This window comes from Theobroma cacao, chromosome 5 (assembly GCF_000208745.1).
Source record: "Theobroma cacao cultivar B97-61/B2 chromosome 5, Criollo_cocoa_genome_V2, whole genome shotgun sequence".
NCBI lineage: Eukaryota > Viridiplantae > Streptophyta > Magnoliopsida > Malvales > Malvaceae > Theobroma > Theobroma cacao.
In genome coordinates, this window is record NC_030854.1 from 29,391,296 (window position 1) to 29,528,248 (window position 136,953).

General features: G+C 34.5%; 19 protein-coding genes and 1 pseudogene across 33 annotated transcripts in view; 11 read left to right on the top strand and 9 right to left on the bottom strand.

Annotated features, from left to right (window-relative positions):
- On the top strand, positions 2,612-4,084 carry LOC18599193 (F-box/kelch-repeat protein At2g44130). Its single transcript, XM_007029049.2, has one exon. The coding sequence runs from the start codon at positions 2,665-2,667 to the stop codon at positions 3,694-3,696; it is 1,032 nt and encodes a 343-aa protein (XP_007029111.2). The 5' UTR covers positions 2,612-2,664; the 3' UTR covers positions 3,697-4,084.
- Positions 4,487-7,308, bottom strand: LOC18599192 (serine/arginine-rich SC35-like splicing factor SCL33). 2 transcript variants are annotated; one of them, XM_007029045.2, is made up of 6 exons: positions 7,203-7,308; positions 6,383-6,542; positions 6,005-6,082; positions 5,270-5,434; positions 4,929-5,045; positions 4,487-4,845 (listed from the first exon to the last, which is right to left on the bottom strand). In XM_007029045.2, the coding sequence occupies exons 2-6, from the start codon at positions 6,529-6,531 to the stop codon at positions 4,722-4,724; spliced, it is 633 nt and encodes a 210-aa protein (XP_007029107.2). In that variant the 5' UTR covers positions 6,532-6,542; positions 7,203-7,308; the 3' UTR covers positions 4,487-4,721. The 2 variants fall into 2 exon arrangements, with proteins under 2 accessions (XP_007029107.2, XP_007029110.2); XM_007029048.2 differs by lacking the exon at positions 7,203-7,308 and adding an exon at positions 6,954-7,192.
- LOC18599194 (rRNA biogenesis protein RRP5) lies at positions 7,647-30,343 on the top strand. Of its 3 annotated transcripts, none has more exons than XM_018121788.1 (40): positions 7,647-7,951; positions 8,143-8,351; positions 8,909-9,049; positions 9,217-9,390; positions 11,186-11,285; positions 12,826-12,944; positions 13,042-13,164; positions 13,281-13,352; positions 14,031-14,123; positions 14,712-14,825; positions 14,911-15,033; positions 15,176-15,361; positions 15,457-15,531; positions 16,358-16,494; positions 17,845-17,979; positions 18,366-18,511; positions 18,600-18,665; positions 19,741-19,847; positions 20,001-20,081; positions 20,186-20,260; positions 20,369-20,470; positions 21,245-21,413; positions 21,501-21,649; positions 21,830-21,913; positions 22,028-22,128; positions 22,406-22,559; positions 22,662-22,736; positions 22,865-23,000; positions 24,475-25,126; positions 25,941-26,001; positions 26,548-26,693; positions 26,781-26,964; positions 27,151-27,249; positions 27,512-27,876; positions 27,980-28,156; positions 28,856-28,952; positions 29,085-29,240; positions 29,324-29,554; positions 29,649-29,732; positions 29,853-30,343. In XM_018121788.1, exons 1-40 carry the CDS (start codon positions 7,783-7,785, stop codon positions 29,958-29,960), a joined length of 5,775 nt encoding a protein of 1,924 aa, XP_017977277.1. In that variant the 5' UTR covers positions 7,647-7,782; the 3' UTR covers positions 29,961-30,343. The 3 variants fall into 3 exon arrangements, with proteins under 3 accessions (XP_017977277.1, XP_017977279.1, XP_017977278.1); XM_018121790.1 differs by having other exon boundaries at positions 21,504-21,649; XM_018121789.1 differs by having other exon boundaries at positions 11,186-11,282.
- On the bottom strand, positions 30,087-31,599 carry LOC18599195 (annotated as a pseudogene).
- LOC18599196 (pre-mRNA-splicing factor RSE1) lies at positions 33,374-47,691 on the bottom strand. 5 transcript variants are annotated; one of them, XR_001928131.1, is made up of 16 exons: positions 47,243-47,691; positions 45,683-45,847; positions 45,424-45,503; positions 45,219-45,302; positions 44,982-45,069; positions 44,714-44,874; positions 42,594-44,583; positions 40,630-40,940; positions 40,141-40,456; positions 39,894-40,049; positions 39,567-39,708; positions 38,102-38,178; positions 36,810-36,949; positions 34,948-35,056; positions 34,033-34,547; positions 33,374-33,827 (listed from the first exon to the last, which is right to left on the bottom strand). XR_001928131.1 is itself a non-coding variant. In XM_007029054.2 (15 exons), the coding sequence occupies exons 1-15, from the start codon at positions 47,429-47,431 to the stop codon at positions 34,350-34,352; spliced, it is 4,176 nt and encodes a 1,391-aa protein (XP_007029116.2). In that variant the 5' UTR covers positions 47,432-47,691; the 3' UTR covers positions 33,374-34,349. The 5 variants fall into 5 exon arrangements, 3 of the variants coding, with proteins under 3 accessions (XP_007029116.2, XP_007029117.2, XP_017977161.1); XR_001928130.1 differs by having other exon boundaries at positions 33,374-33,941; XM_007029054.2 differs by having other exon boundaries at positions 33,374-34,547; positions 45,713-45,847.
- Positions 49,597-51,867, bottom strand: LOC18599197 (mediator of RNA polymerase II transcription subunit 7a). Of its 3 annotated transcripts, none has more exons than XM_007029058.2 (6): positions 51,494-51,867; positions 51,317-51,386; positions 50,742-50,908; positions 50,572-50,645; positions 50,048-50,129; positions 49,597-49,945 (listed from the first exon to the last, which is right to left on the bottom strand). In XM_007029058.2, the coding sequence occupies exons 1-5, from the start codon at positions 51,626-51,628 to the stop codon at positions 50,054-50,056; spliced, it is 522 nt and encodes a 173-aa protein (XP_007029120.2). In that variant the 5' UTR covers positions 51,629-51,867; the 3' UTR covers positions 49,597-49,945; positions 50,048-50,053. The 3 variants fall into 3 exon arrangements, with proteins under 3 accessions (XP_007029120.2, XP_007029121.2, XP_007029122.1); XM_007029059.2 differs by having other exon boundaries at positions 50,048-50,134; XM_007029060.2 differs by lacking the exon at positions 50,048-50,129 and having other exon boundaries at positions 51,494-51,864.
- Positions 52,027-56,122, top strand: LOC18599198. Its single transcript, XM_007029061.2, has 3 exons — positions 52,027-52,213; positions 53,119-54,054; positions 55,154-56,122. Exons 1-3 carry the CDS (start codon positions 52,205-52,207, stop codon positions 55,871-55,873), a joined length of 1,665 nt encoding a protein of 554 aa, XP_007029123.1. The 5' UTR covers positions 52,027-52,204; the 3' UTR covers positions 55,874-56,122.
- LOC18599199 lies at positions 58,362-59,119 on the top strand. The gene has a single exon (XM_007029062.2). It carries the CDS (start codon positions 58,432-58,434, stop codon positions 58,858-58,860), a length of 429 nt encoding a protein of 142 aa, XP_007029124.1. The 5' UTR covers positions 58,362-58,431; the 3' UTR covers positions 58,861-59,119.
- LOC18599200 (eukaryotic translation initiation factor 3 subunit C) lies at positions 59,403-63,385 on the bottom strand. Of its 2 annotated transcripts, XM_007029063.2 has the most exons (4): positions 63,236-63,385; positions 62,812-62,870; positions 60,900-62,681; positions 59,575-60,525 (listed from the first exon to the last, which is right to left on the bottom strand). In XM_007029063.2, exons 2-4 carry the CDS (start codon positions 62,833-62,835, stop codon positions 59,575-59,577), a joined length of 2,757 nt encoding a protein of 918 aa, XP_007029125.1. In that variant the 5' UTR covers positions 62,836-62,870; positions 63,236-63,385. The 2 variants fall into 2 exon arrangements, with proteins under 2 accessions (XP_017977057.1, XP_007029125.1); XM_018121568.1 differs by lacking the exon at positions 63,236-63,385 and having other exon boundaries at positions 59,403-60,525; positions 62,812-62,835.
- On the top strand, positions 68,431-73,245 carry LOC18599201 (IQ domain-containing protein IQM6). Its single transcript, XM_018122400.1, has 9 exons — positions 68,431-68,723; positions 69,708-70,247; positions 70,429-70,543; positions 70,624-70,689; positions 70,778-70,866; positions 70,962-71,049; positions 71,309-71,548; positions 71,645-71,746; positions 72,232-73,245. The coding sequence occupies exons 2-9, from the start codon at positions 69,769-69,771 to the stop codon at positions 72,940-72,942; spliced, it is 1,890 nt and encodes a 629-aa protein (XP_017977889.1). The 5' UTR covers positions 68,431-68,723; positions 69,708-69,768; the 3' UTR covers positions 72,943-73,245.
- Positions 74,169-80,303, bottom strand: LOC18599202 (homogentisate solanesyltransferase, chloroplastic). The gene is made up of 10 exons (XM_018122398.1): positions 80,039-80,303; positions 79,272-79,393; positions 79,027-79,173; positions 78,363-78,588; positions 77,853-77,926; positions 76,985-77,077; positions 76,543-76,660; positions 76,332-76,394; positions 75,880-75,912; positions 74,169-74,425 (listed from the first exon to the last, which is right to left on the bottom strand). Exons 1-10 carry the CDS (start codon positions 80,261-80,263, stop codon positions 74,351-74,353), a joined length of 1,176 nt encoding a protein of 391 aa, XP_017977887.1. The 5' UTR covers positions 80,264-80,303; the 3' UTR covers positions 74,169-74,350.
- On the top strand, positions 81,502-82,596 carry LOC18599203 (40S ribosomal protein S28-1). The gene is made up of 2 exons (XM_007029072.2): positions 81,502-81,672; positions 82,179-82,596. Exon 2 carries the CDS (start codon positions 82,180-82,182, stop codon positions 82,375-82,377), a length of 198 nt encoding a protein of 65 aa, XP_007029134.1. The 5' UTR covers positions 81,502-81,672; position 82,179; the 3' UTR covers positions 82,378-82,596.
- Positions 89,981-92,078, top strand: LOC18599204 (40S ribosomal protein S5). The gene is made up of 5 exons (XM_007029073.2): positions 89,981-90,085; positions 90,175-90,278; positions 91,035-91,306; positions 91,436-91,639; positions 91,762-92,078. Exons 2-5 carry the CDS (start codon positions 90,177-90,179, stop codon positions 91,814-91,816), a joined length of 633 nt encoding a protein of 210 aa, XP_007029135.1. The 5' UTR covers positions 89,981-90,085; positions 90,175-90,176; the 3' UTR covers positions 91,817-92,078.
- Positions 92,271-95,130, top strand: LOC18599205 (pentatricopeptide repeat-containing protein At2g20710, mitochondrial). Of its 3 annotated transcripts, XR_001927762.1 has the most exons (3): positions 92,271-92,685; positions 93,357-94,749; positions 94,802-95,130. XR_001927762.1 is itself a non-coding variant. In XM_018120708.1 (2 exons), the coding sequence occupies exons 1-2, from the start codon at positions 92,380-92,382 to the stop codon at positions 94,662-94,664; spliced, it is 1,614 nt and encodes a 537-aa protein (XP_017976197.1). In that variant the 5' UTR covers positions 92,271-92,379; the 3' UTR covers positions 94,665-95,130. The 3 variants fall into 3 exon arrangements, 2 of the variants coding, with proteins under 2 accessions (XP_017976197.1, XP_017976198.1); XM_018120708.1 differs by having other exon boundaries at positions 93,357-95,130; XM_018120709.1 differs by lacking the exon at positions 92,271-92,685 and adding an exon at positions 92,989-93,100 and having other exon boundaries at positions 93,357-95,130.
- Positions 95,473-98,435, top strand: LOC18599206 (protein-lysine N-methyltransferase N6AMT2). The gene is made up of 4 exons (XM_007029076.2): positions 95,473-95,908; positions 96,949-97,107; positions 97,833-97,914; positions 98,096-98,435. Exons 1-4 carry the CDS (start codon positions 95,573-95,575, stop codon positions 98,245-98,247), a joined length of 729 nt encoding a protein of 242 aa, XP_007029138.2. The 5' UTR covers positions 95,473-95,572; the 3' UTR covers positions 98,248-98,435.
- On the top strand, positions 99,318-105,874 carry LOC18599207 (rhomboid-like protein 15). Its single transcript, XM_007029077.2, has 13 exons — positions 99,318-99,701; positions 100,316-100,481; positions 101,155-101,458; positions 101,828-101,860; positions 101,953-102,044; positions 102,156-102,229; positions 103,236-103,330; positions 103,410-103,479; positions 103,883-104,055; positions 104,822-104,879; positions 104,980-105,045; positions 105,420-105,494; positions 105,578-105,874. The coding sequence occupies exons 1-13, from the start codon at positions 99,678-99,680 to the stop codon at positions 105,581-105,583; spliced, it is 1,236 nt and encodes a 411-aa protein (XP_007029139.2). The 5' UTR covers positions 99,318-99,677; the 3' UTR covers positions 105,584-105,874.
- LOC18599208 lies at positions 106,225-110,355 on the bottom strand. The gene is made up of 9 exons (XM_018122472.1): positions 110,016-110,355; positions 109,604-109,729; positions 109,160-109,417; positions 108,787-108,894; positions 108,487-108,648; positions 107,698-107,832; positions 107,162-107,278; positions 106,970-107,077; positions 106,225-106,799 (listed from the first exon to the last, which is right to left on the bottom strand). The coding sequence occupies exons 1-9, from the start codon at positions 110,247-110,249 to the stop codon at positions 106,668-106,670; spliced, it is 1,380 nt and encodes a 459-aa protein (XP_017977961.1). The 5' UTR covers positions 110,250-110,355; the 3' UTR covers positions 106,225-106,667.
- Positions 118,211-120,104, bottom strand: LOC18599210 (universal stress protein YxiE). Of its 2 annotated transcripts, none has more exons than XM_018122414.1 (4): positions 119,812-120,104; positions 119,505-119,602; positions 119,163-119,281; positions 118,211-118,974 (listed from the first exon to the last, which is right to left on the bottom strand). In XM_018122414.1, the coding sequence occupies exons 1-4, from the start codon at positions 120,017-120,019 to the stop codon at positions 118,947-118,949; spliced, it is 453 nt and encodes a 150-aa protein (XP_017977903.1). In that variant the 5' UTR covers positions 120,020-120,104; the 3' UTR covers positions 118,211-118,946. The 2 variants fall into 2 exon arrangements, with proteins under 2 accessions (XP_017977903.1, XP_007029144.2); XM_007029082.2 differs by having other exon boundaries at positions 118,631-118,970.
- LOC18599211 (universal stress protein A-like protein) lies at positions 121,556-124,191 on the bottom strand. 2 transcript variants are annotated; one of them, XM_007029083.2, is made up of 4 exons: positions 123,871-124,191; positions 122,488-122,591; positions 122,068-122,186; positions 121,556-121,811 (listed from the first exon to the last, which is right to left on the bottom strand). In XM_007029083.2, the coding sequence occupies exons 1-4, from the start codon at positions 124,073-124,075 to the stop codon at positions 121,721-121,723; spliced, it is 519 nt and encodes a 172-aa protein (XP_007029145.1). In that variant the 5' UTR covers positions 124,076-124,191; the 3' UTR covers positions 121,556-121,720. The 2 variants fall into 2 exon arrangements, with proteins under 2 accessions (XP_007029145.1, XP_017977902.1); XM_018122413.1 differs by having other exon boundaries at positions 121,558-121,811; positions 122,560-122,591; positions 123,871-124,152.
- LOC18599212 (ubiquitin carboxyl-terminal hydrolase 12) overlaps positions 125,567-136,953 on the top strand; it is a 12,163-nt gene continuing 776 nt past the window's right edge. Inside the window, exons 1-31 of the mRNA XM_007029084.2 lie at positions 125,567-125,761; positions 126,031-126,094; positions 126,291-126,438; positions 126,548-126,705; positions 127,643-127,908; positions 128,007-128,225; positions 128,302-128,410; positions 128,504-128,619; positions 128,918-129,016; positions 129,693-129,802; positions 130,225-130,299; positions 130,808-130,886; positions 130,984-131,130; positions 131,241-131,321; positions 131,410-131,529; positions 132,149-132,271; positions 132,706-132,783; positions 132,879-132,967; positions 133,047-133,155; positions 133,245-133,313; positions 133,382-133,492; positions 134,051-134,106; positions 134,202-134,379; positions 134,470-134,571; positions 134,673-134,744; positions 135,170-135,235; positions 135,398-135,463; positions 136,144-136,230; positions 136,357-136,473; positions 136,670-136,744; positions 136,860-136,943. Of these exons, the coding sequence (XP_007029146.2) occupies positions 125,732-125,761; positions 126,031-126,094; positions 126,291-126,438; positions 126,548-126,705; positions 127,643-127,908; positions 128,007-128,225; positions 128,302-128,410; positions 128,504-128,619; positions 128,918-129,016; positions 129,693-129,802; positions 130,225-130,299; positions 130,808-130,886; positions 130,984-131,130; positions 131,241-131,321; positions 131,410-131,529; positions 132,149-132,271; positions 132,706-132,783; positions 132,879-132,967; positions 133,047-133,155; positions 133,245-133,313; positions 133,382-133,492; positions 134,051-134,106; positions 134,202-134,379; positions 134,470-134,571; positions 134,673-134,744; positions 135,170-135,235; positions 135,398-135,463; positions 136,144-136,230; positions 136,357-136,473; positions 136,670-136,744; positions 136,860-136,943 (3,303 nt within the window). The 5' untranslated portion in view covers positions 125,567-125,731. The remainder of the gene's footprint in view (positions 125,762-126,030; positions 126,095-126,290; positions 126,439-126,547; positions 126,706-127,642; positions 127,909-128,006; positions 128,226-128,301; positions 128,411-128,503; positions 128,620-128,917; positions 129,017-129,692; positions 129,803-130,224; positions 130,300-130,807; positions 130,887-130,983; positions 131,131-131,240; positions 131,322-131,409; positions 131,530-132,148; positions 132,272-132,705; positions 132,784-132,878; positions 132,968-133,046; positions 133,156-133,244; positions 133,314-133,381; positions 133,493-134,050; positions 134,107-134,201; positions 134,380-134,469; positions 134,572-134,672; positions 134,745-135,169; positions 135,236-135,397; positions 135,464-136,143; positions 136,231-136,356; positions 136,474-136,669; positions 136,745-136,859; positions 136,944-136,953) is intronic.

Below are 136,953 nucleotides of genomic sequence, written 5' to 3' on the forward strand. Positions count from 1 at the left end.
AAACATTGGAAAAATGGACTTCTTTTTGAACAAGTTGGAGAAAGTGAGTGTTGGTTTGGGTTACTTTTGGGGCACTTTGATAGCAACCCAGTAAAATGTACTACGTTTTCTTATTCCTAGTCTTTTCAATTTTGTTCTCCCAATGGAAGAACATAAAGGGGAAAAAAAAGAAAGAAAGAAATGAGAGAAAAAGTGTAAAATAAAACAAGTCTATGGCAAGATTAAACTCCAAATGTTCTAGAAGAAAATCGTACTATTGATAAATAATTAATAATACATATATCAATATAAGTACATATTTAATTCATGAAATGATAATTTCGGAAAAGATAGGATTAGTCATTACCAAACTGTTTGGTAATGACAAAACTTGCTGTGGCATTCACTAGTACAAACTTAAAGCATATAGTATCGTATTTTAATTTGTTTGTGGACTAGAATAACATTAAGCCTCTATAGCATTTTATATGATAGTTTTCTTAAAGAAAAATGTTTTTAAATTCTACTAATTTCACCCACAGACCGACAACACGTCGAGGGAGTAATGATAGTTGCGTACGCGGATCCCCTCCGAACAGATAATTACGAGAATGAAAGAGGAAAAAATAAAACATGTATGGAAGAGCTTATCGATCTGACTCATCAACTTGCTTTCAGCGCGTCGACACTTATCATCGAGCAAGCGCTACAGGTTCCAACCTTCTCTTCTAGAATCTGGACTTTGGGCTTCCGCCCAGGTCCCACTTTCACATGCTAAGCCAACTCCTATCCACATCCCTAACAACGCTCGGTCTTGGTCAACTCCTCTGTTGCCCTTCTCACTTCATTTATTCTAACTCATTCCCCGTTGCTATTATGGATAATATTTCCCCCTAAAAAAAACTCAAACCCCTCTTCAGTAATTATGATGCCAATAATATATTGTAACATCTAGAATTTCAAATTCAAATCATAAAAATAAAAAATAGTAAAATTTACGAATTAAAGTGAATTATTTCTTAAAATTTAAATCTCCCCTGTTACTTTTTAAAATATCCATCATTATCTATTTGTTATTTTTAAACCATATTTTAAACAATTAATGAATTTTGGAAATATTATATTAATTATAAATAAAAAAATATATAAATTAAAATTTAATATTAAACATTATTATTTATAATCAAATTCAAGTAGTAACCGGAGTAATCTTTTACTACTCAAGTTCTATATCGGGCAATAAAGAGTACTCGATTATAAATTACTATCTCTAATTAAAACGTGACACAAACAAAAAATAATAAAAAGAGTCATATCCCTACTTGATATTCTCAATACACATATACATAAAACTCAAAACAAAAAAAAAAAATCAAAATGCAAGTTCAACATGACAATTTAAAATCTAAGTTTGATAAGATTAGAATTATTTAATTGCAATTTGCACCGATTTTGTAAATCATTGATGTTGAGCACGCAATTGAAGAGCCATGATTATACGCATGTATACTAATATATTAAGCAACTGTCTCAATGGATGATATCTTAACTCCTTACTGTTCAAAGTTTAAAATACAACAATACATTAATATTTAAGTCTCCCAGCCGACATGTAGACTTCATGTTTTTATTGTTTTATTCTTATAATTAGATTTGATAATATATGTTGTCATATCATAATCATATATATAAATTACACAGCACAATATTATTAATACATTTATTAAAGTCAATTAAATTGATATGACACAATAAGATATGTCACAACAAATCCATTAATTACGATTAAACGTTTAAATGGATATCATAATTGAATTAATATATCATAACACATGAATTGACACAATTAATTAAATGGATCATATGGGAGTTAAACGAATTAACCCATTTAAAACAAGAAATTATGGTATTTTAAACGTGCTTACACGTTTAAAATATGAAATACGATAACTCTAAATTCAAATCCGCTTAACCCTATAATATTCAAAATTGTCAAAATCACTTAAAATCATAATTTTTAAGATGAAATATATATTTTTAAAATTTCAATTAAGCAGGCATATACATTGCAAAATACGTATGAATTTCTGGTGCAAATGAATTGAAAATTAAGGTTCGGAAAGTCAAACAAGATTTTAGGTTTTACCAGTTGGTCTCACGAATCCAAATTGTTGTTTATAGGAAATTTTTAATTGCAAAATAAATTATATCTTGTTACAAAAGAGAGATTATGATTAACAATTACATCAAAACTCAATATAGAGAATTGAATGACTTAACATGATCCTAACAAATAGGTCATTGAAATCAAAAAACGTTTTTTCTTGTAAAATCAGTTAAAAGATTTTCAAATAACTTCATAAACAAATAAAATAAACTTTTTTCATTTTTCAAATGATACCCACTTGAACCAAAAAGGAGCACAGTACCCCCACCTTCATACGTATCAACGTTGAACCGCAAACAACATAGAGTCTAGATACATCAAAAAAAGGGAAACCGGAAAACTAGAAAAACAAAAAGAAACCGACAAAAAAAACCATGATCCCTTACGTGGCAGACGCTGGTTTGCCGCCCCTAGTGCACATCGTATCGGAGTTACCTTTTTTTTTTTTTTCAATTATAAAAAGCCGTCCTTACGCGTGCTATTTTAAGACTGCAACTAAAAGAGAACGAAAGGAAAAAATGGGTTCTACTGAGTTGTTATCGGAGCTGATTCCAGCTTTACCTGAGGAAATCGGACTCGAGTGCTTGACTCGATTTCATTATTCAACTCATCGAATGTCAGCTCGAGTTTGCCGGCGATGGCAAGAGCTTCTCCAAAGCAGACAGTTTTACTACCACAGAAAGAAAACCGGGTATACCCAGAAAGCCGCTTGCTTGGTTCAATTACTAAAGAGTGGTTCCGATCCTGATGGGTCCAAACATGCTGGTCAGCCTAGGTATGGTATCACCGTATTTGACCCCGCGAGTGGCACCTGGGACCGAGTTGACCCGGTTCCGAAGTACCCAGGTGGGCTTCCGTTGTTTTGTCAGATAACAAGCTCAGAAGGAAAGCTTGTTCTCATGGGCGGCTGGGACCCGACGAGTTATGACCCGGTGAGAGACGTGTTTATATACGAGTTCACGACTCAGAGGTGGAGACAAGGGAAGCAGATGCCGGAAACTCGATCATTCTTTGCGGCTGGGGAGTTGAATGGACGAGTTATCGTGGCGGGTGGTCATGACGAGAACAAGAACGCTTTAAGCACAGCGTGGGAATATGATGTAATTCGGGATGAGTGGACCCAGTTGACTCCGCTGAGTCAGGAGCGAGACGAGTGTCAAGGGGTGATGATTGGATCGGACTTCTGGGTGGTGAGCGGATACAGAACGGATAATCAAGGAAGATTCGAGGGGAGCGCCGAGCTGATGGATTTGGGGACGGGTCAATGGAGGCGAGTTGAGGAGGCATGGAAGGGTAGTCAATGTCCAAGGTCTTGCGTGGGAGTTGGGAAAGAGAAGAAATTTTTCTGCTGGGCCGACTGTGATTCGGCGATACGAGTTGGAGTATGTGCGGTCCCCTTGGGTGAATCGACGTTTGTGTCTGGATCAGCTTACCAGGGTGGTCCACAAGGGTTCTTTTTGGTGGATGGACAGAATGGACAGTTCAAGAGTATAGATGTTCCGGCCGAGTTCTCTGGGTTTGTACAGTCTGGATGTTGTGTGGATATCTAAATCAGCAAATCTAAACCTACATCTTAAAGTGTAGGTCACTCTGGTTTACACGATCCCCGTTCTAATCAAATTGGGAATTTGGGACACAGACGCCTCTGTTCGGTCCCCTGATGGCAGAGACTCCCACATCCAAGTTGGGTGTGCCTAGTAAAGACGGGTGAGCCAAAGCTCACAGTCCCATGATGATGATGTAGACATATTAAGATTTGGATGGATAACATTAACATATGTTATCATCACTGCATTAATGTTGAGAGTGTATGTGTAAAATCTAGCAAGCATCAAGATGAGTATACTTGTATAAATAGATTTTGTAATATAATGTACATTACCACCCATATTTTGTCTGCAGATGTTGGTACATTATAACCCATACTTTTGTTTGCAAGTATTTGTCTCTTTTCACTCTTCTGGTTTTCGGTTTTATGAACCAGAAAATCAGTGGACCTCACGCAGTAAAATAGCTGCACTTGTGAGGATCCAATTGCTAGTTCAATGTGAAACTAAAATATTTCAATCATGGCATGAAAAAATGATGAAAGAACAGAAACAATGCAGCTGATTTTGATTATCAACAAAGAAAGAATGCCAATCCATAGACGTTATGGGAAAAGGCCTATCCTATTCTTAACTCCCTAACACAACCTTCACGTGACAATCTTTTGCAAATGCTTGAATGTGGTGACAAAATCAATAACAAAGAACAATCAAAAAGATCAACTGTATATCAACATATAGATACCAACACAAACAAGTATCTAATAACCCATGCAAGAAACAACAACACTGGTAAATGACAAAAATTAAAAAAGATCATTTAAGGATGACAATATTGTCAACATAGAAGATTCAGAATAGCATGTCTGTGTTAAACATGATTACTACGACCACAATCAGCACTAGAAACTAAATAATCAACTTTTTAACCAGTCATACATGCTGAAGCAAATGCAAACTATTTATCCAGACAACTAGCATAGAGATATATCTCCTGACACATACTAACCCCGACACCTTCCGGTCAGTCACGTAGAATAGTCCAGACTTTGGCTCCTGCTCCTATTAAAGCTCCGGCCTGGGCTCCTTGAGCCATAGGGTGACCTTGAGCAAGATCGCCCTCTGTATCTCCTATCTCTGGGTGAAATTGACCTATACAAAAACAGTAGGCAACATTAACAAGACTAATCACAAAACATAAATGATTAAGACTACAGAAATATTGAACAGCTTACCTTGAGAAATGTCTTCGCCTAGGAGAAGGAGAATAATAGTCTGGACTCCGGGAGTAACTTCGAGCATATCGTGGTGACCGAGAATAACGAAGTGGTGACCGCCTATATGCCAGACCCCTGTCATTAATATCATGAACATCACACATGTAATTAACATTACTATTGTTCAATTAACTCCATTTTTTCTCTAACTGGAAATCCTTAACAAATACAGGTGTCCTGTCTTCCTAAGTCCCTTTATGCCTAACAAAATGAGAACACCAATTAAAAACAGGAGCTAATTTTGAAAAACAAAAAAAAAAAGCGGTGTATATAAGCATTGCAAAAGAACCCATGCTTACCTTACACGATCTCTTGCCCTCATTTCTGAAGGCTTCTTCCTATTTTCCTCAGCAAAAACAACAGTAAGTTCTCGGCCAAGAAGAACATGACCATCCATATGATATTTTGCATCAGCAGCATCAGCAGAATCCAGATACTGGACAAATCCAAAACCAGGTGGTTCCCTACATCACAAACAAGGTAGCTCTCATAAACAAAGGATTAATACAATAGATAGCAGATTATACTTCATAAGCCACACATGCTCACTGATTTTCAAAATCACAAGCATGATCTTGACTCCAGAGCAACATGGAAGATCATGACAGCAAGCTGATGCTTCATACAATTCAAGTAAATATGATTATGTGGCTGCTAACCTTGTGGGAGCAAAATTTAAATTCAGTTGATAATCTTCAAGACTTGCACTTCTTCACAATGAATTCAAAACCAACTTCCTTCCAACCTTGATGTAAATTAAGGACATCTTGAACAGTACTCATTACTTGAAAGTGTCTTCAACAGAATACTCTTATACTTCATTGATGTCTTCAACACAGTACTTTATTACTTCATTGGTGTCTTCAACACTTTCAATAAAAACAACCAAATTCCCATAAACCAATGTAAATCATAAAGAAACAACCCCATCACCCAAAATCTCATGTGAGACAGGATGAAGACAGACAAGTTGGCATTATCAGACACACACAGACTGAGTTACCATTTCAGGAATCAACAAGGATTATACTCACCCAGTATAATAATCTCGAGGCAGGTAGATGTCCTTGAGACGACCAAATTGCCCAAAAGGTCCCCGCAGATCTTCTGGCCTGCACACGAAGTGCAATTTGAAATTTATTAGCTCTAAGAACACACTTTTGTGAGACTAAAATTTGACTTGTATTATGACAATCATGTTCTTTTAATGAAGACAAACAAAACTGCTTGTTATTCTTGGATGGGTAAGCAACAAAAGTGAATCATATGTGTCCCCTCAAAAACCTTTGCATATGCTTACCTCATGAATTAAATGTGAAACATAACCAGCACGAAAGCCAAAAGCAGATACAGAAAGAAAATATCTGGTTTCAAATAATCGACACCAATCGAAAGGAGGAGACAGCACAAACCTACAGTCATGGCGAAGATTACGAACAAGAAGGCTGGTGGGAAGATCTCTACCATGGCCGCCATAGCGACCCCTGGGGCTAGGGCTGCGACGCCTCCTACCATAATCCCTTGGTGGTGAAGGGCTGTAACTGTAACTTCTACCCCTCATTGGCAACAAACCTAAGCCATTCCAATAGCGGCAAAATTACTTTTAACCATGATAAAACTGGAAAAACCATGTGCACGTAACATAAACCAAACAAAACAAAAGGTACAAAACCTGCTAACTCTAAAGCTACAAGGCAATGAACAAATAAAATATTTAAAACTGTCAACAAAATGCATGGTTTCACTTCTCTATGGAACAACCAAGTTTGAGTCAACATTGAATTTGAACAATTTCATCATGTTTAATCACATAAAAGCTTTACTATTTGCTTTTGCTTTAAAGACATTTTTGAAAATAAAAAAGAAAAAAAAACAGCAGCAACATTTAAAGGGAGCCTAAAATTACCAACATAATTCAACAGCTCCACATTTCTGTTCCCCCTTAAATTAGGAAGCTAAGTAAAGTTCCTGTTTCCCACTTACCTAACTTTTCCGCCAAGAATTATGTCTTCAAAATAAAAATAGAAACTTGCAAAATTATTTCCTCTGCAAACAAAAATAATCTCGGCGGAAATTTCCCAACAAAAATCTAAAGAATTTTGAAGAAAGGAAAATCTAATTACAACACTAGAAATCTAAACGTAAAAATCTCAATGAAACAATAAGAGAATTTACGAATCAGAAATTTAAATGAAGGAAAATAAGGAGAGAGAGAGGAAACTGAGAACTTACTGTTTCGTGATCGCTTTAAGAAGAAAAAGAAAATCCCAAGCTTCCCTTCCAGCGTTGGAGGTTTGGTTGTTAATCACACGTTCTTTCAGATTTTCACCTGCCCTCTAAATTGAAAGTCGAGAAGCTTCCTGTTATACCAGCCTCGTTCATGCATCACTCCCCATCTTGACCGTCCACGTGGTTTCAGGAAGCAAATCAACGGTGGAACGTCATTTCGGTTGGTCTGATTGGATCCATCACGGACCTTAATCCGATTTGGTCCATTAAGCAAAACCCGACCAAGAAAGCGGGATCCACGGTTTAAATGACCACAAATTATGAGCCTTTTTTTTAACAGATTGGATTAATCATGGACCTTGCTCCAAATAGGCCCATAATAAAACCCGACCCGACAATGCTAGCCCTAGCCTCTTCCGTTCTCTGCTGCTCTTAAACCTCTCCAAACCCTTTTGTCTCCTCCTCCATATTTCAAAATCCCAAAAACATACAAAATTTTCAATAATTCGGTAGTTTTCTTTTCTTAATCGAAGCCCGTGCTTTTTTGTTAGGGTTTCTGATTTTCGTTTCTTTTTAACGAGAAATGGCAGCGCCTACGAAGAAATCTCAGAAGAAAAAATCCAAGGAAAGGAAACCAAAGTTCAATAAAGCGTCCAAGAAACAGTATAAAGCGAGGAAGGATTCAAACGACGCCGTTAAGTCTGAGGCAGTCGCTTTGCAGCTCGAAGATGATGTCCCTGACTTCCCTAGAGGTTCTTCTTCTTCAACTTTCTGTTCGGTTACCGAGAAAATTTGAGTTCTTAACGAAAACAGAATGAAAGAAGATGAGTAATTGTCTAAAAAAGGAGTGATAAATTATAATTGAATTACAAAAAATAATTGCAATTGAAAATTGACAGTTAATTTATTTTAGCTAAATAATTACTAAATGGAGATTTGACAGGCGGGGGAAGTTCTTTAAGCAAACGAGAACGTGATGAAATCCGAGCTGAAGTAGATGCGGAATTTGAGGGAGAGGAGCGGTCATTAAAGAAGAATAAGAGGAAGACGTTGCAGAAGAAGAGCCAGGTCATGCTGGATGACTTGGGTTCACTTTTTGGTGATGGTATTACCGGCAAGTTACCTAGATATGCCAACAAAATAACTTTGAAGGTATAGAGTCAAGAAGAAACCTTATGCCCAAACAAGTTTAACTGTTTGTATTAAGTTGTTATCATCTTACCATAAGCTACTTCCATTTTATACGAAATTGTTCTATTAGTTCTTTTTGTGAAAATGTAATTTCTGAATTTGTTATTTCATTTTATCAGCTTAAAATGATTCTTCTTGACTTGTTGTCTTTATGATGGTCATGCATATTTCTGAAGGTGGACGCATTGGCGTATTTAATGGATGGGATTTGGATAAATTGGAACATAATTAGATTTCAATGTATTTGAGTTAAACTTAAAACCTTTTTTGAATGCAAAATTTGGATTTCCTATTATTTTTTCCCCTGAATCAGCATTTTCTGTTCTTTGAGTTTTGAGTCATTTTTCTGGAAATGTGGCAGCATACTATCATTTTTATATAACCAGTTTTTTCCTTCACTTTCTTCAAATTGTTTTTTCTCAGCTTTGCTATGATTTGTTTATGTTATGGTAGGATCCTTTCTAAACTTTATAATCTACTAAATGCTTCAACTGAGTTTTTTATTTGTGTGCATATAGAATATTTCTCCTGGAATGAAGCTCTGGGGAGTTGTTGCCGAGGTAAATGAGAAGGACCTTGTAATTAGTCTTCCTGGGGGCTTACGTGGTTTAGTTCGTGCTGCTGATGCACTTGATTCTGTTCTCAGTAATGAAGTTGAGGTACACCTGCATATAAACCTGTTTCTCAAGGGATAGATATCATCACATTACTTTTTCTTTTTTCTTTTATATTATTATAGTTATCTTCCCATTTTTTTTTCTTTGTAAGGAATGCATGCAATTGTGGCTTATTGAGTTTATTTTGCAATGAACTTTTTCTTGACCAGAATAATGAAGGAAATTTCCTCACAAATATATTCTGCACCGGGCAGCTGGTTTCTTGCATAGTGCTGCAGTTGGATGATGATAAGAAGGAGACTGGCAAAAGAAAAATATGGCTTTCCTTGCGTCTCTCTTTATTGCACAAAAGCTTCACCTTGGATGCTGTTCAAGAAGGGATGGTATGTCAATTAATCATTAGAGAATTGAATATCTTGGCAATTTTTTGTATTTCTTCCTCTCATATTCTGGATGCTTAAATACATGGTGGGCCAGCAAGTAATTCTTGTAATTGTAAAGCTGCTTTACTTTAAGGAATCAGATAGAAACATTGTTTGATTCTCTTTCTCATATTGTATGCATCTTTGCAAAAATTATTCTCTCTAAGTTAACTATGATAAACCAAAGGTTTTTTCCTATAAAAAGGATTTTGTCTTCTGATATGCTGGATGCTTAAGTTCATGTAGTAAGCTATCAAATAATTCTTCTGATCAGAAAGCAACTTTTACTTCAGGGAGTCAAACAAAAATTATTTCATTCTCTTCATTCACATTGCATTTTCTTTATGAAAATTATCTTGCCTAAACTGAATATGGTTGAACAAAGAAATAAGAAATGTCAATGAGCAAGTTTGCCTTATCATTATCTATTTGGATAGTGAAAAAAGCTAATACCAATTTTTTGGCTTAGAACACCTATGAAAGTGCATAGATATAAATATTTAAGAAGTTCCTCAGAAGTTTGTGAATTAGTAAATATTTGAATGGATTTGGATGCTAATTATAATGAATTATTAAAATTTGTAGTATTAATTATAATGGGACTGACTCTTGTTGGACTATGTGTGGCTTTTGATTGTAGTATGGATTGAAGGATATAAGGTATAGTACTTCCTGGTGAGTGAAAATTGTTATGGTGAAAGTTGTTGTTGGGTGATTATTTGATTGACTGTACTTTTGGTGGCATTATTTAGGAATAGACACTCAGGGTGCCTTTCTGGTGCATGTTTGATGTCAAATAGATTATGAAGGCTTTATATTTTATTTTGGTCAAAAACATCATAGGCAGTTCGCATATGTATCAGAACAATGTCATGTAGAAATCTGTGGGTTTTTGTGCCTTATTTTAGGGTTTTTTCTACAAAAGGAAATTGCTTAGAACTGATGTATTCTGTACAATGTATGTTTGATTAAAATAAGGATGGTTCACTATCATGAGTAGGAGTGTAATGAGTCAAGCTACTCATGAGCTACTCAGACTTGACACAATGAATACTCAAATTTGACTTGCTCACTGTTGAATCAAGTCGAGCTTGAGTTACTCGAGTAATGAGTTGAGTCGAGTTTGAGCTTTGTAATACTTGGTTCAAGTAGCCCAGGAGCCTTTAATATTTTTAATATTTACATATATAAATAAAATATGTTATTTATTTATGTATTTTAAATTTTATTTGAATTTTCATTTTGAATTTGAGCTGGAGTCAAGTCGACTTTTGAGCTCTTTATATAAATTAATGATAATTGAGCCTAACTGAGTTGAGCTCAAGTAGCTCAATTTTCTTTTGAGCGGAATTCAAGCTTAGACTGCATCAAGTCAGCTCAGCACAATCGCAACCCTAATTATTACTAGAAGTTTTAAGTTGTCCTGATAACAAGCCTACACCTGTTCTGACTGAAATTGGTTTAATCTTATTTGATCAAGGTACAAGTATTTGATGAGGTCTTTTGCTTATTATTGTTTTTATGTGATGTACAATGATGTATCTGCCATCTCATGTCCCAATTTCACTCTTGTACTCTCTTTCTTCAGTTCCTCTGCAACGCATTTTGTTATCTTTTAAGTTGCTGATTTTGACATAGGTTTCAAACCAGATGTTTGTTTCAATGTGTTGTATTGTTATACTCACTTCATGATTATGTTGCTTTTGGCATATGCTGTAAATCCAGTGGCTTTTTCCCTAACCATGTACGGTCACAGGTTCTCACTGCATATGTGAAAAGCATTGAAGATCATGGTTACATTCTTCACTTTGGATTGTCTTCATTCATGGGGTTTTTACCAAAAGATGACGAAGGTGGTAAATATTCAGCAACTTCTATTCTTGTTACCTTTACTCTTTCACCAATTGGCTTTTTTGCCATATATTGTTTACCTAAGTGATTATATTTGTTGTTTTTTATGCTGCTTTTCTTTTTAAGTTCTTATCTATGTGCATGTTCTGATACTAATGAAGTTAGAAAATTGGAACTTTGATTTTAATAAATATTTTTAAATACAAATAATTATGTGAGCCAGCTATAAGCTAAAATACTTTTTAGCTACTGTATGCCTCATTTTCTTTTATTTCTTCCTATTCGTGAGGAAACAATGATAGGATTATTGTCAAAATTACATTACTTAATAACCTGTAAGTTAAAGAAATCAAGAACGAAGTTTCTTTAGTAGGATTGGATGATAGGTTTGAATATAATTTCAATGAATGTAGGAGATTTGCTCTGTGATACTTGACTGCATTCTGTGTGAAAGGATGCTTTTTACCAACCTTGATTATGAAATGCTTATGGGAATTCGTAATCCTTTATGATAGATCTTGGGACTCTTGGGGAGTGGTTGAGATATATTTTTTATTCCAGATTATAACCACTTTTCTTTGTTCATGATGTTGAGTGATATGGTTTAGATATTTTTACATAAATCGTTTCTATGTGGATTATGAAATTTTTATTTAAGCTTTTTTTTTTCACCTTTCATGGATGATTAACCTTGACTACACAATTGTTTCAATGACATTTTCTCTAATTTACACCTTAAGTTAGTTTTCTTTTAAAGTTCCTTTAGTAAATGTGATGAGTTTGGTAAAGAGACAGAGTGGAGTAGGTATGACTTCTGACTTTAGATCTTTGCCAATAATGAAAATATAAGAAAAGCTGTTGTTGGGGGGGTTGGGGGGTGGGTAGAAGTTTATGTTCAATTCAAGGTGTATCTTTAATTGCAAAATCCAAACTTTTTGATTCACAATAAGAAAATATAGCGGTTTGAAGAATCTGTATGCTAGTTCATTGGTTCCAGGGTTTCAAAAACTTAAAATCTTTGCTTGTTGTTACTTAAGGAGTTTCATACTTCAATAAAGTTTGGCAAAAGCAAGAGGCTTAGAGTTGGTTTTGGGAGTGTCCAATGTTATAAGTTGTAACCACTGATTGTTTCCATGTTTTCTGAAACTTTTTGGCATGGTTGGTAATGCTGCTATATGTTTTTTATTGAATTAATCTAATGCCAACTTATATTCTTTAGTAGATTAACTTATCTTATAACCCCTGTACTCTATGTTTCTCATAAACACATTTAAATATAATGTCCACACTTTTGGTTTGGTTAACTCTTTTTTATTGTAGTAAATTCTTTCCATATTTCTGAAACTTTCTGGCATGGTGCCATATGCTTTTACTGAATTATTTTCATGCCAACTTCTATTCTCTAGTAGATTGACTCATCTTATAACCCCTTTACCATATGCTTCTCATTAACACATATAAATATGATATCCATACATTTGTTTTGATTAACTCTTTCTTATTTTTAGTAAATTCTTCCCTTTTTTCATTTTGTCTTCGTTTCAGAAAGCAGGGACATCAAAGTGAGGACTGGGCAATTCTTACAAGGGGTTGTTAGGCGCATTGATAAAACCCGCAAAGTTGTTTATTTGAGTTCTAATCCAGATACTGTGTCTAAATGTGTAGTATGATTCTCTCCTGTCATTATTTTTATTGTCTAGCTGGCTTTTCTTCTGTTTACCCTTGTCTTAACATTCTTTTTTGGGTTCTGTTTTTATGCAGACCAAAGATCTTAAGGGCATTTCAATTGATCTTCTTATTCCAGGCATGTTGGTTAATACTTCTGTGCGGTCAATCCTTGAGAATGGGGTCATGTTATCATTCCTCACATACTTTACTGGAACAGTAAGTTTTCTGATTCTCATTAGAAAGCTATCTGTAGGAGGTTGATAAAATTGAGATTATATTTGTTTTGTACAGAGCTACAGGCTATAATTTTTTCCACTTGCTTAATCTTACAGGTTGATATGTTTCATTTACAAAATCAATTCCCAACTAAGGACTGGAAGGATGATTACAATCAAAATAAGAAGGTACTTCTGTTTAGCTTACTAATTTTTGTTGATATTAACACCTTTCTCTTTCCTGATTATCGTGGTTAATTTTCACTATATGTCCTTGACTCAATTCAAAATAGCTCTTTAAAACTAATTATATTATTTTACATTGTTATACACATAATGTATTTTAACTTTGTCATCTTAAGTGAAACAATATAACCTAATTCAGTGTTAGGGCATGAAAAGATAATAATTGTTCAATTTTCACAATTCATGGTACTTCTTTTGTTAAATTTAATTTTGTAGAAGGGTGTAGAAAGCAATGCAGGTTAAATGACAATTGAAAATTTGAGATGAACATTGCCATCTGTTAACACTAACTATTTCCCTCCAAATATAGTGCATAATATAACTTTGTTTTGAATTTGCTACTATTTGGTAATTCTTCCTCTTAGCTTGCATATTGGGTATTAGACTTCAAAATTTCTAGTTTACAGACATGACTTGTGCTATTAATGATTACATATTGGCAACATCCCTCGGTGGTTTTAGCTAAATACATTCACAGTTGCCCCAGGCCTTTCTACCTGGTTTTTTTAAAATTTTTTTAACCATTTCCTTTTTTTGTTTGACATTATGCTTATTTCATGTAAATGTTAAAAAAAATTGTCATTCTTAAACTTATGTGCACATCGTTTTTTTTTGGTTCAGATTAATGCTCGGATACTATTTATTGATCCCTCAACTAGAGCAGTGGGCTTGACCCTGAATCCTCATCTTGTTCACAACAAAGCTCCTCCTTCGGTATGTTAACTAAGGATATATAATTCTTTATGCTTATCCTAGTATTGTGCCTTGAAATGGGAAGTTTGCTGTCCTACTCATTGGTTGTCTTATAATATCTACACAAAATTGGCTGTTACACCTCTGATGAAAATCTGTTTTCTGAACCAAATGCAATTTTCATTTATTTGGTATAAAGAAATCATGGTTCTCCAGCTTGATTTGCTGCCCATTAATTGTTTGGTTTTGAAGCACCCAAAATTCATTTTTCATTCAAATGTAGTGTTGCTGACTTTGAAACTTGGCTAGAAGTATCTTTCATCATTCATCATTCATCATCCTACATCAAATGCATGCTATTGATAACTTACATACATTTGTTATTTTTGTTGTGTAATTATGGTCATTGAATTTGTCCAGTTCCCTAAATGATCTACTTTAGAAATTCATTGTCTTATCTCTATCTCTTGTGCCTTTTTCTCCCCAGCTTTTCTTAAGTAACTTTCCATTGAGAATAAATCTCATTTCTTTTTCGTTATGTGCCACTTTAATTATAATAATAACCCGTCATGCCTGTTCTGGACTAATGTGTTTCATGTTTATATGCAGCACGTTAACATTGGAGAGATTTATGACCAGTCAAAAGTGATCAGGGTTGATAGAGGCTTAGGTCTTCTGCTTGACATCCCATCTAAACCAGTGTCAACTCCAGCCTATGTTTATGTATGTTCACTTTCTGCTTCAGCTGTGTGTTTCATTTGAATTATTCATATATACATCCCCGTTGGTAATTCAGTGTTGATTTTAGATATCTGATGTGGCTGAAGAGGAAGTCCGGAAGCTAGAAAAGAAGTTCAAGGAAGGCAGCCAAGTTCGTGTTCGAATTCATGGATTCAGGCACTTGGAAGGGCTTGCCACTGGTATTTTAAAGGTTGCTTTTTTGCTGATAATAACTTTTGAGCATCAATTTGTTGGTAATAGAAAAATTTCTGCTCTAGTTGAGATGCTGTCTCTTGTTGATTGTCAATAGATATTGCAGCATATTTATTTTTTTGCCTTGCTGTTTCAAGCAGGCCAGTGCATTTGAAGGGCAAGTGTTCACTCACTCAGATGTGAAGCCTGGGATGGTGATAAGAGCTAAAGTCATTGCACTTGACAGCTTCAGTGCCATTGTACAATTTCCCGGTGGTGTAAAGGCACTGTGTCCCATTCGTCATATGTCTGAATTTGAAATTGCAAAACCTGGAAAAAAGTTTAAGGTAATTTCTGATATTGTCTATTTCATTTTGATTCTTTTGAGTTATTACTGCTAAATCTGAAATGTTGCTTTTCATTCGCATGTGTGGCTTTGCAGGTTGGAGCTGAATTGGTCTTCCGGGTGCTAGGTTGCAAGTCGAAGAGAATAACTGTTACGCACAAGAAAACTCTAGTATGTTTTTTATTTTATTTATATTGAGGCCACTTAGACTTCTCATTATTCTGCTCCTATGGCTACTTTAGATAAGATAGCTATATGGTTAATTTTGAGCTACTTTGATGTCTACAAATTAGAGGCAATTACTAGGACAAAATATTCTTGTTGCATTGCTCTCTCATGCCATTCCTCTGGATGGAGAATTGTATACTCATAATTGACTTTTGTATCTTATTAATGCTGCTTTTAGGTGGAATTTCCATTAGAACCATATATTTCTTTTCTGCTGCTTCTGCTACTGCCAGGTTTTTGGCAGATCCATTTTAAATATTTGTAATTAAGAATAAAAACAGGTGCTACTATGTTGTCCACAAAGAAGACTCTATTTGGCAAAAAGACTGCCCACATTTGGAATGTGTGTGGATGCTAATCTTTAAGAAACTGTCTGTTTCGTTGACTGATTTCAAGTGTTTCCTGGTAGTCAGGCCATGTTAGATGGTCCTCGAAGGATATGTCTTCCTCCCTTAAATTCTTAGCATTTTGCTTGTTCTTACATTCTCATTGTTAGTAACTAATTCTCATCTGTGCCGTGAATTTAATAGGATTTTATCAATCCAACTTGGTCTTCAAAAAATATCTATTTTTTAAGTAGGACAATATTATTATTAACTCTTTTATTTTGGCCAATATTGATATTAGCTCTTAAAGGTTTTTTTTTTTGTAAAAAACTAATTTGTATGTTCATGAGTCATATTTCATGAACTTGCTAGTCAATAGAAATCCATGTTCTTGAATATTTTATTAGTTCTGAATAATACTCTGCTAATGGATTCTTTTGCAGGTGAAATCAAAACTTGGTATTATTAGTTCTTATGCTGATGCAACTGAGGGATTTATAACACATGGATGGATAACTAAGATTGAAAAGCATGGATGCTTCGTCCGGTTTTACAATGGAGTCCAAGGATTTGCACCCAGGCTAGTCTCCAACCATAAACATTATAGTTCCTATAATATGCTCATTTTGTTTCGCTGAGTATTTCTATTCTATTATTCTTTTCATCTTCACTATCTTTCCAGCATGATTACAATGCAGTTTATTAACATTAAATGTTTGCTTTTGCATCCTTGATGATGATTTTGCATGGTCTATGTGATTTGCTAATTATTTGTCTTTTGTTGAATAATGTTTGGAAATTAAGCAACATGTTGAGGTAATGATTCTTAAAATAAGTATTAGAATCGATGTATGTAAGTAGAGGTGGCAATAAGGCAGGTCAGGTCACTTCAGGTCGAAAGAGAATTGGGTCATTTTCGGGTTCAGGTCATCTCGGGTTCAGTTCATTTCAAATTCTGGTCATTGAGGTTTGACACTCAGGTCATTTGGGTTCAGGTCATTTCTGATTCAAATTGTTGATTTTTTTAAGTCGCATCAAATTGGATTGGAACAGATAATTCAAATTCGGGTATTTCAGGTTAGTTTTTGGTTTCTTTGAGTTTAGGTTGGGTAGGTTTTGTTGACTTTTTCTAGTCAAATCAGGATGGATTTTTTCCGGGTTCAGGTCAGCTGTGTGAGCTCTATATGTAAGGCAATTGTTGAAGTAATGACTCCAGATGTTGAAGAAAGTGATGGTATTTATAAGTAGCACCAGCTTATTAAATTCAATGTGGAAAAATTGAGGTCTTCGAGGGAAGGTTCAATTTTTGTGGCTTCTAATCATGGCACTTGTTTATCAACCATATTCAAGTATACATTGTATGTTGGAGTAATGATAATATATCCATTTGCTAAATACATCTGTTTCTCATTTGTTGCAACTGTGCTGACAGTTAATCAAGATTTCCTTTTGTATCTACTTGATGTTTCAATTTACCTGTGGAAGGGATTTTAGCTACCTAGTTGAGGACAGATAAAGGTTTCCAGATTGTTCACAATATGGAATAAGTGCAAGATGCAGACTGTTAGGCATAATAGAAATTTACATCTTGATCTCACTGTATTTTCCTTTACCTTCTCTGCTTTTTATTTATTATGCTGAAAATTAAATTTGCAATAAATCTAATATGACAGAATGCAAATTACTCAAAACTGGGTGCTCAATTGCTGGTTAGTACAGTGCCTTAAATTTTTTCAAAGGGGAAAAGTGCTGTGGAGTGCCTTTTCTGAAATTCTGAAATCACACTTACTTCCTTGCTTCTCCCCAGCATTTCCTCGCTTTTTATCCTTGATTTACTTTATATGTTGGACAATTATTGCTCGTCATGCATTCTTATCCTTTTTCTTGGTAATCTGTTATTAATGACTGATTCTCATTGTTATATAAGCAGATCTGAACTTGGCTTAGGACCAGGATATGATCCAAGTTCAATGTATCATGTGGGACAAGTTATTAAATGCAGAGTTACCAGTTCTAACCCAGCTTCACGGCGTATCAATCTTAGTTTCCAGATGAAGCCTGTGAGGTTTGTTTCAATGAGTGCAGATATATTGTGTTGATATGAATATATATCTTTTCAGTTGGCAAACTTACTGCTGAACACATATACTCCTTCCTGTCTCTCTTTTTTGTTTCTCACTGTCTTTTGTAGACTGGGTTAATGGTTGAGACCATCCTAAAGACTGGAGTAACCTTTTTGGCAATTTGGCACTAACCCTAATTATAAGATGGCTCTGGAATAGATCTATGATACATATTGTAGTTATGATTTCTGCATATCCAATGAGGTTCAGCCCAAAAAATTTTTTTCTGACATATAACCAAAGGGGTTTTCTTTTTCTCTTGCAAGGTTTAGTGATTATACTACAAGTGTTTTTCTTATTTTGTTTTGCTTCAAAATTTAAATGGCAGGGTTTCTGAAGATGATTTGGTCAAGTTGGGTAGTATTGTTTCAGGACTAATTGACAGGCTTACCCCTTCTGCAGTAGTTATACAAGTTAACTCGAAAGCTCACTTGAAGGGTACAATTTCTAATGAACATTTGGCAGATAATCATGGTAAGCTTTTCTTTGCCTTCATAGTTTTTTTTTTTTGTTTTGTGCTCTCTTGTATTGGCATTTTCTGATGTTCAATCTGGTTTTGCAGAGTCTGCTGCCTTGTTGAAGTCAGTCTTGAAGCCAGGATATAAGTTTGATCAACTGCTGGTTCTAGGTATTCTTGTTTGTAGCTGCTCTTTGTTGATATTTGATTTGATTCCCCCCTCTCTTCCTTCCAATTTTTCATCATCTTACGTTTTCTACCTGAAATGACAAAGAATTTTCTATTTAAGCTAGTTTTTGCTATCTGTTGACTAATAAATAAGTGTACTTTAATAGTAGGGAAGCCTATAGAAAATGGATGAAACATCCTTCAGAGACGTGATATTCAAAATAATATATACTAAACATAGGAAAAACATGTATTGCATGAAGGAATAAGGTGGATTTTTAGGAGAGTGACTGTAATTGTCTGTGGTTCCTTGGGTTGGATATTATTCTGCTGAGATGCTACTATAACTTGAGCCTCCTGGAAAACATTTCAATCATATAAAATGAAAATGTTGAATTTATCGACTCACAACTGTATCTGGAGTTATCCTTGTTGGTCATTCCTGTGAAAAACTCTTATATTTTGTGCAGATACGTTATGTTGTTCTACTAATTAGATGTAGAAGATTTATTTGAATAAAGCTTTATCCAAGTAATTCACAAGAAGACAAAAATTTTGTCCTTTTAGAATGCTTCCTGCTTAATCGCCTTATCGTCAGTGATAATCTCTTAAAGATGCACTTGACAAGGGACTTCTTATTTTTGTTTAGTTTCATGTTTATTATTTATAAAGAGAATCAACTTAATTAAAGGTATTTGAACCCTTAATTTTCTCACTCTGCCAGATCAGGCACTAGTCCTGTCATTAAACCTTCTTTGCAAAGGAAAAGCCATTAATTTCTTGAACTTGCCATGGTCTTGTCATTCTAACATACTTCTAAGTTTGTGTCTGACTGGCATTTATGTGTGTGTGCGTGTGGTTTTTTTTTTTTCTTTGGTGTTTGATGCCTCATGGTGCTTGTTAGCTTTTCTGCTTTCTTTTCACTTCAACCCCCATCTTCAAGAAAGGAAGATTATAAGTTCTTTAAACTTACTCCTTTCTTCTTGCACTGCTGTTTGTCCATTAATGGTGCTTTTCTTTTCCTTCTGTTTTTCCTTTCCAAATTTTTGGTTTCTTAAACTTTTTCATGTTATTGTAGATATTGAGGGCAACAACATCTTACTCTCTGCTAAATACTCTCTCACAAGTTTGGCTGAACAACTGCCATCTGATATCAGTCAGATCCACCCTAACTCAGTGGTCCATGTAAGTAACTGCACTGCCCATATTTTTAATCAGGAACCGTGTTTTTGTTTTCAGACATATTATTTTTGAACTTTTTAATGCTATCATCAGTTAAACTAAACCACACTTTGGTTTTACTGCTTTGGCATATGTTTATTCATTTTTGTGAACCAGGGTTATGTTTGTAATTTGATTGAAACTGGCTGCTTTGTCCGCTTTCTTGGCCGTTTGACTGGTTTCTCACCCCGAAGCAAGGTAAATCTGATATCGTTTAGTTTTTGTTCTATCTGTTTCAGTAAGTAGACACACATGTACACATCCCCTGACCCCCTTTTATTCCATTTTTTTATATTTTGAAGTCAACGGATGACTATAAAGCTGATCTATCAGGAGCCTTTTATGTCGGTCAATCTGTTCGCAGTAATATACTCGATGTTAGTGAACTATCTGAAACTGAATTCTTTAATTTACTTTAAATATTTGAAGTAGTGACCATTAACCAATTTTTATTGTTCCACACTCCTAACCCCATTTTCTTTCAGGTAAATAGTGAAACAGCAAGAATAACACTTTCTTTGAAGCAGTCATCATGTTCTTCAACCGATGCTAGCTTTATTCAAGAATTCTTTCTTTTGGAAGAGAAGGTATATTCATGGGCAGAATAAGAACTTTATTTTTGTGTTCATATTTAAGAATATTTACTTGTATGTATTAATACCTAATAATCATAAAGCACGCTTTATGAAATACCTTTTTGTTGTTCTTCTGCAATTCAGAAGTTTGCCTTTATTGTGCCTGGTTTAAGCACATTAGACAGTTTTCTTTTGATAATCAAATTGAAAGCTCGGGAAAGTGTACTGAAATTTACTTATCACGGTGTTTATTTCTAGTCGTAATTTTGCTGTTGATATGGAATTATCTATAATACTTTAGTAAAAAATACCAAGCTTCCTGTGCACATATATGTATATGGACATTTTACTGCTACATAATGAACAAATTCCTGATTGTTTACTCTTGCAAGTAGTTTTTACAAATTTAGAGTGATGATATACCTATCTTGGTGGATGATGCTCATCTAAAGACAGAAGGGAGCATTGTTTCTTTGAGAAAATATGAAATGTTCTTAGGTGTCTAAATTACTTTACGGTGGACTTTAACCAAATTATGTTGTCAACATCTGAACTAAATGAACTTGCTGCCTTTTCACCACACTTTTACAATATCGCTATTGTTTGTTCAAGGTGCTTTTAGTTGCCTCTTTATTAATTGACTTATTGACTGAAAAGTGAGCAGTACTTTTTTAACTTTCTGGTATTAGCATAGATTTTTCATTTTAAGTTACTAAGAGGTAGATATTTTCCACTGGATTCTGCTATATTTTGATAAGAAACTTTGCATGTCTTTGTTGAATTTAGATTGCTAAGCTGCAATCATCGGACTCTGATGGATCTGAGTTGAAGTGGGTTGAAGGATTTAATGTTGGCAGTGTCATTGAGGGAAAAATTGGAGAGGCAAAGGATATTGGAGTGGTTGTTAGCTTTGACAAATACAATGATGTTTTAGGCTTTGTCACACATCATCAATGTATGTATTTTCTCGTGAAATTTGTTATCTTTATGATTTGTTATGACCTTGCAGGCAATGACATCCATTGCATTGTAATGTTTTCAGTAGGTGGACTTACTTTGGAAACAGGATCCATTGTTCAAGCTGCAGTTCTTGATGTTGCCAAGGCAGAACGCCTTGTTGATTTATCCTTAAAACCCGAGTTTGTTGATAAATCTCAAGAGGAAAGTTCTAAAGGCCAAATTCAAAAGAAGGTCAAGCCCTATTTCCTACTCTCTAATTCTATGCGGCCTTGATGAATACCTATCAGAGGGAAAAGAAATTGGAATGGGTGTTTCTCAGTCTTATATTTTTGACACATTAACCTTAACCTTTTACATATGTTTGTCTGTTAGATTTTTCTTTTGAGCTAACTTGAACATTATTGATCCCAGAAGCGCAAAAGAGAAGCTTCCAAGGACTTGGAGGTGCACCAGACAGTAAATGCAGTCGTGGAGATTGTGAAAGAGCATTACTTGGTGAGTGGTGAATGCTGTTCAATCTGTTGTTAGCTTACTGCAATTATCTCTTATACATCTGAAGTTAATGCAATTGTCTCATATATATCTGAAACTTATTTCATGTTATATCAGGTTCTTGCAATTCCAGAGTATAACTATGCCATAGGGTATGCATCAAAAGCAGATTACAATACACAGAAGTTTCCTCAGAAACAATTTGTGAATGGGCAGAGGTGAGATTGATATGAGTGATTGATCTTTTTCCATTTTTTGCTTTATTTTTCCCTATTGGTATGTAAATTGGTTGAAGTGATCTTTTTCTTTAGTTAACGTCCTCCATATCTTAATTGCATCCTATTGCATTTTTAGCAGCTTGTATTTTGTCTCACAAATAGATGTCATTTGTATTTTTGTTCAGTTGCTTTTCAAGTCCAGTAGTTTTCTTGAATGCTAATTATGGATGCCTTACAAGTCTAGCTACCTTAAACAAACTCAAAATGGTTGGTGCAGGGTTATTGCCACTGTTATGGCTCTTCCAAGGCCCACAACTTCAGGAAGGTTGCTTTTACTTCTTAATTCTATTAGTGAGGTTACTGAGACATCCAGCTCGAAAAGGGCCAAAAAGAAGTCTAGCTATAGTGTGGGATCCTTGGTTTCAGCAGAGGTTTTAGAACACTTTTCTCTAGTTTGTTATGGCTGTTTGTTCAAAAGAATAATATGGATTTTTTGTCCTGACAAGGAATATATTTGTATAAATGCTTCACAGGTTACTGAAATTATGCCACTTGAATTGAGATTGAAATTTGGCATTGGTTTCCGTGGACGAGTTCATATAACAGAGGTGAAATATAAATTCTAATATTATTAGTCACTATTTATTTAACTACTTATTTATGTAATGACCGTTTATGCATGTTTTTATACTGTTTGTCATGTTATTATAATAATTTTAACTTTTCTCTTCGACAGGTGAATGATGATAATGTTCTTGAAAATCCTTTTGCGAACTTCAAAATTGGGCAGACAATCACTGCAAGGGTTGTGGGAAAGGCTAATCAGAAAGGATATCTTTGGGATTTGTCTATCAAACCTACAATGCTTGCTGGTAAGACAATAATTTCTTAGAAACTTCAGTTGGTCTAGTGTGTTCTCGTACCATCTACCATCTTGGTAACCTCTTTAATTTGTTACTTCAGAAGCTGTATGACATTTTTCCAAGCTTTGTTGTGAGTGGTTGGGTCAGCTGCAGAATCCCTTCTTGTCCTTTGTTATTTTGCCCTGTCAGCATTCCTATGTCTGGCAAACCATTTTTTTTTACCAATTCTTATATTTTCTGAGCTTAGGAATCTTTTCACTTTGTTCTTTTTAAATATTTCTTTTTGGTTTCATAACACTCCAAATATTTTGTTTTTGCTGCTGCAGTCTTTTTGAATTGGTTTGCATGAAAATATATCTTGATTCATCTCCTTTTCAATGGCATCGTCCTGAGTTTTTCACAAAATTCCGTAGTTCTAGTTGTGTCTCTTTCTTCTCTTCTCTGCCTTTAGTTGCTGTTATGTTTGAGAACAGCAGAGAAGAATTAAGCCTGGCATCATTTTTGTCCATTAGAAGCTAGTACACAGCTTTTTTGTGCTTCCATCACCTCCTCTATTTGTTCGAATCACAGTCTACTTAAGGTCATGTTTAGAAGGTTTAGTTGTTGCCATCAGTTACATGTTGGATGCTTCCAAATTTTTGTGGTCACTACTGATTTTCCTTCATCAGTTGTTTCCCTTGGCTGGTTTTCTGCCCACACAACTATGAAATGCTTAAACTAGACAATTTCGGCAGCCTCTGAGAAAGGATAGAATATTTTAGTCAAGGTTGCAGTCAAGCTGAGCCAAGCTGAACTTTAGCAAGCTCAAGCTTATGTCAACATATAACTCTAAACTTATCTTTGTCGCTTCTCAATTTATTTTACTGTATCAACCTATTTGAGCATGAGGTTGAACTCATTCAAGCCACATTTAGTAAAGTAATAACAATATTTATACTATTATAAAATTTTGGTATATTCAAAATAATAAGTACAAGCACTAATTAATAGTTATTATTTATTGCTATTAATTATGCAATGTTGTAAATATTAATAATTAATTGTTTATTGAGCTTGATTTGGCAACTTTCAGAAGAATGGTACAAGGCTCAAGCTTGGTTCATTTAAATAAGCATGCTCAACATCAAAAGTAAGATTAGTTCATTTGTCTATTCTTTCGTTCCGCCATATCTTTAACAATTAAGCCAATTCAGCCCAAACTGTTATTAAGCATCTCAGTCATTATTTCCCTAGAATAACAGTATCTATTTTATTTGAGCGGACAAATCTCCCAAAATATTAATTGCTTGCGTCACTTGTTTGTCAATATTTCTGTATCATATTTTCCTTGAGACTGTCAAGATTGCTATGCACTGCTTTGTTCATTTCTAGTTACGTCTGCTCTTATGAAATACCTATATGAGGAGTTTTACCCATAAAATTCGTATGCTTGATTGTGGTTGTTGGGTCTTACTGCAGCAATCTAAATTGTGATTTTATCCAGGTACTGGTGAAACAGGTGTCAATTCTACAAATGATGAATGCAATTTTTCAGCTGGGCAACTTGTCACTGGTTATGTCTACAAAATGGACACTGAATGGGCCTGGTTAACCATATCTCGTCATGTGAAAGCTCAGCTATATATTCTTGATAGTGCACGTGAACCTAATGAACTTCAGCAGTTCCAGGAACGCTTCAAAGTTGGGAAGGCTGTTTCTGGTCATGTTTTAAATGTTAACAAGGACAAAAAGCTGTTACGATTGGTCCGACATCCTCTAGGTGCTCTTTCTATTCGAAATGTTCATGGTGAAGATAAAAGGACAGGTGAATCAGATAATAACATTTCCGGTGAGAGTGTTACAACTCATATTCATGAAGGAGATATCTTAGGTGGTAGAATTTCGAAAATACTTCCTGGTGTAGGTGGATTGCTTGTACAAATAGGTCCTCACATATTTGGTAGGGTTCATTTTACTGAACTGAAGGACACATGGGAATCTGACCCATTATCTGGATATTATGAGGGGCAATTTGTTAAGTGCAAAGTCCTAGAAATCAGCCACTCAGTCAAGGGAACTATTCACATTGATTTATCATTACGTATATCTTTGGATGGCATGCTTCCCAACAATCCTTCAGAACTCGGCAGTGATGAGTAAGTTATTTTCTTTTGGGCATGATACATGGTGACATGTTAGAAATATAGATTTGCTTTGTGTGTGTTTGTTGTTGTTCTTTTTTTTTTTTTAATGTTTTTCTTTCAATTTTTTTGAAAATATATTCTGTGATGAAATGTATTATTTTGCATATTCGCATTTGTATGACACAATCACAATTGCTAATCATTCATATGAACAGATATTTCATTAATGTTATACGTGGATATATCGTTCCTTGACAAGTGAGAATTCCTGAGGAGCTTAATGATCCCTGCAATTTACTGCTTTTCTTAAAAGAAAATTCAAGGAAATTATTGTTGAAGTGCGTAGTTCTATCATAACTTTCTTTTTTTTTCTCTATCTGATATTATATGGTATCAAATGGCCAATTGATTCTTTTTGTTGTTTCTTCCTGCGGCAAGTTCATCTTTTACTGTGCCTTTTTTATAGGCAGTGTTTAATAGTTCTTTCAGCTAATAAGTGATTTTCTGGTTGAATTAGTTCAGTTTCATTCTAGGACAACCCTGGTAATAGTACAATGTACAGAAATTGATTCTTTTTCTCCCAATTATTTTGGTAGAGCTTGTTTGCTTCTAGGCATCAATACAACTAATCATACACTTACTCTCACTCTTAACTGATAGCATAAAGTTCAGAATCTCTGCAAACAATTTAACCTTGTTGTTAAGGACTGAATAGCCATATATTATTAACGGCCATACAAATCTATGTTCAAAATTTCCACTGTAATTGGTAATGGCTGACATCACATTTAGTTTTTGTTACATACGAATTAATGTTTCTTTACAGGGACTCTACGAGCAAGCGTGTGGAAAAAATTGAGGATCTTTATCCCAATATGGCCATACAGGTATGACTTGGTACACTTGCCCAACAAAAATCCAAGTGGTTTTCTATTTCCAATTTTTTTCTTTTTTAGGAATGTCTCATGCCTAACTCATATAAGAAAAACAATCATGTAATTCTTGTTTTTGCATTGACTCTAGAGCATTGATTTCAATGAGGTCTGAAATCAAAAGTGTGTGATATTTCTCAATTTTCTTTCTTCTATGGAGGATCATATTCTTTTTAATTGATGGGAATCTGTAATAGAGATGGTTGCATTTTAAAATCTTGCAATTTCTATTACTCCATGTGCTTGAAGACTGATTCCCTGGTTGAAAAATCTGTATCATCCTTCCAAAGGAATAGAATTTGCTTCTGTTATATTAGCGTAGGCATTACAGCAGCCATTTCTGGCACTAGCAATTTAAATGTTCTAAAGTTGTTTACTTCTTGTTTTAGTGAATAAGCTGTGTAGCTTTTTACTTTGTTGTTTTAAATCTTTAGTTGAATAATTTGACACCGAGTTTGAATTTATATCCCTAAGCTCATATTGAATTCTTGGATCTGACAGGGTTATGTTAAAAATACGATCCCAAAAGGATGCTTTATTCTGCTTTCAAGGAAACTAGATGCAAAAATTCTTCTATCAAATTTGTCTGATGGCTATATTGATGACCCAAAAAAGGAATTCCCCATTGGAAAGCTTGTAGCTGGAAGGTACTTTTTTTTTATTTCACCTTAGGTCATCCTTACTCACCAAAAGATGATTTTTCATGTTGCTTATAAATCATGGCAATGCTGCAGGGTGTTAGCAGTCGAACCTTTGTCAAAACGAGTTGAAGTTACCTTAAAAAAATCAAATACTAATGGCACCTCAAAATCTGAAATTAATGATTTTAGTAGCCTGCATGTTGGAGATATAGTTTCAGGCAGGATCAGGCGTGTGGAGTCGTATGGTTTGTTTGTAACACTTGACCACACAAACATGGTAAGGAATGAGTTGTGCAGTGTTGTTCCTAAAGTTGCCAAATTTGTAAAATCAATAGGATTTCTTTATGACCACTTTTTGGACAAACAACGTATATTTGGCAGGCTATGTGCTTGTCAAGTCAACTTCCTAATAGCAGTTTTTGCCTTGTTTAATTGTTTATGTTTATACTTGCTTTTTGGCCAGGTTGGACTGTGCCATGTCTCAGAGCTTTCAGATGATCACGTTGATAACATCCAAACTAAATACAGAGCTGGGGAAAAGGTTACAGCAAAGATATTAAAGGTAACATAAATTCTCAGAAACTTTAGAAAGAGTATTTTGTTTGTCATTACAGTGATGTTGCATTTATTAATATGTTAGGTTGTGATGTGGTGGTTTTGATTGTTAGTTTTAGGTTGAATGGTATGATTTGTAAAATTATGGAATTAAATAATGCAGGAAAAGTTTAAATATTTAGCATGTAATTTGATCATCTGATAGCATCATTTAAAGTCAATGGAAACTTTGTTAATTATTTTCCTTTTTTTTTTTTACTTTTTATCAGTTGGATGAAGAAAGACACCGGATTTCCCTTGGTATGAAAAATTCATATCTTACTGATGATATTGATATCCAAATACCCTCAAATGAAGAGTCTGATGAAGACGTTGAAGAGACAGATGACACAAGATCAAGAATGTTGACAGACAGCACTCTTGGGATGGCTATTGAGTATGAAAATGGAGCAAGCTCTATTCTTGCTCAAGCAGAATCAAGAGCTTCGATTCCTCCACTTGAGGTCACTCTTGATGACATTGAGCACTCTGATATGGATATTTTAGTTAGTCAAAATCAAGCAAATAGTAATGAGGCAGTCACCGGTGATGAGAAGAACAAGAGACGAGCAAAAAAGAAAGCAAAGGAAGATAGGTCATTTATTTCTTTGCACTTGTTCATTTTTAGTTACACCAGTCTGGGGCTACTTGTCTAGACTTTAACTTTTTGCTTTACTCTTGAAAAATATTCTGTGCAGGGAGCGGGAAATTAGAGCTGCTGAGGAAAGACAATTGGAGATGGATGTACCAAGAACTGCTGATGAATTTGAGAAACTTGTTAGAAACTCTCCTAATAGCAGTTTTGTCTGGATAAAATACATGGCTTTCATGCTCAATTCAGCTGATATTGAGAAAGCCCGTGCTATTGCTGAAAGGTATAGTTTTAACTAAAGCATTGGTTGTTTTTTTATTTATAGGAAAGTAAGATTCTGACTTGCTGACATATGTAAACTTATTTGATATGAAATTTTTTCATTTTTTGCTGAGCTTCTTTTTTCTTTAGTACATCTCATCTAGAATTTCTAGATTATTTAGACAGTCAACCAAACAAGGTCATAAAAGCTCCTTGGTACAAATCAGAGTATCCACTGTAACATGTTCAATTGAGAAAAATATTTATATGATTGCTTGCCTGGATGTCGTAGCACGTCTCTTTATCAAAATTTTCAGTTTAGCATATCGATCGCGGTTCATTATAGTCTGACTGAAAGTCATATTTCTGATGAACATCTTTTGTATCCTGAAGCCTCGTTGTCCTACGGGTAAATATGTCTTAAGTTCAGGTTTTAGATTGTTATGTACTTATTTTTCTTTGCATGCAACTTCATTTATTTGATCATTCTCAGACTCATTTTAGAGGTTTTAACGCTTACAAGTTCTTTAACTTATGTTAGGCATTTTCTTTTTTTGGTTTGCCTCAATGCTGTTTAGTAAACTGGTTGAACAACTTAAAGATAAATGTTATTAAAGTGGCAGTCCCTAATTAGAGATGCATATTGCACTGTAGGGCACTGTTGTTTTGTTATTGCTTATTATGCAGACTTGATCTGCAATAATATTCTTTTTCTTTGAAGGGCTTTGAGGACAATAAACATTCGAGAAGAAAATGAGAAGCTAAATATCTGGATGGCTTACTTTAATCTGGAGAATCAATATGGGAATCCTCCAGAGGTAACATAGAATCTGCAATGCATCTTTGCTTCTTAAAGAGGGGGAGGGGGTAGTAGAAGGTTGGCTTCGGTATGGGTGTCAGTTCCAAAATTTGTACATGTCAACGTAACTTAAATTGAAATGTTATTTCAGGAAGCTGTGCAAAAAATATTTCAACGGGCATTGCAGTATTGTGATCCCAAAAAGGTACATTTAGCACTTTTGGGCATGTATGAGAGGACAGAGCAACATAAGTTGGCCGATGAGCTACTTGACAAAATGACCAGGAAGTTTAAGCACTCGTGCAAGGTTTTTCATGATTTCCTGTATTGCGTTTTTTCTTCTCAGAACTTTGATAAAATCTTGTTATTTACATATTACAAAAATTTCAGGTTTGGTTGAGGCGGGTGCAGATGTTGTTGATGCAACAGCAGGATGGGGTTCAGTCTGTTGTAAACCGTGCTTTATTATGTCTTCCACGCCATAAGCACATCAAGTTCATTTCACAGACAGCTATACTTGAGTTCAAATCTGGGGTTCCTGATAGAGGGAGATCTATGTTTGAGGGAATTTTACGGGAGTACCCAAAGAGGACAGATTTGTGGAGCATTTACCTTGATCAAGTGAGCTCCTTTTAGCAGTTGATAGTTGGTTTTGTATATATATATATATATATATAGGTGTGTATATGTTACATTTTTTTATCAAACTTGACAGGAGATTCGACTTGGAGATGAAGATGTGATCCGTGCTCTGTTTGAGAGGGCAATTAGCTTGAGCTTACCACCCAAAAAGATGAAAGTGCGTATACTTTTGCTTTTGGCCCTTAAATGTTGCGATTAGTGTGTGCTTATAATATTCCAGGACAAGCCGTTGGTTTTTCCGTTCCTGTTAAGCCTTGTGTATCTGTTGAATTTGCAGTTCTTGTTCAAGAAGTATCTTGATTATGAGAAATCTCTGGGTGACGAGGAAAGAATTAAATCCGTTAAACAGAAGGCAATGGATTATGTCGAAAGTACACTAACTTGATTGTTATTGGGACTCCAATGTTGAGCAACGACAGAAGTAGTTATCTTACCCTCGACAGTGCAAAGGAGTTAATCTGGAAGAGAGGTGTCAACAATTATTCAGAACTTGATGGGAGCGACGATGAGTGATGTTGGCCCAGCTGCATTGCCTTGGGGGCACCGGGGATTTGAAGGACAATTGCATTGAGGTGTGTTGTGAGATGAAAAATGCCTTTCAGAGTGGCCTCTGAAGCCATTCTGCTTCATTTTGTGTTTTCATATATATATATATTAAGTGCTTTTACAGGAAATGGGAGGAATTTTTCCTGAAATGTGGAGGTCCACTTCAACTCTCCTCCCTATTTATTCAACCTAACTTTATTCAGTGAACACTATTTAAATTCCCTTCTTGGGTCTGGAATTTTACCCTGTACCTGTTAAGCAAGGCCGTAGGTTGATTTAAATAATTAATATCAGGCGTAAAACATGCCATCTTAATAACATAGAGAAATGTTGAAATCTCAGGGAAACAAGCCTGTCTTGTTTCCTGCCTGCTATTCCTTGAGATGAAGAGCCTCTTTTAAAACCTTGAAAAGTAAATGGTACGCAGTTAGATGAGGGAAATGGCCATGTGTATCTAGTTATCATTACCTCGGCATCACCACCAAGCTTGCTTTTCATGTAACATGCTTCCGACTCTGGAACCACGTTATCCTCTCTAGACTGGATTATTGTGCAGGGCACGAGGACTTGAGGCAGCCTGGTTCTCAGGTCACTTGAGAACACAGTTGTAGCAACATCAAGTGCATCTCTGGTTTCATCCTCCCCAGGCTATTCTTGAATATGGCTACTGCTTCTGTATTGTTCACTCCCACAGCTGTCGGTGCAAAAGTCTTCAACCCAACCCAAGAAATTTTCATCTATATTTAGGTAGATAGCATCGATTTGTGATCTCTCAAACCCACCTTGGTATCCTTCATCGTTGTTGTACCTATCCCAAATCATTATGCAACAAGAAATGAATGAGGAATCATCAAATAATAGGCACAAGTAAACCTCAAAACATATACAAGAGTGAAATATTAATTTTGCAAGCTCCTGTTATATGCATGGATAAGACTTGACTGACTAGCACCTCGGGCAGCCACTGAGTAGGATGAGATGTGGAAAGAGTTGAGGCCTGTTTATTGCAGCCATGCATCCAACCATGGCAGCCATCGAGTGACCTAAATAAATGGTCCGGTTCACATGGAGCTGATCAAGAAGGCACACCAAGTCATCTGCATAGCCACTGAAAGTTGAATCATGCCTATTTGGATCAAATAGCTTTGGATCAACGTTTGGGGAGAAGACCATGTCGAAGACCACTACCTTGAAGTAGTATGCAAGCAATGGGACCAGAAACCGCCAAGTAGTCTGGTCTTCACCAAAACCATGAGAGAGGAGTAGGGTTTCAGTGCCATTTCCAAATGTCTTTACGTTGAAAGCTTTCACAATACCCCCTCCATTCTCACACAGCATGTCCATGGTTTTCTAGCTAGTTTTTATATGTGACACAGAGAGAGAGAGAGAGAGAGATTATTATCTCAAGGTGTTTTGCTCGGGTTCCTTGGGTTGCATATATAGGGGTTTTTAGTTTCCTTTTTAAGTGTGAAAGTCATTGCATAATAAGCACAATAATATAAAGTATAGTTCTTCTTACTTTATAATTTTAAATTTTTAAATTAAATCCAATTAAATTATTCACAGTTGAAACTTGGAAAGTATTGTATACGAATGCTTAATCAAATTTAAGTATATTGTGTATGAATGCCTAATCAGATTTAAGTATGTTGAGAGGGAAACATAATCACACCAATTAATTTCAAGTCAAGGTCAAAGATGAAGATACAAAGGAAATTTATGTAAAACTTAGAAAGTATTTAATAATTGTCATTAATTAATTAGAATAAATAAGAAAATGATTCAATATTTGTATATATGTTGTGTTCAGGTATAGTAAATTATATATGACAAGGACCTAGCTATTATAATCCTTGTTAACAAAGGGATAAAGTCCCTATTTTCTATTTTGACTTTTTTCCTGTGTACGAAATAATAATAATTAGTGATAACTCCATTTAAACACCATTTATTTCTATAAATTAGTATCCATTAAATTTAACAAAGTGCTATATTTTTCTTTTTCAAAGAAGAGAAAATTGTGCAAACAATTGTTCAATTGAATATCTTGCATGAATATGATGCATGCCTCAACTCGTACATGCATGACAGCGAGATCATTACAGTTATGTTTTGAAATCATTCTCTTACGTGTACAATTGCATGCATAGATTTCTCCACATCCATATATATATATATATATATATAATAGATGATTTTATATTAAATTGTCAAATTTTAAATTTTACAATCACATATTTATTTAAGTATTATATGATTTTATTATTTTTTAAAATACAATTTAATATACATCAACAGTTTGATAAAAAATTGAAAAATAATTATATGCATAGAGATGCATGTCATGATGTATAAATATTTATTTTGATGATATCCATATATATATATATATATACACACGTACATATATAAACATTGAAGAGCAATTAATAATCGTTGGCCAACAAACCTACCGTCCCAAGTTGAATTGGATGAAAATTTTTTAATTGAATGAAAAGGCCTCATCATTTATTGTCTTGTGCTAACCCAAAGCCTACCTTCTACCATTCATTCATTTATTTTGTACTATATAATATATATTTGCTACAATAATAAAATCTTTAATATGAGTTTTTGTCCACAACCCATATATATAAAATCCATGTCCTTTTCCTCACAAAGTGAGGCCAATAATGAAGTAAGCCAAAAAAAAAAAAAGAAATAGAAATTAAAGTTTGCTGATCAAAATGGATAAACACTCAGGAATAATTTTAATTGGTCAATGTCTCTTTCCATAATTTGATCTTATCTTCAATCAACTGTCTTCCCAATTTGCCTTAAATTCTCACAACTATTTGCTCATTTTCCATTTCTGTAGATTTCGTCCGATGCCTCTCATTAACATTTCGTCCACTAGATGGTTTCCCAAACGGAGGTATCAGCTTCAGTCAGTCCAACTTAGTATTAAAACTAGAGCTGACATTTCTGAACCAAAACACTGTTGAATCCGCAATGAGGGAAAAAGTTGCAAGAACTTGCAACTTGACTACTTGTGAAAATGACAAGCTCACCAAGCATGGGGGGCCCAATTCATCACAACAAAGTTGATCTCCTTATTCTTCATTTCTAAGTCACAATCTTCTGCTGCTAATAAATTAGGGGTTTTCTCCAAAAAGATGCATACATACGTACATACAGAAATGAAAGAAATTGATTTTCTCAAACTTTTCAGACCAGAGGTAGACAGTCATACCAAATAAATGGCTCAAGGAAACTATGAAGACTGCAATTGGAAAACCAAAAGAATCAAATAATTCTTTGAAGGACACCCTTCCAACTATCAAATAGTTGTCATATCATTGTCAAAATTTCAACGTACACAAGGTGTGAAACTGATACAGCATTTACATTGACAATTTGCAGGCTAATGTCTTCAACAGCCAAGGAAAACAGAAATCAAAAAGCTCTGACCTCATGCCAAGAAATCCAACTGCACAGGGCAGCACAAGTTTCTGCTGACCTGAAGAGAGTATCCCAATGCTTAATTATTACAAAAAATTGATGACTTGAGCGTCAGAAGATTTCTTGAATATTTGTGTTGATCAGATAGCAGGCCCCATCATGATACAAGATATTCCTGCCTCCGCTCTTCAACACTGACTTGCAACCAGCTACAGCCATAGAGACCAAAGTCTGCTAAAGGCTAAGCTTTTTACTGCTTCAGAACCTGAGGAGATTGCCAATGAAACAAATATTGCACTTGATAGAGCCTTCGAACACGTGAACAGGAACATGAATTGTTTGCTGCTCGGTATGCATGAATATTACAAAGAACAAAGGCCTAAAGAGGGGTGGAAGAAAAGCCCATTCAATTGCTTTCCAGGCCTTTCAATTTCATCTACAAAACATCTACTATACAAAATATTACTTACAATGAAAGGATAGCAGCAACTTTACCCATGCTTCAAATATCTACTCCCTGTGCAGCTGTTGTCTACCCTGCAGACTCTGTAACATATATATATAATTTTGGGAATATATGCATTATTGCAGCTGTGAGGTTTTGGCAGTCTATCATCTTGTGCCCAGCCCTAATACTAGCTCCTTTTGACGGACCTTGGTTGGCACTTCAATGTTAAGTGAAAATAGAACCACAAGCCATTTGTTTTCTTGTTCTCCTCAGTAGAATGCCTCAAGTTGTCTTCTTGACTTGTGATAAAATATCAGACAGGAAAAAAGAAAGCTCTGATTAATTCAAGGCATAATGGACCCGCTCAAGAAGTTGCACTACCTTCTTGACAGGGATACGTGAAGGTGGTTGTTTTGAACTCAACTTATGTGTATCTGGAGAAACAATGGAAAATGATAACACAGCCTCTTGTTGCATGCTTGTAAGCTCCAAGAATTGAGCTAGCATGTCACCGTCGAGTATCTTTGGTACTCCAGCCTTTATCCAGACAAACAAATGCAGAAGAACAGTAAGAAAAGAGGCAAGCTTTTCTGAATACCTGAATCCACATTAAAAAGGAGAAGAAGCATGGAAAGACTATATTATAAAGCCCCCTCCCCATGGCCCCACCCACAAACTAACTTCCGCAATTCTACAAAATGTTGAAGAAGCATAACATCTAAAACGATGAGGATGATTGGGAAAAGAAAAGGAGAGACAGAAAGAAGAAATGCTGCACAGCAAAGAGCTAATATTGAGACTTAATTGCTCCTAGATTCAATAATTTTTTTGCTGACTAAAACTACAAGCATCAAAAGTTTCATCACCATCCACAGGGTTAATAATAAAAGTAACTAGTGCCTACTGCTCAAATCAAGTCTCGAAAATTTTTTCTTACCGGGTTTTCACAGCTTCGGTACTCATTATGATCATTGCCTAGTACAGGAGCAGTCAAGGGATGAACAATGAGTCTAGCTTGGACAGCTTCCAACAGTTCGTGCTCCTCCCTACAAAAGAATTTAATTTATCAAACACAATACCCCAAATTCAGACATAAATTAGACCAAACGGCAGCCTAGCCTACGCAGCACTGAAGACCATCCACATTTTCTTACATTTACCTTGGCTCATAATTGAAACAGGGATAACCAGTTTGGCAAGCTTCCCAGTTTTATGCATGATTAAATGATCCAACACTCTGGTGGTCTAGACCTTTGGCTACTACTCTTTACAGTAACCAAGAAGCTTAAATAAGTATGGTCTTGTAAAGGGTTTTGAGGTGCCATCTAAACAACACTGGTCAATATCATCCGTCAAACTTTTAATTATTCTAGTTTTACTCTTTTACAATCTCATGAGTTTTTTATTGTAAAAATCATACCAAGGTGAAGATTTTATCAGTGTGAAGGCCCTCTAAAAATTATATTAACAAGGAAATGAATTACTACTTCAACAGATATCTAATAACAAATCTTTTCTTTGCTTATGAGACTATCAAATCAGTTTTGTGAGTTAAGCATATTCACCCCCACCCCGAGGAGGGTGAAATTCCAGCTGTATTTGTTATACTTTATTGCTTCCAGTATCTTTCAATTTACTAAATTTTATTAAAGAATAGATGTGATGTATCATGAAAGAAGGAAAAGAAAGAAGAACAAGCAATTACCTTTCCCTTCACTCCCACATTTCAAATCTCTCAAAAAGTGGAGAGATATGGAGAGAAATGACAATAACGAATACGATTCCTTATACTTTTACAAGTCTGTACTCTATGGATAAAACATGGATAGAAGGTTCTAATACTTCCCCTTGTATTAAAAAAAAAAAAGTGCTATTACTGTAAATTCATTTCACTTCCCTCCAATCTCAACAAAGAGAGATGAAATTTTACTTGAAATCGCTTCACTCGTGTCTTTGATATTACTTTTCATTTCTCTTCTCCCATCAATCCAATCACCTTTTTTTTACGTAGTAACCAGCATAATGAAGTACTAACTAAAGTGCCCATCCAACAAATTTCATAAAAAATTAAAAAAATAAATCTGACGGTGATAACATGACAGTCATCAGGAATAATCCACATCAATAACCACTGCAGCAGCCATCAATTTATATGGAAAGTTTGGCTATATAGATAAAAATCTTTGAACAACTCTTTGAAGCAAAGGCCATAACAACTGCAACAATTCTAAATGTTACTAATAATTCTTGTTTTCTTCATTAGTGTACAATGATTTCCATCAAAGGTTTAGCTGCTTCCTCTCTCTCTCAAAACATTGGTATGGTTTAACCTTCAAGGTGAACATTTTCATCTTGTACCTTATTAATTTTAAGTCCTTGATTAAAATTTAAAAAATAATCCTTAATACATTAGATTATAAGGTTTTCAAGTTTCTTATTTTATGAAAAATTAATTCAATAAAATATTAAAGATACCAAGAGCCAAAAATGAAAAAGTTTGACTGTAAAAGTCAAAAACTAAACCAACATTTAGAGGACAAGCAGTGTGAGTATATAATTCAATCATAACATAACATTTGTCTGACATGTAGATCCAAATCTTTGATCCTTGCTGTGATCTCCTAAGGCAATCATTTTTGAAAAAATAAATAATCCTAAACCAACACTCCATATCCATTATATACAGTTGTACAGAACAATTAGGTAGTACTTTCAACAGAAAATGTAAAAGGTGAGAAGAATATTTTCTAAGAAAAAAGAAAGAAAACAATTCCTTTGCCCCCAAACATTAATCCATACCTTGATATAGGAATGAAGATCATTATGCTTCCTAGGAGCGTGCTGGCCATTATAGTACCATGTGAAGGGTCAACACTCGCATTAAGACCCTCACAGCTGTTCAACAAATCATCCGCTGGGAGTTTGTAAATAAATGAACCCTACAAGGAAGAACATAGAACATCATCACAGAACTAGGTAAAATGGAAAAATCATATGCTTCAAAAATAATGAAGTATATTATCATGAGCAAAAAGAAGCAAAAGACAACATAACCACTGTACACTGTTCAGAATTTAAGCACAAAATGGGATCTCTAGAATGCAGGAAAAATAAAAATGCTGCATATTATTCTGACCTATCAAAAACGGGGATGCCACAAAAGAAAGAACTTATTATTCAGTTTGATCAACCTATTTGAGAAGAAAATGTAGCAGACAAGAAATTCTTCTTCTACATGCATTATTTTTGTTTACTAGATAAAATCTGCTAGATCAAAAAGCTACTCCAAAAATTTTTTTCCCCCCTGATGAATACTCCAAAATTGCAAAACATTCAAAAATAATACATTAAACTGATAAACCATAATGGCAACTTCTCATAAAGATGATGTCCACCTTTTTCTCAATCAATTAAAAACAAACATCTTCCACAACATCAGAGCATGATTATTTCAAAGTCGACACACATAAGAAGTGAAATTCTATACCATGAAAAAATTTTGAGAAAATATAGTTGTTAGTCAAAGCTACATACTTCTAGCATATTTTGACCTCACAACAACTCAAAAAATTCAAGTTAAATGATTGCACTAATGCTGCATACTAGTCAAGATGACCCTCTGATAGATTCCCAAAGAACTCCATACTCAAACAAATTGAATCAAGCTCTCAATACCTAAAAAGGAGGTCCCATGAATTATATATAACAAACCGCTGCATGGGGTCATATGTAGCCACAAAACACCAATACCTCTACCATCAATTGAAGTGCTATACTACATTTTCATTATAGTTTACTCTTGATCACCCCATTTTCACTGTCCTCATTATTGCTTTCCTACATGCAAGACTTCTCTTATTACACCATTAGAATAACCAATTTATTTCACATTTTTACTCTGAAAGCAACAGACTTGAAGTAGAGCCTGGAATTTTCATCTTCCATCAGGATTTCACAGAACAATAGAAAGATAATACTGTTGTTCAGCCACCAAGGTCAGTGATCTTTAGTTGGCCTTCAAATTTGCTAACAGGACCTCACATTACCAAATGTCTCTGCAGAAAAAGTAATCATGAAGCACGTTAACTTGCCTTCCTGATGCTCATGGCAATCTCACCCATATAGTATGCACTAGTCAGTGTCAAGTTGCGTTCAGGACTTGCATTATCTGGGACATAAAAAAAGAATAAATTGAGTAAGTTTTTCCATGCAGAAACATAAGCATGCCAGCAGGTAAAATACACATTAACAAAGAGATTATCACACTTTCATTATTTATTTCCTCTCTGTTCAATTGTTTGGGTTGAGGGGTTAATCTCCATTATTTCCTAGACACAGACCATGTTATCTGATATAACTAAAAGAAGATCTTGATACTGCTCCTAAAACAATATTTCCTCTTCACATTTGTATTGCCCTAGGAGCAGTACTCTCTTTTAAAACTTGACTGCTTAATTCTTTTTACTTTCTCTTTTTACAAGGTTTAGGCCGTTTTTACATAGTTTTGGGCTTTTGTAGTCTTAAAGTAATTGCCAGTTGGGATATTTTTTCCTTTATTTCCAGAATTCCATTCTCTCCCTTCCCTTACACATACACTTGAACTTCGAATGTTATTTCTGTTTATATTATTTAAAAAAAAAAAAAACATATCTTGCCCTTGGTACATATCTCCATGAGAAAATTAAAATATGTAAGGTCAAAAATTTTGTGTATAATGAAAGGGGAGAAAAAGAGATGGAGAAAACCATGAGGATAAAACAAAGGCCATTTAAGGAAGGTTTGATTAAAAAAGAAATAGGGGTTTATCATTCTTTCAATATGATTTATCACTTCTTCTTTTTTTTTTTTTTTGAAAAGCACTGATTTATCACTACTATGTGTCTAAGGTCAAAGTATTTATCATTTTTCAATGATACGTTTTAATCTTGTATATCTAAGATTCAAAAATCCAAGAACTTTCATTAGAATAGAATTTTGCCCACAAATATTTGTTTCTGGCTATAACTAAAAAAAACTTTAGTAAATAGTATTCTTTTATGATTAATCATAATTTAATAAACTTGTATTCTAAATGTAGTTGTATCAATCATTTAAATATAAAATTATTCTTCTTTAAGAAAACTTTAAAAGACATGCTTCACTATGTCCAACAACATGACACATCACTAACATATAATCACATCATCTGATTAATAATATTTTTTAGCTCACTAATCTTATATATTGTTAAACTATTCTAAAAATGTTGTACATCAAAATTTATTATACAATTAACATGCAATTTATTTTCAATATACCATTTTATTTAGGGCCTGCTACAACACAGGTTATATGGCAATATATAATTTCTCTACACAAAACAGTTTTCTTCCTTTGCACAACATGAGTCTATTTTCACAACATTGAAGCCATAGCCTTTAGCCAACCATAGCAAAACTAATAAGAGAACTTGAAAGAGAAAGGTAGGCTTCACAGAACTTAAAAGAATAAATTTATATATGCCCATACATTATGAAAAGATTAATGGTTTCACATAAAAGTTCACAGAGAACTTACCTTCCAGACGATCTGAACAAGACAAGACAGCAACGCTGCCCTTACGATCTGAAACAACAGCAGTATCAACATCTGTAAGAACACAATCAGCAACTAACCTCTGGGATGGGTCACAGTATGTTTGATCCAGCTTTTTGGTCTCCTAGCATATGTGAAAGCATAGTAAATTCAGAACAAATATCAGAGACAAAATCCAATTAACACCTACAACTATCCAATTGGCAAGGGTGTTGTAGGTAGGTATGGAACAACTGCTTACACTATAAGCTTTAAAAGAAATGACATTGAAAACAAATTTACTTTTACAAATCTGCAATTTTTTCTCACCTCATGATATGAATAGAAAAGAATGCCATCACGACAATCGCCTACTGCAATTCTAGTAGAATGTGCAGTCAATGACATTATCATAAACCGCGTCCTCGCTAATGCAAATCTTCTCACCCTTTGAGGATTACCACTTAGAAAAGCACATACATAAAACTGAAAGAAGAGGATCAACATCTTCAAAAGCTTATTAACAGAATGACTCTAGCATCTTAAAGGAATAAATTATGATTTTTTTTCAACTTACAGTATTACCAGCAGAAGCCAAGAAGTAATGATCTAGATATGGACATATTGCAAGTACCATTGCAGGCCAAGTGGTCGCATAAGCTAGCCGCAACTGCCATGCTTCAGTTTCTTCCAGTTTTATTCCATCACAGCTAGTATCATCTGGGCTACTGCATATACTACTGCTTGATAGTTGTTCATTGGCATGGCCAACAATTTCACAGAATGGTGAGTTTCGTTGGGAAGATGACCCAGCCATAGAAGAGAACGTCATTGAACCGCTATCTGAATTTTGCACATGTTCAATGCAGAGGACAATTAGACGGCCCTTGGTGCTGTAGCAAAAATGGAAAAAGAGAAAAACTTATTGTCAATCAGAGGGATTCCCAAGCCCCTTTCTGGGAAAATAATTATCCAGTATCAGCCACCATGCCTTCTAGCAAAGATACAAATTTCAGCAATTCAATACTAAAAAATATGAAAAATATGGATAATAAAGTAAATGAACCTTTCAGCTTCACCACTGGGCATTATTGCTGGACCAGGAGACAGACTAGTTCCAACAACCAGAACCTGCTCATTTCCAGCCCTAACTAGCTCCATGCATTTTCCTGTTTCTCCAAGTTCCAGTTTGAAAGATGCCACCACAGAGACAGTAAGGGGGTCGACACAACAAATATCAGAAGAACATGTATCGTTACTTAGATCGGTCCTCATCACAATTAAAAGCTTGCTTTCACTATGATACAGGACCTTCCGAGGAGTGCCTCCAAGATGAAACTTCTGCACGTTAAGCCGATTACCGTGCACCATCTCCACCTAAAACATCATGCAATTGATCATATATATGAACCAAACAAGGAAAATAAAAGAAGCATTCAAAAGCAACACTTACATATTATAATATCATGAAAGGAGAACAATTAGTAACATTGAGCCAATCATTCACCAGTCTAAAGATTGAGCCAATCATTCACCAGTCTGAAGTTTGGCTGTTCTTACCATAAATAAGAAACCACAATCTTTTAAGAACTATCTATTACTATTAATCATGTTTTTTTTTCTACGAAGAAAAAGGTTGTAATAATATCATTGAAGTCATTGAAGGCCACCTTTACTAAATTCCCCCTAATGTCCACCACACAACTTTTGTCACCCAACCCACTCACAGATCCCTCATGACCTTCTTCATTTCTACAGATCTCATGACAACATACACCAGCAGCTGAGATCAATTAAAGTGTTGCAGAAATTGCACTAATACAAAGTTAATAGTTTCAATTGATCAGATACTAAATTCCAACAACAGTTTTCTATTTACTATATTTTTTATTCAACTGCCTTCATTAAGCTATCAAACCATGTGCTTGGGTTTCCTTTACATGAGAAATGGGCTCACCATATGCCAAAAAGCAAAAAATCCTATATTCAGATAAATAACAAAACACATAGACACAGGAAAATACCAAGGTGTGTTGAGTATTTGGCAATTAATTTATGCATCAGGGATAGAATGGATGCAACGATAAACATCCAGTAAGATTCAGGATGAGTAAGCATCGGTAATACGAATGAGAATATTGCATCCCTACTTTTGTAAAAGGGAACCTTACATCAGAACTTAGAAAACAGCAAGTCGATTATCATTTTGAATAGTTAACCAGCTTCGCTTGAGTCCATTTAAATATAGTGTTGGTACTGAAGTGCTGAAATCAAGCTCACCCATGCTTTGAACTTTTTTTTTTTTGACACAAAAGGGAGCACAATGGCTCAAACCTAGGATCTCTATCCAAATCCCACCCCACTCTTACCACTTAAGCTAAGCCCAAGTGGCTGCTTTGCACTATACAAGTGTGAAAATGAATCCCCCAACTTGGACAGGAAAGGAAAGATGCCATCAATATTCAATAGGACATTAATGCTAGCTCTACACAGTGGAAGTTCCACAAATAACAAGTAGACCATCAAATTTTCCAACATAATTTGTGATAATACAATATCTGAAGGAAAATGTAATTCACAAGAAAGCATTTACATCTAATAATCTAATGCAAGCATTACCAAATTCAATAAATCCATACATTACCAAATTCAATAAATCCATACAATCTTATATTTGTTACTAAGCACACAGACAAACCTCAAAGTATTTATGGAAAGAGAACTCTGACAAAAATGAAGCCAGAAAAATATAGCAAATGTATACAATGCCAAAAAAATTATGGGCAAATAGTTCATATCCAGCATTTACTTCAGAGAATTTATTCCCAACAGTCAAAAAAGTAAAAAGCTACCATTTATAGAACATCATGGTCAAATAGTTCAATCCAGCATTTACTTCAGAGCATTTATTCCAAACAGTCAATAAGTCAAAAACTACAGTTCCAGGGTAGAAACACAAACAAGTATCCTTAACAGAATGATAGTTAAACAACCACAGTAATTCAATTGTCAACAGATAATGATTCTTACCAAATGTAAACTGTTTTCTGTGACAAACAAAATTCCTTTAGGGCATTCAGCAGAACATACAGGGGTTGCATGTGTGGAAGGTTGAAATGATATAGAAGTATAAGAAAGGCTGTGCCTAGCCGTATGCAATAACCAAGGCCTGTCACTGAGAGCTATAATATCAGCATCAAGTGAATCACTCAGGGGAACCAGGAAAACGGGGGTAATGCCAATTCTACGGGTCGCAATCAATTGAAGATTAATAGGAAGGTCATCTTTCTCACTCACATTAACAGCACATATCTCTGAACCGAATAAATTTGCAGTTTTTGTATTCAATAAAACTCTATCAACATTTTCCGGAAGAGGACTAGTAGAACTACAACATTCTGATGAAGAAGTAGCAACAGCAGATGGCCACTCAAATCGAAGCAGCATTCCATTCCTCAACCCTGACAGAACATAAAACTGATCAACTAGTACTAGCCTTACGTCTTGAGGAATGCAACCACTAACAGCAGTTTCCATAGCACTTGCTAGTGAAATTGTTCCAGTAGCAAGAACTCTAAGACCTTGAGGTGTAAATGACAGAATTTCGACTGAAGGCCTATGTGTACCAATAACAAAGGTGATACCCATGCCAACTCCAACAGGAAGAACAGCCGTGTGGATATTATCCACCGGATTTAAGGAAGAGCTTGAATGCCTTGGCTCAAAATGCTTCTTTGGTATTGATATGCATGATAATTCATACCGCAATTTCACATGCTGTAATTCATAAATTTCATGATGATATGCAGATAGTGATCTGACCCCAAGAATAAATAGAAAATATGGATTAGAAGTAGAGACAACTATCAAATTTTGCCCAACTGCCCCCAAACTAATACTTATGTTATCTGGGGACCAAGATGTGCAAACTGGAGAAGACAAAGGGATACCTTCAGAATGGGCAGCCTTCGTAGGCAAACAAAGCCTAATTGCATTTTGGTGAATCTGGACAAGCTGACCATCACCCACAAGGCCACATGCCAAAGTACATACGTCAGGTTGGAAACCAACTGAATCAGTAACGTCAGTAAAGCTTAATCCAACTGAAAGTACCCTAGTTTCTTCAACAAATGATAACACAAGAAAAGAATGATAAGAATCTTCTACTTTCATCTGAACTGTCCAAGTTCCAGTTATGCCTTGGTAAATAGCAGCAGTCTTTAAAAGCTTTTCAACACTAATACCACTTTGTATAATTCTTAATGATCCCTCTGGTGCAACACCACAGCATGCAAACATTTCATCACGTTTCTCACCATGGTAATCCACTATTGACATGTCCAAGATTGGTGCTATATTTTGAATAGGACTTGTGTATATTAGCCTCTCATTTTCTACCTTAAGGACCAGACCATCCCCCATTTCTACAATTGCTACCAGGAACCCACCATCCACCCACAAAAGGGACTTGCAAGGTTGACCCCTGTAGAGACAATCAGATATATTCACTTTCGGATTATCAGAATCAAAAGAAATCTCAATCATGAAAAATTCTCCAGTATCAAGACAAAAAATCATCCTTGGACTTCTATCACTTTTTGGTTCCCAACTAAATGAGCATACATGTTTGCAGGTAAATTTTCCATTGCCACTGTCCCCATCTATACACATCGGATCATAATCACTCAGCTGAAGTAAAGCGCATGCAGCAACATTAAATAAGCCTTCATCATCAACATCATGTGCTCTAAATGAGTCTTCAATAAAATTTTGTTCTTCTAGTGTATGGCCTGAAAAGTTTAAGGTTGTTCTGTACACACAATGGGGATTGTGTGCATCACTAAGATCCATCAGGAGAGCATCACCAACCCTCAATAGGAATGCAAATCCACAAGAATCAGGTACTTCGACAATGCTATGTGCTAGTGGTCCAGCTTCAAGATATTGCGAAACAACATAAACTGCACGTTCTTTAATATTCCATCCCAACAAAACCAGTTCATTCAGGGCATTTCCTTTCCTGCAGCAACAAAAAGTAGCCCTTTCTTGATTAGCCTAAGCATAAAATTTGATAAAAGCATCCCATGGGAATACAAGAAAACTGTAAATATGACTATTTCCTAGATGGTAATTATACATTCAGTTCATACCTATTCAGAACAATGGCTAGAACAGGATTGTGCTCCTTGTTTGGTTGGAAAGAATCTTTTGAAACAAAGCACATGCTCCATATTGTACCACGTATACTAGTTCTTTGGGCACTTCTGGTAGAACTCACACTGCCTTCATTTTCAGGAGGATAAAATATTCTCTGAAATACTCACAAATAAGATCTCATAACTCCATACGCACAGTAAAAACAAACAAAAGCCATCCATAAATTGCTGCCGCAACACAAAAGTTTGAAAATTGCAATACCTCATCAATAATATCATCCCCAGCAGACATTGAAAGGGAAAAAAGAGCCAATCGATCTTCATAAGCACTAGTAGCAATGAAACAGCCACTGTAAAAGGAAAATAATAGAAGTTAGGGCCATCCATGGCATTGCTAATTGCAATACTTTTCAGTACTTCTAATGAATCTGGTTTCAACATGCACACAGAGACAAGAAAATAACATACAAAGCTTAATATTTGGTACAATTCAACATACGTGGAATCAACAGCTAGCATTCTTCCAAGTTGATGCCTTGAGTTTCCAGGATCAGAAAGCTGAACATGGGCCACGGGAAAAAACCTATTTCAAAAAATATGTATTGTCACAGTAGAAATGAGCATACCAAGACGTCAACAGTAGAAGCACTTAAGCACCTTCTCTATCAACATGGAAAATTGAACTACAGGACAGAAAATACAACCTGTGCATCTCAATGCAAAATGTGAGAAATGATAGCTTTCCAGAATCAGAAATAACAATCAACAGGTCTTTCCCACGCATCTAAATGAAAAAAAAAAACGAAAGAAAATCAATTTAACATAAAATGCTATTACAATATATCACAGAAAACTGCTTGTAATCATATTTGCTTTACTTTACTCTAGCAAATTAATTCTTAAAAAAATAAAGCAAGAAATCACTTCACTGTGATGAATGAAAATCAAGAGGAGATGTCCTACAATGCTTCCATTATAGGTTTCTGTGCAGACCTGTGGATTTCGTGCACAGACCTTCTCATTCCAAGGTAGAATGGCAAGATCCTTAATGGTACCAAATACAGTCTGCTCACAGATAGATGTCACAATACCATCTTCACCCATTATTACCAGCTCTATGGACGTCTCCTGAATAATACACCACCGTACAATCAGTCAGATTAGATATCTTTTTTACAGGAGCATGATAAATTCACTACAATTTCAGAAGCAAGAAAATCAACTCATACAACAAAGAGTCATTCTCAAAGCAGAGCAAACTTAGACAGCTTTCTGGGGGAATAAGATCAACAATCCATAACCCTTTATTCCTTTTAATCTAAACCTGTGTCATTTTTGGTTGGAAAAAGTCTTCTATATTTATTTGTTTATTATATTACATTTAAAAAAAAAATCAATTGCAACCCCTTTTCCATATTGGCTCATGATGCCACTATTCCAAATGAGGACCTCTGTTTTTTTTTTATTATTACTATTTAGATGGCTTTTGCAAGACAATTCTAAAACTACACTTTTTTATTCACAAAATTAAGTTTCTAGCATAAATTGAAATGAATGATAACACCTAATTGGTTACTAAAACATTTAGTCTTCATGAGCATGCCTATTTCAACATTTAAGTCACTGTCTAAGTCAAGTTGTGAAACCGACATGATTTTTGGACCTAGTGATCTCCAAGAATCAAATATCTCTAATAGCCTTATATAAACTGTTTTATTGAAGCAAGAAGACATTAAGGAGCACATGTAATTTAAATTTCTTTCTCTTTACAGCATTATCCATTATCAACAGTTCTCCCCATTTTATAAGGTAATCATTTACAGTCAATAACTTAAAAGTGTCTGCACACACGTAGTGTGTGCGTCAAATTCTAATGTGCCCCTGGTTGAATGTCTGCAGGCGTGTGTTGGTGTGATATGATAATGTGGCATTCAAGGAATTTTTTATCTGAAGTCATAAGATTAAAGTATCATAGTCCATTACAAAGAATGAGAGGGACATTAAATAGGATGATAAAAATAGATATAAATAAAAACCAGCCATAGAGTAAAATGGAGGTATAGCAAATTGAATATCCAAGCTATAAGATAAACTAAAATTATTAGAAAGGACCATGTTTCGAGCATTGGGATTTAAACAAGAGATAAAGCTATGTCATTAGAGAAATGCTATTGGCAGAGTTAATGGTCGTGCTGCAATGAACCATGCAAATATCAGTTAGAATGTAAGTAATTTCTGGTTCATACGCATATTTTGTCAAAAAGCATTACATTCAAAACAGTGAAATTAACAATAATTAAATATAGGATAAGGAATATTCGACTCTTTTCCTAATAGAATTCACCTCTCACAAATTAAGATTAAACCACACAGAGTGTATTTAAAGCCTGAATAAACAAAAACTCTTAAATTGAAAAAAAAAATGAAAGTACGGTCTAAATGCAAGTTGATTATTGTTTCTAGTAGTCAGTAAATTGATCAAATTCGTATGAATAAAAACCGAAATGAATACAAAGGAAGCACCTTGCCGAAAACGACGTCGAAGGAAGACGGAGAGCGGAGATGACCATAAGCGACCTGTAGAACAACGCTTCCCCTGAGGACACACTTTGCAAGGTAGTTAACGCCTTGGGAAGAAGCAGTCGCCGACGAAGATGAAGGCGAAGAGGAAGATGCTTTTGCGGTCGAGCACTCTTCCTCCGAGAGCGCCATTTTCTTTTTGTTGTCCTTTCGGGAGTGGAAGAGCTAGGGTTTTTCCTTTTTGCCTGATCGGATTTTTGGAATTTCGTTTCTTATTGTTAATCGAGAAGAGAAGGGTTTACTTTAGGTTAGATGGAGATGGTGGTTTCTCCTGCGGAGAGTGGTTCCATGCGGTGCGAAATGAACATCAGAGGTGTTCTTTCTGGAGCCTGTAAACTCTTTTTTTAATTTAATTTGTTGGCATCACTGTCTGTGAGAGAGGGACAGACCAGAGAAAAGAGATGGGATTACTTAAATCTGGATTTTTTTTTTAATGTGATTATTTGGATTTATCACACAAATCCAAAATGAAAAAAAAAAAAAAGCAGATTAGTGAATGCTTTCTTCTCATAAAAATCTCTTATTTTCTTTTATATATGAGAATATAAAATATGAAAATAAATGAGTGGTGTTTGGACACATTTACAAATAACTTTTTCATTATAAAAACAAAAATAAATGCTTAGTTTTTATAATTTATAAATTTTAGCTTACATGTGTAATCATACGAGTGAAAGTGTTATAGTTAGTGCATCGATGTAAGACATGGGATGGGATTAATGTGATGTTTATAATATAGTGTTTTTTTTATTTAATGAGTACAAAATATATTTTTAAAATTAAAAATGCGAATTCTTAACAAATGGTAGTAAAATAGAATTAATTTTTCATTAATATGAGTTACATTCGAATTAAGATAAATCTCTCTTTTTTATATATAAAAAAGTCAATAAAGAACGTGAGTGGCTAAGTTCATAACAAATAATATCAAAATCTATTAAAAATGATTTTTTTTCTCAATTAAATAATCATATTTTTTATATTAAAAATATGAACTCATCACAAATGGTGTCCAAACCTACCTAACTATTTACTAACATTAGACCTCTCATGAGAGATATGGTACACTTGGGTTAAAGTGGGATGGAACAAAATGTCACGGATCCCACCAAAATTAGATATGAGATGAAATTTAGGTTCATAAATAAAACTCCTTCTCTATCTAATATGCATAGTTTTTGAGTTGGAAACATGAATCATTAGCATCATGCAATCCTCCAAATCCTAAGTTCAAGTTACTTTTAAACAAAATTATGAATTAAATTTTTAAAAAAACTATTAATGTATAATAACAAATATTTAACAAAAGTTTTGTTATAAAGTTAAAAAAAATCTCTAAATTATTTAAAAAATTTCAAATAAGTCATTATTCTTCTATTATGTTCCATCAAATTTTATACTTTTATTTTAAGTGAAATGTCATTTGTCATTCTAAGTCACGTAATGCAAACATAGTATAATAACATGGTTATATGACTTTTTTATTTTCCACATCAACGTTATGTAACTCTATGTGAGTATAAAATAACAAATGACATTTTGACTAATAACAATTAATCAACTCTTAATTATAGAGACTTATTTGACTTAAAATATAATTTTAAAAACTTGATTGAACACAATAAAAAAATAAATATCTATCTAAATTTTTCATGAATAGTTCAAAAATTTTTTTAAATATTATGTCAAAAGTTTTTTAAAGTTTTTTATAGTTTTACTTTACTCTTGAATAATTTTCAAAAATTATAGTAAGAATTACACATCATTTCACATTTATCTTTTTTAATTTGGTACAATACCTTATTGATTTCATTTGTTTTTTTATTTTTCCAATAAAAATTTTCTTTGTTTTATTTTTTTTCCATCCACTTAATACTTATAATTTAGTTTAATAAAAGTTGAGTTTTTGTTTTTTATTTTATTAAAAATAAAAAAATAATATTAAATAATTTTATACATTTTAAAGCACCTCTGTTGCCGCGGTGGTTTCTCCAACCCAGCAGACCAAAACAACTTCACCAAATAAACTAACTTCTTATAAAGGCCAGTAGGAATTTTAAAATTAAAAACTCTGCCTCCTATTTTGTAGAATTATGATTTTTTTCTCCTCTTTTGTTACTCCATTTGCAATCCAAAACAATTCAAGAGATATTGAACTTTATTTCCTTTCATTTTATTATTTTTCTTTATTTTCTCTTAAATCTTAGTCATATTTACTACTATTAGACTGAATCTTATGGTGTGGCAAGAATAGACTATTTTTGGCATCACATGCACTCTGTCGAAGAGAAATTAGGTACTTTCAGCTGGTTTCACTTTGACAGCCCTAGAGAGATTTGATATCAAGATTAACGTGTAAAATGAAAACAAAAAGGGTATGCTAATCCCTGATAATTTTACAGCGTAAACTAATATACATTCCTCTTTAATAAAAATGAAACTGCCACAAGATGAGAGAGCAAGTCAAGCTTTTAACTACACTCGTTCTATTCCTGACTCCAAGTATTCCTGGGAAACATAAGCTTTGTTACAGGGATCGACATCATGAAAGGAGCGATTCGCAACACAAGCTCAAACTCGCTGTGCTACTGTCCATCTAGGGTCCCAAGTGACTCCTTGAGCAGTCTTTGTGCTTCCTCTCTCCTACTGGACAAGCAAAGAAACCAGATGTCAGAACTAAGCAAATAAAAGTTGTGTCAGTTGCTAATGGTACAAGTTGATGTAAGAAACAAGTATGCAATCACTTGCCAGCTATTAGCACAGCCAAACCACAACCAATTCTGGCCCCATAACCACATGGCTTCCTTTCCAAGAAACTCCCGCCACATACCTAAACTACTTATTTTGATATTAGAGAAGGGCATTTAGTAAGCCAGTGATAGCATTTATGAGATGTCATGTCCTTAGAATTCAGCGGGGAATGTCTATGTCCCCAGCAAAGGGGAAATGCAATTAAGGTAATAACAGCACGAGGATAGTAACGCTTCAATAGTCTCTTAGGAAAACTGCCCGAAGTGGATTTAGTGAAAAGGGAAAGAAGACAAAAACGAGAAAATTCAATTACTTCCTTGGCCGCTAACCATTTTCTACAGTACGTGTAATGAGGCATTACCACAACCTTCATAATGACAGCAAAATTCAAATCGCTAAATGATCTTATTCCATAAATCTTCTAAGCCACTATTAATTAAAAGCATTCTCAAAGAACGGACCAAACTCTTTAGACAGAAAATTTAGTTTGGAGCAGTTTCCAAGCATGTTTATATCCATACCTCTTAATATCCTCCAGAGCCTGTTTACGGCGTTGTATCTGAAGTTCTAGAATGTGAATCAGTGTTGCTCTAGCCTGCATAAGCAAAATCAAAATATAGAATGAGTACCACATAAATTCACAATCATTTACCAAGCAAAAACATGTCCAGATAACCCAACAACGTTTCACCTGATGAGGACGCAACGAGTTGAGCAAGTGGTGCAAGTTCTTGAATATAAGAGATATCTCCTCCACTCGTCTTGCATACTGTGATGGTCTCTCAACAAGAACATCAGCTAGCTCCAAAATATGCAGTTGCAATTCTCTGTTGAGCGACCTCAATTCCTTCTTGAAATCTGAAAATGGTCAAAAATAAATCTGGATTCAGCAAAGAGAAAAATGGTGAGAGAATCGTGTTTTCTAACTGTCCAATAGCCACAAAATCCCACAGAAAAAACATGTATTACAAACAAATTGCACTAAAAATTCACTCAAAAAATGTCTCATGATTTTCCACCTCATGAAATTTGATTACACTCAATAAACTTATTATCATTATTTATTTATAGAATGTTACTATTGGCTCCTTCCTTATCAACTATTTGCTAAACCGAGCCGAATTAAGGGCTAATGTTCAACTATAAGCAGAAAAATAATACTACTAGCAACCAGGGTCCAGGAATAAAGCATGCTAAAATTAACTCCAATAAATGATTTCACAAAGTCATAGAAACAAAAATGAAAAAGCAAGAAAAAGAAATTACCAACGTTAGGTCCTTTGGGATAGAGTTGCCGTACCCCTTGCTCTTCCAAGCTTGGAAGCAAATCATCAGTCTACCAGCCAAAAGAAACACCATAAAATCAAATTTCAATAAGTATAAATAATTCAAACCCAATCAAAATAATAATAAGTAATTTACTGAAACAAGAGATAATCTCACAGTGTAACTGCCACCAAAGCAAACGTAGGTGCCTTCGATTGGAGGCGGAGGCTCCGGGGCCGATTTAGGGTTTTGTAAGTAATCTTTGTAGAGCCTATAAAACGGCGGCGGTGGCGGGTAGGTAGCTGTTGCCATCGTTGATCAGCCTAACACTTCCAAAATGTTCAGAGACCTATATAAATTTCGATTAACAAAAGGGAGCTCTGTTTGGTTGCAGAGAAAACTCTAGAAAAGTGACCAGGAAGAAGATTGAAAAGCCAAGATTCGAAATCGAATAAATGGGGCCCAAAAGGGCTGGTTATATTTTGGGCCCGACCTGATTGAAAGCTCACCCGCCCAAAATTGAACCGGAGGGAATGGGCTAATTCTGAAAACCAAACAGGGGCAGAAGATGTCTGGTTACAAAATGGTGGCAGATATTTCAGTCAATGTAAAAGAACAGTTAAAACAGTTAAATATAAAAACGAAAAGAAGGGGCCTACCCTAATTTTAGCTTTAGCTTTTTCAGATTTTCTTTTTTTTTCTCTCTTTTTGGGAGAACGAGAGCGGTAAAAAAATAAAAAATGTAAAGCCAATGTTGATGGTTAAATCCTCAGAGTTTTTTACCTTCATTAAACAATTTTTTCTAAATTAAATTTTCTTTTTCATTTTTATGTTCTGGTAGCGAGGGATTTTCTTTGATCGGATCGCTGGACTTTCCGGCATTTGAAAATGATGGAGGTATTTCTCTCAATTTTTTTCTTACTACATTTGATCTAAGGAATAATTAGAATATAATTAATATTCGGTTCTTAATTTATGATCTTTCTAAATGTAGGAATTTTATGCTTTTCTAGGTTTTCTTTTTTTATAATTTCGTTGCCCGGGAATTTGGAGTGACTATATCTAAATTGGCGGTGATTGGATCTTTAGAAAATCAGTTGTGATTTGGTCAACATTGAATTAACCACAAAGAATGAGCTAAGAGATTATAAAAGGAAAATGAAAATCTGCGATTAGTTAGGCTGTAAAATTGTTCATTTTAAAATTTTTCATATTTTGTTAGGATAGGACCAGCAAATCGGTGAATTTATAACGTAATATATTGCCCTGTGATACAGAAATGTAAAGCATTTGTTGCAATCCTTCGTGTTGCCAGACGCGAAACTCAGGGCTGGTCGGAATAATTTTTGAAGAAATTTTTTATTTTTGTTATTCCGATGAGTTAAATTTGAAAGAGAAAAGCATAATCATTTGGCTGGAGTTTCTTTCTCTTTTGGTGGATTGGAGTTTGGGGGGTGGCAGTGATAATTTTACATAGATTTCTCATAGTTAATTGGCCACTAGAAATATTTCTTAATTTTGTTCAGCCCCTTTAATAATCAAATAGCTAGCAAAGTATATTTTACACATAAGCAGATCAAGGTTTATAATTTGATGATAGACATTCTTTTCTGAGAAATCTGGTTACCCAAATAAGATGTCAACCTTTCTGTGTTTGTATTAGAAGCCAATCAATATGTTTCCTTGTTGATGATAGGCTATTGGATTTGAAGGTTGTTCAGTCTAGTTCTCCTTTTGGTTGCCAAGTAGTTTTTTTTATAAAAGCCAGGCAGTAATATGTTGTATCTGATATCATTTTATAGGAATCTGCAACCACGGATCCTCCTGCAAGTGATGTAGAACTTGTGCCAGAGAAGATCAAAGATGCGAAAGAGGGAGGTCCAGCATTTCACTGTGACCTTTGTGATATAGAACTAGTTTACAAGATAGCTCAAGCATTCTTCCCAGGTTTAGCTACAGCTTGTGTCGACAATACAACAGGTGATGTGTTCAGGTCCCCTGGTTCAGTGGCTGCAGAAATTAGAAAAGAAATGGTGGACTATCTGACGCAAAGAAGTGAAACTTTTGTGGCAGAATCTGTTGTCTTGGAAGCTGGTCCAGAGGCAGAAGCATCTGACCATCCTTACGATATCATTGCTTGTTTTATTGATGACTTTGCGAGTTCAAAGAGGAATTTGTTTAGTCGAGTTTCGGGATGGCTACTAAGTGACAAGAGAGAAGATAAGATAGATGATTTTGCACAAGAAATGGAAATTAATGGGTTTTGGTCAATAGACAAGAGAGAAGCAATTGTACAAACTTTACTGAAAAATGTTGACTTCAAGAATGCATTTCACTGTGACATGAAATTTCAGTCAGCGGATGAACTTGCTTTGCATGTCTCAGCTTGTGGCTATAGATTAATGAACTGCGAAAATGAGGGGTGTAATGCTAGATTTTCAGCTAATCAAGCAGAGAAGCATGATGCAGTTTGCCCTTTCAAGATAATTCCATGTGAACAAAAGTGCTCAGATAGCATCATGAGGCGTGAGATGGACAGACACTGCATAACTGTCTGTCCAATGAAGCTTGTGAATTGCCCTTTCTATGCATCAGGTTGCCAATCAGCCATACCTCATTATAAGATTGAAGAACATCGCTCCACAAACCTCCATTCTCACTTGCTATATATTCTTCAAGGCATTCACAAGGAAGCATCTGTGGAGGTTCTTAAAGAACGGGTTGAGCAACTGGAAAAGGTGAGTCAAGATGTTATTCAGAATGTCCTGCTCTGATACATATTTATTTTTCTTTTTTGCTACTAAATGCAATCTGTTTCTAACTATCAAATGAGAGATAATTGACTATTTAAGCACTCTATATCTTTCTTTGCCGTTTGTGAATCCATTCCAGGAAACATCATGGCGAAGGGCTTTATAGAATTATCTAACATCATAACTTTTGCGACTAACTTCTATTTCTCGCTGAAAACAGACATATTAGGAGAGAGCTTTACCAACCTGGCGTTTTGAACCAAATCTGTTAGTCTGTACTTATATTACTGAACTACTTTTGGAACAGAGGACAAATGTGAATGGAAGCCATATAAATGATACCTACAAGATTCAGGAATACCAAGGTCAATATCTTATTAGGATGAGTTGGTAATGGACATGCATTTAGCAGCCTTTCTTTCTCTAACGGTTGATTGCTTTTCAAGATATGCTTTATACGCAGTTGATGCATAATGTTTAAATGACCTGAGGAACCTTATTCAAATGAAAGCTGAAAGATTACATCTATTATTACCATGTTGATTCTTGTTTTTCTTTTTAATATTCAAGCAATGCTCTCACAGGAATAGGGATTGGGGATTTGCCACATTTTTGTGATACCACATGCAATTTGACAATTTTCTTACCTTTTTCCTTTTGTGCTTAATTTTATTTTCACCAAACGTGTGATATGATTTTAACACTCGAGGAAAGAAAGAGAACAATGACCAGTCATGCAGAGTTAACTAAAATACAAATGATCAATTACTGTGCCTACCTCTGAATTGATTTGTGTGGATGTGTACATGCTAAATACTAGGGAAGGATTAGAGGAAAAGAGTTTCTGCTATCTGATAGACCTTTCAAATTTGGTTATAATAATGATAATGAGACAGGAATGCATGAAAATATATGGTTTCAGCTCAACTTCAGGTTTGCAGCATAAACCATATATGGTGGAGCAGGAATGAAATGAAAGTCATTTCTGACATAAACTGCATGTTGTTCTATCCTCTTTTGTTCACATTTGGATGATAGATTTCATGTCTCTTTTAATGAAAGCTATATTTTTCTTTCACAACAGTCATCTTCTGGTAAGCTAGCAGACATCCGAGATGTGAGATCTCTAACATTCAGAGTCAAGGATCTTGATGCACAGCTTGGACCCTTGGTAGTTACTGCAACAAACAAAATTAATGAAGAAGCCACAGAGGCAGCAGCAAAGCTTGAATCTGTAGAAGCCAGTGACACAAACAAGGATGTTGAAAAAGCTGTGCAAATGGAAGTCAAAGTTTCGGAAGCAAAGCCTCCATCATTAGAAGTTGCTCCAACAAACAAAGATAGCGAAGAAGCCACAAAAACTGAAATCAAGGATTCTGAAGCAAAGCTGCAGTCATTAGAAGTTGCACCAACAAACAAAGATAGTGAAGAAGCCACAAAAACTGAAATAAAGGATTCTGAAGCAAGGCTGCAGTCATTAGAAGTTGCACCAACAAACAAAGATAGTGAAGAAGCTTTAAAAATTGAAGTCAAGGATGCTGAAGCAAAGCCTCAGTCATCAGAAGATGATACAACAAACGAAGACAGGGAAGAAGCTGCAGAAAGAATAGTTAATTATTCTGAAGCAAGGCCTCCATCATTAGAAGTTACTCCAACTAACAAGGTTAATGAAGCAGCAATTGAGAATTCAGTCAAAGAAGTTGAAGAAACACTTCGGCCTTCAGAAGTTCACACAACAAACAGAACTAGTGAAGATGAAGGTATGGAGACTTCAGAACATATACCTAACAAAGTTGAAAGGTGAGGTGCGAATTGTTGGCTAATAGTTCTTTAACCAGCCATATACATTTCAGATATACAAGTGCATGTGGTTTTTTCCCTATATCCTTTCTTTTTGTTGAATTTTGCGGTTATGTTCTATACACTTCTTACCTTTTTGTTAGCTTACATGCAATTTTTTGCCATACTTTTCATTACAATTTTGAGAGATTAAACAGGAAACTAGCTTCTTCTCTGCTTTATAAAGGAAATTCAGAGGGGAGATCCAGCTTGATGATCCATCTAATACAAGTACCTACTCAATTATTTTTCTTTTCTTTTCTTTTTAAGTTTGTTTTCCTTTAAGAAAGAGAGGAAAAAGCAGAAGGCAAGGAACAGATGAACAAAATTTGGATGTTTTTGTTCAAAATTGTCTTTTTTTTTTACATATACAGTTTTAACTTTAGGAAAGAGAAAAAGAAAAGAGAATGGAGGGTCTTTCCACATGTTGAAAATTTCTCCTTTAACAAAGAAAAAAAACAAATGGAAAAGGGGAAGGGAAGAAAAAAAGTTATAATACTATAAAAAGTCTTTAAATTATTTTAAAAATTTTAAATAAATTTTTATTTTTTGTTGAATTTAATTATGTATTTTTATTTCAGACTAAGAGCAAAAGTTATTTTAAACTCGAAACTCTTAAAAAAATAATTTTTTTAAAGAATAAAATTTTTTAAAAAAATTTAAAAAATGCTCAAGATAATAGCTTTCTCTTTTTCTTCTTTTAAAAACATATCAATTTTTCAAAAAATACCCCTCTCAATCAATCTCCCTATTTTCTCTCTTCCTTCACATATCACTTTTCTCCAATGCAACTTCACAATCTTCCTCTCTTTTATCTCTCTCTACAAAGGCTACTAGAAAAAATTTAGAAAACTTAGCAACAAATAGTAAAATTTAATATTTATTTATTCTTACAAAAATTAAGAAAAAAAATCTAAGATTTAAAATTACATTTAGGTATTATTTAAAGGTTTTTTCTCTTTTTCACAAAAAAAAAATCTAATACTATTAGAGTTGTTCCGTTTTGGATTTTTTTATAAATTTCTTTGATTTTTAACATCTGAAATCTTGTATAAACTCGAAACAGATTTGTTTCATTTTGATTCATTAGGAAATTGAAAATGACATGAATAGCAATTATGGTAATTTTAACTAAAATAACTTATATAATTTATTTTGTCAAACAGTTTACCTAATCCTTTTAACTTAATTTTAAAAGTTTCATAATAGTTTTAGGTCAAACAGGCTCTAAATAAACTCTTATAATAACGCAAAATTAATTATTATTAATTAAAATAATATATGTCACATAATATATTAACTTATCATAATAAAAAACAAGATTATGTTACTATATCACATGAACATCATGTGTTATAAAAATGACAGATATTATTTTGATAAACGGTAATTAATCAATCATTAACCATAAAATTTTATTTCGTAATGATAAAAATAAAGATTTATTTAATTTTTTTAAAATGATTTAAAATTTTTTTAAACATTATGTCAAAAATATATATAATAAAAAATAAAAAATTCTAATGTTGAAAATCTTAAAATGTTAAAGTACATAAGAGCAATTAGGAAATATGAGAAAGGCAGCCTCAATTGTTGGGTAGTGCCCAACAAGATGTGCTCATTTTGATATTTTGGTGACAATTGTTTGTTTCCGGCTGATTGATTGAGCCATGTTACAACATCAAATAAAATGCGGCCAAAAATGGCTGCATCAATCATGGGGTAGGTTTGATTTTCCCTACGGTCCGATAAAGCATGGACCAATTTATGGTATGAATCATCATTAGTTCCGCGGCATACATCCAACGTGCTGCTGTCACCATCATTCTTCGACATTAATTTCTATCTCAAAAAAACACATTATAAATATTGTCAAATAAATACTAGTACTATTCTTTTTCATTGGAGATTATTAGATTGCAATTCAACTTGATTAATAAATTATTATTTCATTAATAAATAGTACATAATAATATCTAAATTTAATATAACTATTTTATAATTTTAAATTGCGCCATTTATACATTAGTTAGAGAAATTCCAAAAGATATTATTATAACCATGAAAATGAATGAAACCAACCATTAGACCCAAAGCTTGGCTCTAAAATATAATGATATATAAATTAGATTGGATTGAGTCAACTAAGTCGAGCCTGATTTATCGATAACTCTAAATACAAACTTTGAAATCAAAATTCAATAAAAAAAAATCCACACATGTCATGGATTTTATAATAATAAGGGAAATTATGAGTGGATGTTGAACTTATAAATAATAATTTTATTTTATTTAATAAACATATTTTTAAATTAAAAATATCAAAGTCAAAATAATTTAAGACCAAATTAAATCCCTCGTATGCCCTTGACTCAAACACGAACCGACTGAAAAATCCAAGGACAAGATTAAGTAATTTTAGCCTCAGCCCTTATCCCCACTGTCCACCCAGCGACTGCTACATATACCCATTACAGTTCACCCTTCGACACCCAAAAAACAGGAAAGTTTGAAATTTCAGACATGGGAGTGGTGATCATCGACGGATCAACGGTGAGAGCCTTCGTCACAGACGAGGAACAGTTCAAGAAGAGCATGGACGAGAGTTTCGCAGCACTTGACCTCAACAATGACGGGGTTCTATCCAGGTCCGAGCTACGGAAGGCCTTCGAGTCCCTGCGCCTCATCGAGACCCACTTTGGGGTCGACGTGGCCACGTCCCCGGAGCAGCTCACCCAGCTTTATGACTCCATATTTGACAAGTTCGATTGCGATGGCAGCGGTAGCGTCGACCTGCCGGAGTTCAGATCCGAGATGAAGAAGATCTTGCTTGCTATTGCCGATGGACTGGGGTCTTGCCCTATCCAGATGGCTCTCGAGGATGATGACCAAAGTTTTCTCAAGAAGGCTGCTGACCTTGAGGCTGCCAAGCTTGAGGCTCAAGCTTCCTGATCGATGCTGTAAGGTTTGTGAACTTAATAATAATGTGCAGTGCAAATGCTATGACTAGGAGTGCTGTGCTTGTTTGTTGTAATTCTGGCTAGTTTGAAAGAGCAGGTTTGTTCCTGCTAAAGACTGTTAGTACTTATGTACCATGGATTTCGTGTCTTCCAATGTATAGTTTACTTAGAATTCTTAGGGGCAATAAGATTAGATGAGGTAATTCTCCTTAAAACCCCAAGTATAAATCCAAGTTCTAAGTTCCAACCCATGATTCCCCCCATAAGTTGTGAAGAAATATTGTTAGTTATGATTCACCCACAAACTGCTATATCACAACCATTGGTGGTTATTTGGCTTTTCAACTTTCAATCCAACCAAAAAGCTCAGGGCTGTTAGCCACCACCTACATACAGGCACCATATGGCATGCCAGGCTCCACAGGCAGCAGCTTATCGGCCATTCTTTTATCCTTTCAGATTATGCCCAGTTTCAAAATTGAAACATTGTTTTAAATAGCAGTAAACAAACATTCAAAAAATCTAAAGATATCAAGACCAGCACAGACAAATGCCATATTAAGTCCCATAGCTCTCACATCCATAGATGAAAAGTACAAAATCCAATAATCAAAGTTCAAAAGCCTTCTAAAGATTCTCGAGGCAAATAACTTATAAGATTAAAAAAAAAGGAAAACAAAATTAGCTTCAAGATTACTGCCAAGTATCAACCTCGAACACCCCGGTGGAGATTGACCATGCGAGCTGAAGCATCCATCTGGGAACCTCTCATTCCCAAACCTGTTCTCCCAGAATATCCACCTAGTCCTCTTGATTGACCTGACCGATCCCTTGAATAACCACCTCCAGCAGTCTGTCCTAATGCCAATGGTCTACCACCAGCACTGTATCCCGAACGCCCAGAACTACCTTGCCTTCCCTGTGTGAAGGGCAAGTCTTGCCACCTACCAACGGCAGCTGTCCCAGCAGCAAATTCCTGGTTATCTCGCCGCCTTAATGGCAGATCCAATCCACCACCACCAATTCTTGCCTCTACTGCCCTTTCGTTACTTTCAGCAAGTACTGAAAGCTTCTCTGTCAGCTGGAATGCCAAAGCCTGCAACCTTGAGTGCTCAACATCATAGAAGACAATGCACCGCGTTGGCTGGTCCCAACTTGCATGGAGCTCTTCATTTATCATCATCTTGCTAACTATGCTATGAGTCTGGGAATCTGAAAGGTCAAACATTTTTGTGAGCTGGTCCAAGCTTAGCGAATCATAGGATGAGCAGTAAGTAAACAGGTAAGTCCTCAAAGCCTCTTCCTTGATCTTGGCTTTCAGCATGTCGAGCACATTCTCCCGATTTCTAAGAAGCTTCCAAACATCAAGGGAATTAATGACATCAAAGGCCTTCTGGAAATCTCCCCTGCAAAGGGCTCTGGTGGCAGCCATTACATGGTCCCGCACATTTTCCGGGGGTCCTGTAAATGTCTGCCTCTCACTCATCTCAAGCAACCGCCTAAATGTCTTACTTATCACCTTCCGTTTGGCATCAAGAGTGTTGGCTGCCATGTTAGGCACCTCAAGCAGCATTGCACATATCAAATGCACAGCCTCCAGAAGCTCAAGGTTGATGTGCATATGGTAGGGCATCTGGCGCCTCCTTTCCAACCTTTCCTGTAAGAATACACAGATTCACATGTATACGTCCTTAAACAACTATATAATAATATGGAATCCCCATTAGAGTTCATAATATTACAATGTTTACAAATGGAGGTAAAATTCACAACTTCTTTATGCTACTACATTTGTTTCTATAACTTAAACATTAAAATGCCTCATAGAAACATCATCTGTTCAACCACATTGGAAAGAACACCATTTAACCAACTAATCAAAATATTTATTAAAAATTCATACTAATCAGAAATAAACACACGAAAGCATCAAATGCAAAAAGTGAAAAAAACAATGCTATGCAGACATTAAGATTATCAGTTCAACCAATTGGGATTATAATCTGCCAAGGATCATATGATAATCAGTACCTGTTCTGGAGTCTTCTCATGATATCGACTTTGTGAGACACCTTGTGCAAGCAATTCCTTCACTCTCCCACCAGAATACAGTTCGGAAAGGCAGCCATGTCCTTCAGCAATTAGTCCAACTCGGACGGCACAAAGTCCAACCTGTGCCATTGCCCGGTTAAAAAGTATCTGTGTTGAAACATCCATATGCTGAATTTTATCCTGCAAATGACTCATCAGCAGCAAATCACGAGCTACTGAAAACTCATCAAAAAGAGCATGGTGATAAATATCACAAAGCATAGCACGGGCTTTGGTCCGGTCATCTCCACTTTTGTATATGAGAGACACTAGGATATCCATCAATGCTCTACTATTCTCAGGGAAGGAAGGCTTCCGAGACACAAGCTCTGGAGTGACAACAAATGCAGATGGACCCCGACTTTCCTCCACTTTAGGCTCATCACCATCTTTTTCTCCATCAGCATCTTCTGATAGCTCAGCCAGTTTCCTCATAGCATCATAAACCTCTTGAGGCTTATAATAGACGAGTTCAACACGCCTTAGAGCAACTTTAGCAGCAGATTTCAAATCACCACTACGCTCAAAATACTCCTGGACATTCTGAGCAAGGACCAAAAACATAGGTTCATCTCTCAGTCTTTCAACATATTCACGCGTGTGTGGATCAATGCACTGCAAGCTCTTGAAGAACTCATTATCTATTCTCTCAAGGAAGGCCACCAAATTTCCCCAAACACGGATTGTGCCATTATAGTCTGCTCCCTTCTGTGTTTCATTCTCATCAGGCTCAACCATATCATCAACCACGATGTTAGGGTACTGAACAAGAATGTCCAATATGACAAGCATATTCTGCACACACTTCTTCCACACATTTATAGGCATGTGTCCACTAAGACCCGGATTGACATCAAACTGGGCAGAGATAACACTGAAAAGGATCTCGAGCTTCTGTGCAGGAGTCTTGGCAACCTTTGTCAAGAAGGTGAGCTGCTCAACCTGTTCAAACTTTCCAGTTCCCTTCCTCCCCCTAGCAGCCACAACCTCTTTAAACTTCTTGTTCACCGTATCCCAGGTAATCTCACTAGGGTCCTTCTTAAACTCCCTATCCATCAACTTATCTTTCCTGCTCAGCTTCTTCTCCCAAGCCCCGTCAGCAGCATCATCCTCTGGTTCTTCCCCCTCGTCCTCCTCATCGGTCGACTCAGCAATCTGCAATGGGTCCTCAAACTCAGAACCCGATTCATCAGATTCCTCATCTTCATCTTTCTCCTCCTCACTCTCAGGATTCTCCCTATGCTTATTAATCAATTCCTCATACTGCTTATTGTTCTTCTTCAGCTTCTGTTTCATTGAATTCAAAGCCTTGGCATTACTACTACTCATTTTCTTTTTTGCTTCCTTATTAGCCAAAGCTTGCGCTAAGAAATCCTCCAACATAACAAGACACTTGATATAAAGATTCGGAACTCTGTCCGACTCGGTAACACGCATAACTTTCTCCAGCTGTTTATTAATCTTATCAAAACTCTCTTGCAAGCTAACCCAGTCATTTATTTTCATTGCATTCTTCATCTGATCAACCGTAACTGTCATCTCCTCAAACCTCTTATCTTTAGCAGATCTAACCACCCGCTTTTGCCCATCAGAATCATCACTATCACTAGCATTACCTTGTAGATATCTGCTTCCAGACTCAGTGACCACGATGTCCCCAGCTCCACCATTCTCAATTTCGTCCTCGAAATCACTCTCCTCTTCCTCGGTGTCACTACCACCCTATTGTAAATAGACAAAAAGTAGAAAATTACTAAAATTCAGCAAAAGTTTCTAACTTCCCACTAGAATATTAGGTTAAAATGCAACATATTTTAAATTCCAACGTCCAAAAATAAATAAATAAACAAACCTGAGTCCAGAATCTCGACGCCATTGTCTTCGCCTTTTTTAGGGTAAAGTATTAGAAAGCTGCAAAAAGAAGAAAGAAATCAGAATTTCTTAAAACCAAATGAAAGTAATATTCGGGACCCGATCACAGGAATAATGAGCTTAAGTTAGTAATAATTAAATTTTAAATCTATTGATTCTATAGTAGAATTCAGTAAAACTAATCAAATTTTTTAAAATTTACATTAAAATTGAGACCCTTTCATCTATTTTCAGTTAATAATCAACACAAAACAAAAAATTATTGCTCTAAAAATTTCCTACGCCTACGAAACACGGAAACGCATCGACAACATAAGTTCAAACAAAAAGAAAAGGAAAAGAGGGATAATAACGCCGCCGTCGACGGCTGGGGCACCAATTTCAACCGGAGAAATAAGAATTACCTGGATGTCGCCGGTGCGATGCCGTTTAACTGGCGAGTCTGTTGATCTGAGCTTCGTACCGGAAGCGCTGGAGAGTAGCGGCGTGCTCTGAAAGATAAGGAACGTGAGTGAGTCGGCTAGGTTTTAGATTCTTAACGACAAAAAGAAAATATAAATAAAAAAAAAAAAACTTAATATATAGGGCAAATAAATTGGGCTGGGTCTTATAAATTTTTAATCTTGTTGGGCCCCTTAAACATCATTCGCTTTTAATTGATTTAAAGCCCAAATTTGAAGCGCTAATCTTGAAATATAAATGCAGCTTCTGGGCCAAGGCCCAATTTAAACCTCAAGGCTTAAGGTCCTCTAATTGGATATATAACAAGAGAAAAAAGAGACTGCCATTTTATTTTATAAAATTAAGTAGTTCTAAATTGAAATGTTGGAAGAGTGAAGGAAAATTAAATTTCACATTTTCTTCAAGAAATTCTTTTAAATAAATTATCTTCTATATCAGCGGTGAAAATTTTTAAACACTGTAAAAAAATTTTACAGGATTACGATGGTATAGGATGGTAATCCTTTTTATCTCTTCACCGAATATAAAATGATAAAAATTATACCTATTTTTTTTTATACTGTTTCTTCTAGAACCCATTCATGATGGAAAAAAAATTAGTTTAAATCCCACGAAACAAATTTATTCAATATTCTCAAAGTGTAGATATTTTTCTAAAAATTTATCCAAAAAAAAGTTTATTTTCTAACGTACCAAACAAGTCCGGATAATGTTTTAGAAAATGAAACAAGGATGTTTCCTTACCAAACGAATTTGGCAATTGGGAGAGACATTCATTTAGGAGTCAATATCTAAACTGCTACATTTATTGCTTAACTAATCCTGTTGGTTCCGATTCCAACTTTCCACCATTAAAATGGAATTCATCCATTTTCCTCTGAAAGTGATATCTGCACTATATTTCTCTTTTCTTTTTCTAAACCCCCCTCAATCATTAAAGAAATGGAAAGAGCACAGCTTCAACCAATTAATCATATTCAAAATTCAACATTCTAACCTTGGGTTTTACGTCCGGATATATTGTAAACGTAGTTGAAACGTGAGCCTTCGAGGGAAAGCAAAAAGAAGAGAGGAAGCTGCGGAAAATCAGATTTTCCAACTGTAATTACAAGGGAAAGTGACTTAAAGACGACTAGTTATTTAGTTGAAAGTGCTAAGTAGAAGACTTTGATTCTTAATGGGGGTGGGAAGAGAGCTTCTAGAGAATTGAATGGTTTCTCCTTGTTGACCAAGGAGTTGGATTGGAATGGGAAAATGTTGGCTTATTAATCTTCAAGGGAATAGAAAAGGAAATGGAGAAAAAGAAAGAGTTTGAACGGGCTTTGAACAAATCCTTCATGTCCATTTCTCATCGTTTTCAATTTGATTTGAAGAGTAAACGTTGGGTTAAAAAGTCTCGTTTCTCCTTCTTTAGTCATCCCAAAGTCCTTTTTATAACGGAATTCGAGCTTTATTCCTAGTATAACAAATATTTCCCCTTTTTTATAATATTTTAAATTTTTTAAATAAATTTTTTATTATTTTCAATCAAATCTTGTATTTTCATTTTTAAACCAAATATATATTTATGACTAATTATTTATTATCTGATATCAGTCAAATTGATGTTTGTTATTTTTATAAATACATGATGTTGATGTGAAAGGTAAAATTATCATGTGACAATGTCAGCATATCATATCAATATAATATGTCACCATTCATTATGATATATCAACATTATGTATCCTAAAAATGATAAATGTTATTTTGATTAATTACAAATAGTTAATCACTAATTATAAATGAATATTTGAGTTGAAGTAATAATATAAAAGCCTAAATGAATGTAATAACAAAACTTATTTAAATTTTTTAAAAATAATTTAGTTGTTTTTTTTAAGTATCTCGAAAACCGCATTAACAATATGAACACTTCTAAATTAAAAGTTTCAAATTTTAATATTCGAATTTTGCTTGAAGGTTTATCAAATGGATCTTCAATTATACAAAAAAAAAAAGAATTTAGTCATTTGTGTAAGAATATTCTTAAAGGTTCAAAAAAAATTCAATATGATATTAATATCTATGGTCAGGAAAAAAAATGCCAAAAATAGGAATAGTATTGAATCATAAGTAGATTAATAAAGGGTGGGCAAAACAAATATGGTCAAGTGATAAGAATATAGGAAATCAAGAACCGAGCTTAGGCGAAGTAGTGATGAAGTAGAAAGAAACAGCGAGCATGCATGGAGATTGGAGGCAGTGGGCAGGGGGACAGCAACGTGTCGGTGGCGTTCTCACTCTCACTCTCAGAGACGAGCGCGTTGGGCCATAAGGATATCTAGTTTTCGTCAGATACCGTAGATTCTGTTGGACTAAACTAAGTTAACCTGCACTACTTACAGCTGTTTCTAATCTAAATCTCAGCCATACAAGTATTGTACATGTTTTCTATTATGACTCTCGGCAGCGCCCTTTTTGGGCTTTGCCTGCATCCTCTGCTTTCCAGCTACGCTTTGTAGTCACCTTGAAACCGGCAACTTTTGATAGCAACTGATTGACTCTTTCAACAGTTTTCATATTATATAATATATACACTCATGCCTTGACAGTCACTCTTTGTGCTTAACAAGCCCTCAAAGACTAACTTTGACCTATCACCATAGGTTCTTCATCACTACTCCTTGTGCTTGTGTTGCCTTTGGATTCCCTGGAAATCAATCAACACTTTTTATTTTCTTTCTTGAATAAAATTTACATTTTACTTCTTGTTTGGAAAAATATTTCATCTGGCTAATTAAAAAATAATGGAAAAACATTTATATGTATTGTTTATTATAAGGCAAAATTATGTCTATATAAGTGAATGGGTATTTTAGTCGGTGTAAAAGAATTATATAAAGTGATAAACTGGAGATTTTCACCCCCACAGCAACACAAAAAGATGTTCACCGGAGCCTTGGGTGGCCGATTTGCAGTGTAAAAGGCGGGATGACGTGGACCTTTTAAATGGTCGAGTGTTGAAGCTCTCTCCACTGATTCTGATTGGAATCCGGAATCCACCTTGACACCTCCATTTCTAGTCTTTTGGAAGCTTCATTTCCCCTTTGGAAATTTAGTTGTTCCTCAATAATTTAAGCCTCCGGTGAATATTATATATCCTTATATGCATTTCAATATATATTAAATTTAAAATATTCTATATGCAAATCTAATTTATTGTCAATTAATTAACATTAAATGCTCATGAACTTAATTAAAAGAAACTATCATATTTGGTATATGACATGTATGAATCTAGCTAGGTAGAAACAAAATTGTTTCTGTATTTCAACTTTTCTTGTTTAGCTTCGATTTACGTTTTTAGTCTTTGCTTGAACTTAATTCGTTAAAATGCATTCACACCTTTCACAAACTACTTTTATTTTTAGATCAATTAATTCCTAACTGTCATTTTACTTGATCAAATATGCTATTGTAAGATACAATATTATTATTTTATTTTTATTCATGAAATTTTCATGTTAATGAAAATATTATTTGCTCGAACCCAAAATCACATTTTTTTAATTAGAATAATAATTACATTGTTAGTATATTATAATGAATAATGTTTAATTTTAAATTATTTTTGTATCAGTAACAAAAAATTTTAAAAAATACAAAATAGTGACATATTTAACAAAAAAAAAACAAAAATGATGAAAAGACAAAAGGGAAATCCAGGAAAACTTGGCAAAGACGCGTGGTAAAGAAAGAAGAGACACTGGGGGGGGGCTGGCTTAGAAAGGTTTCCGTACGGTTCCAAAGTACTACAGGGAGGCTCAAGCGTGCATGGGAATTCGATAAGGACAGTTGGCATCATCTCGCCAGCTGACGGTGGTTCCATTTGACTCAATGGCGAAGCCAATCTCAATCCATCTCATTGCGCGTGAACATTACCTTCCAATAGTTGTTGATAAACTCGTGTCTCCCCATCAGCCGTGATCATAAACGCGTGGAATGAATATTTTGCTCATTCAGAGAAAAAAAAAAAAAAAAACAATTTTTTGAAGCGGATTGTGCTTTAGGGTACAAGAAGTAGAGAGCAGGAGACGGCGCTTTGGCGGAGGATTGACTACTCGATTCGACCAAAGTATAATACTCGTATAATTCTTTAGTACTGACTTTCTTTCGGAACCTTCTAACCAAGCATCTCATTCATGGTTACCTATGAAATTATAGTCTTAATATGAGATACTAAGTCTCTATATTTACATTTGAGTTTTATTATTCATGTATTATCAATATATAGTACTTATACATAGAGTATCACATCAAAAATATATAAATGTAATTCATCAAATACAAAGCCTTTAAATTTTGTATAATTTATATTTAATATTATTAATTTTGTGTCTTCCCTTTGGACAAAACCAGGTGGCAAAGCTTTACAGGATGAGAGGAGAGTTTTAATTAAGTTTTTAGGGAGACTTTTAAAGTCTGCCATTACTACTAAAATACAAATGAAGAGAGGTTGAACAAGTCATTGTGGTAAGTTAATACATATAGTCATTAGTCTTATCCATCCCAACATGCTCCTTCAATAGTTCACCTAAACCCACCAATTAGTTTAATGCAACCAAATCTATTTGTAAAAATTATTAGCTGTTTAATAAATTTTAGTTAATATTTATCATTTTGTGCATCCCACCGTTCACGAACTATATGTTATAGTTCAGTTATTTAAATAAAAATACATATATATATATATATTATACTTACTATTAAATTACATATGTAAATGCTTTGAATCTCTATAACAAAATCATGGAATAAGAAATTTTATTAAATTTATTTATTTAATTATTTTTCATAAATAGTAGAAGTATATGTTAAGAACCCTCCCTCCTTGATTGTGAAACGAGAAAAGTTAAATTAGTAATAAAAATGGGATTAAAAGCAAGATTAATTAACAAATATTATGATTTAAAGTAAATGAATACTTCAGATTGCAGATTGCAGATAGCAGTTCCCATCAGGGAAAATGAAGGAGAAATTTCCTTTGTGTGGTAGTCAAGGAAGCAATTAATATGTGGTCGGTTGGACATTGCCTCACTATGATTAGTTTACACACACTCTCCTTTGGCTCCAACCTTTCCCTCTCCGGTTACTCCTATAAATAGCACTTGCAAGCAAGAATAGCATACAGACACCAACTTTAGTTTTTCTTTTTTGGAGATTTTAAGAAAACAAAGAATCTCTCTCAAACACAAAGGCAAAGGCCACCCTGTTTCTGAATCACCACCATCCCCACATTCTTCGCTTTCTCTCACGTTTGGTACCTAACCCAAAGTCCCCATTTTTTTGCCACTCTTTTTGGTTTCCTTTCTTTGCTTCTTCTTCTTCTTCTCCTACTCTTTCCTTCAACTCATTTCTTGTCTCTGCTTCTCTTTCTCGGACTTTGAGGTAATGTTTCCTCTGCCTTTGTTAAGCTATGCATTCTTGATTAACATGTAAATAGAGGCATGAAAGGAGTTTTTATCCTTTTCCTTTTTCCATCTGGGTATTTTTGGTGTTTTGTTGTTTTGTTGTTGCATTGATTTGTCAATGTTACAACCCACATTTTTGGGTTGGTTTTTCTCTTTGGATTAAAACTCAAGCGAAGAGATGTTTTGTCTTCTGGTGTTTTGTTATTTTGTTGTATCCTTTGAGTTACCAATGTTACAACCAACATTTTTTGTGTTGGTATTTCGCTTTACATTAAAGCTAATGAGAGGAGAAATTTTGTCATCTGGGTTTTTGTTACTTATTTTGTTGTTTCATTGCTTTAGCAATGTTACAACCCACATTTTTTGTTGTTTCATTCAATGTTTCGATTCTTGGTTTTTGGTTTTTATCCCATTTCATTGAAATCTAAGTGAATTGATTGGTGCAAACATAAACTTTTTCACAATGAAAATGGTTTCCTCTAACTCTTTTGTTACGTTTCTATTTCTTTGTGTTTATTCCATATCATTCTAAAGAGCAATGAAACATTCAAGTATAGGCAGAGAGTAGGGATGAAACATTCAAAGTTATTCGGCTACATCTGATACATGGTTTCCTACAGCATGGCATTTGCTCCTTTTAAGAAAGATCTGTTATGATTCAAATACGTTGATGAGTTAAACCCATTTGCAAGTTGCAACATCCAACAAGGCATTCTCTGCATAAATCTTAATGACCTGGTTCTCTTTGAAGAACTTTAACTGGATAAATGAAAGGAAATTTTAAGAGTGATGAATGGATGTGTAATGCTAAAAAATATTAAGAGTTTCAAGATTCCATGGAATCAACAGAATCCTTCACTAGTAGCTCTTTTGTGATCACCGTTAAAGCAAAAAATAATGTTATATATAGTTTTTCTCGAATATTTCTGACAATTTATCTTCTTTTTGTTTATATTATCAGGTATTAAGTCCCCATATATCTTGTTGGTTGAGATCTTCATATGTGAAGATATTTTGGTAACATGGGGGTAACCTTTTCATGTCCTCTTAGTGATCTTGATGATCTGGATAGCCGCTTTGAAGCTGTTATTGTAAAATCAATCAGTTTTAAGGATGAGGATGTGAAGAAAGCATTGCGATCAGTCAGTTTCAATGGCCGTGTTTCAGAGCCAAAAGTAATGCAATCATATGGTTCTAGGAAGATGATACTTGAAGGATCTTTAAGCTTAAACAAGAGGGAAACAGAGACCATGCTCTCATACAATGCTCCTAGCTCAGAAAAGAAAAATAACTTGTCTGTTAGACTGGAGAGCTGTAAGAATGCCAATAACCATAACATATTGCAGAGATCAAAGAGCTTGACTGAGAAAAAGCCTCATTCACAAGTTTCAGAGGTGGGAGGGCGAAGATGTCAGGCTGCTTTAAAGTTGCAAAAGGTGTACAAGAGTTTCCGGACCAGGAGGCAGCTAGCAGATTGTGCAGTTGTTGTTGAGCAGAGATGGTTTGTATCATTTTCTGCGTATTCTATCAAGGAGATACTGGATACCGGATGGACATGAAATCAATCCATCTTTTTCAACCATGAAAATGAAACAAATGAAATGGTTTCATGTCTCTTGGTGTCCAAGCATCTCTTTTGTAATATTTTAACCATATTTAAACCTTTTTAATCCATTTTGTAGGTGGAAGCTGTTAGATTTTGCTGAACTCAAGCGAAGCTCTATATCATTCTTTGAGATAGAAAAACCAGAGACTGCCATTTCACGATGGTCTAGAGCAAGAACAAGAGCCGCCAAGGTGAGCTGTGAAGAAGGTGGTGCACGCTCTTAAATGCATTTGGCTACAATGCTGGTTGTGAGTGTTGTCTTCTTTTGCAGGTGGGAAAAGGTTTATCTAAGGATGAAAAGGCTCGGAAGCTTGCTTTGCAGCACTGGCTTGAAGCGGTAATTACCATTCTAAGAATGAAACATTTGTACCAACTGCTAATTTTTATTTATGGCTCTTCTTGATCATGTTTCTTGTTGTGAATAGATTGATCCCAGGCATCGTTATGGCCATAATCTGCAATTTTATTATGCCAAATGGCTTCACTGTGACAGCAAACAGCCCTTCTTCTATTGGTAACATTTTATTGGACCAACAATCGAAAAAAAAGAAAAGGATTTTTGCTTCCCAACAACCTGCGAAACCAATCTATCAACTTTTGAACATGCAGGCTTGATATAGGAGAAGGGAAAGAAGTCAATCTTGAAAAATGCCCTCGGTTGAAGCTTCAGCAGCAGTGCATCAAGTATCTTGGTCCTGTGAGTCAATCTTCCTTTGCAATTTTTGTTTAACTATATTGGCTTGCAGAGCATGTAAGTATGGGTTTTGCCCTTTGGATCCAAAATTATAAAAACCTCAAATCAGGAACAAAATTATGGTAGGATAGGGGCATAAGTTATTAAGGTTTATTCAATTTCATGATGTCCTTTATGACTTGGATTAAAAATTAAGTGAGTAATAAAAAAATCGTCTAATTTAGTTGAAATCTGTTTGCCAATAAATTTTGTCTATTTGCAGACAGAAAGGGAGGCTTATGAAGTAGTAATAAAGAATGGCAAGTTTGTCTACAAGCAGACTGGGAAACTTCTTGATACCACAGGAGGACCAAAAGATACTAAGTGGATTTTTGTTCTTAGTGCTTTTAAGATTTTGTATGTTGGACAGAAGAGCAAGGGCACTTTTCAGCACTCAAGTTTTCTGGCCGGTGGAGCAACATTATCTGCCGGAAGATTGGTTGTGGAAGACGGTGTTCTAAAGGTAGGCAAGAAATGTTTTTATCTTTTAAGATAGCTGAATCATCTATTAATTTGTGTAGGACTTCTGATGTATTAAAATGATCTTTCAACTTGATAGGCTGTTTGGCCCCACAGTGGACACTACCTCCCAACAGAAGAGAATTTTTTGGAGTTCATGTCATTTCTTCAGGAACACAATGTTGACCTCACAAATGTAAAGGTAAAGAACACTGATCCTTCCAACTCTTATTTTAGCTTAAATCTTCAGGAATACTAGAGAACAAAGTCCTATTGTAGGGTAAAATGATTAGCACAAAAGGTAATTTTCACTCTCCCTAGCTATTCACATCACTAGGAAGAAGATGCATCTTTGTTCCTAGCCAAAACTTCTGGCAGCATGATGTGCAGTGCAGAGTTGAGCACATGGTTGTTTGGGGATTGTTGGAGGGGGTGCTTTGCAAAATGAATGTCCATGTGTTTAAGGGATTAAAACGGAAAATCACTAAGGCACCCAAGGTGTAGTTAACCTTCACTGTGATTCTCAACTTGGTCCATAAAGTCATGAAATTCTTGTTGCGCCCCTGTTTCTGTGGGAACTCTGTTTTCCAGGGTTGTAGTAGATATTTGTTTGGCCAAAACCTCCACTCACCTATAATTAGTGTGCGGGCTGGGCACTGATGCAGTTCTTTCTTATGGTTTTTACAGAAAAGCCCTTCTGAAGAGGAAGAAACCATCACCAGAAAGAACAGTAGCCTCCGAAGCAATGAATCAGAAGCAGAAAGCTCGCAGCAGACTCAGGCAACAAACAGTGAAAACTCAGCTCATGAGAGTACTGATTCAAGAAAGCAAGATTGTGATGCTGCAGAAAATGCGAATAAATCCATGACAAGATTGTCTCGAGGATCATTATCAAAAATAAGTAAACTTCAAATACCAGCAAGACATGATGTGTTTGACATCTTTAAGACACAAGCATTGCCACCAAGCTGCCGCTGTGAACGTCCAGAATCCCCTACGGACGACGGCTATGAAACAGCGGAAGAATTTTTGTCTGAGGAAGATTTCATGTTCACTAAGATCAATTTGTATGGTGAAGATGATGATGAGGAAGATGAGAAGCCCATTCCAAAGGAAAAAATCATGAAAAGGATAGACTCGCATAAGGGAATGAAGTCATATCAACTAGCTCAACAATTATCCTCCAAGTGGTCTACTGGGGCTGGGCCACGGATTAGCTGCATGAGGGACTATCCTTCTGAGCTTCAGGTCCGGGTCTTAGAGCAAGCAAACTTGTCTCCAAGAGCGACAAGTGCTAGTACATCTCCTCGGACAACATCACGTTTTAGCCCAAAGGTCATGACGCCAACTTCATTACATAAAGAAACAAGTTCATCTAGAAGTCCCCTTGTATCCTGAGCAAGTTGTAGTGTCACAAAAGCAAAAGCATAGGCAATTTTTAGATGAAAGTGTGATTCTGGCATGTTGTGGTTAGTGAAGAAGATATAGGATTCTTTTCTGGTTTTTTGAGCTTTTCTTTTACTTTTTTCCAGTAGATCTTATGGTGAAAATGAGAAGATGAATTGGATGCGCTATTAGGTTTGTCTGCCCTTGAGTTATCAGCAGATTTATAAATCCTACATTGACCTTAAAAGGAGATTCGTATATCACCCAAGAGAAACAACTCCTGGAAATTTCAGAAGGAATGAGGATTTTAATTTGGAATGTGCTCGGACTTGTTAGCTTCTGAAGGTTGATCTTAATGATATCGTATGCATTTACGCTCCTCTTTCAAGTTAAAAATCTAGGATGTCCAAAAATAGTGATAGAAAAGATTAAAGTGTAAGTTGTTGAAGTAGTCTTCCTATGGTTTTTGAAACAGTCAGGATCCTGATACCTATGGTGATAGTTCACATAGTTTTCCATCTCACATCTTGAGCATGCTTTACAGTTGATCTTTATGCAATCTCTTAACCTTATAGAACACAAATGGGCTGAACATAGTTTAACAGAAGACTACAACAGTCAAAAGTAAAAGATGCTCTGTCGCTTGCGCCAACATTTCCCAATGTATGAGTGTCTTCCCATACAGCATGCAATGTATAATGTTATGATCCAACCACTTCAATGAAACAAAAACTGTACAGCCGTGGAGTGAAAGGGCTTCCAGAATTTGAAAGAAAATTGCCAGTCAATTTCACCCTTAGTCGGATGCCTTTCTCGACATCACCTGGTGGCACAAGGACCGTTTAAAAGGCATGTAGGTTTGGGTTCGAACCCAAGCAACACCCTGCCCCATCCCACAAGGGAAAATGACTGTTGACAAGGACCTAAACCTGCATATTAGACGACCGAACATAGTTGCATAGCCCCAGTTTCCACAATATCTAGTTACCTGAGTCAAGTCAAGTACTGCTTAATAAGCAACATCTAGAAATTTAAATTTTTTTTTTGGGCTAAATAGCAAAGTAATAAATTGATCCTACTTATTTTGAACACTTATACATAGTCATGCAGCTGCAACCATCATGCCTACACCATTAGTGCTGAATAGATGCCTTATTCATGTTGAGCCACATAGAACACTCTAGGCTGGGATAACTAAGAGGTTCTTTCAATTGGAGTACAACATTTTTATGTTAAAATAAGATCAAATTTTGTTTTCTTATATCTTTGCATGATTTTGTGAAAGAACTGATACAAGATAGTGTTGCCACAAAATGCATAAATGAAATGGGAAAGTCATTTAGATATTTACATAACTAGTCTCCCTCCGTGGAAAACAAAAAATCGAGAAACAAAATTATGAAGAGTAAAGATTGGTCTTCTAGATGAAGGGGAAAATGGCATACTCAGCATAGAACAGATTCCATATGAAGCGATAGAACCCTGAGATTGCTTCCTGCAAATTGCAATCAAACATAAAATCAGGTTTTGACCAAATTCTCATGCTCCCTGTTGGCATCCAGAAAAATCCTCACATAAGAAGGACTTGTTGCAGTTTGAAGTTTAATTAAATTGATATAAAAAAATGTTTGCCATGCCAACAAATTTGTAGAACCTTAAAACCATTAGCCTATGTTACATGGACTCTTCACTTTACCTTAACATACCCATGTCCAACATTTTTTTGGACACTTCATTATTCTTATGGATATGATGCTTGGATCCTCAAAATTTATGTAAAAACGAATAAAAAAACATGGTGTACCCATGATGGGCACCAATACCCTATCTCGAGACCATGTAACATAGGTGTGAGCCAGTTGGCTTTAGAGATGTTCAAACATCAGGCAGTTGTTAACAGTGAAAATATCAGAGGGCTGAAAGGCTGACATAGATTTATAGACTGTTTATTGCTACAGGTTGCCAAATATCTAATTCTGTCATGCAGACATGACCATTCATTTAGTAGTTAAAAAAAAGTCCCTACATGCAGTTAAACTAGTCATCACACATGCAGGAATACTGAAGGATGCTTCAGGCAGCTCAATCTTTAAAGATTTATGATTAGCAAAAGGACAGACCCTATAGGCTTGCTTCATAATGTCTCAATGGTATACGCTATATAGTTATACACATAGTAACCATCTCTAGGATATGAAGCACAACCTTTATTGCTGATATGAAAATTTCCAACCACTCTGATCCTGCCTAAACTTTTTTACAGAACTAAACTAGAGTGCATCCCATATGTGAAAGGTTTCCCAGTGAATGTATCTAGTGCACTTGAGCAAAACAATTATGGTCTGACTATGAGTATCAGCCAGTTGTAGGACTTCCATAATAAGTACTGGCAGATATGTAGCCATTAGAGTGTAGTAAGAGAAGATGACAGTACCAATGGAAAATCAATATATATTTCTGTTTTTTTATAATTGGGGGGAAGGGGGATTTGAACCCTGCTCTTTGGGCAGGGGGATCATGTACCAACCTATGAGCCAAATGCTCGGGTGCTAATGGAAAATCAGTATAAGTAGTAGTATTTTCAATATATAATTGAAACAAAATAGATGCATATACATATTTGTTTAGTCCATAATTTGGTTCAAGTATAATCATTATAAATGTTTCAAAATCCAAACCAAACTAAATTAAATGCATGCCCCTTTTGACAGTCAACAAAAATGGTATGCCAGTTTCAATTTCTAAAAGGTCAGTTTGTACTGAATGTTTAGTCAATTAGGTTGCCAAAAAAGAGCATGAACACCATAACTCCACTTGGATTGTAGTATTTATAACCATTTGCTATGTGTTCTTCTGTTAATTGTTGAAATTGAAAACTTTATGAAACTAGAGTATATAGCAGGTCAAATGGTGCTACCGTGGCATGATCTATTAAGAGTTAGGCATTACCTTGGTGTAATTTGCTTGTTCCAACACCCACGCCTGAACCAATATTAAAATAAAATTTACATAAAAGATCATAATTGAGAAATAAACAACAATCAGTGGCATTCTGAATCAGTACTATGAAGTTACAATAATCACTCCAAGGGTTAGGTTTCTCATAAAGGAGCAATTGTTATTTTAACACAAATTCTTTCTAGAATGTCCATTTCTGGAATTTAATTTAATATTTAGAATAGGTTAAGAACAAAAACACCATTGATAAATGTTAATGATTGCTCTGAATCAAAAGTAGCATCTATAAAACTCCAGAAAGAGACATCTGACATTTTGGAGCATTAGAAAAGCGGGAGGGGAGGGTGATTCAAATCAAAAGTATGGATGAAAAATCATGAAGAACAAATCATATGGTTCCTGTCATTATTTTATTAGAAAAGTCGTAAATCCAGGAAACACACCTGGAAAATTAAGCACAATGCCAAGAAGATATGAGCAGGTATCATCAAACTGCGCCTGAAAACCTGTAACACATAATCTCCCTTGAAGATAAATATAAAAATACCCAAACAAATGCTCAACTGCTTCCATGAGCTACACAAATTAAGCACTAATTTTGGGCATAAATTATAGAGAATGAGAAGACAGGCTTAAGTAGTACAACTTGTTAACCTGAGGCATGTATATTGCTGCCAACACAGCAGCAACATAATTCACCAGTAAAAGTCCAGAACCAAGAAATGCAATATTTCTAACTCCAAGCTTTGTTGCTAATGTTGATATTTGAAATCTGTAAATGTACAAACAGACATCAAGCAAATATTGATATAGAAAAATGTAGTGTTAGGTACATCGCAACAACACTAGGATAGGTTTCAAACTGAATAAAGAGGAGAAACTTCCAAAAAGGGAAAGCAAGATGGAAATTGAGGCTCATTAAGGGAAGATAAAGACAAGAAGCTATGGTTTGAACAACCATAGAAAAATGCAACTAATATTTTACAACCGAAGAAGGAAACTCAACTGGGGGCATATGGAAATGTGATATCAACAATGTCAAATGGACAAGAACAAAAATAAACAACAATATAACTAAATTTGTTCTATAACTTACTTGCGATCTCCTTCTACATCTGGAAGATCTTTTGTTATGGCGATAACAAGCGCAAACAATGTTACAAAGGTTGTGATAAATGCCACAGGTGCACTGCAGAAGAATATAGATTAAGGACGTGTATAGCTCTCTCAACATTTTTTAAACATGTATCGATACAGCTAAACCTCAAATTTACTAGGTAAATGAATTTTCTAGACAAAATGTAGATTCTTAATCAATGATGCCTTCATGTACAAAATTAGAATGCAAATCTTTGGAGTTTTAACCAGATGGATGAATTCATGGGTACAGTACAGGAAAGGTTCCACTGCATTCCATGATGGAAAAGAACTCAGAGGCACCTCATGGATAATCAAGGCCAAGGTAAGGAACTAATGGCCCATACTTTTGTAAAGACACACAAGTAAGTTAGAAAAACAATAGAAGCACATGATTGCTTTTCCTTTTTCATTTGTTTGTGGTCAAGGATCTATGTACCAAGTCAGTCTGTTGAGCCAAAATCATGATAACTGAATAGCTGATTTATTTCTTTTTGCTTCGTCTTTTTTTTTTCCCAATTATAAAATTTTGTCAATTATGATCATTGAACTGTCTCCAAACTAGAAACAGAGGGAATAAAGTTCTTCAATAACACTACAAGTACACTGCATCATGCTGTTTGACTTCAGCTGCTTCCCTGAAAACCTTGGGGCTGAAATCTGACTCAAAGTTTTATAACTAGCGGAGGGCTGTTTTGCCTTGAGCTAATCACCAACCAAGTCAGAAGGTAAAGATTGATAGTAAGGCAGGTAATCTGTTTGAATATTGCATAAAGGTATGTAAGAATTACATATTAACAATTCAAATGCAATAAATTTTTACCTACCTCCACTGAAATGGAAGTCCAAGGGCAGCTCTTGTGGCATAATACACCCCAAAATTGAGAAGGAAGCCCCGTACCTGCAAATGTGAATTTCTTAATTTTTGTCTAATAAAGGAACTTTTAGAAGCGAACATGAAAAATATTTTGAGTACTAAAATATGGTGTCAATCAATGCAAAACGGTGTCATTTCCATATAGCTTATGGTAATTTTTTACAAAACCAAAAACTATTAAGATCTGAGAGAAGTAAGCTAGTCCAGTGACTGATCATACTTATTTGACACAAGGATATCTGAGAAACATGATATTTGGTTCATCTAAAATTCTCTCGGGTGACTTCTGCAGTGAGCTGCTTCATGTTCACTATCCAGAAGAATCCTTTAGTCCATACTTAACATGTGGTCTCTTTAGATTTAGAGAACAAACAGATAACCGCTATTGTCCTCTTGACAATTCAGTCCTGATTAAATGGGCAAAATGTGCTTCAGTAAAGAAAAAGATAATAATAAATACCATGGCAATTGTGAGAAATGCTGCAACAGGAAATCTCTTCATTCTAAACGGAGGAACAGAATAGATGGTGCCCAGGAAAAGACCAAGAGAGTAAAGAGAAGTGATGAAAGGGCCAAAGTTGGATCCAACAATCAGAAGGCCAGTCATTGCAAAACTTATCACCAAGAACCATGCAGATTGAACTGAAAGATCCCCTGCAGCTATGGGTAAGTAGGGTTTGTTTACCCTGCAAATTGAATAAAAAAAGGTTAACTGAAATATTTAACATCTCATCTCTTATAAGCTGCTAGAAAATACACAATAAGCAGAATTTGAAATCTCAAATTTTCTGTAAGAAGGTATGCACTTTTACAGTTTACCTGCATGATCTAGACTCCAAGATCAAAACCTAAAACACAGCTCTACAATCAAAAACATTTAAAATAGTTCAAAAATTCGAAAATAAATATTACATGGTGACTAATAAAAAGAATCAGGTGTTTTCTAAGTAATGTTCCATTCTAGATAACAGTCTCTTTTTCTGCTGAGTCTTAAACCACATAAATGTGGTACATCTACTGGTGTTACTTGGCAGCTCAGATTTAAATTTCAAGGATGTTAAATAAGTTGGTATCTACATTTTTACTTGAGCACTAAAATGTTTGTACAGAGATGTGACACATACTTGTCAATGCCAATATCATAGATCTGATTGATGCCAACTATGTAACCATTTCCACATATTAGAGCTACAATTCCCAAGAACGCCTTCAGCAGCAGAGACCACTTTATCAAATTTGAGTTCTCAATTAATGCTCTTGCCACCAAAGCACTGTCAATAGAATTGACAACAAACTTCACTTAAGGTATGACAGAATGCAATTAATTGACTCACCATATTTAACCTGTGTTTCACTCGTAAGTTCTTACACTGATCCTAGAGCTGTTCCACGTATTGTATGGGGCCTCAAAAACCTCCAGCATGCATCCTTAAAAGTTGAAATTTTGTTCAGCATTGGATCAGACCCAGCAGCACCAACTTGTCCGCAAGCCTGACATAACCCACATTCACATTACATTAATGCCACAGATAGACTCATTCATTCTCATAGATAAGAGTGAACAAGAGAAAATATGCAATAATTGTTCCATTGAAGTACAGCACGGCGAGGGGTGAACTGGAAAACAGTCCTAACTCTATTAATTGAATTGACCAGCAGCTTTGTTGACCTTGCAAGCTCAAAAGTTTTACTATTGCACCGCTACTCAAGCAAAAGGGGTTCTATATTTTGTAAATGAACGTCAATAACAGCATCAATGGACTTGAATAAAAACTTTTCAGCTTGTTGAGAGTAAAACTTCCAGTTAAAATTAGGTAGTGGTGTGTTGTTGCTTTACTAGCTTTTTGCTTCCAAAAGCAAAACATTTTCTACCGTTTGCTTTTGATTTGTATTGACTTATTACGAAACAAAAGACAAATAGCAAAAAGCAAGTAGTTAAAAACAATATACCGTAGGATTATTGGAAGTATTAAAACATGATCATTTTTCTAATTCCAAAAGGTTCAAGTCATTAAACAGAGCCTAATTCTCAAAAAACATTCAATTTTTGACTGTCCTCTAACACCAGCCATAACCAACAAGAACAAAAAAGAAGAACAACAACTTGAGCAAAGAATTTGGAATTACAAGACATACCCAGATGGGATTACGCTTGAATTGCCTAGTCGGAACATGTTTTGAGCAACTTGTATGACTGTAAAGCCCAACTGACACCACATTTCTGGAGCATCTCAAAGACAAGTAGGAAATCTTGCCATTGAGCTTAGCTGGTATTGTCTTCGCCTGACAAGATGAGGCCTTGCAATGAGGATTTACAGCTGAAATTCCAATAGAAGACGAAAGGGAGAGTGAGAACTCCATACAGAGAAAAACTATAGAGACAGTGAAAACAGAGCGAAAAAGTCCGGACTTTGGACAACCAAGTGGTCTTTATAGGTTCATGATTTTGCAGTGGTACCCTTTTTTTTTCCACTTATTTCTTTTCTACCCTGATTTGTTTCCCTATCGTGAATTATAATAAGTTTGGAGCGGTCGTGACTATGCTGTTCAAAATGTAGAGATTTTTAAGCAAAAACATTTTTAATGTGAGACTAATGTAAAATCATATAAGGAATAATATTTATCATGGTATATATTTATGTAGGGAAAAGATCAATTTTCTATAAATATAAAGATTACTAAAAAAATATAAATTTAATCATGTGTAAATCTTTGAAATAATTTTTTATCCCATTTTATATAACTCAATATTTTTTCAATTTTCTCACACATCTTTACAACTTTATGAAACTCTTATGAAAAATCTATTTTTTGTAAAAAAATTAATCTCGTACATTATTCTAAAACTATAACCTATTCCATATTTATAGAAATTATATTTAAAGTGGTTCGATTTTCATTATATACATCCACCTACGAGAGATAAATATTTAATATAAATATAGAGATTACAAAAAATACAAAAAACTAAAGACATAAAATCTAAATCTGATCCTGAAAAAAGCTTTATTCTATATTCATTAATGTTTAGACTTAGTTCTATATTCATTGAGAAATCTTCCTTATTAAATATATTTATATTTTAAATAAACTTAATCATCAACTAATTTTCAACTAGTAGAATTCCACTAAAATCAAAACTGATTTTTAATTAAAATTTGGATGGAACATTTAAAGCAAGATTATAATGGATTTTATTTATGTAAAAATATCATTTTTAAATATTATTTTGATTTTACATATTTATTTTAACTATTTGTCACAAAATTTTGTTAGATAATTTAAGAATAGAATTTATCAAATTATATAAATAATCAGTTCATAAATATATAATGTTTAAAGTTGAATCAATGAATTTTTGCAACTTAATAACAAGAACAAAAATATAAGATCAGGAAGGATATTTTAGAAAGGAAAAAAAATGTAAAATGTCGTCATACCAAATTATAAATAAAAAAAACATAATTTCGAATTCAAAAGTATGATAATCCGACGGTCCCAACATGCCCAAATCAAGGACCAACCAGCCAGCAATGATGCACCTCAACTACGCCACGCATAAATTCCCAAAGCCCTAAAGCAAATCCTGAAGTGACCATAATACCCAGGTTAAGAAACCAAATCCATGAACATAACAGTCTTTTCCAAAGACTTGTCAATATAAACCCAAGTCTAGGGCTTTTCTCTCAAACCAGAAATTCGCTACAGAAGCAGCCGCTACCCTGCGCTCTGCTCCGACCCTCGTGTTCTCTTAGCCAAGGCCTGATCAGGTGATTACGCTTACTGTTACAGCTTTTCGTTGTTTCCTTTGGTTATGTTCAACGTTAGATCTGCTGCGTTCTTTCTCTCTATAAATTTGTTCCGATTTCATCTATCTTTTCTTTAGAGTTCCTTTATTCAGGAAGAAAGTTTTTAAGCTGTTTTCAAGAATAGATAGATTACTTGATTATCTGCTATACTATGCTGTTAAGTAGCTAAAATTAAGGTATTCGGATGTTAATGAACCATTCTGAGAGTGTTTTTGCTGGGATTACTGTCATTTAATTTGAAATTGGTTTTCAGATTTATGATCATATAATCTTGTTTAAGGTACCTTTTTGGGTTATTAGCTAGGTTAGCTTAGGATAAAGGATCTTAGATTTGAGCCGAAGTGCTATCGTTAATCTAGGTTAGCTCATGATCATATAATCCTGTTTAAGGTACCCCATTTTATTTACAAAACAGGTGTAGTTTTTGGACTATGGGGAATAAAAGGATGGGTATTGATTGTTTGCAGAATGGATTCCCAAATTAAGCATGCCGTGGTGGTGAAAGTTATGGGAAGGACAGGATCAAGAGGTCAGGTGACTCAAGTGAGAGTCAAGTTTTTGGATGATCAGAACCGTTACATTATGAGGAACGTGAAGGGACCGGTCAGGGAGGGAGATATTCTCACCCTGCTCGAGTCTGAAAGAGAAGCAAGGAGACTTCGTTGATTATCCTTTTATCTTGCGTGACATTGTTATCGATGTTTTGTGGTATTAGCTAGTTTTTTATTTTCTGCTGAGTTTTGTTTTTACTTTTGAAAGTGGCCAATCTCATACCTAGACTTGGATTTTGGTGAGAATGGTTTTACATGGATGATTTGTCCTAAATCTTTAATTATGTTGTTGAATGAACTAAGTTGGTTTTGAGATTATGATTTTTGCCTCCTATTACTATTTCTGGAGACAATATGATTGGTGCCCAATATAACATTGTTTAGCATCACAAGACAAAGGTTGTTGTATCTCGATGCTTGGGATGTGCTTGATTCTATTTTCTAACTGAGAATCAAACCCTTTGCCCTTGAATAAGGCTCTGTCTGATTCTATCAAGTAAGGGTGTGGCTTTAGCTGGTGCCTGAATGCCTTTTGGTGATTGAAAAAACTGAAGGAAGTATCCGAGTTACTCTTTAGAGAAATCAGTGGAAAAAGTATTAACTATGAGAAAGTGATTAATTTTATAACAATGTCGTCGTGGAAGAAGAGAATTTTTGCAGCCATTATTTTGATTTAAAAACTAGTACGAGTATGAGAGATGCAAGGGCAAAAAGGACTGAACCTCTCCTAAAAGTGTTCATAAGCTTCGTCACTTGATGTTTTGGTTGAGTGGTAGTGTTTTACCTCGTAATTTCTACGTGAATGGGTTCAAAACAAAGATAGGGTATCAAGGTGTTAGATGTAGATGCGAGCCCGATTACGGATGAAGGAGAGAGAGAGAGAGAGAGAGATGGAGTACGTTAGACGGCGGTGGGAGCGTGTAAGTGGTAGACCGAGGGAGGGAGGGAGGTTGAAGTGAGAAAATGTCATATGCAACATTTCTTAGGTCAATAACTACTCTTTTTCTATATTTTATGTTTTTATTAAGTATTTCATCTTTTCCAAATATTTAAAATTGCTGGAAATATTTTTTGAAAAACAAGACGAAAAGTTTTTAGATTCAAATGTGTTTCTCTCCAAAACGTATATGTTAGATATTAACGACAAAATCCGGATTAATATATTATTGGGTAAGTTATCTTTACATTTGAAGGTTTAATCAAAATTATATAAAAGTTTATTAATTTTTAAAGTGAATATTTTATGCTCGATTTACATGTGGTAAAACTAAAAAAATAATTTTATCTTTAATTAATTTTTATAATAATTATTATATAATTTATTATTTTTATTAATTAAAAAAAAAAACTCCCATCTAAGGAGTATCGAGCTTCCCTAGGAAGCCCAATACTCCCTTAAAAGAGCCCTGAGCCCAAGGGAAGCATCGGTGCTCCCTTTTCTTGGTGAGCTAGGGAGCATCAATTGATGTTTTCATTTTTTTTAATATAATAATAATTTTTAAAATTAATAAATAAAAAAATATTTTAATTTTTTCATATTACCTGTTAACGGTATTTTAACTTTTAGAGTGAAGTGTTTATTTTGAAAATTAATGAATTTTCGTATAATTTTGATTAAAATTTATGAAGGTAAGGGTATTTTATATTATATTATATTATATTATATTATATTTTGAACAAGTATGAAAAGATATCATACATTTTTTAAGAGTTCATGTTAAATGGTTTTAAAATTTTAATTAATAAGTTAACATAAAAAATATTTTATTTTAAAATATATTCTATAAAGAGCATGTTAAGAGTTTAAATTAAAAATGATTATTTTTCTGATATATATCATATAACCATCAATCTTATTAATAAATATAACATTTTAAAGCAATTTAATAATCAATATATATCATATAATCATGGATTATTAATAAAGATAAATTAATTTTATAATGTTTACCATGGATTATTTAACCTGCTTCCAAAAAAAAGGATAAATTATTTAACTTATTCCATTGAATAGGTACTAAAGAAATTAGTTTAACATGATTATACCCGTCTAAAAATAAATTAATCCCACTAAATTAGCTGTTCTTTAACAATTATCATGTTACTTTTCCTCTTTATAATATTACTTCCTATTGTTCAATTCATTTTTTAATTAATAAAAAATGACCTTACGCAAACAAAAATAGTAATTGGTTTTGTAGGGGTAAACTGGGTTGATAGCTTGTCATTGGTAATAAATAGGTCAATTACTAGTTAGTGAAAGATTAATTTGGTTAATTTTTCATGTCAATTTCAAGTTCATTTTAGTTCAAGAAGATTGATTTTGTGCTAAATTCAAACTTGTTAATTTTGTTAAAATTTAGTTAACTTATAGGAATTTGGAAACATATAATTAATTAAGCATTGAGATATTCCCAAAGACTATCTAATCCTTATCTATATATCCTATTTCTTACCATATTTTTCACTAGTCATATTTGGTACAAATATCTTTTACTTGCATAAACAAATAATATAAATAAAAATGTAAATCTATTTCTCTTATATGCATTGATAATCAATCCATATTATAAATAAATAATTTGTTGTTAGTATCCATGAATAAAAAGCAAAAAAAAAAAAAAACTTCCTCCAAATGAAATAACTAAATTGATGAGCGCTTATGTGGATGGAAATGGTGCTTGGCGCCTTCGAACAGTGTTTGATTTCATTGCATGAGAGATGACGAATTGTATGTTAAGACTCAAAAGCCTCCAGATCCAATGCGCGAGAAGACATAGTATTTTGCGCAGTATCACAAATTGGAAAATTTACCGATAAATCAGTATATAGCTATATTGCAAGTCCTAGTCATTTGATGTATAATCGAATTTGGAGATTCCTTTGAAAGTGGTCATGTTTTTTTCCCACATATGCAAGTGTTAATAGATCTCATGTGAAGTTGTTGATCGGATGGTCCCCAAGATTGGGTGCCACTCAATACTAATAGAGTTCATCAAACTTCATGTCATCAATCCACTGCAAGAAGTGTCTTGCGTGATTACTTTGGGAATTGGAAATGTAGTTTATTTTATAAAACTTGAAAATTGTTTTGCATATCGGGCAAAATTGTGAGAGTTAATTGACATTTGTCATTGACATGGGATGAAGGATGTCGCAAAGTGATTTTGATTATGTACAATAAAATGATTACGCATGTGATTTAAATGAAAATAAATGAATCAAATGCTAATTCATACTTGATTTTGGCTATTGAAGATCACTTGAAAAAGAAATGTCAAATGGTTATTGGGAATCTAATTGTTGGGTGGATTTCTTGTGAATATGACCATTTAATATCCTGTTGGCATGATTCTTTTCAAGAATTCTTTTATAGATTATGCATCAATTTTATTAAGCATGTTATGGGAATTTTATTCCCACATGTTATTTTAACCTAAGTATATTATTTTCATTTCTTTATAATAAAAAAAAATCCTATAAAATAAAAAAAAATGCTTGTGGTCTATTTGTTAAAAGCAATGTGTCAAAAACTATTTGTTCGAGGATAAAATGTGAAAATTAATATTAGTTTGACATTAAGAGAAAATTAATGTGAAATTTGTTACAACGTAACGTGATCGTATTGATAAGTCAATACAATCTCATATTGCAATTTACTCTGCAATATTATCAAACTTGATTCGATATTAAGAGAGATATCATATATAAATTTATACTAAAAAAAACACACAGGGATATTAATTTTGCATTTTAATGCATAGGTGTAATTTTAAAAATTAATATTACATTCTCAATAAAAAACTTTTGAACCAAAGGGTATAATGTTATCTTCCCAATATTTTAATATGTATTTTCTTTAATATAAAAAACGTTACAATGTTACCTTACTAACAATCAAATTCCTTGTAATTACATTCCTTACAATGTGATTATATTGTAAGGTAACAAATAGAACTTATAACTACTTCTTTGTATTGGGTTTTTTTCTTTGTTTTTATGTTCATATGTATAAACTTTAGGCTTGTGGGACTTTGTTTGATATGCTCTTACCTTATATTTAATCTGTTTGATTTTAAAAAAAAAAAACTAAGACTAAAGTTTTAATGAGAAATAGATTTAGACATAAATATGTCAAGAAACAAAAGTAGAACAATTTTCTTTTCGAGCAACAACTTTCTTTTTTATTTTTTAAATTAATATACGTTGAATAAAAAATATTTTTATTATTATTTAATAAAATTAAATTATAATATTTTTAATTTTTAATTATTTGAAGGATAATTATGATTTTTTATATTTGTAAATAATGAACAGTTGAAGGATCATGTATTTTAAAATATGCTAAATACACTAATAAGCTCTTGAACTATAAAAAAAAAAAAAATCAATTTAGCTGGTGAAGATTTATTTTAGGTTAAATAAATCTCTCTTACTAATTGTTAACAAATTGTCATTGTGTAAGAGTATAATTGGCACTTTAATGCTATGTCATATGCCACATGCATGTTAACATGACATTTTGACGACGTCACTATTACGTGGCAAACGAATTGGTATTAAAACTTGTTGATTAGGAATTAGGAATTGGGTTTCTCTTTTTGTCTAGTCACATGTCTAAAAATTATTAGTTTAGGAATTTTGAACAAAAAAGTTATAAAAAAATCCAAAAGTATCTTAATTATTATTTCTTAACATTGACTTTGTAACAATCCAAGTTTAAGTTGTAACGTAATGTGTGACTTTGATGAAGACGTTTAGGATTTGAGTAAATGAGATTGTGATACATCATCTCACATCAGATACGAATGTAATTGTTAAGATTTATATAAAGATTTAAGTCAATCGTACTAACAACTTGGGTTTTAACTTAAGAAGGATTACTAAGATAGGCCCTCTTATCACCTCTCGTGCTTCAGTATTTAAAGCATCAACACCATGACAAATTGTGTCTGAACCATGTTTGAACCATCTTGCAAACCATTAAGGCTTTCAATTTAGTATTAAAAATACACTAGGGTTGTATTTCATTTTGCAAACCATTTTTAATAAGATAAAAAATGTGTCTGAACCATTTTGCAAACCATCAAGGCTTTCATTTTAGTAATAAAAATACATTAGGGTTGCATTTGAATGTGATTTCTAATAAGATAACATTGCAATGTTTGATATATTAAGGAAAATGTGATTAAAATGTTGAGAAAATAATGTTGCAATGTTTTGTTTGCAAGCACTTTATGAAAAATGTAATGTTAATTTTTAGAATTATCCCTATGTATTAAAATGTAAGTTTAATATATTGTATATTTTTATTGTAAATTTTTATATGATATTATCTCTTAAATAAATTTTATAATAAATAACCAAGCATCGAGTAAATTCATATTAACATTAATTAGAAAATAAATTTTTATTTGTTAGCAATTTTGAACATTTTAAAATATATTGTTATTATTATTATTATTTTGAAATATTCCTAAAACATTAAAAATAGAAATAATTATTTTTAGAAAAAATAATAAAAATAATAAACAAACAAGAGATTTTTTGAAAAAAAATGAAAGTAAAAAAGAAATATTTTTTATTTTTAAAAAGTTATTAAAATTACAGAGAGGAAATAATTTTTATAATTTAAAAAAAATATGAGCATAAAAAAGAATATCTTCTATTTTGTCAAAATTCTAAATATATTTTTTATTTTATGGATTTTCAAATCTTTATAATTTCTTAAAAATAAAAATTATTTCTACTTTTTATCGTTCTAGAAATTTTTTTAAGAATTAAAAATTATTTTTGGTTTTTTTAATCTTTTAGAATTTCTAAAAATTAAAAAATTATTTTTATGCTTTTCAAAATTTGTAGATTTTTTTAAAATTTAAAAATATTTTTAAGTTTTAAATTTTTTTTAAAGAGATAAAAATTAAGTTTTAGAATTTATTAATTAAAGAAGGGTAAAAATGCCAAATCAAGTTTTATAACATTATATAGTACGTTGTAATTTGAGCTTGCATCAGTTTTTCAGTACAATCACATTCCATCCATTAGCTTCAATATAGTTGCATTGTAATTTTACATTACGTTAGCTTGTTTCAAAATAAATGCTACAATGTAATTTAATTAGGCACATTGTAAGGAATGTGGATGCAAATCCCTGATACCAAATGTCGCTTAGATTCAACCAAGTCATGATTTTTATAAAAAAAAACACTAGATTCTATTGAAAAATAGTCAATAAAATAAACACAAATTTATAAATGTCCATAACAAATTCACTTGAATATTGAGCCTTGAAAGAGTATGCTAATACAATGCTATAGGCATGTTTCCCCTCTATTCCCCAATATCACCTAATATCAAAAATTAATTAATCCAAACTTTCATGGTATTTGCTATTTCATGATTAGAGACTAGCCTCTAAACTTGATAAGATTAAAATGCTCTTATAAAATTATAACTTTACCTATAATAAAAAGTTCTTTTTTTCTCTCTTTTCTTCCATTCCCACCCATGGGCTTGTGGCAGCGGTGAAGGTAGTTTTAAGGTTAGATCTGGAGTTCTTCGTCTAGATTTGATCTAGAAAACGTAAAAAAAATAAAATAAAAGGTTAAGTTTTTAATTATATATTATAAAAATAATATTTTAAATTTAAAAATTAATTAAAATTATTAATATTTTAATCATAATAATATTTAAATTACAAGTAAAATAATATTAATGATTAAATTATAAAAATATTAATATTTAAAAATAAAATAAAATAAGTAATTATATATTATAATAAAATATATTTTTATTTTTTATCACTTATTTCTTTATTATTTCAAAACTATTTTTATCAATTAAATTGTAATATTTAGTTATAATAACAATTCATATCTTATTTCATTCTGTCAATTAATTATATAATAATATTTTTATTTTATTTATTGAACCAAATGTGTCATGTAAAAAAAAAAAAGTGCCATATAAAAAACACAATTGGTCTGGTAAAGTAGTAAAATATACAATTGTTATCATTATCGTAGGGGAAATGGGTCTTCAACGCAACAATATTGGCATCCTTGATAAGTGCCTCTAATAGAGACCGCTCAATCTTTCTTCCAGTCTTTGTCAGCAGCTTGAGCCATTCCGTGGTGATAATGCCTCCCTCCCTTGACGAAGAAGTTGAAGAAAAAGAAACTGTGGATGATGGGGGAAAGAGAATTTATTTTTTTAATAAATAAAATTTAACATCTTCGTATTTCTATTACAAATTTTAAGATGATTTAATAAATTTAGTTAAAAATCCGAAATTGTATGATTTAGTTTGTTTATACACAAATTCATTGTTCTATTAGCTTACGAAAGAACCAAATAGAGTAATTAAGTTATTTTTTTATATTTTTTAAATCATTAATTCAATCATTTTATGACACGTGATGATGTAAAATGTAAACACACAATTTTTAAATAGTAATTATCTGTCACATACCAATAATTAAAATGAGATATCAACTTATCACATGATAGATGACATAATATAAAAATTCTAATTATACCATTGATTAAGAAGTTAGTCATTTGTTAATGAAAAAAGTTTATTTGAATAAAATTAAATTTAAGGATTTAATTGAACATAATAAAAAGATATGGGCTTAATTAGCTTTTTTAGGATAGTCCAGGGGTTATTTGGATATTTGACCAAGATGTATTGAAGGATCTCAATTCTTAAACCTAGTGAAGCAGCTATAAAAGCCAAGACAGCTAGGGTTTTTTCACTTCTTCATCCTGGTACGCATTTTTCCTCGCCGCTCGCCACCGTCTCTCTTTCTCTCTACTGACAGGTTTTTTTCTCTCTTTCTCTGTTATTTCCTTCCCTCTTCCTTTTTTTGTTCAAGTCTATTCTTGTTTTTTACTCCATGTTTTTGGATAGGTATGGCGACAGCCGTGGCAGCCACCGGGACAGCACAGCCAGAAGGAACTCAACCTCACTTCGAGGTCAAGCTCTTCAACCGGTGGAGCTTCGAGGAAGTTCAGGTATTTTTTCCCTTATGCCTCTCTGTTTATTCTATGCGTAGATCTGTCTTTTGTTTCTTCTTGCTTGTTTGTCTCTAGTTTTTAGCTGATATGTCTCATTTTAGTCTTTTTGATTTTTTTTGTTTCCTAGTAAGGATTATCTAATTGGAACTGCAGATATTATTTGGCCTTTAGAAGTTATCTAGTTGGGCTGGAGAATTGTGACAAAGGAAATCGATTTTGTAGGAATGTGTAGTTGTTACTAAAATCTTGTTTTTATTGGATTTTTATGCATGGAATAGTTATTCATGTGAAGGGATGTTGACTATGTGTTTTGGACAACATTTTTTGCTAGAGCTTCTGGTTATGATAATATCATCTGGTCGACTTCATGTGGAACTAGTCAATCCATTTCTAGCATGATACAGATTGATGAAATATTAATGCCTTATTTGTTTTGATTTTGTTTGTCTCTGATTTGAGCTACTTGTCTGTTGTCTTTGCTGTTAATGATAGTTCAAAGTACAGTTTGTAATATGGTAACAGTATTGGTTCTCCTAATAATTCGTCTTTGTTTCTTTATGCTTATTGTTAATTTAGCAAGCAATTTTTTTTTGTAGGTTTGATTAATAAGACTGATAAAACGCTTAGTGGTAAATTGTAGTTTGAAAAGTTTTAAGACAGCTGCATTGAAAAATTTTACTGATATGACTTCTTGTTGCCTTTGACTATTTTAATTTTTGTATGCAATGACACGATTTGGTTTATCTCCTTCAGGTCACTGATATCTCTTTGAGTGACTACATTGGTGTCCAAGCTGCTAAGCATGCGACCTATGTGCCACACACTGCTGGGAGGTACTCAGTTAAGCGTTTCAGGAAGGCTCAGTGCCCAATTGTTGAGAGGCTTACAAACTCACTGATGATGCATGGCCGTAACAATGGAAAGAAACTCATGGCAGTCAGGATTGTGAAGCATGCCATGGAAATTATTCATCTCCTGACTGATCAGAACCCAATTCAAGTCATTGTTGATGCTATCATCAACAGGTATCATGTTAAGACCTTTTTGTTTCTCAAATGTCTAAAGTAGCAGTTGATGTTTAAATCCATCTGCTAGTGTTGTATTTTTTTAGATTGAATTATAATATGAGTTGTTGTTTTTGATCGATGCAACAGTGGACCCCGTGAAGATGCTACTCGTATTGGTTCTGCTGGTGTTGTCAGGCGTCAGGCTGTTGATATTTCTCCTCTTCGTCGTGTGAATCAGGCCATCTATCTCCTGACCACTGGTGCCCGTGAATCTGCATTCAGAAACATTAAAACTATTGCTGAATGTTTGGCTGATGAGCTTATTAATGCTGCAAAGGGATCATCAAATAGGTAATTTGGGGACTTTATATATTGTTTTGTTTTGTAACTGGGAACTGCTTTCTTATGCTATTCCTTTTGGATCAATGCCTTTGTCGGTTCTATCGATGCTAATGGTATCCTTGTTTGTGCAGCTATGCCATCAAGAAGAAGGATGAAATCGAGAGAGTTGCCAAGGCCAACCGTTGAGGAATTAGAAGAGATTGCACACCAATGGAGTGGAGAATTTTGTTATTTTTAATCAGCACTTGATAAGTTGGTCTTTTTTGTCTCTTGGACATGCTAAGAATGTTTTGTTTGTTTTTCAAGTTGACAAGTTAGTTTCTGGTTAAAAAGGAGTTTGTTTTAGTAGATAATATTAAAGAATGCATGTTGGTTATTGATTTAATATGAGATGCTTTTTCCTAAAACATGGTTGAATCCTAAATTTCAGTAGTTGCTGGTGATTTCACATTCATTCGCCTTTTTGAGATTACAATGTAAGTCCTCTTGTTTTACCCTTTGTCTAAAGGAAATCCACTAAATTATGAAGTTTCTGGCTCTTTTAAACTAAGATATAAGTAAAAATAGTAATAATATTTTTTCAAACATATATATATTGTGTGACTAATGTTTAAGTGTAGAAGTATTCTCTTAATCACAATGAAAGAAAGAAAGCCAAAAACTGCAAAGCCCAAACTGTAACCTGTAAAAGTGTAAAACCTAGCTTAAACCCCTTCCAAACGGCCGAACCTCCTTTCCTCCCTCAGAAAATGAAGCTGGGTGATTGGAGTAGGGTCTTTAACAACCTTAAAACCCATTTCGATTTCAAAAATGTTTTGGGTGTTTTCCCCTACTCCACATCAACAACAACGACAACTGGTAGAAGCAAAATGGCGATGATGGGAGGTTCAAGGAAGGGTTTGTTTCGTAAGATTTCCCCGATTGGAGATCTTTCGGTCTGCATCGTTCCGGTTTTAGACCAATGGGTCGAAGAAGGAAACTCCGTAGAGAAACACCTCCTTCAATTCTACATCAATCGACTCAGATCCTATAGACGCTACGCCCACGCTTTAGAGGTATTTGGAAAGTAATTATCTTGCAAAATCAAATTATTTAGTAGCATTTTCTTGATATGAAATTGTTTGCAGATTGATATTTTATTTTTATTTTTAAAATAATTTTGTATAGATGAGATTGAGAGTTTACATTAAGACTTGAAGTGCCGTTTGGCTGTTGTTTTTGTTACTTATTTTTTGCTTCTGGATATGAAAGCAATATTTTTGGTTAATTAAAATGCATGATTTTACTTTTATTATCAAATAATTATGTTAATTGGTGTTGCATGTTACTCATTTGTTCATTTGTAATCAAATATGATTTTGCTTTACTTTTTCTGTTAAGCGCTTTCTAGGAATTAAAAGGAAAACAGCAAAAAACAAGTGGCAAAAGCAACAAAAGAAAAGGAGTTTAAGCTTCTTTTTGTTGGATATGGTAAAATATCTTTCACAGTTTTTTTTTTTTTCCTTTTTATAAGGCATGTGATGTTTTCGGATTCTAGCATTGTATCTTTTCTGCACTGCTTTTATCTTCTTCATAAGTAACGTCTAGAACTGTGAAATTCAAACTTTCTAGTGATGTATTTCTGCACAACTGTGAAATTGATTTCCTTTCAGCCTATGCCTTTCTTCTCAATCATCATTCGTGCATTTAAGCCTTGTGATTATTGTTTCTTATTATTTGTTCTCAGATGTCTCTGTGGATGACCGATAAAAGGTACTTTCCGATGAGCTATCGCGATGTTGCTATTCGGTTGGATTTGATTGCAAAAGTTCATGGGATAGAACATGCAGAGAATTACTTCAACAGTGTTCCAAAACAATTAAAAGGCCTTGCGGTTTACTCTACTCTTCTTTACTGCTATGCACGTGAAAAATCTGTTGAAAAGGCAGAGGCTCTAATGCAGAGAATGAGGGATTTGGGATTAGATAGATCGGCGTTCGTGTTCAATGTTTTGCTTTCTCTTTATTATAAAGCAGACAATTATGAGAAACTGGACTCTTTGATGCAGGAAATGGAAGAAAAAGGTATTGCTCGTGACATATATACGTATTGCATCTGTCTAAAGGTTAATGCAGCTCAATCCAATGTTGATGGAATTGAAGATATTCTTCGGACAGTGGAATCTGATTCGAATCTTGCTTCAGATTGGTTTTTTTATACTACTGCAGGAGATGCTTACATCAAAGTTGGGCATCTGGACAAGGCCTTCGCAATGCTGAAGAAATCTGAGGAACTGATTGAAGGAAGAGGTATCGTGTATAATAACCTACTGACAAGATACACAACACTAGGGAAGAAAGAAGAAGTTTTAAGGATTTGGGAACTTTACAAGACATATGTGAAGGTTTACAATAAGGGCTACATAGCTATAATATGCTCTCTATTGAAGTTTGATGATATTGAGAGTGTCGAGAAGATTTTTGATGAATGGGAATCCCAGACTCCTCAGACTTTAAGTTATGATATTTGCATTCCAAATTTATTGCTTTGTGCTTATTCCAGGAAAGGTCTTCTTGAGAAGTTTGAAACCGTCGTAAATAGGATTTTGTTAAAAGGGGGGAAGCCTAATGCAAAGACATGGTATTATTTTGCAACAGCATTGCTTTGGCATAATGAAATGGAAAAGGCAGTTGAAGCAATGAAGGAAGCCATATTGATTATTGAACCTTGCTGGAAGCCAAGGTTAAAGCCTAGAGAGGAAAGTGTGGCTGCCTGTCTAAAGTACTTGAAAGGGAAGGGAGATATGGATGAAGCAAAGATATTCATAAAATTTCTAGGAGATAGGGATATAATCTCCCCAGAGGTTCAAGTTAAGTTGTTGAGTTATATAAAAGATGGAAATGCAGATTCAAAGTTGGATGGACTCATTATGCTGGATGGTGGTGCTTTGCATGGAAGTGGAGAAATACATCAATTTTCAGAGGAGGACAACGATGACATTGATTGCAAACCAAGTAAAGGAAGCACGTTTGACGTCAAGTTGGAAAGCATTTGACATTACCATTAGTAAATGTGATCTTAATGAAAGCTGGAATTAGTAAGTTCATTTTGTGAATCCTTCCTCCCGTTTATGGTGATTAGAGGACTCTTGTTTGGACAATGAAAACAAAACCAATCACTTCTATTACCAGTCAAGATGGGCAAAGGGGATGGCTTAGTTAACCAGCCATGTCAGAGGTGCATTCTTGTGGTATAATTTAAGGGAAGAACAAATTCCTTTTTGCTTAGAAGGAACAATTGAAAGATCTATGCTTACTGATGCTCGGAATATAGGAGACTACAGACTACTAGCTGACAGCTTAGCTTGCTTAGAAGTATGAAAATGTGAAGTGGGATGATAGAATCTATGAATGCTTTCAAGAATTTAGGTCCCATGACGTAATGGTAGTAAAATTCTTCTCTCAATCATAGCGAGGGGTTAATTTATCTCATTTTATTTGCTTGCCTGATCTCATCTAGTATCATTTTCCATCTCTATTATTATTATTATTTCATGACTGTTGTAAGGATTTGAGCTCAGGAGGTGAGCGCCCCACGCCGAAGGGGCAGAACTGAATTAGCCATTTCATTTCAACCTAAGTCCCCGCTCCTCCTTGTTTGACTCAGAAAAAAATCAGACTGTTAGTACGTAAATATTGAAAAAATAAAAGTACTCGCATTTATTTGTAGACAAGACAACTTAATTAATCATTAATTTAAACAAAAAACCGTAACCATAACACACATTAGATAACAAACAATGAACGGGTATATCCTATTCCCAGATAATAATTACTACCCTAACAAGCTTTTTAAACAAATCCTGGTTATAAAAGAACCAACTACAAAGGGCACACACGAGCCGGTTTCGCTCCTGCTAGCTTCGTTTTCCTTCACTGTCACTACCAAAGCCGCAGCTGAAAAATGGAAGAAGAGCTCAGAACTCCTAAAACCGAGGTCTTTGACGACGCTGCCGACGATGACCCACCAGCCCTGAGCTCTCATGCTCTAGCAGCTCTCCAAGAGTTCCTCAAAGAACAAAGCCAATCTCTTGCTGACCATGAAACTGTAGAAACCGAAGGAGGAGGAACTGGGTCGGAGAGTGAAGTGGCGTTAGTAACTGAAGATTGGAGGCTGAGCCAGTTCTGGTATGACCCAGAAACAGCCCGGACCGTGGCCCAAGAAGTTCTTTCTCTTTGCAGTGACTCCAATTATAAAGTAGCTTGTATCGCTTGCCCGACCCTCTATGCCTATCTTAAGGTAATTTTGATCAAATGCATTTGTGAATTTTTTTTTTTTAAAAGTTTTTTCTTTCCTTCTAGTTGTGTTAAGAATGATTAGTATAGAGTAAATAATTATCGAAATTGAGTAAAGGGTAATGAAGTTGTGATGATTGACTGTATACTATTTTAATTTCAGTTATCGGTTTAGTGGAGTTTGGGTGTGAAGGCCAGATTGATTTACAGTAGAATTAGTTATGAATAGAAATGTAAGCGTTTGAGTTAAAAATGTGAATAACTGCAAGAAAAAGGGACAGTGAGAGAGGCTGAAGTTTGATTTTGGCCCGACTCTTGAACTATCATGGTGGTAAATTTTGAGATAATAAGAGAGACTTTATAGTACAAAACTCATGGAGAGAAGCTAACCATATATTTTCACCCGAATGAGTAAGGGTTGATGTTGTCGTTTGAGGAGTCAAAGAAAGGATAAGGAATCATGGAGACTGCGGTTTGGAATAGTTTAATTAGAGAAACAACTTGTTTTCTTGAAACCGGATATAGTGCCTGGTTGAGGATGAATGAGAAAAACTGGGAGGTGAGGGTTTAAGCTTCCATCATTTGTGTTGATGCTGTATTTCACTGTGGAGATCCTAGGGCTTAGCTCCACTTTGGACTCACAAGATTATAGTCAGTTAGGGTGGTTGGACTTGGCTCCTGAAACGTTATGTGTGCAGAGAGAGTGTAAGAAATAACCCAGAACATGAAACTGAAGGCAATGCACCTTACTGAGGGTTGAGTGGATTACAGAAATACTCTTAGACACAAAGGAGTCTCTGTGTTCTAACTCTTGCTGGACATGTGGTTAAATCCAAATGACTCATTATATTTTACATATAGCAATTTGGATAAAAAGATGCTTGGCCAGTTAAGATTATCATGTGATTTTCTATAAAGTATTGACTAAGGCAAACAGACTTAGATTGGCATAACGAAGAAATTTAATCGATGAATCTTTATTCCTTTGCATGATGCTACTGATGCTTTGTGGTTCATTACTTCTTTCTTTTGCATCATTTTCAGAACATGGACCCTAATATCTCTGTGCAACTTTTGGAGTATGATAAGCGTTTTGAGCAATACGGCAGTGATTTTACATTTTATGATTACAACCAACCTGAAGACTTGCCATTGGAACTCAAACATACTTACCAAGTTGTAGTTGCTGATCCTCCGTACCTGGTAAGACATTGTATAGAGGGTTCATTCCTTTTTCCTGTGTAAGTTGAGAAGACAAGCTCTTTTATGCTGTGTCGTTTTCATTCTTACCATTAGCTGTGCAAGTCTTGTCCCATAATCAAAACCTTCATGATCGCAACCAATCTTGTGGGAACTGCTAAGGAGATTGAACCTATTCCACTTCTTTAATGACACAAAATTGTTATGTTCTTTTACTATTATTTACACACCAAATATGTTGAATATGTTATTTCCTGTATTTGATTTTAGATTGTTGAATACGAGGATGTGCTTGCTTCATTGCTTGTTTATCTTGTGATTTTTAATATTCTGATGGAGACCAAATCAAAGCCTTTAAATCAGTTTTATACTAGTGTATTTTCTACCTTGATGTAAAATCCCTCCTCTGATGCTTCTAAATGAGGGAATTTAAGCTTCCTGTTCTGCTTTATAGAGTTCTGCCAGTCTGGTATTGTAGATTGTAAAGGTTTAGACACATTTCTTTCACAAGATGGTAAACCACTATATGGTTAAGTCTTATATGAAACAGTTAGGGTTAGATCAATGGATTGTACTTTTATCATTACCACTACTTAGCAGATATTTATATGGGGGCATTTGTTTCTTTTAACAGTTCCATGAGTATACTGCTTTACACTGAAGCTAGAAATTTGATGTGTTTGAAGAAAATTTTGATAGTATAATATGAATCATGTATATGGTTGCAGAGCAAGGAGTGTTTGGAGAAAGTTACTCAAACAATATCTTTTCTTGTACAACCACAAAAATCTTACTTACTTTTGCTTACAGGTAACTTCTTTTGCTTCCTCTCCATCTTAACATAGCTTGTGATAAATTCTTTCAGTTCGTCTCATCTTTTCTGCATTACATCTATAACTCTAATGTAGCACAGAATACATGGTGGATGTCAATTATTGTTTCAGTGGCTTTTTATAGTAAATCTCAGAGTAAGTATTGTGATGGCTTGCAGGAGAGGTGCAGAGGGACAGAGCTGCTGAGCTCTTGGGTTTGTACCCCTGCAATTTCCGGCCTCAACACTCTAGCAAACTTGGAAATGAGTTTCGGCTTTTCACAAACTATGACCCTGGGGATCGATTAGGAGGCTGGGGGCAAGAAAACTAGGTGCCTTTTTCTGGCCACCATTTATATGAACGTCACTTTGGATTTTTCTCCTGAAAAAAGCTAGTGTTAAATCCAACATTTATGAAGTTCTTACAATTGATTATAATTATCAAGGCATTTGCAATGCTTGACAGCACTATTTACTCTTCAAAGTAACCCATAAAAAATGACCTTGCTGTTTCAGTTCATTTTCCCACTTAGAAAACATGCAGATGAGCAACTTTCCTGCTCAAAACCCTGCACTGCCTTTCCTCCTGCCGTAATACTTTCCAAACTCTGGGCATCTACAAGTATTCTATAAGCTTCTTTCCATTTGCTCATATGATTAGAGATTTCCAGATCTCAAGGAATAGCTGCGGCCCATCATCTAAATATGGTGTGCTTTTTCTGCACGGATTCATATGTTGAGCTCGTTGCTGCAAAGAAAGAGGGTGCTTGCCGTGCTTGTCTTTCATACAAGGAGCACGTTTCCCAGCTTTCCAATTTGGACCTTTTAGGTGTCCCTTTCTATCTATTTCTCTCTTCTTCCCCACCTATGCTAAATTAATTCAGTTTCGTGGTCTGGACTTGTAAATTATTCTCGATCCAAAATTTTCAAAGGAAATTCATGAGTTCCAACTTCCAATTTAGACCTCGTACTTGACTTGTTGTATGGTATGGCCATCTCTCTCGCCTGGTAATGAGTATGAATTTGGTAACAAAAATTGATCCAGAAAGGGGCCAATCTAAAATTGTATCTTATTAGTAAATTAGGGTTCTTATCCGTTGGTGTATACCATACTACACTCTGTAGTAGCAGTAGTAGTTGTTACTCTTATTTTATAAAAAATTATAGTACTATCCATTTATTATGTAAATAATTCCACGACGATTTGTCATCTTACATTATAATTAAATATATAAAATTTGTCCAATACGAAATCAGATGTAATTACTAAAGATGCATAGGTTTAATCTCAAATTTAGTGTTGTAATCATGTTTTCTACATTTTTAATTACTAGTTATTTGTCCCTTTAATGCAACGACCAACAAACCTCCAAACGCGCCCTAACAGCAGTTGGGAGGTGGGAAACACTTATCCGGATCCGTATCAACCCAAGATCCGAACCCGAATTTTAAAATTCGAAGACTCGATCTGGAAAATCCAGACTCCAAAGCTTCGTATTTGCCACCAATTGGTTGTTTCAAGAAGCTAATATTATTTGGATTTTTCAAACAAAGTCATCAGTCCACCGGATCCGTATCAACCCAAGATCCGAACCCGAATTTTAAAATTCGAAGACTCGATCTGGAAAATCCAGACTCCAAAGCTTCGTATTTGCCACCAATTGGTTGTTTCAAGAAGCTAATATTATTTGGACTTTTCAAACAAAGTCATCAGTCCAAAGACGAAGGAACTTCAACTCGTTTTTTACGCCAAAAAGAAAAAATGAGACCTAACATTGTTTCAGAGGTAGGCTCAGATCCACATTTCTTCGATTTTCTGTCTTTGTTTCTTAGGGTTTATTTTTTCTCTCATTATTTTGATAAACCTGTCTTTGCTTTTATGCTTTTTTCCTCTGTTTGGTTGCTAAGAAAATGCCAGAAACACAAAAGAATTCGGCAAAGTTTAATGAATCTGGAGAACTCTTGAAGCTCCGTTGAATTCTGCTGACTGCCGTTAATTATACTTAGTTCGGTTGAACTTGCTGCTGTTTGTTTGTTTTTTATTATTATTACCATTATTGGCTATCTGTTTCGTTGGAGCAAAAAAAAGAATTTACTTGTTTATGATATATTTAATGCAAATGAGATAGTTTTAAAAAGTTGTATAGTTCATTTAAGCTGATATTTTTCTTCTTCTTCTAGTTCTAGTTCTTCTTTCTTTTTAAAAGTATTAATGACCAAACAACGATCTCTTTTGATATAATTAAGTTTAAAATTAGGTGGTTGCTTTTTTTTAAAGTGCTGGTTTTCGTGGACCTTTTTTTTTATTAGTTTCTGTTATTAGTAAGAGAGAGTGTATCAGTTCGATGTATGAGTTTTATGTAATTGAATTTCATTTTGGTTATGATTTTTGGTGTACAGGCAGGACTGCAAACTAGAGTAGGGCAATGGTGGGATAATATTCCATTCCTTACTTCAGCCGTGGTGATTGTTTGTGGGGTTATTTACTTGGTTTGTCTTTTGGTTGGATATGACTCTTTTTATGAGATATGCTTCTTGCCAGAGGCTCTTGTATCACATTTTCAAGGTTTGTTCTTGTAACGTGATTCATTTTTGTGGTAAATAAATTATAAGATGTGGATCACATTTATGAGCTTCCCAGTTTTTTGCGCCAAGAATATCTTTTGGTGTAGTATTTACTTCCATTTTCCTGCCGCTTCATTTGCAACATCTTTGAGATGTAGCATTATACTAATTTAGAGTTCAAAAATCAAGAGTAGCCTTTCAAAATAATAATAATAATAATAATAATAATAATAAAGAGTAAATGCCTTGTAGTAATGTGTTAGTTGGTCTGGATGAATTATCTGAGTCCACTAGAAAGCTGGCAGACTCCATGAACCTGCTCGATGCCCCATTTCATTCCAGGCCATGATTTACAAGAAGCTTGTCCTTGTCTTGCTGAGATTGGTGTGTGGCACCTACATGATGGGCCTGAGAGAAGTGTTAATAACCAATTTTTTTAGCAGTCTTCTCTAGGCCTGATTCCAGAATACATGGATGGTCACTGTGGTCTTTTAAAATTGTATTTATATTTAATTTTAGATTTCCAATCAGAGATAACTCATGGCAGAAATTCTTTGACCAATTAAAAAAGAATATTTTATTTCATTTGGTTTTTCATTTGATGCGACTATATTTGATGTTTGTCCTCACTTTTCTGAAAGTTATTGTCTTTAATTTATTCTTTCTTCTTGCAGTTTACAGGATTTACACTTCCATTATTTTCCATGGTTCGCTGTTACATGTTTTGTTCAACATGTTGGCTTTGGTTCCTTTGGGCTCTGAACTGGAGAGAATCATGGGATCTATTCGATTGTTATACATGATAATTTTGTTAGCAACAAGCAATGCTATATTTCATCTCATTATTGCATTGGTGGTAGCCCATAATCCTTTCCTCACAGATAAGTATCTCATGAACGAGTGTGCCATAGGCTTCTCTGGAATCTTATTTTCTATGATTGTCATAGAGACAAGTCTGAGTGGAGTTCAATCTAGGAGGTTAGTTTCTCCACAACCACTGTGAACAGTATTTCCTGAAAAGTTTTGTTTTTCTTTGCTTCTGCAATTTTTCATTTTTAAAATATCTTATTGCCAACTTATGTCGGCTTTTTCTGCCTACTCTTGAGACACGGTAGTGCACACGCAAGCACGACCGACACTGTACTTGATTCACATGCATGCAAAGTGGTTTGTCTCTACATACTGAGAATCTTGCTGCATGTACATGCAATGCCCAACCACGTATGTGCTTGATGCACGTAAATGTGAAATTCTCTTGCATCTTGAGAATCTTGGTGCATAAGGTTTCTTCTGTTTTGGGTCAATATAACGGTTCTTTGACTGATTCACGACTTTCTTTCTTTGCAGTGTGTTTGGCCTTTTTAATGTACCCGCAAAATGGTAAATGCAGTCACTTGCTTTTGTAATGTTTTATGTCACCCATTTTTCCTTTTAAGTTCTGTGCTATCTATATTACAAGATATTTGTTTCAGGTATGCCTTTATCTTATTGGTAGTATTCCAGCTGCTCATGTCAAATGTCTCGTTACTTGGACACCTCTGTGGTATTTTGTCCGGCTTTGCATGTATGTCTCCTTTGTTCTTGAAATTTATCTTTCCATCGTTGTGCTTTCTGCAAATCATGCAATGAACTTGGTTGAAACTTGAAATTTATTTATGGTTGTCAACTTTTTCAGATACCTATGGCTTATTCAACTTCCTTATACCTGGACCATCCTTTTATTCTGCCATTGAGTCCTCATCTTGGCTTGTAAGTACTTTGATGGAACTGGCTGGTGATAGCAATTGATTTTCCTTTCCCATGCTTTTTAACTTGTTTCTGCATTTGGCTTTTTAATTGGATCAATATCTCATTAGTCATATCTGTCAAATGATGTGCTTTTCAACTCAGTGTTGGAACTGATATTAGCTTGCTAATGGTCAATGACTATATCCTTTACTAGGTTGCCGATTGCTTTGTATTATTAACCTTAACAGGTGTATGTGTTGTCTTAGTGAACCTTGCATGTTTCCCCCACTTGGGATTATTGATGTTTCATCAAGATCTTACGACTTTACATTTTTAGCAACTTACTTTGTGGCACATACATGCACTAAAATGATTGTTACAAACTTGCTAGTTTAGTTCTGTATATTTAGTCATCTTTATATAAGAAGAAATCATTTTATTTTAATAAATCAGTAGTAGATATGGCTAAATTTATAATATCAGCAAGAGTTATGTAATGGAGCTACTGTACTATGTGAGCATGCATTTATGCCTGTATGCATGTGCAATCTCTGTCAAAGAAGCCTTGTATTGCAATTTATTGGAGTTTGTTACTCAAATCCTTTTCACCATCTGATTGGTAGTCAAATGTCACAGCCCTCTATATTTTTCTATCATTATCTTTCCTGGTCCCTATAAAATTATTCAAAGCCATCTTGATAATAAAAATTACTTTCTAGTATGTTCCTTTTTTTTTTGGCATATTCTAGTGTGTTCCTTTACCAAGATAATATGGGCTTTTTCGTCAATTCTTGTTTTTTTAGATAATTTTTCTTTCTTTTCCTTTTTATTCTTAAATTCAGAAATAGTGAAAATTTAAGATGGGTCACCAGTAGGGAATTATGAAATGTTAATTATTTTTCCTTGTTAGATGATCATGTGCAACACCACTTAGATAGTTACAAAAATATGATGACTGGAATATGTACATCTTTCTTTCACAAATGATTTTATGATTGATATAATCTAAGGCTGTACAATCTTCCAGGCCAGCTGTGTGAGGCGACCTAAATTTATTTTGTGCAGTGGTGGCAATACTTCAGCCTACATCCCCACTTTCTCGGGTCAAACTTCACCCTTCAGGTATATTTTTCTTACCTTGATTAAATCTGCTTTTCCTTACCTCTAGTGGGATCTTTATCTGATGATTTTTGTTAAACAGGGGATTATTTTCTGGAAACATTTGGAGAAACTTGTCTTCATGGATGCCACAGAGAGAGACAGCTGCTCAGGTTTTGAGCCAATAACCATTGGATGATTTTTTATATTTTTCTTTTTCGAGGCCAAGAACTTTGTGCTCTATAAAATATTTTCGTGCTATAGTTGCCTTAAGTTTTAACCCAAGCAGTGCCTGTCTTTTGCCATGTGCCTGGCAGTTTTGGCTATTTTAGATGAAAATAATCTTTTATTTCTCTTTTGTGGGGCTAAAAACCATGCTTTCGTTGGAATGAATACCTTTAAGCATGTATGGTGAAATCATTTCACATTAGAAGACAACGTTGAAAAAAATAAAACAACAATCTTGTGTTCCTGATTTATTTTTGTGCTTAATCTTGACTGTGGCTTCCTTGAACCCTATGGCCTCAAAAGCCTGGTCAAAGATAAATTGATGTGATCCATCTCAATAACATGCAGTCTACACAAGATGATGTCAGATTTCCTGGGAGAGGGAGAACACTTGGTTCTGGTCAAAATACTGCTGTAAATTCTGATTCAAACCTACAAGCTAGACTTTTGGATAATAGTAGCCCCAACAATCCATCAGATATTGCAGCAGCTGGGGCAGGGCAGAGGCTTTCAAATGAAAGGTATCAGGAAGTGTTTTTCATTTTGCTTTTCAGTTTGGCTTTAGTGATAGTGTCTTATCTTTTTTTTCTTTTATTCTCTTTGGTTTGAAAGTTTGCCAATATGAATCTGGCTTCTGTCATGCACTTCTGGTGTAGAAATCTTACCCACCATCCCAGCAACTTGATATGGTGGTAGTAATATCTTTTAGTTATAAGATCTTATTGGGTCTTTTAAACATCCCCAAACCCCATCTCTCCACTAGTGGCCTTGCCTAAGAAGCAGCTGTTCGAACATAATTTGCTGTTTATTGTGGCAATGGGCCTTGTTCTGTTTGTTTTAACATGTTTTTTTAATATTTTATAGAAGCTTAATGTAACTCCACTGAGTTTATAAATGATTGTTACGTCTAGAAGTTTTTCTGTTAATAAGCCTTGTTTTGATAAGCATTACAATCTTTTACTTTAGATCTGTGATTGTGCTGTTCTATGTTACCTGCAGTTTTTCTGAATTTGACTTTTAGGCATGCTTTCTAAACATTATGGCTGTTTTGTGGTTTAAAAATATTTAGATTGAAATTTTCCAATTCTGAAGTTTGTTGCATGTGAATCTTTTACAACTTCCATTGGTTTAAATTTGATAGATATTAAATTGCAATGAACAAAAATATAGTGCTAAATCTGTGTTGATTTCATATTTTAGGCTGCTCTTGTTGGATGTAATCAAGTTTGTCTTTGTACTTTTCTATATGATTGAAATGGCATTTCATGTTTCCTGTTGATCTTTCAGGCGGTCACCGGTGAATAACGTAGTTGCAGCCACTGCTGGAGGTCCTCCACTTGCTCAGGTTTCTTTCTGTTATTTGAGAATTATTTTTTTTTCTGCTTAGAATTTGTTTTACAATTAATAAGTTCCTTAATCAATTCTTTGGTTTTCATGTGCACCAGATGCAACAGGGTTCAATTTCTTATGAGGAACAGATCCAGAAACTTGTATCGATGGGTTTTGAAAGGGTAAAAGTTAGATCCCGTTTATTTTGAACGTTTTATAATTGTGTTTGAAGATGTATCCCGCCTATATTTTGTATGTTCATAATTGTATCTTGATGTTTGATTTACTTGACTTTCATGGCTGCCTATAGAATTTGTGCAGCATATCCATAGATTACTTTCTCGAGGATCATAATGCAGTAGTTATTTAGTAATCATGTGATGGCTGACATATACTACAATACTTGCTTATCAAATTAAGCTGGTGCCTGCAAGCATAAGTTAATGCACATGGACACACTCAAATCAGCACCATCATACCAATGCATACACTCTTGCATGCAAACACTTACATTTTAGGGAGGGGAGTAATGGAAAACGCCTTTGGACTGTTTCAGACACAAGTAGAAGTTGCAATCGCAGCTGCTGATGGAGATCTTAACGTGGCTGTGGAAATTCTTATGAGCCAGCAGGTAAGTGCTTGAGAGCTTTCAGTCTTTTCAAGTGTTTGATCTTTCATGTTCTGATCCTGGGGATTATGGTGATTTTGCTACAGGGCTGACCTGCAAAGATGTTATCTCTTATCAACTTTTAAACAAGCATCCCTCAAGCTTAATTCAAGCAGCCTACTTCCTGCGCCTTCATGTCCATATCGTTTTCGGTCTTGTGGGTACTGTATAGCATTTCTGACAGAAGCCAACAAAGCGAAGAAAGAAATATCTCGAACAGGAGCAATTGTACTAACTTCTGTCTGAAGCTTTCTTAACCTGATTGAGCAATACATATAACTCTTTACTGAAATCACAGCCTTTGTGTTCATAAATTTTTCCAGATTTATACATTTTCTTCATTACCCTAAATTTGTGTTCATAAACCTACTCTTTACATCTTTTTTATTCTATCCAGTCCATCCCAAAGTGAAAGGAAAACACTCATTCAACCTAAATTAATGATTTTATACATAATTTCATGTCTAATTTCTCTCTATTTTATATTAGTTTATGCCTAACCTTTTTTTTCCTCTATTTTTCATTTTTCGTACCAAACACAAAGAAGAAATTTTTATATATAATTTTTATGCCTAGCCTCTGTTTTGCCCTCTAATTTTTCATTTTTCATACCAAATATAATTTTTTTCCTTCCTACCGGACTTAGTGTTAAACGTTTGCCATGGTCAAGGAAAATCTATTAGCAATGAACAAATATCAGAATTCAATTTCTATTGCACTCAGCCTTAACTGCTGCACTGGCAAATTCGGTATTACAAGGTTCTGATGAACAAACAAGAGCTGCCTTATGGTTTCATAATCATGCCAATGCACAAACTCATTTGAAAAAAAAAAAAATAAAAAACAATGAAAAATGGACTGATTGTTACAGGTTAGAGAGTCTAAATGTGTTATATGCTGGAAATTTCACATTCTGGTTGGAATGTATTCCTTCTACCAATCTTGACTAGCTTCAGTCTTTCAAGAGTAATTGAACCTCAGCACCAAAATTTGAGATGGTACTCTTTTAAACTTGGAGTTCCATGAGGCAAGGATAGATGACTACAGAAAAAGGCTGCACGTTGCAGGAGACATCTTAAGATTCTGCCTTGATTCTTCATAGAGCAGGTCAGTGACAGCTTAATCCTAACTCCACCTTTATTGATCAACATTGATTATTAGTCTTTCTTGTATTTCGTCCTTGGCATCATTCTGTGGCTCACAAAGACTAGGAGGTGCTGAACTAGATCCCAGTGATCTTCTCATTTCGGTCTGAACTCTCCTAGCGCGCTGCAAATGATACGTTGAGAACAGTTCCTTTTCATCATTTAACGTGCAGAAATGAACTGTTTCTTTGTTTGCATGAGTATTTTGAAGCATCTATGAACATGCAAACAAGGCGCGTGCGCTCGCACACACAAACACACAGAGAAATCAACTTCAGGTTCTTTAAAACAAACCTTCCTAGAAAGAGTGCAAGTTCGTGCAAAATGACCTTCCTCTCTGCACCTGTGGCATAAAGCAGGGGCGTTTGAGCCTCTAGCAACTTTGGGAAACTTTGTGCATTCCTAGCAGAATAACCACCATAAGATACAATAAACATGGACACATACATAAATTAAACCATAAACGAGTAGACAAATATGACTTACCGATCCCAAATGGCCAGTCTGGCCACAATTGTAGCAGGAAACTTCAGCTGGACTCGTATCTAGAACGTTGACACAGCTGAGATGACCAAAACCATTGCACACGTAACACTGAATTCTCTGCTCGCAACAGAATAATTATCATTATCGATCAGGCTGCAAGAATCACTTGCAATTTGGATTTCCAGTTCTCATTTATATATCAGGTGTGGGGCTGATGAGGCATATCTCAATGGCAAAGAAGAAGCCCTGGAATGGACAGGTCCCACGTTCAAGTCTTACATGTGTTGATTTCGTCCAACATTATATTGTTTTTTCCAGTTATATGCCAGTTTGTTGGTTTGTTAATTGGTTCCGATTGTGAGAGACAATAGTAATGTCATCTTATAAAACAAAATCAGGCATGAGAAAATAAAGCATTTGGCTCAATGGTATGTGCCCCTGCTCAAAGAGGCCCTTTCCCAAATGAAAAAGAAAATAAGAGGTTAGCCAAAACAGAGAGAAAGGGGTTACTGAAAGCATTAACAAATAAGGAAGACCTTGAGATCATCAGGAGAATAGTCGCCTCCACATGAGAACATATCATGTCCTGAATCCCCACATCTTAAACAAATAATATAAGTCAAATTGTTTTCATCCTGTTTCTCTTGACAATTGGCTTGGTGACCTCTTCCCTGCAGACAAAGCAAAATAAGCCCTGTTGAAATATCAAGCTTCCATCCTTTACAAATAAAGTAAGTCAAAGAAAACCTCATAAAATTGGACATCATGTACCAAGATTCAATAGGGAAAGCTCTGTGAGAGAAAAAAAAAAAAGTTAAAAGAGAAAAATAGTATGCTAATATACTAATGTAAAAATATGAACACTATTGCTTCTGCCACCAAAGATCCTCTCTGGAAGCAACAATTAGATTTCAAGCTTATTGTGTCAACCCAGAGATCTCATTAGATAACACTTGTTAAAGCAACTAAGCATATAACTTTATCATGGGTAGTACTCAGGCTTAGATGCCAATTTGGAAACTGAGAATTTGAAAAGTAAAACTGCTCCCAGTTTATCTAAATTATCTCTTGTTGATCATATCTATAAAATTTACCATTATAGAGTTGTAACATCTACAAATCATCAATTCTTATATTGGTTCTTGATGTTATCAGACTAGACTGAAAGGTGGGACATTGGAAGTACTAACAAATTCTTCTAACACCAAATTATTCTTGTTGATAGACTATAGTGTTCATTTTATTAAAGTGATTGGGATTTTTAAGAATCCTATCAAAAGCTGTATGCAATGCTTCATTTTAATAATGAGATGGGGATGTAAAACCTGTACGCAATGCTTCCCATTGTGCTGAAGACTCCCGCAGAGGAAGCATGGTTTCAATCGCTTTTGTACTGTACAGTTTGCTGCTGCTGCAGGATGATCTTCTCCACAACTGAAACTCCTGGCCCAGAAGCCGTTTGGAGAATCAAAGTATCTTGGTTTCCGCTAGAAAAGTAATGCACAATCAAATAAGAACTTATCAATTTATCACGACAGAAAAACGTCTTCCAAAGCTGCATTTTAGTACACTTTCATGACACCAAACATTTTAAAGCAGTATTTGAATACAGATCCTCAACTCACAAGAAGCCTCCGTAGAACAGTGTTCTGAGCTGGTTCTGTTTCAGGTGATTTTACAGTTTCTACACATTTAGCATTCTCTGCATGTATTTCTCTCTTTCCCACATCCACCTAAATGCACAGCAATCCCACGTATCATCTTGATAAATAGAAAGCTCCACCTTTTTCATCATTTCTATTCCTAAGAAGAGACTGATGCAAAAGAGCTTGCAAATAGCAAAAAAAAAATGTAACAGACATCTGAAAATAATAATTTTTAATATGAAATCCATGATGATCACTCCGTTAAACCCAAATACAAAAGATGCAGCTATTAGAACAGCGAATCTTGTAAATATAAGACTCACCAATACTGTTTAAAAGCTAATATACTTACAGTTTCTTCTGCTACAACGGTCTTTAGCTCATTTCTCCACACTGTCTTACTGTCCTTATTTATTGTAGCCTCCACTGACAGCATTTTTCCAGTGCTTTTTTTGGAGCTAATATTTGAGATCAAGTTACCGTCCTCTGGAGATGAGGAAAAAAGACCAAAGACATCCTTAGAGCCAGCTTCATCACCATTGCCTCCAGTTCTACTTTTCACTGCTTGTACAGTTGCTATCATCTTGCTTTCCTTAACAGCAGTATCAACCTGAAGCCCAATTTACAAAAGTTTTAATTATAACCGAGATTGGTCCACTAAGGATAATATAATGTTGGTTCAATCCATTCTTAAATTCTACACGTCCAATCTGAAATAAACAAGATAATATCAAGAATCCATCAAATGGATACAAAAAAGATTAACTAAAAAAGAAGAAGACGAGCTGAAACTGACAGCAGGCTTCTGTGGTACATCAGTGGCTGGTATTTCAATCAAATCCATTTTTGATACTTCCACTGTTCTCACAGCTTCATCTCTGCCAGCCTGCTCTGTATCAATTGCAGGCTTTCCTGCATCCACCTGAATTCCATCAAATAAGTATTAATGAAAGCTGAACAATCCTTAACAAGACTCAACGAAAAGGAGGAAAGAAGGATAAGAGACTTGATTCAGATAGAGTAAATGCAAACTCCATTAGAAACAAGACAAGCTAAAATCTTCTTCAGTTCCCATAATTTTCCTTTCTTTTTTACTCATTCTTTACCAAAAAGCAATTGAAAAGAAAAATAGGATTCAAGAACAACTTATGCACATATCTTTCAGCCCAGGGAGAGAGAAAGAGAGAGAAACAGAGAGGCACACATACAAGAAGTGGGTGCTGAGCATGTTTGTTCTTCTTTCTTTTTCTCTTTCTCTTTCTTCTTCTCTTCCTTCTTTGGACAGTAGCTTCTCCTTCAATCACAGCTCTAAAATTATCAAAGCCACTCAGATCAGAAATCATTCCATACTCTTCAACTTTGGATCTCCAATGACCACTTTCTCTTCTCTTTACTACTGCTGCTGCTTCAGCTTCATTTCTTGTTGGTATGGGTCTTTCCATGTTGGGTTAGTTCTCCAATGTTCACTTGCTCTGGTTTCCCTTCTTATTGTCTCTCCTCAAAACATATGCAGAAACTATAGTCTATAGGTGCTCCGCCTTAGCTCTGCGTTTCCATTTTTGTTCGATGGTAATTTATGTTTCTCTTTCCGTTTTTAACCACCCCTTTTGTCTCTAGCAAGTATGTCTGCTTTGATTTTTTTTTTTGTCAATTTTAATTTTTGAGTCAAATTATTTTAAATTTTTTATCTAATAAATATATATTTTAAAATTGCTTTACTAAAAAAAATTAATGGATTTTTTTTAAAATTAAAAAATGATCATTTTAAATATAAAATAAAAGTAAGATATGTTATTTATGAAAAAAAAAGAAATTTAGACTCAATATATAATTTTAAAAATTGAATGAGAATAATTTATTAATGAAAAAAATAATTATTAAAACAATATTTTAATAATTGCGAGTATCAAGTATGATTACTATATGAATTCCGACATAATGAATAATAGTTGTTTCTGTACAATAACCTTATACCTTGGAAATGTCAACTTGAATGGGTCCTTATTATGAGATTAGAACCTTTTCCATCAAAATGCTGCAAATCTTCCCATTTTCATTGGCATATAACATGCTCCTCGTTGAATTTTCATTGCACTGTCCTTAAAAAAAAACATATAAATAATTATAATTTAAAATTTTATTTTAAATATATAACATACATTATAAGTAACAGTAACAGATGATTTTTTGTCACGATACATTAAGATTTAATCTTTTATCATTTTTGATTCGAGTAAATATTTAAATATATTGACAGAGCACAGAGTAAAGGAAGCATGGCGCAGAGAATTTGGAAGGGAAGCTTAATCGATATTCCCTTTTTACTCATCTAACAGGAATATGTACAATATTCTGGTGTTTATGTACTAGTACCAGAAGTTAAACATATTTACATAAATGCCACTAATATAACTAATCACTATTATTAACAGTAAACATAATACTAATCTCTATCAATCTCTATTACCCCTCCTCAAGTGGAGCATGGATATCATCTATGCTCAGCTTGCTCTTCAAGAACTGAAACTGAGAAGGTTGCAATGCCTTGGTAAAAAGATCTGCAACTTGATCTTTGGTGCCAACATGTTGTGGATTAATAGTCCCATTCAGCACTTTGTCTCGTATGAAGTGGCAGTCAATCTCAATGTGCTTGGTTCTTTCATGAATAGTAGGATTTTTGCATATATAGATGGCTGATAAATTGTCATAGTACATAATCACAGAATCCTTGTGTTCAATGCCAAAATCATGCAATAAATATATGAGCCACAATACCTCACAGCATGCTGAAGCCATTGCCCGGTATTCTGCTTCTGTGGAACTTCGAGCAACAACAGACTGTTTCTTTGATTTCCAGCTGATAATAGAGCTTCCAAGGAACACTCCAAAACCAGATATAGACCTCCTGGAATCCTTGCATCCTGCCCAATCACTGTTTGTATAAACTTGTAGTTGCAAACTAGATTTTGCTGATAATAGGATTCCCTGCCTTGGAGCTGATTTTAAATATCTCAAAACTTTATATGCAGCTTGTAAATGTGTGACTTTAGGCTTGTCCATAAATTGAGAGAGACATTGCACTGCGAAAGAGATGTCAGGTATTGTGAAGGTTAGATAAAGAAGTCTACCAACAAGTTTCCTGTAAGTTGTGGCATCTTTCAATAATTTTGCATCATCATCCTTTGTCAACTTACTATTATAATCTATGGGAGTAGTAGTAGGCTTGGCACCTAGAAATCCACATTCATTAATCAAATCTAATGTGTACTTGCGTTGGCATATGAAAATTCCTTTTTCTGATTTGGAAATTTCCAAACCTAGGAAATATCTTGGTGTCCCAAGATCCTTTAGCTTGAATTTGGATTTGAGAAATTCTTTTACCTCTGCTGAAGCAGCTAATGATGTACTCCCAATTACTATATCATCCACATACACTAATAAAGCAATGAAATCCCCTTTGTTAGTAGTTTTGGTAAACAATGAATAATCGCTCTTGGATTGTTGAAAGCCAAAACTAATCAAAGAATCTGTGAATTTTGAATTCCATTGCCTGGAGGCTTGTTTAAGACCATATAATGACTTCTTCAACTTGCACACAAGCTTACAATTATCTGGACATTTATCCTTTGCTTCATATCCTTGCGACAGATCCATGTACACAGTCTCATCTAGTTTCCCATTTAGGAAGGCATTATTGATGTCTAATTGACACAGATGCCAAGCTTTAACTGCTGCTAATGCAAAGAATGTCCGCACTGTTGTTTGCTTGGCTACTGGACTAAAGGTTTCAGTATAATCAAAACCTTTCACTTGATTATATCCCTTAGCCACCAGTCGTGCCTTATATCTCTCAATAGTTCCATCTGCATTTAATTTCACCTTATACACCCACTTGCAACCAACAGTATGTGCATTATCAGGCAAAGGCACTACAGACCAAGTTTCATTCTCTTCCAAGGCCTCAATTTCAGATTTCATGGCATTTCTCCATTAATCATACAGAACAGCTTGTCGATAGCTATATGGTTCAGGAATATGGCTAAGTGAGGTTGTAAAGGCCTTGAAGGAAGGAGAGAGTCTTTGTGAAGAAATATGATTAACAATAGGGTAATGAGAAACATTATTAGTATGGTTAGGAAAATCACAATGATAAACATCTAAGTATTTCGGTTTTTGTCTTATTCTTGTACTTTTCCTAGGTTGAGATGAACAATTGGGATTAGTTTCAAGAATGGATGAATTTGGTGAAAAGGATAGACTGTCATCAACATTACCTTGTTGTGAATTGCTGTTTATGGCAGTAGAATCAGTGGAGGAAATGGGAGGTAAAAATGAATTTGGATAAGTGGTCGTTGAAGAGGAAGGTATATTTTGGTATGAGCATGATGGGGCTGTGTTGGTATTAGAAAAAAAAGAGAAGTTATTATTATTGTCCAGAAATAAGTCTTTTAGATCAGCATGAGGATTTTTAGTTTGAAAGGGAAAAATATGCTCATAGAAAACAACATCCCTGGAATTAAAAAACTGACGTGTACCCAGATCATATAGCTTATATCCTTTAATTCCAATAGGGTACCCAATAAACACACACTTTCTAGCTCTCGGGTCAAACTTTCTTCTATGTTGTGCTAGAGTGGATGCAAAACATAATGAACCAAATACCCTTAAATGACTATATGAAGGTAATTTATTAAATAAAAGTTCATATGGGGTCTTGTTTTTGAGAATTGGAGATGGTATTCTATTTATGAGATGAGATGCAACTAATATTGAATCACCCCAAAACTGTATAGGCATGGAAGCTTGAAACATTAATGCTCTAGCAACATTTAGCAAATGCTGATGTTTCCTTTCAACAACCCCATTTTGTTGGGGTGTATCCACACATGATAGTTGGTGTATTATGCCCTTTGAAGAGAAAAATTCCAAGAGATTAAACTCAGGTGCATTGTCTGATCGGACTTGTTTTATTTTGTGATTAAATTGTGTGTCAATCATGTTGTAAAAACTTGGCAATATAGTGACAACTTCTGACTTATTTTTCAGAAGAAAAGTCCATGTGAATCTACTATAATCATCAACTATGGTAAGGAAAAATCTGTAACCTTTAAAATCAGTAATATAGTATGGACCTCAAATGTCCATATGAATTAATTCAAAACAACAAACACTGGATTTTTCATGTAAAGAAAATTGAAGTCTCTTTTGCTTTGCAAGGTGACAATATTCACAAACTGTATCTTTAGGAACATTTACATCAGAACAAAACTGTTTGATTAACTGATAACCTATTTGATGAAGGATGTCCCAATCGGAAATGCCATAGATCAAAGTTTTTGGGAGCTTTGTTACAACTGACATTAAAGACATTGAAACTACTATTAACCAAAGCATTTGAGACAGTTTTTGAAATTTGCTGAGGAGAAGAGTTGAAAGCAGAATCTTCAGGGGCATAATTCTCAACTGTGGTGGCAGGAAACTGGCTTTGCAATATATATAGGCCTGCTTTAGTCTTAGCAAGACCAGTCATTCTCAGTGAATTCGTGTCCTGAATTTGACAATCATTATCAGTAAATTTCAAATGATATGTCTTAGACTTTGTAAGCCTACTCACTGAGATTAATTTAAATCTAAAAGCTGGTACACATAACACATCATGCAAAATAAACATGGTGACAATTTAACTGTTCCTACATGAGACACAACAGCTTTTGTATCATTAGGCATCTGAACATAAACATCTTTAACAACTTTAAAACACACAAATGGTTTTAAAGAACATGTTATATGATCTGTTGCACCAGAATCAACAATCCAGGTATGATAATTAAACATAGTAATGGGCTTAACTGAAGATAAATGTTGTAATGAGGAAAGATTTGAGGCTAAGATTGTACCTGCCATTGCAGAATTCACAATTGAAGGATTATGTTGAGGAAAGTCCATCTCACGGTTGTTACCTGAAGGTGGATTATCAACTAAATTTGTTCCCTGATCACTAAGTAACACCATGAGTTTCTAAATTTGATTTTTGGTAAGAGATATGTTAGATAAAGAATCTGCAGTCTCCTCACACTGACTTGTTTGCAGATCAACCATAGCATTGTTAACTCGAGAGACTGTTCTTGGGGATTTTGGATTCCCTTTTGCTCTTGTAAACTTAAAATCAGGTGGAAAACCCACTAGTTTATAACATTTCTCCCTATTATGTCCAGACTTACCACAGTAGGTACAGATAACTGCAGATTTTTCTTTCTTTCTTCCATCAGTAATTGTAGCCATGGCAGAAGACTCATGAAAATTTTGTGTGTATGTGATAGACCGTTGAGTTTCCTCCCTAAGAACAAGGTTGTAAGCCTCGTCTAGAGAGGGAAATGGCTTCAATAATAACAACTGTGACCGCAACGTAGCAAAGGAATCATTGAGTCCATTCAGAAATTTAAATACCATATCCTTTTCATACTGATTAATGTATTTTTCAAAGCATTTTTCATTGCAGGTTCCACAATCACAGCTTGGTAAGGGTCTAAAAATCTTCAACTCTTCCCATATAGCATTTAACTCGGTAAAATAAGCATCAATACTTTTGGTACCTTGATTTGTGTTTGACAGAGTATACTGTAGATGACAGATTCGAGCATCAGATTGCGAAAATGTCTTCTTCAAGGTTTGCTAGATCTGACATGCCGAGCTCATATAAAAAATGGTAGAGGCGATTGGGGGAGAAATCGATTCAATCAACCATGCGACAATGAGATTATTGCAGCGCATCCATGAAACATGCATTTCATCAGCAATATCCGGCTGTTTAATGGTCCCATCCACAAACCCAGCCTTGTTTCGGATTGAAAGAGCAAGCAAGAACTGGCGGCTCCAGGTGGCATAGTTGGTGGAGGTGAGTTTGGGGTTAATCACCACAGACCCATGGTGATCGGAGTGGTGGAGATAAAACGGTGATTGAGGGTCCTCGGATGGAGGAAGTAAGGCTCTCAGACTAGCACTTGATCCGGTCATGAAATAGAAAAAAAAAAATCTGAAGAATCGATTGAAAAATGGAAGAAAAATAGGTAATAAAAATGCCAGGAAGGTGAATGAAAAATTTTTATGGGTCAAATTTCCTGCTTTGATACCATGACAGAGCACAAAGTAAAGGAAGCATGGCGCAGAGAATTTGAAAGGGAAGCTTAATCGATATTCCCTTTTTACTCATCTAACAGGAATATGTACAATATTCTAGTGTTTATGTACTAGTACCAGAAGTTAAACATATTTACATAAATGCCACTAATATAACTAATCACTACTATTAACAGTAAACATAATACTAATCTCTATTAATCTCTATTATATATACAAATAAAGTTTACACATAACGGCGCAAGAAACACATAAGCAAAGATGTTGTTAGCCACAGTCCGCACTATTTGTTGTTGCTGGCCTCCTTTGGTGGTTTCACAATTAGGGTTGGACATTTGGCATGGTGTGCACAGTAATCACTTACACTTCCTAAGAAAGCTCTGCAAATCACCAATCACCCTAATTTTATTAGCCATTAAAATCCAATTATATGCTACAAATTAACTTCATAAATAAATTAGTCCAATGCCTATAAAAAAATGCTCTTATATTTTATAAACTAAAGCACCCAAGAAATGTATGATTAAAATCACCTTTTAATCTTCCCGAGGCCACGGCTTCCAACGATGAGGAGGTCTACATTCATTTGCTCACTAATTTCGCATAACATATCCTTTGGATCCCCCTCAAGAATCAGAGATTCTGCTTTGATCTGCATCAACTTAATGTTTTGGTTACTAAATATCCATTCCATTTGCCTCCATTGATACTTAAAACTATCTATTCAATTCATTAGAGGGCACAAAACAAGTAAAATTTGTTGAGATACCAGCTTATCTTTGCACATCTGCAATGCACGGGAGAGTAGAGCAGCGGAAGTTTGTTCTTGGGATTTCCTTACAGAATCCGCAACTACAGTCGATGGATAAAATGCTGTAAAATTAGAAGAAAAAAAATGGGAAATTATAGTATGTGCTATAAACTATTTCTGCACCAGTAGTTTCTATTCTCCTGCAAAATTAACTACTAGTTATCAATATGTGGAGCAAATTATTCCCTGAAACAGGGCAGCCCCCTGATGGCCTCTTTCAACTGTATCATGGAATTCAATCTTGTTTTAAATGCGGCTGACATGAAGAAATAACCAAAACCACAATCATCACGCGTACTTTTACCTGCAACTCCTGGTCTAGCTGCAGGGAAGCCATAGGGCTGGAAAGGTTGCTGTACATGAACCAGCGTGAGCAAGCCAGCCGAGAGTGCTGCACTAAGGTCTGGGAAAAGGTTATCGAGGAACCATTGAAGCGCATAGAAACTCTCATCACTTTCATCAATTCCCGCCATCGCTCTCATTTTTCAGTGCCCTCTGTCCTGGTAAGCAACGAAAAGTTCTTTTTACAAACCCTTTAATTCGGTGGAATCTAAAATGTGCTGTTTATATCTTGATTGAACACCTGGATAAACAATGGGAAACGTGGAAGTTTTCAGTGACATATATAGAAAGAGACGTGGCATTCGTTCAGGTATAAAATTCCAGTTCTGGTATGCAAAATAAGTTTGTTTGTTAGCTTTTTCGTATTTTTAAATACTGAATCAGGAAAGAGAACATAAAAGGGCAGTCCATTGTGCAACCAGAAACCAAACTGCATAACTCCCTTCCCCTCACTACTTGTTTTGGTTCCAGAAGTTCTGAGTTATTGGTGTCCAGGGCTTTAGTTTGAAACAAGGCTGAAGATCAAATAGCCCCGAAATTAGTAAATAACACATGCAGTAGACAATAAATAAACCCCTTTTTCGTTCTGCTTATGAGTCATAAGAATCGTTTCCTTGATCCAGTCCACAATGCTGTCAGGGGAGAACTGATGAACTCTTTTTTTTTTTTGAAGATTAAAGTGGATCATTTCATTATATAGAACTATTACTTGCAAAAACGGATAATTATCAACTGTTAATCCTCCAGTTAATACTGTCCTAGGATGACTTACAAGAAAAAAAACAGCCATGACTATAACCTGTTAAACTATACAGAGTACATGAATCCACCACCCTGATATCAGCCTCAGAACAATCAACAGTTAAACTATACAGAGAACTGATGGACTCTAAGGACAGGTTGGAACAGAACCAGACGTCCCTGCCAAAAGCACAACGCAAAAGGAGATGCTCCACCGTTTTCTCTAACCTTTTCAAAGCTTCCTATAAAAAGTTATAATCTTCCATAATCTATATATTCTAGGCCTTTCTAGAGCACTTACTAAGACTAAGAAAGATTAATACAAAGCTTCCAGACCATGTACCAGTATCCTGGTCCGACAGAGTAATCCCCACTTCTGGAAGCTACTTCAAATGAGCTAATCACTACTTGAATCACGGATGGCTGATCTGAAATTAAATCTTCCAACCCCTTCCTGCCCATACCATTTTCCTGATGCTTCTGCCGAAAGTATTTTTATCAAAAGGGCAGTTAATTAACAGAGATATAGTGGAACTATGTTGCCTGAAAGAATGGTTACAGCAAACTGTGTTCGTAAAAGAAATGCTTTTCCAGGCCTGTTTGGCGAGCCTGATTTTCTTCTCCTAAGAACCCATTGCTTCTAGGATTACTAAGGGCTTTTTCCAACCATTGGTCCATTGCTGATAAAACAGCATTCCTTTTTTAACTGAAGCAGATAAAACAACATTACTAAATGTTATAATTGTGATCTGATACTGATCCTTGCCGTTTAATTGGAAATTAATTTAGTGATGAAGAAAGATTGTGAAATATAAGAATGACTTGATCTATTTAAAAATGAAGTACACTATGAACCAATTTGAGCTCATTTCAAATGATAAAGAGTAAAACCATATTTCAGTAAAGATCTAGCTTTGAGCTATAATGCTCTTCCTCTGTCACACTAGCATAAACAAATAGAGTTTACATGCAAACATAATTTTATATATAGATTATCTTTTGCAGGACAAATCCTAGGAAAACCCTAGTCCTCGGTCGCCTTTACTTGCTGGCCTCCTTCAGCGGCTTCACAATCAGGGTTGGACATTTTGCATAGTGTGCACAATAATCACTTACACTGCCTAGCAAAGCTCTGCCTTCACCAATAATTTTAATAATATTATTAGCAATCAAATTACCCAGGAATTGTAGAGTGATAATGATGCTATTACAATAATAACTAATATATCAAGAGAGTGTGTGTGAGGATTGTACTAACAGAACTAGCAGAAAAGAACCAATTAAAGGACAAACTTACACGACAAAAGAAGAATATGAAAATCACCTTTTAATCTTTCCAAGGCCGCGGCTGCCAACAACAAGGAGGTCAACATTCATTTGCTCGCTGATGTCGCATATCATATCCTTCGGATCTCCCTCAAGAATCAGAGTTTCTGCTTTGATCTGCATCAACTTAATGTTTTGGTGATTCCATTTGCCTTCATAGATACTCATATCTTTCATTTTATCTCTAGTTTTCAAACGACATGCATAACAATAAACATGGCAAACACAGATAATAGCTTCAACGGGTGTGAATGTTGCTCTAGTTCCAAGCCATAGATAGTTATTTAGATCGAAAATCCTACGAAAAGGGCACACAAAATAAAATTTTATGAGGAACCACCTTGTCTTTGCACATCTTTAAAGCACGCGAGAGTATGCCAGCAGAAATTTGTTCTTGGGACTTCCTTACAGAATCCACCAATGTAGTCGATGCATAAGCTGCTTAATTTAGAAAAGAAATCTGGAAATCATATTCTATTAATAGTACAACATTATGTGAGAAACATTCTTCACATTATGAATTTTGATAACACATGAAAATTAAGTTAGGATTTATGTAATTGATGCCGCAACATGGTAAAACATAACGATACCAAGAAAAGAAAGTGGTGAAGAAATTATAGGTAGATACCAAGGATAGCTTTTACCTAGAACTCCTGGTCCAGCAGGGAAGGCAGAAGGGGCGAAGCCATAGTGCTTGATAGGCTGGTGTACGTGAACCAGCGTGAGCAGGGTAGCTTCCCCACCAACAACAGCTGGTGCTGGACTGATTAGGCCATTGAAAAGGTTATCAAGGGTCCATTGAAGAGCATAGAAACTCGCATCACTCCCATCAATCCCCACCATAACTCTCATCTTTTCCCTCCTCTCTGTTCTACCAAGCAATGGAGATTTTGTTTTTGTAGATTAATCCACCTTCTCTTTTAAATATGCCGAAGAGAAGATTATTGAATGCGCTGTCCTGTTTGAATCTTGATTGCACACTTGGAAAAAACTATGGATAACGTGGAAGTTTGGGATGACATGTTTAGAAAGAGCTGGCATCATGCATTTGGATCAAATTTTCCAATTCTTCATGTACTTAGTTGTTGTATATTTTATGCCACGGGCCACTTTCTCCTTGATATCTAAATTGGGTTTATGCTAGCTGCAAGTACCATATTTTCACGGGTGTATTATTTTTCTTTTAAATATTATTTTACAAGATAAGAATAAATATAAAATAATAATATCGCGTGAAATGTGAGGAGTAATGAAAATAACCTAAAATAAATTGCAACAATCATAAGTTTTATTTACTTTTGAAATGTATTACAGAGCTTGACTTGATAACTCCGATACCAAGATATTTAAGGAGTTTCTTCTTAACATTTACTTAAAATACAAGTGCTTTGCATTTTCTTTATTTTTCAACATGTGACACATTATTAAGTGTCATTAAGCTCCACTATATCTTTACACATCCTCCCAGTACCTAATACACATAGTGAGCTAATGTGTTATCCCGATCATGAATATATTCTTTCATTATAAACGTGTTATTTCCGTCATAAACATGTTCTTATATATAAAAAAACTCTCCCTAAAGCATGATATCAAATAAAAACTTTCTAACTCATTGCTCCTAAAAAACTGTTTTTATTTGGTGTATATATATAAATTTGGCAATTTGGGGACACATTAAAATTTTATCAGATTCTCTTTAAAAGATTTCTCTAAGCTTTTCTCAAATACTCTCCCTTTACTCAGTTCTTTCCATCTTCGCTATGCTCTGTCACTACATTTTCTTTACCTTCTTCCTGGTTTGTAAACTTCATCTGTTGCTGCAAAACAACTATTTCAGTATTATTCTCTATCGTCTTTAGTGCATCTCGCTTTACTTGTCACGATATTTTCTCTCCTTATTAGAAAAACACTCCACACTAACCAAGTGACAATTTCAGTGAAAAAATACGCTCAAAATTTGTACTTTAACTGAAAAAGAAAAATGAAGTGGTGTGAGTTTCAATTCTGTGGAAATAATGAGTATTCTTTGGGGATCCCACCAGAAGTTGCGATTGTAACTAGTAAACCATTGTGTTTACAATTAGCAAGCAGCACGAATGTATTAGGTTTAGTCTCAAGTATTGTTCTGAATTTAAAATATGATTCTTTGACATTACATATTCTTATTACCAATGTAAAAACATACACTTCTTTTAAAAGTGTGCATAACATAATAATAACGAACTTAATTCGAATATTTTCTATTAAAAATTAAATAAATTGAGTTAAAATTTCTTTTTCTCTTAAATAAAATAATAGTAATAATAATTATAAAAATAGTAGAATTTGTATGGTCCGCTGCTTAAAAAATAAAATTTGAATTCTCTTTCATAAATAAAAAAAATTATGAAAATAGTATGTATTTAATAAGTAGAGTAAGAGAGAAATTACATAATCCACGGAACAGAGTTTGCAGGAGCTCACTTGTACAAGTAAAATTACTACACTTTAATGTTCTCCAAGACGATACTTATTAGAGAAGTAGAAAAAGCTCAAGGCCTTCACCGCTACTCACTTACTGGCTTCTTGTGGTGGCTTCACGATGAGAACGGGACAGTTTGCATTGTGCGCACAATAGTCACTTACACTGCCTAACAAAGCTCTGCTTCCAAAATTAACACAGGGAAGTTACAACCAATCAAATCATCATCTGCATGCCTTCAATTCTTTGTACGTTCACCATGCAAGAAGCTTAATTTTTATATATACACGATTACTCAGTTCCATAATTCAATTAACTCTGTCCTTAAATACAATATTTAAGGATTAAAATTTGACAATATAATTTTCAAATCTCCGATAAAAAAAGAAAATTAATCCACAACACAGGATTTGCCATAAAAGAAGGTTGAAATCACCTCTTAATCTTTCCAAGTTTGCGGCTGCCTACGACGAGAAGATCAACCTGCATTTGCTCAATAACTTGGCATATCTTTTCTTTTGGATCCCCTTCGAGAATCAAACTCTTCACTTTAATCTGCAGGCAAAAAGGATCCACTAATTCATTCAACTGATCTCATGCATCCATATCTACTTTTTTATTTCTTTCGTTTAACATTAAAATCAACAAGATAAATGTTTAAAAATGCGGTAGATCAATTACAATGGATAATATAAAGTTCGATTTAATTTTATTTGGTCTTTAATAGCTTCCATTATGGTTGCTTTAACTAGGTTCCATACATCTCTATGTAATAGATGAGAGATTTCGTGTTTCTCATATACGAGATTATATCGTGACATGTAATTAAACTCAATTCTTAATAGGTTTTACATACCGATTTGTCTTTACACATTTGTGATGCATGAAAGAGTAATTCTTTTGAAATTTGATTTTGAGATTTCCTCACCGATTCCTCGATCGAATATGGCACGTAAAATGCTGTGAGAATGAAAACAAGAAAACTTATATTATATGTTCATATGTCTATATCATACAACTTATTAACATAATTAAATGAAGATAGTAAATTAATTGGTGGTCTCTCCTAGAGAATCCACACATATAAATGCACTGCACACACTAATCACAAACAAAATTCATGAGTTTAACAAAGAGTTAATAGGTCAGTTGATAGAATTTAAGCGTAACTTACAACCACTTAAATTTTTACAACAATTTTTATAGCTCTAATCAGGCCAAACAAATCTTACACTTTCTTTTGTTTTTAACGTTGTCACGTAACTATAAAAAGTTTTCTTTAAAAGAATTACCACTAGAAAAATTAAATCCAATATCAAACAAATGAAATAATCCAAAGTGAGGACAAATCCCAAAAATAATATCTATTGAGGTGAAAGACCTGGAGAGTAGTGTCTTAAGAACACAACCTCAACCCAACTTTATTTGTTTTGTCACACAAATAGTTACCCAACGATGTTAAGTTGTATATTTAAAATGTTTTTTTTTGGGAAAAAATATTTCTGATATATAAATACTAAATTAAAACAAAAATTTAACATTATTGTAACAATTTTTTTAAATTTACTTCTAATTTTTTCGTACATAAATGTTCAAATACAATGATTTAATAAATTTTTTTATATAAATCATATATTAATATCTATTCACGTATTTACGTATAATAATAAATTTTTAAAATTCACCTGACAGTACTCTTTAACTCAAATTTTTTGTTTATAATTGATTTTTGCGTATTAGATAGAGCTTTTCCATTTTAAAGTTTTTATATTAAATTTTACTGAATAATGAAAAATAAATTTAGAATATAAAAATCTAACAGCGTTAATTAAAGGTTCAAAAATACAAAAAGAAAATAATTTCGAGCCAATCAAAAGAAAGATAAACAAATAAATAATGAGACGAAAGGAGTGCAATCTTTAAAATTTCGCTTTTTTAATATATTAAGAAAAAAAATATTAAAGAACTTTTTAGTTTATGTAGTTTATGCTTTTCATGCCGTTTCCCCAGATCTTGGTATCAAGGAAACTGAAAAGTGAAAAGTAACTCAGTATCTGCCATGGTGATTTGGTAAAGTAAAAACTAGGATATAGCCTATTCATATCATCTACTGCGTGTGAAACATTTGCTGCAAGTGTAGAAACTTGAATTGAAATTCTGGAGCAATTGATTCTCCAAGAAAGAAAGAGAAAAGAAGTGATCGTAAAAGGAATATATAGCTAGATCCGATGCGTCTGACCTGAGGCTCCTGCTCCAACAGGGATACCGTAGTTGTGGAAAGCCTTCTGAACATGAAGTAGAGTGAGCAAATTAGCAGCCTCCTCCTGGTTGGCTTCTTCAGGGGGTGCAGTTCTGGTACTCATACCGTCAAAAAGCTTATCAAGGGTCCATCGGAGAGCATGGAAACTCTCGTCACTCTCGTCAATACCCACCATTACTCTCATCTTTAAATTTCACCTTATCCTGTCCAATTGCCTCGAAGCCTGCTGCAGCTTTTCTGTCGTTGTTTCCGTCACCAAAACCAGCAGTACAGTCACTTATATATATATTATAAATATATAAAAGAGAGTTCTTGAATCCATCTGCGTATAAATAACCCGAGGGCGGATGGATATCTACTTGCTTCAGGATTGATAGATCTTGCACTTGGAAAGTTGAGAATTAAACGTGGAGGTTTGCAATGGCAGAGAAGGAAACGTGGCATGCATGGGGTAGAAAATTCCAAACGCTAGCAAAGCATAGGGTATTTGTAGGCCTTGAGATCATGAGGATGATCAGCTTTGTTATTCAGCACTAGTGTGCTTTGGCGGTGCATGTTTGTTGGTTGAATGGGGGAGAGGGGGGAAGTGTTAATTTGATCATTTGACCATGCTAGCTGGGGTGGGGCCGGGAGTTAGAAAAAAACACGACGACGTACAAGGTAAGATCAAGGAGAGATAAAAACCTTGGATCTTAATCTTCTCAAGAATGATTAATAATCATTAGACTAATTAAATCCTAAGCCATATGTATACATACGGAGGTAACTGCCTTTCATTCCATAATAATATTCATTTTCTCTAATGTCAATTAGGCAATACAAAAAAAAAAAAGAAGCTATTTGGAGTGGTACTAAAAAGGCAAAGACCGTGCAAAGAGAAGGTGGAATATATTGTAACGTGTAAGATTTACCTAATGAATCATTTTTTCCTCTTTCGTTAATAATTATCTTTAAATAATTAAATTAAAAAATCCTATTATTGAGCACAGTAAAAATAAAAAAGTACTTAATATTTTGAGAAAGAATAAATTTTCAAATTTAAATCTAACATTTAACTTCTCTGTGTCTTTTTCTTCTACATACAGTTAAAAATAAAATAATTAAAATATTTTATATTTCATTAAATTAATAATAAAATAAAAAATTAGTTTTTGAAATAAAATTAATGGTTTTTAATAAAAAAGAAAAACAAATATAAATTAGTTAAGTGTCAAATTATAGGTTTGTTTAGTTTAGATATTCAACTGATTATATCTCAATTTATAAAATTTTTGTTATTATTGTACTTGAACATTTGATTTATTAATTAATACATAATTTTTTATTTAAAGAGTAAAATTCGAATTTTCATCCTAATTACTAAATTTTTTTTTTATTATTATTTATTAAAATAAAAAGAAAAAAGGGGATAGCCTCGTACGAGGAAAGTCGACGAGAGAGAGAGCGAGCGCAGATTTTGTCACCCGACTTACCACACGCACGTGACTCCACAACCTGCCACGTCACTAATTCGTACGTCTCCCAACTCCAGTTTTCCACGTGTCTTCTTCCTATTTGCTTGTTACCATCCCCCCGTCCCCCATCTCGATTTTTGTATTCCCGAAACCACCCCGGCTTCTGCATCAAACTGTCAATAATACCCCTCCCGTTGAAGTAAAACTCGAATGGCTTTTTTTTCTGCACCAGTTCTTTGTCGACTCGCTTTGCAGTGCCCGCTTCTTCCCTTCCCCTTCCCTTCACCAAAATTCACTGTTTATTTTTATTTTATTTTCCTCTCTGATTTTTAATCGCTTTTAGTTTTTCCGATTTCTGATCGGGCGGTCCACATCTCCCTCCACCCATGACTATGATGACTACTCCGCCGTTAGATGTACATACCACTCTTTCCTCCCTTCATTCTCAATATATACTTTTCTATTTTTCTTTTTCTTTTCTTGGTTGGAAGTGTTTAAAAGAGTTTTTTTTTTTTTTTTTTCTGAAGTTTTCTTTACTTTTTAAATTGAGAAGTGATTAAGTAGACGTGAATTTCGTGGAATTAATTTTGTTTTTTTAATGCATTGAGAATGTAATAATTAGGGTTTTGATTGAGAGAGTTAGGGTTAGGTTTTGGTTGATCAGAGATTTGATTTTTTGGAACAGCAAGAAGACGAGGAGATGCTCGTGCCGCATTCGGATATAGTCGAAGGACCTCAGCCAATGGAAGGTTTTTTTTTTTTTTTGGAATATTTGAGTTTAGTGTAATTCACATTATTTTTTTTGTTGATAATCTTAGGTTGATCCGAATGATTGGTTTTTTTTTTTTGTAATTATGGTTCGATTTAGTATGGAATAATATTTGATTAGTAGTGTCTTAGGGTTTTGAGTGTTTTTTGTTGATTAATGATTTATTTTAATTTTAGTTGCTCAAGTTGAGCCGGCTAGTACGGTTGAGAATCAGCAAGTGGAGGATCCTCCATCAATGAAGTTCACTTGGACAATTGAGAATTTTTCAAGGCTCAATACCAAGAAGCACTATTCAGATATATTTGTTGTTGGTGGTTATAAATGGTAAAGCGATAACTTTTTTGTTTTGTCGTTATTGGAATATGTTTAGTTTGGTATGCCGCAATCCCTCATGTGATCGAGTTTTGGACGTGGGTTTGGTTCATTTGAGCAGGCGGATACTAATTTTTCCAAAGGGAAACAATGTGGATCACTTGTCAATGTATCTTGATGTTGCTGATTCTTCTACATTGCCATATGGTTGGAGTAGATATGCTCAGTTTAGCTTGGCGGTTGTTAATCAGATCCATCACAAGTATTCTATAAGAAAGGGTATATTCTTATTATTATTAAGCTTGTCCTTGTGTCTCAAGTAATTATTTATAACTGCAGCCTTTTTTGGGAAAATCCTACTTTTGTTATTGTGATTTATGGAGGCTTCAATTTAATGCTATCTTGCATTTCCTAGAAAGAATTTTTTTTCTTTCATGTTTAGTCAGTGCTTGATTGTCTTTGTTATGTAGCGTTCATTCATTGGCTTTGTCACAGTAGGTGATGTTGCAGCCTTTGAACTTGTTTTAGTTACAACTATGCTCTTCTCAGAGCTGGGGGCTTAGAAACAACAATGAGGAGATTCAAGATTTGGTTTCATTTATTTATGTATTTATTCATTATTTATTTTACTTGGATGTTGAGAGGATTTGACTAAAAAGAAAGTAGGGTTTTAAGGAGAATCTGTTGTAACATTCATAAAATTCCAAAATTAGAGAGGTTTTGATGATAATGAAAATTTCATGATGCTCAAAAGTGCCTTATTTCTATATAAGGATCTTCCTTTTGATGATAATGAAAATTTAGTGGTACTTAAAACTGTCATATTGCTCAATAGGTGAGCATAGTGTTGTTGTAGCCACATCTTTTATTTTATTTTGTGTTGACATAATTCACATTATGTTCCAAGTGGTCGAATTTTAAGAACAGAATTAATGTGAAAGGGTAATAATATTGCAATGTTTCGCAAAATTGGTAACTTGTTCCAATATAGGATGGTTTAGATGCTTTTCTTTCTTGATGATATAATGTTTTGCTATATATATTGCGAGCAGTCCGGTGTCTTGTTGTGAGTAGTTGATTTATAGTGGGGAAGAAAGGAACCTGTGTGTTAGATGAATTGTAGATTATTTCTTGTCATTTCTATAACACGGCAACTGAGTATTTAAGATATCATCTACAACTTATTTAGTGCCTTGTTTTTAACTTTCATTTGCAGACACCCAACACCAGTTTAATGCAAGAGAGAGTGATTGGGGTTTCACCTCATTTATGCCTCTTAGCGATCTTTATGACCCTAGCAGAGGATATCTTGTGAATGATACTGTTGTTGTTGAAGCTGAGGTTGCTGTTCGTAAGATACTGGATTATTGGTCATATGACTCAAAGAAAGAGACTGGTTATGTAGGACTTAAGAACCAAGGAGCAACTTGTTACATGAACTCGCTCCTGCAGACTCTATACCATATACCATACTTCAGAAAGGTGTGGATTCTGTCTCATATTTAATTCGATTATGCTTGCTCTTATGGTCTTTACTTTAGTTGAAGTGAAACATGTCATTTTACCATGTTCAATTTCAGGCAGTGTACCACATGCCAACAACTGAAAACGACATGCCTATAGGAAGTATTCCTTTGGCTCTGCAGAGTTTATTTTATAAGCTTCAATATAATGACACTAGTGTTGCGACAAAGGAATTAACCAAATCTTTTGGATGGGATACGTATGATTCTTTCATGCAACATGATGTACAAGAACTCAATCGAGTCCTATGTGAAAAGCTTGAAGATAAAATGAAGGTACTCACCTTTTGATCTCCCTCTCTTGGTGTTTGCATATTAAATTATGTTATTGATTTTCCCTTTTTTCTCTCAGGGTACTGTTGTAGAGGGGACAATACAGCAGTTGTTTGAGGGTCATCATATGAATTATATTGAATGCATCAATGTGGATTACAAGTCTACAAGAAAGGAATCATTTTATGGTATTTATTTTTTACTGATTTTTATACATCTTAGTTTGGAATATTGAAATGTATTCCTGAAAAGCAAACATTGAGTGTGCATATTGTGTGCAGACCTTCAGCTTGATGTCAAAGGTTGTCGTGATGTTTATGCTTCTTTTGATAAGTATGTGGAAGTTGAGCGCCTTGAGGGTGACAACAAATATCATGCTGAAGAGCATGGCTTACAGGTTAGTTATTTTTTTGAGGTGATGGGAACTGGGCCAAAAATGTTGCTTCAATGTTGGAGTGTAGGACCATACATTCTATGGTTTGAATGAAGCATAGAAAAGGCTATGTTTGACAATTTATTCTTTGGTTTGACTTCATCAGTGAAGAAAATTTATTTTTGGTTTGAAATTATTGTTTGAAGGTTTGACCCATCAAAGTCGACCAAAGCAACATTCTGCTGGCACAAACAAGGCTAATCTAATTAGCTAAGTTGAAATGAAGTTTCTTAATTGTGTGCTGAAATTCTGTTCATTTCAGGATGCAAAGAAAGGTGTCTTATTTATCGACTTTCCCCCTGTACTTCAACTTCAGCTAAAGCGGTTTGAATATGATTTTATGCGGGATACGATGGTGAAGGTCAGTGATGAAATCAGTTTATTGCCAAATGCACTAAATAGTTGGGTTGCTTTGTTGCTCACATTTTAGTATTTTTAAATTTCAAGGCTTCGGATTATGTAATGTGATATGCAAGAAAAACACTCGTAATGATTCCTTGCCCTGGTGCACCAAATCTGATCTACATATTCTAATTCTAATTTTCTTATTTTAGTTAACCTTTTCTTTTTCCTTGTCAAGATTCCTACTATCCTCTTTCTTCAATATTGATGAAACATGTTGTTAGGTGTTTCAAAAGACATTAATAAACTCTTCTCTATATGTAAAAACAAAACAGGCCACAATTATATTGCTGCTATTAATGAGAAATTATATAAACAGCTATGTTTCTTTTTAAAATATTTTTATGTTGATGATGCTTGTTCTATCTTTTCTTTTTTTGCTTTGCTTTTCATGACTGCACTTGTTATTACTGTCTGATAATGTTTTGCCAGAAATATAACTTTTATAAACTTCATTTCCTATGATCAATATTTTATTTTTTTTCTTTCGGAGTGATAAGCATCTTTCATGTCTTTTCAACACTGGGAATGATAATGTTTCTTTAAGTGGGCATTATTGAGTTTTTCATGCGAATTTAGTTGCTATTCATGTTAGCATTGCCAATTTTGTATTAATAGTTGCTTTCATTTTGTAGATAAATGACCGCTATGAGTTTCCTCTTCAACTTGACCTTGATAGAGAAAATGGGAAGTATTTATCACCTGAAGCAGATAGGAGTGTTCGCAACCTTTACACACTTCACAGGTGTTACTTGTCCCAGGATTGTTTTTTAATTTGTATCACTAACTTATAATTGTAATGTGTTCTTAACTGATGCAAGTTTGTAAGACATTTTACTAGTTGTTTCCCTGCTTTTCTACTCCTGCTTAATAGGAACTCTTTTTTGTTTCTGAAATCTTTAGTGATCTCTGAGCTGTATTCTAACCATCTTGTTTGTATGATCACATGTCTAGCTTTCAATTTCCCTTTCTCCACGTTATAGAAATTTTGAAAATTTCACTATATTAGCTGTGCTTGATGAAACTCTTCTGTTTTTCAACAGCTTCTAATTTTGCTTGTGGCAGTATAGGCTCTTGGCATGTATTTTTTTCCATCTGCTTGTAGCTTTTTGCACTAAATTTTCTTCTAATCTGCCTTCTTTTGCATGTCCTGTTTTTTCTTTGCAGTGTCTTAGTTCATAGCGGAGGGGTGCATGGTGGACATTACTATGCTTTTATCAGGCCAACCCTTTCTGACCAGTGGTGAGCAACATTTTTGAATTGAAAGTTGACTCATTTGATTACAATCTCAATGAGTTTGTGTATATTCCTATTTTTCTTGAATTGAAAGAAGAAATTTTGAAGATTAGTGTGATTGACTTAAGAATATGTTTTCTTCATGATTATTTTTTTTCCTGTTTGGATTGCAATTTCCTCATGTCTTTCCATGAATATTATAGAGTTGTTGTTGAAGAAATTGAAGTTGTTTTGATACATACATTTAACATTTGACTGCTTTGTGGGGTTTAACTCAGGCATTTCTTAGTTGATCAGATTAGTATTATCTTCAGATGATGCATCTTATGGCGTATTAATTGTAGTTTTTCATTGTTGATCTTATTGTATTTTATGTTATCACATTTAAGGATATTTTGGTATTTAGTGTCAGGTACTTTTCCATTTTAGTGTTGGCTCTAAGTAATGGTTATTTTACAATGGAGATAAAGTCAGGTTGGTGGAATCACTTTAATAGATTTCTCTGTTTTGTCAGGTATAAATTTGATGATGAACGGGTAACAAAAGAAGATATGAAGAGGGCATTGGAGGAGCAGTATGGTGGTGAGGAAGAGGTAATGTTTCTATGATTTACATAAAAATCCCTGTCTACTTGTGTATTTTCTGTAAATTTTAACTGACTTTGTTGCCTTGTTCTGTTATATTCAACAGTTGCCACAGACCAATCCTGGCTTTAATAATACCCCTTTCAAATTTACAAAATACTCAAATGCATACATGCTTGTCTATATACGCGAAAGTGATAAGGACAAAATAATATGCAATGTTGATGAGAAGGACATTGCTGAACACTTGAGGGTAATTTCTTCATTTACTTGTAGCTGATGTGAAACCTATAACCCTTGGTTTTATTTTCTCTAATGTAGACTCTGTTGATCTAGACTAATGTATTTTATGTGTAATTTCAGATAAGGTTAAAGAAAGAACAAGAAGAGAAGGAAGACAAAAGGAGATATAAAGCAGAGGCCCACCTTTATACTATTATCAAGGTATCTATCGAGCACAATCAAGGTCATGGTCTTTTCATATATATATTTTTTTAATGTTCACATTAATGAATATCATTGATGCATTTAGGTTGCAAGAGATGAAGATCTTGCAGAACAGATTGGAAGGGACATATATTTTGATCTTGTGGATCATGACAAAGTTAGGAGTTTCCGCATTCAGAAGCAGATACCCTTCCATGTTTTTAAGGTATCATGTATGATTTTTGACTGCTTGTTTGATCGTGGCATATTGAAAATGCATTTGAAACAAAATATCTGATCTGATTATTGCGGTTGATGACATTGGTAGTTTTTGTTTGTAATCAAAGCCGAACATCATACTTCTGATTGCCTGTCTTGAATTTCAGTTCTTTTTGCATTGTCTAACAGCATAATTATGAAATGTCTATCAAAACTTGAGAATATGCATTTGAGTTATTTTGATAGGTTGCTTTGGGGGATAGTGGTGTTGAGAGGGAAATTTTTGGGGAGCTTGGCATTTTAGTATTAATCATGTTAGCCAGATAGTCTTTGATGGCACTAGGGGTTCGCATGCTTAATAACAAGAATTTTATCAAACAGAGTTTCTAATGTAAAATATATTATTGGAATTTGAAGTCAATGTTTGAAAGCTTATACCAAATGCCTTTGTTTTTACCATTTCATAATTTATATTTAGTACTATAGGTAGGTCTGCTCTAGTATGATTCTTCATTTTAGTACTGTATAAATGTGCAAATGATTTCGTTTGTCTTTGGGATTTGTTGTTGTGGGTCTATGAATGTTATCATTTTCTTTTGAATATGTAATTCTGAGCTGGTTCACAGGAGGAAGTTGCCAAAGAGTTTGGCATACCGGTGCAATATCAGCGATTTTGGATATGGGCAAAGCGGCAGAACCATACATATCGTCCCAATCGACCATTGACCTCTCAGGAGGAGGCACAATCTGTAAGTAGTTCTACCTTTTGGTCTTCCTGCTTTGCATCTAGTCTTTCTTGTAGTTATGTCTGATATGCTTTTCTGATGTTCCCTGCTTTTGATTTCCAAGAATTTTAATAGAAAGAGGGATCCAGTACTGATGTTTTACATGGATGTGAAATAATAGCTGTTGTTTGCAATTTTTTTTGGGGCTGAATATAAAAAAGTGTGTTAGCTTAAGTGATATTACATGTTTGTCCAATTTTAATAGAACTCTTTTGTCTTTTAGCAATTTTTTATTGTTTAGAAGAGGTTGTAATCGAAATTTTACTAGGAGGCATTCAGTTGAGGATAGATGGACCAATGTTGTAGGATGGAGTAGTTGGTGAGGAGCGCTGTTTGTCCTAATTTTTCGGTTTTGTGATTAGTCCTCTGGGTTAATGGTTTCTGTTTGGTGATTTTAGGTTGGACAGTTGAGGGAGGTGTCAAATAAGGCACACAATGCAGAACTAAAGCTATTCCTAGAAGTTGAGCATGGACAGGTAATGTTGTTTTATTAACTATTGTTTTGAGTTTTTAAAACATATATTTTTTGTCTTCTCACATTCCTTTTCCTCATTTTGTGTGATAACTTCAGGATTTACGCACTATTCCCCCACCTGATAAAACAAGGGAAGATATTTTGCTTTTCTTCAAGCTTTATGATCCGGAGAAAGGAGAATTACGGTATTTAGTTTATCCTCTTTACTCTTGTATATTCTGTGTTTCCTTGTACTTCCTGACTTTGCACTTTGTTCCATTGCAGTTATGTTGGGAGGCTCTTGGTAAAACTTTCTGGTAAGCCAATAGAATATATAGCGAAGCTAAATCAAATGGCTGGCTTTGCTCCTGATGAAGAAATAGAACTGTATGAGGTTTGTTACTTCTCAACTGTGTGTTTGCATACGCGCTTCAACAGATTTTCTTAACCAATTTCTCTCACTTGTTGATTTGGCAATTTCAGGAAATAAAGTTTGAGCCGTGTGTGATGTGTGAGCACCTTGATAAGAGATGCTCATTCCGGTTAAGTCAGGTATCTTTTGCTTTAGAACATACACCCTTTTTTATTGTAACTTGCCAGTGACACTGTCTTGCTTGCAGATAGAAGATGGGGATATCATATGCTTTCAGAAGTCTCCTCCGATTGAAAGTGAAGAAGCATGCCGATATCCAGATGTGCCTTCATTCCTGGAATATGTGCACAATCGCCAGGTACAGTCTATTGAAACTTATTAATATGTAGTAGCTTGCAGAATCTGTTGTTGTTTTGGATTTTATTTTGGGAGGCTGATAGTTGTTTATATTCTACCCTCTTTCCTCATTCTTATAAATAAAAATTTAGAATTTGGTGCAGAGAGGGAAAGAGAGATCTGTACTCAGTTCCAGTAATACTGTCTTCATTCACATGTGATCTTTCGTTCTTTGAGGGTGTTAATCTGTTGTTGGATGTTAAAAGGAAAAAGGGTCATACCATATTGGGAGTTGTTTATATATAATTTAATGAGCTGGTTGTTTAACAACCATTAGGCAACAAGTTGATTTGTTGAAGTCAAGGAATGGCATTGAGCCTGACAGCTTTAGCCTCCATTAGGCAACAGGTTTTAGATTTTTTTCGGAGAATTGCCAGTCACAGTCTTGTTTCATCTCTCCCAATAAGCATTCCCCTTATTATGTTCTTTTATTTATTAATTTTTTTATTTGGTGTAATTTAGTTTGTGCTTGGATTCCTTTAACTCAAATTAAGTGTTTCTGTGATTTGATGCTACTTAGATTGTTCGTTTTCGATCTCTGGAGAGACCAAAGGAAGATGATTTTTGTCTAGAGTTGTAAGTACTTCTATGAAAACTATTGTTCAGATAGTAGAAGAATTTTTAACTATTGTTGCAGGTACTTATACTCTGTTTCTTCTGTGACATTCAAGGTCAAAGATACATACTTATGATGATGTTGTGGAAAGAGTGGCTCGCAAAATTGGTCTGGATGATCCATCCAAAATCAGGCTCACATCTCACAACTGCTATTCTCAACAACCTAAGCCTCAACCTATTAAATATCGAGGAGTAGAGCATCTTTCAGAAATGTTGGTCCACTATAACCAGGTAGCCCATATGAGTTTGACATCTTGCTATGTTTGCTCCATTTATGCATTATATACTTTGACTGATTATTTGGTGTTTTTTCATTTACAGACTTCTGACATTTTGTATTATGAAGTTTTGGATATCCCTTTGCCAGAATTGCAAGGTCTGAAAAACCTGAAAGTTGCTTTCCATCATGCTACTAAGGATGAAGTGAGTATAGATCTGTAGTGATTCATCCCCCTTCACTCTTTCTTTTAGTGATCATTTGATGTTTTGGGCCTTTCTGTAATGATGTTTAACATGATTTTCAGGTGGTTATTCACAATATTAGATTGCCTAAACAGAGCACTGTTGGAAATGTAATTGATGAACTTAAGACAAAGGTAAGTTTTTGCCACTTCTATTTTACATCTAAATGCTTGAGGCAAAGAAGAGATGATAGTGTTATTAGTGATGAGGGATTCCTGTGGCTCTTTTTGGCAATGACTATTCTTTTTTTTTTTAATGAAATCATTTTCTAGTATCCTTGCTACTATGGGAGAGAACTAGACAATCATTTTCTAGTCTCCTTTCTATAGGAGAGAACTATTGTGTGAATATTCAATTGAGAAGCAACCAGAATCTTGCATGTATTTCCTTATCATAAGTTTGATGGGTTGTTATTCGCAATATTCTGTTTATAGTGTGTTAATGCATTACATCTATCCAAGGAGTGTATTTAAGGTAGTATATCTTTATTGACTTCCCATACAATTTGAAGTTCATACCATGTTACAGCTTTGCTTTTTAATTCTGCACTGTGAAACAGGTGGAGTTGTCACATCCAAATGCAGAGCTTAGATTGCTTGAAGTCTTCTATCACAAGATATATAAGGTAGAAATTGGTTGAAAATTGATTACTAGTTGCAATTTAGATTGTATATAAATATATTCGAGACATTTGAATTTTAAGCGTCTTATGCGAATTATAGATACAGTATGCTTTTCTCATGTGATTCATTGCTATTCTATCTCTTCTTTTTTTTTTTTTTTTCAGATCTTTCCACCCAGTGAAAAGATTGAGAACATAAATGACCAGTATTGGACATTGCGTGCAGAAGAGGCAAGTGTTTTTTTTTTTCCCATCCCATTGTAGCTGAAATTTCATGGCTAAGATGCTTTCAGACAATGTTATTCATGAAGTGCATATAGGGCAAGGACTGTCTTTTGTGGAATTATAGGGGTATAGCTTTGGAAGTGGATCATCAAAAGAGGGGTCATAAGTAACACATTCTTTTTTTTTGGTAGCTGAACTTTTCAAGAAGGACCTTCCAATACTTGAGCATGTTTTAGCTGTCTAAATGCACAATGCACAATTGAGCAAATGCAACTGGCATTCTCTAAATTTCATGCTTAAAGAGTTTTATCTATGTTTGAGTGTCTGTGTGAATCTGGGTGCAACATGAGACTGGCAGTGGAATTTTTTAAATTACAAATGGATGTTTGACATTAATGAAGAAAAGTGACCTGATTGGGCCAACTGGTTACAAAAGCTTGGTCTGTTAGATAGGAAGTATGGCATTCTTTAATTCTGTCACTACATAAAAACCTTTCATTATAACTACTTTTCTTCTCTAGTTTTTCATTCAGATATATCCTTTTTTGGGACTAATTTCATCGAGCTGTGGCTTTAAAGCCTAATTTCTTAAGAGTTTGTTCATAATAAGTCAGCATCTCTAAATATTCTGTTATTGATGTTTGCAGTATCTATTTGTTACCCTTGTTTTTTTTATTAAATCTCAGATCCCAGAAGAAGAGAAGAATCTTGGTCCTCATGATCGATTGATTCATGTCTACCACTTTACCAAAGAGACTTCCCAGAATCAGATGGTATTCAAATATCAATGAATTGATAAATAGTCATGATCTGTTCTGAGATATTTGGTGGATAATGGCTTGTGATTTCACACAATTCAGATGTTCTAAGAATTAGAGGTTTTTTTTTTTGCTCAACAGCAAGTACAAAATTTTGGTGAGCCCTTTTTCTTGGTCATTCATGAAGGTGAAACTCTGGCTGAAGTTAAAGTGCGGATACAAAAGAAATTGCAGGTTCATGATGAAGAGTTCACCAAGGTATTTTCGTACTTATCTTATTCATTTATGCTATTCCTTTCTTTCTTTCTTTTTTACTTTATCCCCTCAACTTACAAATTCAGCATATCTTCTCACTTGCACTACTTTTGTGCATGCACACATTATTATGTATATGGAATCTTGACATCAGTTTTTGACTCCCCTCTCCTGATGTTTTCTTCATCTCTTTTTCCAGTGGAAGTTTGCATTTTTGTCATTGGGTCGACCAGAGTATCTACAAGACTCTGACATTGTGTTCAATCGTTTTCAGGTTTGTCTTGGTTTCTTTGCCATGTTCCTGTTCCTCACATTTGATCAGTATTTTTTTTAGAATTTTTATTTTTATATAAAATGGTGTTTTAATTAATTTTTGATATTCTCTTCAGAGAAGAGATGTTTATGGTGCTTGGGAGCAATACCTTGGTCTAGAGCATCCTGATAACACTCCTAAGAGGGCTTATGTAAATCAGGTAGGTATTG

Excerpts from the sequence above, each read along its gene's own strand:
- LOC18599202 (XM_018122398.1), bottom strand. The coding sequence starts at position 80,263 with ATGGAGTTCTCACTCTCCCTTTCGTCTTCTATTGGAATTTCAGCTGTA. Across the intron at positions 79,394-80,038 it reads TCAAGCGTAATCCCATCTGG|GCTTGCGGACAAGTTGGTGC; the intron begins GTATGTCTTGTA and ends GGGTTATGTCAG. Across the intron at positions 78,589-79,026 it reads TATGATATTGGCATTGACAA|GGTAAACAAACCCTACTTAC; the intron begins GTATGTGTCACA and ends TTCAATTTGCAG.
- LOC18599210 (XM_007029082.2), bottom strand. The coding sequence starts at position 120,019 with ATGAGAGTTATGGTGGGGATTGATGGGAGTGATGCGAGTTTCTATGCT. Across the intron at positions 119,603-119,811 it reads TGCTGGACCAGGAGTTCTAG|CTTATGCATCGACTACATTG; the intron begins GTAAAAGCTATC and ends TAAATTAAGCAG. Across the intron at positions 118,971-119,162 it reads GGCCTTGGAAAGATTAAAAG|AGCTTTGCTAGGCAGTGTAA; the intron begins GTGATTTTCATA and ends TGGTGAAGGCAG.
- LOC18599207 (XM_007029077.2), top strand. The coding sequence starts at position 99,678 with ATGAGACCTAACATTGTTTCAGAG. Across the intron at positions 100,482-101,154 it reads TCTTGTATCACATTTTCAAG|TTTACAGGATTTACACTTCC; the intron begins GTTTGTTCTTGT and ends TTCTTCTTGCAG. Across the intron at positions 103,331-103,409 it reads GGTCAAACTTCACCCTTCAG|GGGATTATTTTCTGGAAACA; the intron begins GTATATTTTTCT and ends TTTGTTAAACAG.
- LOC18599197 (XM_007029059.2), bottom strand. The coding sequence starts at position 51,628 with ATGGCAACAGCTACCTACCCGCCACCGCCGCCGTTTTATAGGCTCTAC. Across the intron at positions 50,909-51,316 it reads TCCCAAAGGACCTAACGTTG|ATTTCAAGAAGGAATTGAGG; the intron begins GTAATTTCTTTT and ends GACCATTTTCAG. Across the intron at positions 50,646-50,741 it reads ACTCGTTGCGTCCTCATCAG|GCTAGAGCAACACTGATTCA; the intron begins GTGAAACGTTGT and ends TTGCTTATGCAG.
- LOC18599194 (XM_018121788.1), top strand. The coding sequence starts at position 7,783 with ATGGCAGCGCCTACGAAGAAATCTCAGAAGAAAAAATCCAAGGAAAGG. Across the intron at positions 12,945-13,041 it reads ATACTGTGTCTAAATGTGTA|ACCAAAGATCTTAAGGGCAT; the intron begins GTATGATTCTCT and ends GTTTTTATGCAG. Across the intron at positions 17,980-18,365 it reads TTCCAGATGAAGCCTGTGAG|GGTTTCTGAAGATGATTTGG; the intron begins GTTTGTTTCAAT and ends TTTAAATGGCAG.
- LOC18599200 (XM_018121568.1), bottom strand. The coding sequence starts at position 62,835 with ATGGCGTCGAGATTCTGGACTCAG. Across the intron at positions 62,682-62,811 it reads CGTCGAGATTCTGGACTCAG|GGTGGTAGTGACACCGAGGA; the intron begins GTTTGTTTATTT and ends TATTTACAATAG. Across the intron at positions 60,526-60,899 it reads ATGAGAAGACTCCAGAACAG|GAAAGGTTGGAAAGGAGGCG; the intron begins GTACTGATTATC and ends GTATTCTTACAG.
- LOC18599192 (XM_007029045.2), bottom strand. The coding sequence starts at position 6,531 with ATGAGGGGTAGAAGTTACAGTTACAGCCCTTCACCACCAAGGGATTAT. Across the intron at positions 6,083-6,382 it reads AATCTTCGCCATGACTGTAG|GCCAGAAGATCTGCGGGGAC; the intron begins GTTTGTGCTGTC and ends CTTCGTGTGCAG. Across the intron at positions 5,046-5,269 it reads AGGGCAAGAGATCGTGTAAG|GGGTCTGGCATATAGGCGGT; the intron begins GTAAGCATGGGT and ends TATTAATGACAG.
- LOC18599208 (XM_018122472.1), bottom strand. The coding sequence starts at position 110,249 with ATGGAAAGACCCATACCAACAAGAAATGAAGCTGAAGCAGCAGCAGTA. Across the intron at positions 107,833-108,486 it reads ATGGGAAGCATTGCGTACAG|GGAAGAGGTCACCAAGCCAA; the intron begins GTTTTACATCCC and ends CTTTGTCTGCAG. Across the intron at positions 107,279-107,697 it reads ATTCTCCTGATGATCTCAAG|AGAATTCAGTGTTACGTGTG; the intron begins GTCTTCCTTATT and ends TGTTGCGAGCAG.
- LOC18599211 (XM_007029083.2), bottom strand. The coding sequence starts at position 124,075 with ATGAGAGTAATGGTGGGTATTGACGAGAGTGACGAGAGTTTCCATGCT. Across the intron at positions 122,592-123,870 it reads TGTTGGAGCAGGAGCCTCAG|CATTTTACGTGCCATATTCG; the intron begins GTCAGACGCATC and ends TCATTCTCACAG. Across the intron at positions 122,187-122,487 it reads AAATGTGTAAAGACAAATCG|ATTAAAGTGAAGAGTTTGAT; the intron begins GTATGTAAAACC and ends TTTTGCCTGCAG.
- LOC18599206 (XM_007029076.2), top strand. The coding sequence starts at position 95,573 with ATGGAAGAAGAGCTCAGAACTCCTAAAACCGAGGTCTTTGACGACGCT. Across the intron at positions 95,909-96,948 it reads CCCTCTATGCCTATCTTAAG|AACATGGACCCTAATATCTC; the intron begins GTAATTTTGATC and ends CATCATTTTCAG. Across the intron at positions 97,108-97,832 it reads TTGCTGATCCTCCGTACCTG|AGCAAGGAGTGTTTGGAGAA; the intron begins GTAAGACATTGT and ends ATATGGTTGCAG.
- LOC18599201 (XM_018122400.1), top strand. The coding sequence starts at position 69,769 with ATGGGGGTAACCTTTTCATGTCCTCTTAGTGATCTTGATGATCTGGAT. Across the intron at positions 71,050-71,308 it reads GCATCAAGTATCTTGGTCCT|ACAGAAAGGGAGGCTTATGA; the intron begins GTGAGTCAATCT and ends GTCTATTTGCAG. Across the intron at positions 71,747-72,231 it reads TTGACCTCACAAATGTAAAG|AAAAGCCCTTCTGAAGAGGA; the intron begins GTAAAGAACACT and ends TGGTTTTTACAG.
- LOC18599204 (XM_007029073.2), top strand. The coding sequence starts at position 90,177 with ATGGCGACAGCCGTGGCAGCCACCGGGACAGCACAGCCAGAAGGAACT. Across the intron at positions 91,307-91,435 it reads GTTGATGCTATCATCAACAG|TGGACCCCGTGAAGATGCTA; the intron begins GTATCATGTTAA and ends TCGATGCAACAG. Across the intron at positions 91,640-91,761 it reads GCAAAGGGATCATCAAATAG|CTATGCCATCAAGAAGAAGG; the intron begins GTAATTTGGGGA and ends TTGTTTGTGCAG.
- LOC18599199 (XM_007029062.2), top strand. The coding sequence starts at position 58,432 with ATGGGAGTGGTGATCATCGACGGATCAACGGTGAGAGCCTTCGTCACA.
- LOC18599196 (XM_007029055.2), bottom strand. The coding sequence starts at position 47,431 with ATGGCGCTCTCGGAGGAAGAGTGCTCGACCGCAAAAGCATCTTCCTCT. Across the intron at positions 38,179-39,566 it reads TTGTTCAGATCGTCTGGAAG|ATAATGCAAGTCCTGAACGC; the intron begins GTAAGTTCTCTG and ends TTTATGTCCCAG. Across the intron at positions 36,950-38,101 it reads TTGCCATGAGCATCAGGAAG|GGTTCATTTATTTACAAACT; the intron begins GCAAGTTAACGT and ends TCTTCCTTGTAG.
- LOC18599203 (XM_007029072.2), top strand. The coding sequence starts at position 82,180 with ATGGATTCCCAAATTAAGCATGCCGTGGTGGTGAAAGTTATGGGAAGG.
- LOC18599193 (XM_007029049.2), top strand. The coding sequence starts at position 2,665 with ATGGGTTCTACTGAGTTGTTATCGGAGCTGATTCCAGCTTTACCTGAG.
- LOC18599198 (XM_007029061.2), top strand. Across the intron at positions 54,055-55,153 it reads GGGTTGAGCAACTGGAAAAG|TCATCTTCTGGTAAGCTAGC; the intron begins GTGAGTCAAGAT and ends CTTTCACAACAG.
- LOC18599205 (XM_018120708.1), top strand. The coding sequence starts at position 92,380 with ATGAAGCTGGGTGATTGGAGTAGGGTCTTTAACAACCTTAAAACCCAT. Across the intron at positions 92,686-93,356 it reads GCTACGCCCACGCTTTAGAG|ATGTCTCTGTGGATGACCGA; the intron begins GTATTTGGAAAG and ends ATTTGTTCTCAG.